This window comes from Clupea harengus, chromosome 8, assembly GCF_900700415.2.
Source record: "Clupea harengus chromosome 8, Ch_v2.0.2, whole genome shotgun sequence".
Taxonomy (NCBI): Eukaryota; Metazoa; Chordata; class Actinopteri; order Clupeiformes; family Clupeidae; genus Clupea; species Clupea harengus.
The window spans coordinates 3,479,875-3,622,947 of record NC_045159.1 but is presented as its reverse complement, the minus strand read 5'-3'; the positions used below and the strand labels follow the sequence as shown (position 1 = coordinate 3,622,947).

Sequence of the window (143,073 nt, the reverse complement as noted above, 5' to 3'; positions counted from 1 at the left end):
GAACATTCCAATGAGTTGTCCAGAGGGAGAAAGAAAGGGCAAGGAAAATAAGTTGTGAGACGAGATAATGGCCTGAAAGCACAACACGAGAACCACTCAGCCGTTTCACCAACCTTCCCCGACCAAACCTAACACCTCATTTACTTCAGTTGTGATACCATCAGGCTCCAGCCTCGTATGGGAGAGAGTCTAGTGAACCGACAAGCCTTCAGCACAGCTGGCGTGAAGGTGACCGTGAACTTGATAACTCAGATCCTGTTCCCTCCCCTTGAGCCCCCTTGGCCTGAGAGTGTGACATTGTGTGTGTGTGTGTGTGTGTTTGGTGTTGGAAAGGGGACTAAAATACTGTGAAAGGCAAGAGTTTGAGTTTCCATTTTTTTGTCTCCCCGGCTGTGCTCAAGTTTGGCTTTGACTGTCAACATATTTCTTAGCCCAAGGGAATGCGCAAGGAATACCTCCAAAAGCCCAGATTTCGTCTGGTGCTGTAAACTCATCTTTGTGCAGAGCAGCAAGAGAGCTCTACTTCCTGTCTTCACACATTCTGCCTTTTCCCACACATCAGTGTTTTGATTGTGGATGGATGTTCCCTCTTCCGTCACTGGCTTGCATGGGCAGCTACAGCAAGGCAAACATCAGTCGTGATGGTGTTTAGTGTCCATTCTCTGAACGTAAACAAATCTGATTGATTCAAGCCGACTGTCAGTAGTAGAAAACTACTAGTGGTGGAGTGCCTCAGGGAAATGTCAATCTCTATAGTGGTGAACTGCAAATGACCTGATTCCATTAAAAATGAATTTGCATTTGGGGGGGAATGAGAGGACAGTGCACATGCACCACCTGGGGGCACTCCCTGTGTATTTCAATCTAAGTGTCAGCATTGCTAACCTAAGAAGGGCCTTGACATTTAGTGTGTTCAATCTATTACATTTTGTGTGTTCACTAATTACATTTAGTGTGTTCATCTATTACATTGTCTTTGTATGCAAGTGGTATGTGACAGATTTGGAGTCCAAAGTTGGAGACGACTTAACACTTTTCGGTTTGGCATGTCACTCTATCTGATTTGAATTGTGGCTGACAAATAACACAAATGCTGAACTTCCAGTGGGTGCTCCTTCAGTCCATAGCAGACAGCTATGGATGATTCTTGTAGCCACTGGTGCTCTAGTAATGTTTAAATCAAGTCTATTTTCATTATCTGGCTCCAATTTCACATGACTTAGAGATCTCAGTCCTGAACACTTGTTGTGGATTGATAGCAATACAAATTCTGACAGCAAAGCTCTACACCATATTGGAAATATTGACTACTTGTTCTGTATCATGGCCAAGAGACAGCTCCTCAGTCTGACACTTATTGACTAAAGAAGCTTTTGTGTAAGCTCCATACAAAATGTAATGTCAGACAGTATGAAAAATAGAACCATGTGGGATATAACATTCATTCAGTTTTCGCTCTCATATACATTTAAAATTCTGCTCAGGCTCTTTCACTCCACAGGGTGATATATGTACAAACCCCGGTCAAATGTCAAATGATTGCCATTCTGGAGACAGAAAAAGTCAATGCTGTTACACAGTTTCTGCTGACTGTGGGAGCTGACCTTCAACCCCCTTGAAGCAGACACTTAATTCCAACTAATCCCAGTCTTTTGAACCCTGAAGCATGAGACTAATTTCATTGCTCAAAGATATTTGATCTATTGTGGACCATTTGATTTCTCTTTGGTAGAGATTAAAGCACCCTGCAGCAAGATAAATCACTGTCAGAAAGGTGTTCGAACCAGGCTCATCTCAATCTCCCCAACTATCTCTCTCCGTGTATGTGAAGTAAACATTTGTGTAGGGTTCATCGCTGAGTTGGCAGGCAGATATTTAGGGGGTTCATCTGAAAATAAGGCCAACTGTGTGGACAGAGATGATATTCTGTCTAGCCTTATTAAGCCTTTGATCTTCAGAAAAATTGGTTTGTAAGGATACCAGGGTCTCTCTCTCTCTCTCTCTCTCTCGCTTCCCATCTATATTTCTGTCTCAAACCACCAGGCCAATCAAATTTCCATAATCTCTTGCACCCCAGTGATAGGGCCCTTTGTTGCACATCTCCACAGTCACAGTCAGGGGTCTCATGTTCTTTGCCGGCTTGTCTCTGATATGCTCCTTCATTTCACTGAAACCCCAGTCACATGTGTGTGCTACTCATGTGTGTGATGATGTGTTATATAAGATCACACCCCTCCGTGTGTTTGTTTGTGGACTTTTGTGTGTTTGCCTTTCAAGGTGAGGGGCAGATCGTGTTGACACGATCACGCACAGGGCCTCCCAGGTGTCCCCTCTTGTGCAGCGGGCAAGGGAGCCCAGCGGCATACGAGGAGACGCCGCGTGAGGCAACATTTGTTTGAGAACATAGTCAGCGTCGAGTGAGCCGGAGCAGAAGAAAAGCTGTTTTGAATGCTGCCACTGCAGATTACTCCAGCGTTAATGAACAGCCTGCAAGCACAGCAAGCAGGGTCAAGACAGGTTTCATCCACAGAAACCATTCCCTTTTGTCGTTCACGTACGCTTCCAGTGCATGCTAATGATACACATAAGTGTGAACATCCACACACACACACATACACACCTATTGTCAGGAATTCCCGTATCAGCTTAAGGACTTACCCAAAAGGCACATCTCTCCAAAACCCACAAGAAGAGCAAAAACAAAAAACAACAATCACCAGAGGCAAGACATCCACAACCTCCTAGGCTTCTTAAATCATTTGTGAATACATACCCCTCTGCTACGCAGACTTTTCTGTCAGTCTGTGTATCTTTCTCGAGACTCAGGAAATATTACAATTGATATGTATAAGAATATCTGTCTTCCTTTGGTTTCAGCACACACTAATGACTAAACAGTCTTGTTATGTCACTGACTTTACCCAGGCATGTTTAACTTTAATGTCTATGTACAAAAAAACTAGGGTACACAGAGCATTCAAGCCATATTATATTTGTGATCTGAGTCTGCTGTATTCATGCATGTAATGCATCCATGCAGCCCTACATACAAACATACATTGGTATTTCCCATTGGAGCATGTAGTATGTGCCTTAGAGGGTTGCAGTAGATTCTGCATCTGCCTTACTGTTACTGCAACTCGACATCATAGCCAAACTAATATTTGTACTTTTAAATACAGTACAGTCTTCTATTAAATCATCCAAATACGATCCATTATAAACATCATGTAGCCTAAGGAATGCCTAGTTTTACCCAAAGAGCATAGAAGAATGCAGCATCTTCCACATTTAACCACTTATTATTTATTAAAAGACGGCCAGTGAAGGACAATCAATGGGCGACGTTCTGAACGTGCTGAATCGTGAGAAATAGGCCAAATGATCCATTATTATCATGATACATGTTTTAACGGCGTATTTCCAGTTTCCACTCTGTTTTCGGTGAATGACGCTACGATTGTTAAGTCATAGTCAGGGACAAGTTACGTCAGAGCTTATCAAGGTTCTGAAAAAGTGTAAAAACGAATTTTCGCACATTCCATTGTATTTCTAACACGAGAAAGCAGCGCTTGAAAATCAGCTAATACTATTTTTTTTTAAATATCTCTCTTGGAATCTCCTCTCAGGTAAAAATAGGCTATATTATGTATCATTACTTGTCAAATTAATTGAAATAGGTAGCAAATCCAATTTAGGCTTGTAAAAAAAGAGCGTACATAAGTGAAGAGAACATAATAATAACAGGCTAACTGTCTTTACCAATACAAGTTGGACAGACATAGCTTATGTTACTTACAAAACGATATTGATCTATTTAAAAAAAATAATGCAGCATTAGTACAAGGGCAGACTAAGAATATATTCATTTGGGTCTACATCCACATTTAAAGGGCATGATTTGGCAGTTTAAACCAATACATACAATTAAACTGTTGTTTAAGTATTTACCACAGTCCATGGTTGCTGATAAGTAAAGTTATGTTAAGATTTTTTTTAATAAAAATAGGTTAGCTATCAGTGTCATACATTAGCATTGCCAGCAGACATACCAAATCATCCAAGGTCGTGTTTCTGTCATGTATCATGTATGGGTAGGCAGTGCTCTGATTCCACCTTTTTCTTAGAGTAAAATGCATTACGAATTTTATGCTGTATAGATTTCAGTTTGTCGTGTTAGCTGTCATAATGAGTGCTTGTACGCTGCCAGGTTGGAGAAGGAGATGACGGACCCGAGGCGATATATGGTCTGGGAGCGGCAGGACGAGTGGCGTGAGCAGGACCAGGTGAGGATCGGACAGCTCTCGGAGATCACACTGGACCGTCCACCACCAGCGAGAACAAATAAGCTCAGCGGCTGCTGGGGAGTGCTACAGAATGCCTTGTGCCTTGGACGGAGGGAAAGGAGCGACAGGGCACTAGAGCAGAGATGGAGAGAGGAGATAAGGCTGCGGGAGGTGAGGAGGAGGAGTGAGGAGGAGCTGAAGGAGTTTGAGAGGTTGGAGCAGAGGAAGATCCAGAGGCAGCGGAAGCAGGCGAGACAGCGGAAGCAGGCGAGGCTGCAGAAGAAGGAGAGGAGGAGAGAGCAGCAGGAGCAGAGGGCCCAGCAGGAGCAGAGGGACCACGAGTTTAAGGAAATGGAAATGATCATGGCGCAACTGAGGGCAGACCTGAACGAGTGTGCACCATTACCAGAGCAGTCCCCGGAGCTGCCATACTTGAGGAAGGACGAGATAAAGGAAAGAGGTGAGGAGGAGCTGAGGGAGTTTGAGAGGTTGGAGCAGAGGAAGATCCAGAGGCAGCGGAGACAGGCGAGGCTGCAGAAGCAGGAGAGGATAAGGGAGCAGGAGAGGAGGAGGGAGCAGCAGGAGCAGAGGGCCCAGCAGGAGATGATAAGGGAGCAGGAGAGGAGGAGAGAGCAGCAGGAGAGGAGGAGAGAGCAGCAGGAGCAGAGGGCCCAGCAGGAGCAGAGGGACAAAGAGTTTAAGGAAATGGAAATGATCATGGCGCAACTGAGGGCAGATCTGAATGAGTGTGCACGATTACCAGAGCAGTCCCCGGAGCTGCCATACTTGAGGAAGGACGAGATAAAGGAAAGAGGTGTAGAGCTGAGCAGAGAGAGAGAGTTCCAAGTGAAGGAAATAGAGAGCGAGAGAGAGAAGAAGCAGTTGAGAAGGAGAATTGAAGAAATAGAAAGAGATATTGAGTTTGGGAAACAGGAAGAGCAAAGAAGAGAAATGGATCACATGAAAGAAATGGAGAGATTGATGGCAAGGATTGAAGAGCCGGAAATTGAGGCAGAGGCCAAAATAAAGGAAAGAGGAGTAGAGGAGCTCAGCAGAGAGAGAGATATCCAAGTGAAGGAAATAGAGAGCGATAGAGAGAAGAAGCAGTTGAGAAGGAGAATTGAAGAAATAGAAAGAGATATTGAGTTTCAGAAACAGGAAGAGCAAAGAAGAGAAATGGATCACATGAAGGAAATGGAGAGATTGATGGCAAGGATTGAAGAGCCGGAAATTGAGGCAGAGGCCAAGAGGCAGCGAGAAACAGAAAAAGAGGAGGTGAGAAGGAGACGGGCAGAAAAAGAGGAGCTTCAGAGAGAGATGGAATGGATGCAGGAGATGGAAAGAGAGAAAAAGATAGAGAAACAAAAACAGTTGGAGAAGGAGATGGAGCAGAAACTGAGAAAGATGGAGAAAGACCTTCAAGAAAAGCAGAGACAACTGGAAGAAAAAATGGAAGAAAGCAAGACACTCATAGAACTGGAAGTGGAAAAGGAGCGTGGCGCTGAGAAGATGGTAGAAGAAAGAGTCAGGCACAGAAACTTTGAGGAAAAGAAAACAAAGGAGCAAAAGATGCTTGAAGAACAACTGGGAGAGAGAGAGAAACAGTGTGAAAAATATCAACAGAAAATCCTGCAAATGGAGAGAGAGCTTGAAGAACAGCAAATGATATCTCAGGCACAGAAAAGAGAGATGCTGAAGAAGAGAGAGATGGAACTAGAGAGAGCAAATGAAGAGAACAGGAGGAGAGAGTTTGATAGAGCAGCATGTGAAAAGCAGAAAGAGTTGGAGATGATGGAACATCAAGAGGAACTCCTGCAGATGGAGAGAGTCATGGCTGAAACACAGCAGAGAGAGATGCTGCAACAGAAAGAGATGGAGCTGGAGAGGGCATTGGAAGAGAACAAGAGAGGAAAGATTGAGAGAGAACAAAATGAAAAGCAGAAAGAGTTGGAGATGATGGAATATCAAGAGGAAGCCCTGCAGATGGAGAGAGAGTTCAATAAACAGCGAGACATGGCTGAATCACAGCAGAGAGAGATGCTGCAACAGAAAGAGATGGAGCTGGAGAGGGCACTGGAAGAGAAAAGGAGAAGAAAGATTGAGAGAGAACAAAATGAAAGGCAAAAGGAGTTAGAGATGATGGCTGAAGAACAACAGAAAGAGCTAGAAAGACTGCAGCATGAAGAGGAGCAGCAAAATATTATGAAAGCGAAGTTCGATAAAGAGAAAGAAATGGAGAAGAAACTACAAGAGATGCAGGCAAGAATTGAGAAGGACAAAGAGATGGAACTATGTCGAGTTGAGGAAAAGGTGAAGAAAGCTGAGAAGCAACATGAGGACGAATGGAAACACAAAGTTCAAGAGATGGAGAAAGATCTTGCAAAGAAAAGAAATCTGGCAAACAAACAAGAAATGGAGATCAGAGAGGTGGAGTCCAGGGGAGGAGAGATGGTGGATGAACTGAAAGAGTGTGAGAAAGCAGAAGCAGATCCAGGGTACAAACTGAAACAAACAGGGGTACCTGAGAAGAAGGCTGAGGATGGACAACAGGAAGAGAAGGAAAAGAGAGAAGCAGAGATGGAGAAAAGGATGGTGCATGAGAAAAAGATAGAAATGGTGGAGCAGAGGAAAGGTGAGATGGTGAGTGGACCTGGTAATACTGGAAAGGATGTAGGGGGCCAGGCAGTAGACCAAAAGCAGAATGCAACAGAGAATGTTCAACAACAGGAGCTAAATCAACCCGTGAAACAGCCAGTGGTCATGAGGAAAACACAGGGTGAGGCAGGCAAACAGGAAGTTGGTTACCAGCTGCAGCCAAAGGTGGAGGCGGATAAAGTAGTTTACACAGAGGCAGGGAAACGAGAAAACGAAATAAGAAAGCGGAGAACAGAGGATGAGAGGATTGACGCCTACAGACAGAGGGTTTTGGAAGAGAATAGGAGACTAAAGCAGGAGCGTGAGGAGAGACGCAAGGAGCGGGAGAAAGAGCAGGAGATTCAGCGCCAGAAGGACGAGGAAGTGAGGAGGTGGGTGGGGGACCCCGAGGGCTGGCGCAAGCATCAGAGAGAGATGGAGATTAAGCAGGAGGACGAGAAAATGCGTCAGCTGGAGCTGAAGTGGGCGAAGCAGGCAAGGGAGATGGAGGAGAGGAGGCGCAAGGAGATGGCCCAAGATGAGGAGGCGCGGAGGCAGATGATGGAGATAAAGCAGAGGCGAGAGAGGGAGAGGCAGCAGGAGCTGGAGAGACAGAGAGAGCTGGAGAGAGAGAGACAGATGGAGATGGAGAAACAGGCAGAGCTGGAAAAACAGGCAGACATGGAGAGACAAATGGAGATGGACAGACAGGCAGAGCTGGAGAGGCAGACGGAGGAAGAGAGACAGAGGGAATTGGATAAACAGAAACTCTTGGAGAGCATCATAGCGACAGAGAAAAAGAAAATTCTGCTGTCCCTTGAAGATGAGACGGACAACATTGTTAGGGGGGATTGCACAGTGACTGCAGAGAAGACAAAGGAGGCTGAGGGGAATGACTCAAAGGATAACAAGGATCAAAGTAAGGGGAAGAAGCTGGTGGGTTGGCTTTCTGCGAAAGTCCTTGGAGCTGGCCTAAAAATCATACAGCTCTAAAGGCACAGCCGGAGGAAGGATATAGATGTTTGAGGTACTGAAATGTTTTGGATTAAAACATTGACATTTACTTTCTATTACTCTGCAATCCTGTAAGAGCTGTATATTAATCTTACTGTGTTTCACAGTTATTTTGTCAGACTGCATCAGAGGCTTTGAGAACCACAACAAGAATAAACCACAGGCCAAGGAGTGAACAATCAACAATCATACCACATTATCGTCATTACATTACATTTACAACCATCACAATTTGCACATAATCAGTATTGCATTTACTATCATTTCATTAAATGTATACATTACCAATCTAATTACAATTATTGTCATATTTAAAATTGTATTAATAATGTTTTGGGGTAATTATGTATACAAGGTCCATTTTAAAAAGACAATGACATGGAAGGACACCACTCATCACTGGGCTCTATCCAGTGGCCTTTTTCTTTTGCTTCATGGTCAGATTTGACCCCACACCTAATTTCAGCGATACATACTTGATGTATACACGTTTACATTAAAATAATGTAATAATTAGAAATAAACTGAGATTGAATGGGTAATGACAAAATTACATATGATATCTGAGTTGTGACAGTAAGCAGAGATTTATTATAACAATATAAGTGAAAGACAAACTAAAATGTCTCAATTGACCTATCGCTAAGCCCCGCCCCCTTAGTTACTGTTGCTAACTCGGACAAACTATAGGAGCTGACTAGAGTTCACAATGGCAGCTATCAGTGTCAAAATGATATCCCAAGAGGCTCTAGGCAACTTTTGGAGACAGAAGGACCTGATTTCGTCTAGAAGCCTTCAAAAGGGCGTTCATTATGCAATGGAGGGATATGTACAAAATGTAAAACTAGATATGATGGATGACAAGCTTAAATTGGAGGCGAGAATTTACAGAATTTACAGCAAGAGGGAGAAGCCTCATCTCACGGTCATCACGATTGCAGATAACAACATCCCATACCAGCATTGTTTATGCACCGCAGGGAAAGATTAAATGAATGTACCCTCAGTTAATTTAACTCATCTGGAGAGGCACTGAGATGTAGACCTACATTTATTAGTTTATTAACTAGCATTACCCTGTCCCTGACAGGGCAGTGTCCTAGCGTAGCTATGTCAGTTATCAGACAATGTCAAACATCGGCCATTCTTTTAAACAATCAAAATGCTAAGTTTAATAATGGATTAAAAATCGATATGCTCAGTTTAATAATGGATTAACATGACAACGTGAACGTTTGCCGATAATTAACACCGTTACGATAACTGTCCAGCTAGCTAGCGCAGCTAGTAAATAGCTAACGTTAGCTAGTTTTAACCAGAGATAACTTGCATAGCATAACATCAGTGGTGAAAGTAAGCCGCAGTGACGTGCGGTGAGGTTCGTGGCTGGTGAGGCACTGATTCTTTCAGAGTCAAATTTACAAATACATAAACCCAATAGAGTATCTAAGATCACCATTGAATTGGCAGCTTTCACATTGACTACCGGTTGTTTTTCATATCAGCATTCTTTACACACACATAGGTAAGGTGCATACAGTAGGCAGCTGCTAGCTTGTGATGAACTCATGTGTAAATATTATGCACTCATGAATATGAACTTGTGAATATGAACTCTTTCTTACGAAGTTGCACAAGCACCCTGAGGGTTTCTACCTTTTCCCATTATAATTTTAATAGTTAAATCGAGGAGACTATAACATCAGCTAGATAACCAGCTATCATTTCATGCAAATTGAACTCTTCCGATTAACTCGTAAGGTTATTAAGTGTCCTTAGCTAGCTAATTAGCTAACGTAGCAACAGGATAACCATTGCAAGCAGGAAACACAATTTACCTACAATTTAAGTTTAATTTCCAAAATTAGATCACCAATAAAAAGCAGTCTTGGGTTCAAAGTGATCACAACCACTTGTGTGATGTTAAATGGCTTCACATAGACATAAAACAATCCCAAGAGAAATAATGGGAAATCAACAGAGCTGCCGCTGTAAGTTCAAAACCAAATTTATTCTTGAGGTTCCAAACTTGTTCAAAGGAATTTGGCTTTGAATGTGAGAAGTCGATCGAGTTATCTTCTGTCCCGTCGCTTGAAGCATACCTTTTAGCTCCGGCATGGGTCTCCCATTATTGATCATTTCACGTTTGGACTGAAAGTCCAGTTTTGAGAACTGCTTCAGCTTAGCAACAAAATATTCCATTCCACAGAAGTGTAGAAGAAGAGCAACGTTCCCCAGCATAACCCCGACAGGTGCGCTCTCGCACGCCCCCTTCATTGTGGCAGAGGTACTGTGTGCCTCACCTACATGATTTTTCAATGCGTTTTGAGCTCAGCTCAAAGGTTTTTTACTTTTCAAGATGACAAGTGAGGCTCTGCCTCACCTGCCTCATATGACCGCACGTCCCTGGTAAGCCGGTACTGTCAATGACAATAATGTGAATAATGAGTATACCTATGATCATGTAGGCTTAGTTGATTACTTTAGCAGAGGAAAATTCCAACCTAACAAGTTCCATTTGGGAGACGCAGAGGTGAACTCTCCCCCTCCCCTTCCCCCTTCACTATGGCGTCAGTTTAGTGCCAAAACTCACACATACGAGGAAACGTCTATTTGTGTGAATTTCAGGTTTTCGCAAGCGTGAAAAACACCCGGACCATGGAATAAATTACATTAAAACATTGAAGTCAACTTTGAAAACTCAGCAGCAAGAGCTAGCTTCAACAGTTAGCAAGCAAAGGCTTCTTGCTAGCGCAGGAATCTAACGCTAGCTAGATATGTTACCTACTGGCATAACAGCGACTATGTCACGAGAACTGACTCTTTTTCCAGGAATAAATGAAGTGATCGTGGGTCAAATGCTACAATCACCTCTAGTATTTATTTAAAACGTGTTTAATGGGTACCGTTACTTCGGTTCGTCGTAAAATATCAGTTTTCACCATACAAAGACATATGTAGCTACTTAATGGAGTTTGGTAAACAACGGTTGTCGTGAATATGACTCTCCTGCTGTCAAAGCAAGACCAATCAGAAAAGAGCCCGTCCTCCTTTGGTTCCCGCCCACACACTGCCAAAACCGCCCACACACTGCCAAAAGTCATACTTTCGAGCGAGCAGATAAAGTTTTCGCGAGAGCGTATGATAAATTCGAGCGAGCAGACCAAGTTTTCGGGAGAGAGTATGTCAGTCTCTGCGCTCGCAGTTGTTGAATTTCCTCTCGCGGCTAAAATTGAGTGCGCAGAAGAAATTCACGCTTGCGAAAACCTGAAATTCACTCGAATAGACGTTTCCTCGCATGTGAGAGTTTTGGCACTAAACTGACGCCATACTTCTCACACAGGATCTGTGCCGGCACCTTCTTAGCGAGCAGGGGCGCCCGCAGCTGCAAGTGCTCTTGCCGCCCCCCACGTGTCATGAAAAAGTGCCGCCCCGGGCGGCTGCCCGGTTCGCCCTTGCCCAAAACCGCCCCTGGTTATGTCACTGACTTTACCCAGGCATGTTTAACTCTGTGTACATATGTCTATGTACAAAAAAACTAGGGTACACAGAGCATTCAAGCCATATTATATTTGTGATCTGAGTCTGCTGTATTCATGCATGTAATGCATCCATGCAGCCCTACATACAAACATACATTGGTATTTCCCATTGGAGCATGTAGTATGTGCCTTAGAGGGTTGCAGTAGATTCTGCATCTGCCTTACTGTTACTGCAACTCGACATCATAGCCAAACTAATATTTGTACTTTTAAATACAGTACATTCTTCTATTAAATCATCCAAATACGATCCATTATAAACATCATGTAGCCTAAGGAATGCCTAGTTTTACCAAAAGAGCATAGACGAATGCAGCATCTTCCACATTAAACCACTTATTATTTATTAAAAGACGGCCAGTGAAGGACAATCAATGGGCGACGTTCTGAACGTGCTGAATCGTGAGAAATAGGCCAAATGATCCATTATTATCATGATACATGTTTTAACGGCGTATTTCCAGTTTCCACTCTGTTTTCGGTGAATGACGCTACGATTGTTAAGTCATAGTCAGGGACAAGTTACGTCAGAGCTTATCAAGGTTCTGAAAAAGTGTAAAAACGAATTTTCGCACATTCCATTGTATTTCTAACACGAGAAAGCAGCGCTTGAAAATCAGCTAATACTATTTTTTTTAAATATCTCTCTTGGAATCTCCTCTCAGGTAAAAATAGGCTATATTATGTATCATTACTTGTCAAATTAATTGAAATAGGTAGCAAATCCAATTTAGGCTTGTAAAAAAAGAGCGTACATAAGTGAAGAGAACATAATAATAATAGGCTAACTGTCTTTACCAATACAAGTTGGACAGACATAGCTTATGTTACTTACAAAACGATATTGATCTATTTAAAAAAAATAATGCAGCATTAGTACAAGGGCAGACTAAGAATATATTCATTTGGGTCTACATCCACATTTAAAGGGCATGATTTGGCAGTTTAAACCAATACATACAATTAAACTGTTGTTTAAGTATTTACCACAGTCCATGGTTGCTGATAAGTAAAGTTATGTTAAGATTTTTTTTTATAAAAATAGGTTAGCTATCAGTGTCATACATTAGCATTGCCAGCAGACATACCAAATCATCCAAGGTCGTGTTTCTGTCATGTATCATGTATGGGTAGGCAGTGCTCTGATTCCACCTTTTTCTTAGAGTAAAATTCAGTTTGTCGTGTTAGCTGTCATAATGAGTGCTTGTACGCTGCCAGGTTGGAGAAGGAGATGACGGACCCGAGGCGATACATGGTCTGGGAGCGGCAGGACGAGTGGCGTGAGCAGGACCAGGTGAGGATCCGACAGCTCTCGGAGATCACACTGGACCGTCCACCACCAGCGAGAACAAATAAGCTCAGCGGCTGCTGGGGAGTGCTACAGAATGCCTTGTGCCTTGGACGGAGGGAAAGGAGCGACAGGGCACTAGAGCAGAGATGGAGAGAGGAGATAAGGCTGCGGGAGGTGAGGAGGAGGAGTGAGGAGGAGCTGAAGGAGTTTGAGAGGTTGGAGCAGAGGAAGATCCAGAGGCAGCGGAAGCAGGCGAGACAGCGGAAGCAGGCGAGGCTGCAGAAGAAGGAGAGGAGGAGAGAGCAGCAGGAGCAGAGGGCCCAGCAGGAGCAGAGGGACCACGAGTTTAAGGAAATGGAAATGATCATGGCGCAACTGAGGGCAGACCTGAATGAGTGTGCACCATTACCAGAGCAGTCCCCGGAGCTGCCATACTTGAGGAAGGACGAGATAGAGGAAAGAGGTGAGGAGGAGCTGAGGGAGTTTGAGAGGTTGGAGCAGAGGAAGCTCCAGAGGCAGCGGAAGCAGGCGAGGCTGCAGAAGCAGGAGAGGATAAGGGAGCAGGAGAGGAGGAGGGAGCAGCAGGAGCTGAGGGCCCAGCAGGAGATGATAAGGGAGCAGGAGAGGAGGAGAGAGCAGCAGGAGCAGAGGGCCCAGCAGGAGCAGAGGGCCCAGCAGGAGCAGAGGGACAAAGAGTTTAAGGAAATGGAAATAATCATGGCGCAACTGAGGGTAGATCTGAATAGGTGTGCACGATTACCAGAGCAGTCCCCGGAGCTGCCATACTTGAGGAAGGACGAGATAAAGGAAAGAGGTGTAGAGCTGAGCAGAGAGAGAGAGTTCCAAGTGAAGGAAATAGAGAGTGAGAGAGAGAAGAAGCAGTTGATAAGGAGAATTGAAGAAATAGAAAGAGATATTGAGTTTGGGAAACAGGAAGAGCAAAGAAGAGAAATGGATCACATGAAAGAAATGGAGAGATTGATGGCAAGGATTGAAGAGCCGGAAATTGAGGCAGAGGCCAAAATAAAGGAAAGAGGAGTAGAGGAGCTCAGCAGAGAGAGAGATATCCAAGTGAAGGAAATAGAGAGCGAGAGAGAGAAGAAGCAGTTGAGAAGGAGAATTGAAGAAATAGAAAGAGATATTGAGTTTGGGAAACAGGAAGAGCAAAGAAGAGAAATGGATCACATGAAAGAAATGGAGAGATTGATGGCAAGGATTGAAGAGCCGGAAATTGAGGCAGATGCCAAAATAAAGGAAAGAGGAGTAGAGGAGCTCAGCAGAGAGAGAGATATCCAAGTGAAGGAAATAGAGAGCGATAGAGAGAAGAAGCAGTTGAGAAGGAGAATTGAAGAAATGGAAAGAGATATTGAGTTTGGGAAACAGGAAGAGCAAAGAAGAGAAATGGATCACATGAAGGAAATGGAGAGATTGATGGGAAGGATTGAAGAGCCGGAAATTGAGGCAGAGGCCAAGAGGCAGCGAGAAACAGAAAAAGAGGAGGTGAGAAGGAGACGGGCAGAAAAAGAGGAGCTTCAGAGAGAGATGGAATGGATGCAGGAGATGGAAAGAGAGAAAAAGATAGAGAAACAAAAACAGTTGGAGAAGGAGATGGAGCAGAAACTGAGAAAGATGGAGAAAGACCTTCAAGAAAAGCAGAGACAACTGGAAGAAAAAATGGAAGAAAGCAAGACACTCATAGAACTGGAAGTGGAAAAGGAGCGTGGCGCTGAGAAGATGGTAGAAGAAAGAGTCAGGCACAGAAACTTTGAGGAAAAGAAAACAAAGGAGCAAAAGATGCTTGAAGAACAACTGGGAGAGAGAGAGAAACAGTGTGAAAAATATCAACAGAAAATCCTGCAAATGGAGAGAGAGCTTGAAGAACAGCAAATGATATCTCAGGCACAGAAAAGAGAGATGCTGAAGAAGAGAGAGATGGAACTAGAGAGAGGAAATGAAGAGAACAGGAGGAGAGAGTTTGATAGAGCAGCATGTGAAAAGCAGAAAGAGTTGGAGATGATGGAACATCAAGAGGAAGCCCTGCAGATGGAGAGAGAGTTCAATAAACAGCGAGACATGGCTGAAGCACAGCAGAGAGAGATGCTGCAACAGAAAGAGATGGAGCTGGAGAGGGCAATGGAAGAGAAAAGGAGAAGAAAGATTGAGAGAGAACAAAATGAAAAGCAGAAAGAGTTGGAGATGATGGAATATCAAGAGGAAGCCCTGCAGATGGAGAGAGAGTTCAATAAACAGCGAGACATGGCTGAAGCACAGCAGAGAGAGATGCTGCAACAGAAAGAGATGGAGCTGGAGAGGGCAATGGAAGAGAAAAGGAGAAGAAAGATTGAGAGAGAACAAAATGAAAAGCAGAAAGAGTTAGAGATGATGGAATATCAAGAGGAAGCCCTGCAGATGGAGAGAGAGTTCAATAAACAGCGAGACATGGCTGAAGCACAGCAGAGAGAGATGCTGCAACAGAAAGAGATGGAGCTGGAGAGGGCACTGGAAGAGAAAAGGAGAAGAAAGTTTGAGAGAGAACAAAATGAAAGGCAAAAGGAGTTAGAGATGATGGCTGAAGAACAACAGAAAGAGCTAGAAAGACTGCAGCATGAAGAAGAGCAGCAAAAGATTATGAAAGCGAAGTTCGATAAAGAGAAAGAAATGGAGAAGAAACTACAAGAGATGCAGGCAAGAATTGAGAAGGACAAAGAGATGGAACTATGTCGAGTTGAGGAAAAGGTGAAGAAAGCTGAGAAGCAACATGAGGACGAATGGAAACACAAAGTTCAAGAGATGGAGAAAGATTTTGCAAAGAAAAGAAATCTGGCAAACAAACAAGAAATGGAGGTCAGAGAGGTGGAGTCCAGGGGAGGAGAGATGGTGGATGAACTGAAAGAGTGTGAGAAAGCAGAAGCAGATCCAGGGTACAAACTGAAACAAACAGGGGTACCTGAGAAGAAGGCTGAGGATGGACAACAGGAAGTGAAGGAAAAGAGAGAAGCAGAGATGGAGAAAAGGATGGTGCATGAGAAAAAGATAGAAATGGTGGAGCAGAGGAAAGGTGAGATGGTGAGTGAACCTGGTAATACTGGAAAGGATGTAGGGGGCCAGGCAGTAGACCAAAAGCAGAATGCAACAGAGAATGTTCAACAACAGGAGCTAAATCAACCCGTGAAACAGCCAGTGGTCATGAGGAAAACACAGGGTGAGGCAGGCAAACAGGAAGTTGGTTACCAGCTGCAGCCAAAGGTGGAGGCGGATAAAGTAGTTTACACAGAGGCAGGGAAACGAGAAAACGAAATAAGAAAGCGGAGAACAGAGGATGAGAGGATTGACGCCTACAGACAGAGGGTTTTGGAAGAGAATAGGAGACTAAAGCAGGAGCGTGAGGAGAGACGCAAGGAGCGGGAGAAAGAGCAGGAGATTCAGCGCCAGAAGGACGAGGAAGTGAGGAGGTGGGTGGGGGACCCCGAGGGCTGGCGCAAGCATCAGAGAGAGATGGAGATTAAGCAGGAAGACGAGAAAATGCGTCAGCTGGAGCTGAAGTGGGCGAAGCAGGCAAGGGAGATGGAGGAGAGGAGGCGCAAGGAGATGGCCCAAGATGAGGAGGCGCGGAGGCAGATGATGGAGATAAAGCAGAGGCGAGAGAGGGAGAGGCAGCAGGAGCTGGAGAGACAGAGAGAGCTGGAGAGAGAGAGACAGATGGAGATGGAGAAACAGGCAGAGCTGGAAAAACAGGCAGACATGGAGAGACAAATGGAGATGGACAGACAGGCAGAGCTGGAGAGGCAGACGGAGGAAGAGAGACAGAGGGAATTGGATAAACAGAAACTCTTGGAGAGCATCATAGCGACGGAGAAAAAGAAAATTCTGCTGTCCCTTGAAGATGAGACGGACAACATTGTTAGGGGGGATTGCACAGTGACTGCAGAGAAGACAAAGGAGGCTGAGGGGAATGACTCAAAGGATAACAAGGATCAAAGTAAGGGGAAGAAGCTGGTGGGTTGGCTTTCTGCGAAAGTCCTTGGAGCTGGCCTAAAAATCATACAGCTCTAAAGGCACAGGAAGGATATAGATGTTTGAGGTACTGAAATGTTTTGGATTAAAACATTGACATTTACTTTCTATTACTCTGCAATCCTGTAAGAGCTGTATATTAATCTTACTGTGTTTCACGGTTATTTTGACAGACTGCATCAGAGGCTTTGAGAACCACAACAAGAATAAACAAGAGGCCAAGGAGTCAACAATCAACAATCATACTACATTATCGTCATTACATTACATTTACAACCATCACAATTTGCACATAATCAGTATTGCATTTACTATCATTTCATTAAATGTATACATTACCAATCTAATTACAATTATTGTCATATTTAAAATTGTATTAATAATGTTTTGGGGTAATTATGTATACAAGGTCCATTTTAAAAAGACAATGACATGGAAGGACACCACTCATCACTGGGCTCTATCCAGTGGCCTTTTTCTTTTGCTTCATGGTCAGATTTGACCCCACACCTAATTTCAGCGATACATACTTGATGTATACACGTTTACATTAAAATAATGTAATAATTAGAAATAAACTGAGATTGAATGGGTAATGACAAAATTACATATGATATCTGAGTTGTGACAGCAAGCAGACAAACTAAATTGTATTATTTGAACTACGTATATACATATGAATCAGCTCGAGAGGCTTTGGCAATCAGAATCAGAATCAGAATCAGAATGGGATTTATTGCCATTAGGTGGGGGCTGGGTTCTTTCTAAAGTCTACAACCATCTCCACTGTTTTCAGAGCATTTAGCTCCAGGTTGTTCTGGCCACACCAGGTCACCAGATGGTCAATCTCCCACCTGTAAGCAGACTCATCCCCACCAGAGATGAGCCCAATGAGGGTGGTGTCATCCGCGAACTTGAAGAGTTTGACGGACTGGTGACTGGAGGTGCAGCTGTTTGTATACAGGGAGAAGAGTAGAGGGGAAAGAACGCAGCCTTGAGGGGAGCCGGTGCTTTTGGTTCTGGAACCAGAGACATACTTCCCCAGCCTCACGTGTTGCCTCCTGTCAGACAGGAAGTCTGTGATCCACCAAACCACCAAATCTCATCTTCATCAGTTTAATAAGTGCAGCCTTGTTCACGTCATGATGTCACAGGCTTTCAATTTCTATTTACTATACATTATGTGTATCTATTTTGTACTGCAACCCTGCTTGAAATAAAGCCATCCTTTGTACGTTATCATCCATACGACAGAGGGCGCTGTAGCTTTAAACGCTGGTGAAGCTGATGGAGAAGGTTGGAGATTTTATTAGAATCGGAGAAGCAAAAACTGAGGAAACATGGCGGCAAACGCTAAAACTGGAAAGCCAGGGAAACCTGGAAAGGAATCCCAACCTCTGATAATAGCTAAAACTCCTGCAGAGGAACAACGTCTGAAATTGGAAAGACTGATGCGCAATCCTGTAAGGTCTTATGTTTTGTTTGTGACCTAGAGCATTCTTTTTTCCCATTGTGTTAGCATGGTTAACATTAGCAACTTCCTAACCAGCCAGTGGCTATCAGTGACCCATGTTTTTTTGTTTGTTTGTTTGTTTTAGGATAAACCTGCACCTATCCCAGAGAGGCCAAAAGACTGGAATCCTCGCGCTCCTCCAGAATTTGTTCGGGATGTGATGGGTAAGCTAAGCTAAGATGGTAAGCTAATGCGATACAACTGTATCAATGACCCAAAGGATCATCAGAACCTGCATACGGAAGTTCTCTGATGTATCGTTAACATTTACCGTGTTTGATTCCTTGATGTCTTGGTAATTCCCAGGGGTGGAAAGCTATTATACTTTGTACACAATGTAAGCACATTTTTGAGGTAGCATTTTATGCAGATATTGCACTTTCTACTCCACTTCATTTATTTGATAGCTTTAGTTACTAGATTAATTTAAGATGAGGATTTTGCACAATGGATAATATAACAAGCTTATAAAATACAACACATTGTTAAAGATCTAACCAGTGGTGTCCAATCTTTTGGCTTCTGTAGTTACTAGATTAATTTAAGATGAGGATTTTGCACAATGGATAATATAACAAGCTTATAAAATACAACACATTGTTAAAGATCTAACCAGTGGTGTCCAATCTTTTGGCTTCTGATCAGCAGTGAGTAGAGAGGGTCACATTTCAGATGTTTGAGTTGTTGACAGCTCCACCAATAGTGATCTCCCCCCTCTAAACCTCACATGGTTTCATTTCTATAAATGTTCAAAACAATAAAATGCTGCTTACACATTGGTGCTTCAGTATTAATGATCTAATGATAATTAATGATATCAGTAAGGGGACCAGGACTTTTACTATTAACTATATTTTGCTGCAAATACTTATGCTGCTTAAGTAGGATTTGTCATACTTGTAATTGAGTATTATTGCATTGCTGTAATGGGACCTATACTATGTAAGGGATAATGTATTGTCCGGAGGTCATTATCCAAAAATAAATCCCGACGGGGCGAACAGCACCCCGACGCGCAGCATAAACAAGAAAATGAACCCCCAAGCTCATATAATAGTCAGGGTCTTTTCTGAAACAGCTCGAAACGCATCATTTTTTTGTGACAAGCAAGATAGAGGCCAATAAAGAGTCTGTACCCCCCCCCCCCCCCCCCAACAATGACATTGGTCACTATAATGATCACTAATATGAAATGTTAAGCCATATCCAGTCTTGTGAAAAGAGACTCCCTGCTTCTAGATGCATTTATACAGAATGTCCCATCCTTTTCTCTAGGCTCCAGCGCAGGCGCGGGCAGTGGAGAGTTTCATGTGTACAGACATTTGCGCCGAAGAGAATACCAGAGACAAGATCACCTGGACCGAATGTCCGACAGGGTAAGACCTTTGATGCCACGTGACAGATAATGACTATTTAAAGATAATTTGGTGATTCCAACCAACTTCAGTTTTTTGCTGTTTCAACATTAATCGAGTGGTAATGTATGTTCTGTATGCTAATGAACAACGTTCTTAAAGTAATATTACAAAAGGCAATTGAAAGGACATGTTTACCTCCCTAACATTAATGATTGGCCTTACAGCAAAAACTGGATGATGATTATCTGGACAAAGTAAAGGAAAACCAACAAGCTGCAGTGGACAGAACGTCTAAGCGCAGGAAGAAAAGGTACGAAAGGAAGCTCTTCATCTAAGCATCACTTGATTACCATCGCAGATCTTAAACTTGTATATTGGTATCCAACGCCACATATGTCTGTGTTTGGATGTGTTTCAGCCACTAGAGTGTGCTCTTTAGTAAACAATGTTAAGCTGACGCGTGACTTGAATGTAGAGTGAAGGGTGTATGTTTCAAAATGATGACTGAAGCTGATCGCAACTGTATCTTTATACATGATCAATGATCTAATACATGGAAGATCCATTATGAGCAGTTCAATTGTTTTTTTTTTGTTGTTTTTTTTCAACTCTGCATCTCTGAGTTTGTCTTGTGAAATTCTTTTTGTGAACGGTTTATTTAATACAATCAAGCATACAGAAGGTAATGGCCATTAAGGCCTTGCACACAATATGATGTGTGGCATTGATCTTTACCAACACTGAGATCACCTGTATCGGCTCAGACTTCTCTCTCAAATTCTGCTGTGAACATGTTCATTGCAGCTGTAAGGAAACATTAAACCAACACACTAAATCAGTCATGGCGACTTTAAAACCGACTAAACAGTTTGTGCATTAATGTGAGAAAATATTAATGTGTTTTTTACTTGTAGGGAAAAGCTTAAACAGAAGAAACAGATGGCAAAGAAAGCTAAACAAGACAAAACTGAAGGTAAGAGACTACATAGTTGAAGGATAATAACCTTAAGAGTGCATATGTGTTAAGGAAATGGAAACACACAACATGTTTTCAAAAGGTGATTAGTGAGAGCAGATAGGCTTTCCTCAATTACTTAATTGGTGTTTGATAGGTTATAGGTAAGTTAGAGACTTTTGCTGGCAAGATGTAAATATTTCTTAAAAAGACCAGGAATACAATATTTTAACTTGAGTAGTCGCACTAAAAATGTAACTAAAAGTTTTTTCCTGAATCCTATTCGCAAAGCGGCTGAGACCAACTTTCACTAAGGAATAGCGACAACTGATCTAAAAGAGAGACTCCGTTGCTGTGGTTGCCGTCAAGTCTCATGCACAAGCTTGCTTTCAATGACCTTGGTTATTGGTTAATGAGTGATAAGAACTGTGCAGGTGAAACAGACAGACAGACAGACAGACAGACAGACAGACAGACAGACAGACAGACAGACAGACAGACAGACAGACAGACAGACGGACAGATTTCGGCACTGAGTGTGTCTTTTCTATTGGTTGGTGACATTATTGCATCTGTCCACCTTGTGACTGAGATGGCATCTTTCACAGGAATTCTGCTTCTGCATTCCAAAACATTGGAATGTAAAACAAGATCAAACTGCCATTTTCTGTTTGTTTGGGAGTTGGGTCTTAGTAAGTTAGGAGTCCTCTTGACTACTTTTTGGTTCGCCTAGACGTAGGTGCTACTTTTAGCATAGGGGCTTTGTGCCAAAGTTAGCACTGACACGCCCATTGTTTTTATGATTTTTTCCTAAATCAAGTTAGGAGCTACTTTTATCCTTAAGATGCTTGGTGAATACGGGCCCAGATGCAGTTTGTTGAAACACAGGAGTTGCATATTGACTGGAGTGAGCCATATAAGAGAAATATATTTAGGTATCTTTGAGATGTCCTCATTTACATATAATGACTACACCATTCATTTTAGTTGAATTTTTGCCTGATTTATTCCATTGTACCATAGTTGTTTAGCTATCTTGTCCTTTAAACATCCCTCTATATTGTGATGCATAGGTTCAGAGGACGACTCCTCCTCCAGTGACAATGAAGCGGAAGTGGAGGAGGCAGATGATGATGCAGAAGTTCCCAGCTTTGTCATGGGGAAGAAGTGATTCTCCCAGACCACCAACCTGCAACCTCAGCAAAGCCCTTTCCATATCCTAAAGAGACATCCCCAACCAGAGTCACCCAGGACCATCAATTCCCTTTTTTGTCCCTCTTGTGAGGGAAGCTTGTATTGAACACCTGCTGGACTTTTGGTGGAGCTGTGGTGTGGAATGCAGGCCTGGTGCATTTTTTTTTTTTTTTAAAACTACACATTTCTTTATTTAGCCTGGATTACAGATACATTGATGCAGAGGTTGAATGAATGAAATGCTTAGGTGTTACTCCCTTTTTGATTTGTACTTTTATAGTAATTGTGTGTATATATTTGTTTTAATAAAAAATGTACAGACAAACTGTTGTTATGAGGTATTTTCATGAGGTTAGATTACATTCATTGTCATCCTTGCAATAGGAGCATGTTTTTATACTCAGTGTAGATAGTTAAATTTGTGTACAGAATCCTTTTTGAACAAGACTGCTTATAAAGGCAGGATGCTGCACTATTATTTGCACTACTTACATGCGCAGCTCTGTTGGATGTCCTGAATTATATGCTGTATTAGGCATTGTGTTGCAATCCTATTTTGTTGTTACGGAGCAGTAGGGTATTAAGCCTCCCGTCGTTTAGAGGCTTACCGGATGATGTAATGCTCGTAAAGGTTCCACGAAATGTAACATTTAAAACAACTTTCTTCCGGATCTGTTTACTTTTCACAGGATTTAATCCTTCAAATGAACCTTTTCCCCTTTCATTATTTGACCCAGCCAGATTGTGGAATGATAATTTGAGAGGGCATGCAATCTGACACAGTTAATGTTAGTGTCAGAGTTCTAATTCTGAGGATTCCTGAATCATCACACCATACAGCATGTCAGTCTTATGCTCGTTTAATGCACCGATCGAATGGGGTACAGTTTTGTTTTTGACGGCTACACTCATATAGGGATGGCTATGAGGCCAGTGAAGAGCAGCGAGTTTTCTGACATGACGCTGTTTCCCAAGATAATGAATCAATCCCTTAGTGGACCTTTATAATATGGCTATCTTCTGAGGCATAGCCTCTTACAAATAATAACATTTATTTTTAGTATTTGGGAGATATTTACTAATGCCCTTGGCATTGTCTTACATTTCTTTGCTGAAAACAAGGAGCCGGTTACTCATATGCTATCCTGCATGTCTTGATTTGTCCCTTGCTCACATCAAAGGAATACATTTCTGTCTTAAAATGCATTGCCCAAGTTACACCTGTTGAAATAGTAATTTAACTATATATGCATGTTGCGTCCTGTGGAGAGACTGAAATGGTGCTGGCATGTTCTAAAGGCTGTGTCTCTGCAAAAGAAATAAAAGGGGATGGTATGTTGTTCTTGATCTGCTGAAAAGACTGAGGGCTTTTCTCTTTAGCCATCATACATTAAAAGCTGCTTTACAATGCCCTATTTGTTGGACATAGTCTTGCTTTTCAATTGAACTCTATTTGATGTTATTTGATTTTATGTCTAATGCCATTGGGATGAAACGAAATCTGTCAAACCTCATATTCTAGAGAACAGGGAAAACAGTTCTGTGGCCATTTGGTCCCATGATATTCTATCTTGAGTGTATTTCACTTTTTTCTCCTTTTTGGATGGCTACTGGCTCTCAGCCACAAGGATTTCTTGACTGAACAATAAACCTGAAGACTCTATCTCACATTGGATATATCTGGTGGTTCCCACCTAAAAGGTGCAGATACACACCCTTTATAGATCTCACTTCCCACCCCTTTAATGTGTCTCTCTTTCTTCCAGGGATGGGCTGAGATCTTTTAAGCACGGTGCAATAGACTGGTTTGATCACTTTTGCTAGAGCTATAACATTGAAACAGTCTGGTATTGAAAGTTTGGCTATACTTTGCAAATAACATGAGGACCAGTTACACAATGGCGACCTTCCTAATAACATTCTTTGGACTGGGTCAAAGTAAGTGTTTTTTATTGTCAGGATTCCTAGCATGTGTATGTAAGGAAGGAGAATTTTTACTTGAAAATGATGCACCTCCCAATGCAAGGTGTAAAAGTGTTCATGGACTTTATTATTCCTAAGTAATAACACCATTTAGAATATACCGTAGTTCATTCTCTGTAGTGAATTGTATACTCTATAGTGAGTATTTTAGAAGTTGTTTACGAAACACTGATTTTTAGATGATGACTTCATGAGAGTAAAGCAGTTGGGAACAAGACCAGGCATGAACACTGTGCACCTGACCCCACCCACATAGGGTTGGCCTGTGATGCACATTTAGCAGTGGTGTAGGAGTGGAATCAAGATGTGTTTTTACATAGACATGTATGGAAATTATTTAACAAAGATGAGCATTTCACAAAAAGAAGAGCTGTTAACCATGTACTTATTTTCTTCATGACACCCTATTAATAATGACACCCCACCTCTGAAAGGAGGTGGTGGGAAATCAGACAAAAAACAGTGAGGTTACTCTGTAACTGTACAATGGTCATTTTCCAAACAAAATATGCTGAACTGAAACTCCCTGTATAGTAAGTAAAATGAAAATAAGGAAGTTAGACTTGTTCAGAGTTTTGTGTGCAGTAGTTTGATTAGCACTTCAAAGTCTAGGGCTTTTTTTGCGTTATGGTTGAGTGAATGGACCAATACACCAATGCTATTCACCAATGCTTTTTGGTCTAACTGTTTTTTTAAATCATGTTTTCTCACAGGTGAGACAGTTGAACACACCCCCAGCATTACACCCCTAAACTATGCAGGGAAGACCACCACCAACACAGTCATACTGAAAACACCTCTGTGTTACTTTGGTAACCCAACAATTTCATCTTGCAACCAGAGTGACTGTGAGATCTGGTTGGTGCCTGCACTGAACTCCTGTAAGTTTTCAAGTGAACCCAGAGAACCACTAAGTTTAATATTCTACAAATATCTGTTTTATAATGATTCTTCTTATTTGTCCAGCGACCAACACTTTTGATGCAGACAAGACGAATCCTGATCTTTTGAGCCTGTCTCCTTATCCCACTGCATTCACTGCCAGCACCTCAAAGAACTATTACCTGACTAAAGTGGGACTCCTGAAAGACTTCCTGTGTTCATCTGTCTCTGGGATGACTTATTTCAGAGTTGGATCCGAGGGAAACTGTCCCACTGCTAACTGCAATGGAGTGCTACCCGATGGTTCAACTGTGAAGTATGGAACGTTGTTTCATTTTGTTTTTGTGATGTCAGTGACACATTTTTTAAATCATCTTTAGAGTAAAGGGTTCTCAACCTCCAGGTGACCCCACTGTATATTAAACAATTCTGCTCTTTCATTTCAGTTTTAAGTATCTCCTTCTTGATCCTACTAACAAGACGATTTTATCGGAGACAAAGTGGTCTGAGGATATCTCTCTGTACGCCTGTAAGAGCCTATAATTATCACTCAGCATTCATATGCTGCGGTCCAGAGAAATGAAGACTATAAATGAGGCTTGTGTTCATTATCAGTGCAGAATCCTGATGCCATCGACGACAGCCTTCCTGGAAGATCCGCAGCAATGGTGGTCATCACAGCAATCCTGTGTGTTGCTGTGTTTCTCCTCATCCTGCTACTGCTGAGTATGCTCATATTAGCTTTGTGAGTAAATCTGCTCATTGCATCTCATTCCACACTGCAGACACCAAAAATGCAAACGATCATCAGGCCCTGTGATTTAATCACCCTTTGCCCTCTTTTCAGGTGCTGGGATGACAAGGAGCCAATCCGAGCTCTAGGATCCTTGCGCATTCCAGAATATGACACTCACAACTTTAAGGACCCAGCAGCTCCATATATCAACCCATCTTTTGAACATGATCCAAAAAGCCACCCAATATTCACCTCACCCAGTCCCATAATTCTTCAGTAATTTGAATAACGAATCATGATGTGTTGCCTATACTTCATTACATGTATCTGCTTTTAGAGATCTTATCACATGATGTATCACTATACCTTTGGTGAGGGGCAAGAGGATTATTTTTATTCAAAAAACTATGAAAGAATCCTCAATCTTAAACATTAAAATAATGTCCCTTATATGCTCAAAACAAATCAAATTTGACTTAAAATGCCAAAAATAGAGCAATTATTCCTGAAAAGTAATAAAGGAACATGTACTAATGAACCAAGTGCAGTTGTGTCTCTTACTCAGTGCATGACAACAATCTTGTTTGATTGTTGTTGTTTTTGGAAGTTATTCTACCGTAGCAATAACTTTTCTTTGCATTGGATCCTTATTAATTTATGCCACACCAAAGTTATTTGCATTTGCATGTCATATTTAGTAATACTAGATACATTCCTCACTGATACAGCATTATGCCATGCCATGATTGGTTAAGCTTGCTTTTTTCTCGTGACCAAATATTAAACTGAACTCTTGAAATTCTATAAGCACGAACAAAGTCAGAATTCCTTCCTTTAGATGGTTAGACTTCATTTCCCGTGAACCCACGGGACCAGATGCGTCATCTTTCAATCTGGCCAATACAGTTCCGAACTGTGTGAGGCAGTCAGTCAATCTAGTTATAAACATATCCGCGAAGCCCTTTAGCCACGAATAGAGTGTATAGTGCATGGAGCGATAGCATTTCAGAGGCGGAACAGTTGGTATTGGCACATTGATGTCGTGAGCACGGGTTGTCAGGGAAGTTGGTCGAGACCTAAACGCGCCTGAAACAATCAGCAATGCAAACGCCAAGACGTTGTATCACACTGGCTACTACGATTCATATAGCTGTCAACGCATGTTGATATCGCATGGCAATTAAATTCAACCTTCAATCAATCAAATTCCAAGCGTGTGGATTTAGACAATGGCTAAGCGAAGTACCTTATTTATAAGAATTGTGGAGGGCAAAAACTTGCCAATTAAAGACATGTGAGTATTGTTGTACTTAATTTCTTAGAATAGAAATGGTTATTCTTTAAGTGACAGAACTGTCATTATTTCCTTCTTGAATAATCATTTTACTATTCAGGTAACATCGTGTAAATGTCTGTAAATTTGAGGTAAATATTTAAAATACTGATTGCCTGAGTGACAATTTTTCCTGAAATTCGAACACTGAGTCAGTTATAAATTCTTGTTATCATTAAGTTATCATTAAGATGGTGATAGTATTGAGGTCAAAAATAAAATTACTCGTACGATACAGGCAGCTGTGATTCACTGAATGGAAATAGTTGAATCGTCTAGTAGGCTAGTTCTTTTGAGTGAAATAAAAACAGTACAGCAGTCAACCAATCGCTAGGTGATTTATTACAAATGTTGTGTGTGTTGAAATGAAGGAAGACCACTTCTTATATTGTGTTAACTATGTGTAATTCATGTGTGGATTTCAGCAATGGAAGTGTAGAGGGATTTCATTTATGGTTTTTTTTTCCTAAAATATCTGTGCTCTGTGTAAACACGCTAGCCTATATTTCTTACACATCACACAGATGGTTAATCTGAGGGATTTATAGCATCAGCAAACATGCTATATGTTTTGTGTGTCTGTCATCTTTCTGTTGTCGTGGTAAAGATGCAGGCATGTTTCTACATTCTCCCTCCACTTTGGTTGTGGAAAAAAATTCTGTAGGCTAGTTTTGCTCCCAAATCGTTACAGTGGAATTCGACTGCAAGATTGCCTGTTCAAATGCTGCCACCCAATTTTGAAGCCTGTATTTTAGTTGTGGTGCTACTACTCTGGAATTTATTGTGGTGATGTGCAAATTGTGATAGGGACACCCACCTGCTCATGAATGTAATGCCTTCCTAAATTATTTTTATGGCCGCTGTGAGCATTCATCCTAAATTAAACTCCTCCGAGTGAGGCAGCTGTGTGAAACTAGTCTGAAATTGACCAAATAATAGATATTTGAAATATCACCCCCCTTATTAATAAATGAAAATGTCTGTTGTGTGTTTTCTGGTATCTACTGATGGTCTCTTCTTTAAAAATTCATGACATACTTCCGCATATTTAATCTCAAATAGGGGTGCAGACACCTTGGCATCCATGCAAATAAAAGGGGTCTCCCTTCATTTGCATAATCATCCATTTCTGGAAAATTACATTTGATTAGAGGTAAGCAGCCATGCAAACGCCATCAAACCATGTTGCCTAGTGAAAGCACGACTCACTCACCAGAAGATAGTGCTTCTCAGCCTGAGCAGCAGATTGTTTGCCCTAACGGCCCAATAACTATGCCAAGCTGTGCAAACACAACATGCTGCCACGCTTTCACCATGCTAACCCTGGAATTTAGGTCCATTTATGGCCCAGCATTCCAGTTGATGGCTCTGCATTTGGGAGATATTGGTGTGTTGTTGAGGCAAAAGGCTTGCGATAAAGACCCGAGAAGGACTCAGATGATGCCGAGACTGTGTTTGTAAGCAGCCCTGATAATGGCACTCTCCGCCTCTTACTTTTTTGTCTTTGTCGTCAGTGCTATCACCATTCTGCAGGTGGTGTGTGCAGACGAGTACGTGGTTCAACTGCCAAGCCACTATGCTATTTGATGTAGCACCTGATTCTGACAGCCCCAGGTTTCCCTATTACACTGATAACAACAGGCAGAGATGAATCACCCCCAGTACTACTCTTTTTTTTGTACAGACGTGACTCGTAAATGTTGGCACTATGTGTCACTTCTCCTGAGTCTATATGAGGATTTGATTGGAAAAAAATCCCCCCTCCTGTTTGTAATTTGCCGTTATTTTGCTGGTGACTAATGCAAAAGGGTGTATTTTCCTGTCTGATGTGATGGATTGTGAATACGTCTGAACAGTTACTGTGCTATTTGATGACAGCACCCATATATTAGTTATAAAAATAGGTGAGTGCGTGTTGGACTGATCTTTAAGCTACTTTGTAAGATGCAAGTTTGTTTGGTTTACTTGACTGATGCAAAAATAAAAAGTAAATTGTAATAGAAATGGCCTGTCAAGTCTCTGTAAATATTGTCCTACAACATCCATTGTGTTTTAACCTGATTTTCCATCTTCTAGCAAATTGCAATACAACATTTTTCAAGAATTTCAATTATACACATCCTATTGGAATGCGCAAGTCATTGCTAGGTTCATCATGGGCTCAATGAACAAAAGCTTCAGCCCAGAAACCAAACAAAGGGAATCGGCTTCTTTTTTTTGCCTTCGCGCTGGGCTTCCATCTCCACGGCCATCCGCTGAGTACTCTTTTGTGAGGTGCTAGTAGTAATAATTATTTGTGCACATCTGAAATGATAGATTTGCCAAAAGCGAATAGGCTGCTTGCATGAACCTCTTTCTTGGCAAGTGAACCTTTTCAACAAAGTCACAGAAGGCCATGGATGTGGGTGGAATAAAGAGAATACACATCAACACCTGATGATGCTGAGGTGCTGAATATCTCTGGGCAGTATCTATGGTTGCGCTTGAAATAACCGTGGGTGATTGGCTCTCTAGGCTGCTGGTATGGTCTGCCTTGTGTCTGGGCCGTGGTCCTTTTGAACTATGGAGTTGCAAAGGCTGCATGAGAGATGCCTTTATCCACAATCTGCCCTTTGGCGCGGGCTTTGACACCCCGGAGGAGGCATGCCGATGCCATGGCCTATGGGATGAAAGGGACGCCGTGTTTTTCGCCACCAGGAGAAGAAAAAAGGAATCCCCCCTTTTTTCATGTTTCATGTGCCTGCACGTGGCAGCTAGCAGCAATGTTAATTAATTTCAGCCGTCCAGTGGTCCATGTTGTAACCGTGGAGTTTTTAATTGAATTCTATCACTATGGGTGATTTGATAGGGACACCTAGAATTCCGAATGGTAAATTAGGTGAAGAATAATCATGCTGTCACGTTTTATGCTTCAAGATGGTAGCGTCTGTTACAGTCTTTATTTTGTATCTATAATGGCTTTGTTTTGTTTTTTTTTCTTTGTAGAACTGGAAGCAGTGATCCATACTGCATTGTCAGAATTGACAATGAGGCCATTATCAGGTAGGTATGCAGAGTACTCTCCAGGAGAGCATTCTAAACTGCAACAAGGTTATATTGTGATAATTCCCTTGCTTTTAATGAGTTGATTATCATAAATTTGTTGGGTATTATCTTCGCTGCACCTTTGCTCTGCCTTAGCAAGCCATCTGCTGGGATTCACTCTGTGTTAAATCAACTGGAATCGAACATAAACAGGAAATGGAAAGTATGTTTAAGAAAACAGGGATATTGAGAAGTGTAAATAATACAAAATGATCAGTGTCTCCAGAGGAATTAAGTGTAGTGGACAGAGTCAGTGAAATCAATTGTATAATGAGACATGTTGACATGCATCGAACACCAGTGAATGACGTAGAAAACACGGATGTCTATAAGAATAAAATCATTATCCTCATCATCATAATGTTCTAATCACAGATCAAATTCATGCTCCCTGGCAGATTGCATGTAAACAATGGGAGTAAGAACTGCGATGACCATATTTGTTTTTGGAAGCCTTTTTTGTATGCAATGCTTGAGTGAACGCCTCCTCATGTAGTTAATATTTTCCTGCTTAACTGGCCTGTCTGTGATTCTGGATTGGTCTAAAAGCTGGCAGGTTAAATAAACCCCTTCACTTGTAGTCTAATGTAAATCACTACCAGCTTTTTGTTATCTTGTAATCAAGCGCATAATGGACTCAAATAATTTTTTGTGAGCTTGACATTATGCTTTGGAGTAAACATGATGCAGTAATCCCTCTGACACTTAGTTTCGAGTCATGTAGGCCTCGGGTTAAAAATTAATCTTAAAGTGAAAGAAAATATGCACTGATCTGACTAGTTTGTTAGACCAATCTCTGACACAGCGAATTTGTTTTCCCTCAACCATTTCACCTTTTGCCGTGTCAGGGATGTCTGCAGTGTCAGATAACAGGAGTCATGATCAAAATATTTGTGTACAGTTTTTTGCTGCCGTATATAGTATGCCAACCTCTCCACCAGAAGTAGTCCTGGTGTCATAAGTAAGAGGAAGTGGCGGCGGCGTGACCATCCTGTTTTGTCCGCCGTAATCTCGTCAGGGACGACTTGTGACATTCTGTTAAAGTGAAATGGATTGTCTCATTTTCTTCTTATTACACACTGAGAGTGGCCAATATTCACTATTGGGTATTTCCCCCCTGTAATCTCTTTCACACAGAACAGCAACAATATGGAAGACTCTGTCTCCCTTCTGGGGAGAGGAGTACAACGTTCACCTTCCCCCCTCATTCCATACTATGTCATTCTATGTGCTTGATGAAGATTCTCTCAGGTGAATATCTATACCGTATGATACTGTATACTGCACTGTATAATGTCTAAAGTGAATATTGATGACTGCAATGATATGCTAGAGGACAGGGTATAATTGAATACAGTTGGGCTGTGGTTGTGGCCTGACATTTTTGTGGGTTAACCTAGGAAATGTTGTATCTCCACAGCCGTGATGACGTCATCGGTAAGGTGTCTATTAGCAAGGAGGCCCTCACTGCCAAACCACAAGGTAGGAGGAGACTCCTGCTTCTGAGCTTTTATCAGTATTGATTGTGAGGTCATTCCAGGTCATAGTAGCAGTGACTAGACTAATGTTTATCAGATAGGGGATTTCCAAGGTGTGCTCAGATGATGGTTCTCCATTTAGAATTTTTCCCTCTTCCTCAAAATGAAGATCTGCTCAGACTGTTAACACCTTTTTGGAAGGTTTGTCAGTGCATGCTATTTACATCACACGCACCTGCTCTGTTCACAGGCGACAATATCACTGTATGTGCAGCAGCTACACTTTAAGTTCCTTTGCAGAAGCACCTTGGGTGTTGATAGATTCTGAGTCATTCACGCACACACACACACACACACACACACACACACACACACACACACACACACACACTGAGTGGGAGCTAATACAGAGGTTTGGGTGGCCTTTGAGTCAGCCAGTGCCATGGGAACGTCCATTATCGTGACACAAACGAGCACAGGGAAAGATCTTACTCACAGATGACCTCACGCAGAGATGATGAATACCCATGGCGTTTATTTATTTATTTATTTATTTATTAAAGGTGGGTGAAGTCAGATCAACCAGTGCTGCCTGCCATGCTAGAGTGAAATCGGGGCTACTCCGGTGCTTTTAGTGTGATGCTCACACGTGGATCGTGTCTGCCATTTGGGGACAGTTGGCCTTGAGAGATCTGTTTTTGGTGAAAGTCTGGGTAGTTAGCCTGGTGAAAATTTCTATTTTGTGCCATGTATGTCTATGAATGCAAATGGTATGCTAAGAATTTGCAGGGAGAAACGAAATACTATGGTATGTAGGTGATCTAACTAGTTGGGTTAGGTGTATGAAGGAAGTTGGCTCAGTGTATTTTGGTGTTCAGTTGTCTGGGTATGTTGAGGTCTTGTGGCTGGGCCAAAACCAGTTGAGGTTCCATGTGCAGTACAAGCTGCTGGTTTGATCCTCAGGGCAGGTGTTATCCACTATCAGACTCAGTTTGGGATGGCATAGTCCAGTCATAGATGTAATTTGGTAGTTAAAATCATAGATCTCCCGAGTGTACACTTTCCATGTATGTTTTACACAAGGCTACATGCAGTGATTTTGGTTTAGCTTGCTACTTAAGTTCCTGTAATAGCAGACTGCCATTGGTCAAAAGTAATTTTAATCTAAACTCCTGTCATGTTTTGTGTGTCATAGTCTATGCAATCATCATCTATATAATCAGTCATGTTAGGTACATTACATTGACAAGATTTAATTGTGTTTCAGTAGTGGTAAGAGAACATGAAAATGGAACAAAATCCTCTGCATTTTTCTGAGAAACTGTTTTTAAATCTACTTCAGTGTAGATAACCAGAGAGAAGATATAAGATATTAAATGGGTCAGCCAGACCATAGTTGTGTAGAATGTCAGAATCTCAGTTGTCTGCCTGAAAAGTTGAAATTGAACTGCGACTTGGTGTTGCTATGCACAATTCCACATGACTGGTTGGCAGGAAGCAACTGAAAATCCCACTGTGGTTTCTAAAAAATGTTCTAAGTCAGCCAGACTTTCCTTTTCCATATTACTTTGTGGGAACACTGGCTTGGCAGGACAGTCTATTCTTGGCCTCCACAACAGGCCAATAAAACACAATGGTCCTCAACAAGATGTACCCTTGAATACTAATCAAAGGGAAAAGTACTCTTTGCTGGACTATGTGGCGGTTTGTTCATCTGCTCTACTAAACATATGAGTGTAGTTGTCCGTATGGGTATGGACATGTGTGTACACTAGATATTCAGATTGAATCTCAAGTTAAGCTGTTGAAAATGCATCAGAGCAATTAATTCTATTAAACTAAGCCACACAAAGCCAGACTGAGGGTGATGAGCTATGATAGGGCAGATTTGGCTCATCGATATTCTCTCGCAAACACACTGGTAGATGTGTTTATGTGTGTGTTTGTGTGTGTTTTGCATTTGCAGATTGAAATTGCATTTTCATTGGTGTGTGAGTGCGTTCATCTCTATTTTGCAGTGCAGCTTGCATGCACATGGCAGTCTACATGTTTGGTGCTCTGACAACATAAGCAGTGTGAAGCTTATGTACACACCTGTCTGTGTGGCTCTGCTGCAGGTATGGACGGCTGGTTGAACCTGACTGAAATTGACCCTGATGAGGAAGTGCAGGGTGAGATTCATCTACACATATCTGTGCTCGGAGATGGAGACGTCCCAACAAGACTCCGCTGTCAGGTCATGGAAGCCAGGTGGGTGCAATTACCTGTAATAGAATCGGAGAATTCAGGATGTTTTATTTAAATTTAATGTGAGATTTAATGTGAGTGACTTTAGGGGGTTTCTCATGAAGGGTTCTTCATTTTAGATTATTCAGAGCTTGGGGCCGATATCATAAAGTAACATGAAAGAGAAATGATCAGTCATGAATAACATTAAATAATACTGGCAATTTCTGGTGCAAAGTTGAAGCAGGACCTTTTTCACAGTTCAGTGCATGGTGTAAAAATATTTAAACCCACTCCACATTCATTACATTGTTTTATAGTACAACATAACAACAGCCCACTGTAATGAGGAAATTAATCGTTTCCCTGTTGCGTCGTGCATGTGTGGATTTTGTCATAATAAACATTCTCCTACTGTGTCTGTGACCTGGAATGCTTGTTCCATGCAGAGATCTTGCCAAGAAAGACCGCAATGGGGCCTCAGATCCTTTTGTAAGAGTCAGATACAACGGAAAAACCTTTGAAAGTGCGGTAAGAGAGTGATTACCTAACAAACCACACACACACAAACACACACCAATAAATCCATATGTCAATGCTCACAGACAGACAGACAGACAGACAGACAGACAGACAGACACACACACACAACTAATACATTCATATATTGTGAAACTGTGGAAACTCAAACTCTTGCCTTTCACAGTATTTTAGTCCCCTTTCCAACACCCAACACACACAAACACACACACACACACACACACGCTAATGCATCCATATATCAATGCTCACAGAGACACACACGCACCTATGCCAGACGTAGCTGAAACATATGTTGTGAAATCTTTCTGAAGGTGGTGAAGAAGACGCGCTATCCCCGGTGGAACGAGAGCTTTGAGTATGAGCTGGAGGACGCCGCAGCTGACTCTCCTCTCAGTGTGGAGGTCTGGGACTGGGACCTCGTCAGCAGAAATGACTTCTTGGGGAAGGTGAGTCATCAAAAACATCTCCACTCAGAACCAGGCTGGCTGTGTGACCACTCTCTGTATGGTGCCGGTAAACTGTTACTCAGGGGGTCTTGATTCTTCAGTTTGTTTGAAATGTTCTTGCTTTCGCAATATCAAAACATGTGGCCAGACATGGAAAATTCCAAGTGTATAGCTACTACGGAGGCTTCTACCCCAAATTTTTCTCCATAGATAGTTTCCCCAGTTGTGCACCCTAACACCAATGTTTTGGTCACTCTTCATTGTAGGTAGAGGCTGTGTTGTTAACTATCATGTTATCTATCAGGGGGTTCTTAGTACTTTGTAGAGGAAGATGCTTTATGCAGACGTGTATTCAGCTTAATCATAAGCAGCAGGGTTTCTTTATTTGTTTCCTTCTCAACAAGAACTTTTCTGTCTTTGGCTGTACCCTGCAGCGTAGGATGTCTGGCAACATTACCCGTGTCCTCATCATTTATCTTTAATAACATTGTTTTGACATTTTATTGCAACAATTTAATGTTGTGTATAACTTCTCGCTCAAAGGTTCTGTTCAACATCAACGGACTCCAGTCTGCCCAGCAGGAGGAAGGATGGTTTCGGCTGGGGCCAGACAAGCCCAAACACAGCGAGCATGAGTGAGTGTCCGGGAGTGGGCTTGGAAAGCAGCACCACTAAAGCACCCATTACCCTTCATTAGGAGATGTTATGAGATGGCATAGGCCATTTTCATTTTTCAGATCCAACTCTTCCCCCGTTTCAACAGAGAAAAGTTTTGCAAAGTATGGAATTTGTCGATCCCACGGGCAATGCTTACCTAAAGGGAGAATGGCTGAAATGCAAGGCTTAGTTTTCCTCTGTTCTACCAGGACTGTTTGTATTATTCTGTATTATCTTCTGATGTCACAGTGAGGAGATTTAAATTGAAATCCCATTGGAGGATCAGTTAGTGTACACAATGGAGCAAGACACACATTGGGGTAAGAGAAGTTACTCGAGGCTCCGTTCAAAAACGACAGATAAGGCAACAGTGAAAAAAGTCCTGCAGAAGTGAGTGTGTAGCTTATCTTGAGAAAGATGCATATCTTTTTGTGGGCTTCACCTGCATTATAATGAGGGTGGGATGCCTGTGCTTTCTCCATCTCTGCAGCCGGCTGTGGCAAACGGCTAGGCCGGGATCACTACCTTACCCCGGGTTTTTGTGGACTTGTGTGCATCTGTTCTGGTCCATGTGCTGACAGGAAGTGCTAATCCTTCCCCCATCTAAATCCCTGGATTTTTTTCCCCTCCTCTCTCATAAAAGATCATTTGGCCATGTGGATTGGCTGCGGGGATTAGTGAGGAAAGAGTCAGGAGTGGGATAGAAGGCTTATGTAAATACTCCCAAGGTTCTACCAGGGGATGCAGCCACGGCTACCACAGGATATGACAAAGGTGGCTCGCCAGTTGAACTGGATTAATGAGAGCTGAGGGTCAGTTTGGGTTGGCCTTGAGTAGAATGTGAAACACTAAACCAAAAGATCATTTGTGGGTTTTCTTACTCCCACATAGTCCTGAATGAAGACAGTTCTCTCTCTTTCTCTCTCCGGTGTAAAAGTAAACCTTGTGTGAGCCATGCCCACTTACTGACTGAAAACTGATTTTGATAACAGATCGTGTAAGTCCATTCAATTCTAAGAAATATTACAGATGATGAGCAGGACATATTCATTGTGTTATATTGTATTTTATGCATTCGCATGGTTTGGCCTCCGGCAAAGAAAAGCTGCGTTTCTCCATAATCATGTTGTTTAGCAAAGGTCGTAGGATTACATTTACTGCATACATTGACACACAAATCCATGTGACCGGGAGATTAAAGAGACCTGTCCTTTTACTTTGGCAAACCACCTCATCACTTTCCTCTTACACACCCCACCACTCCCCCCTAACTGCGAACCGCCTTATTGAAATCTCTGTTGTTTCTGCGTCATTCATTCAGTGATTTCCTGACTTTTTATATGTGAACAAGCATACATGCAAGCAATTGGAAGATTCATTTCCTGTTGAAGTAATACAATTTGTGTTGGTTATTTGCTATTTGTTTGGTTCTGTGTTGAAAAATAATCAAGAAGTTTGAAAATGAAATGTCATTGCCAATCCAAAACAGAGGATTAATTAACTTCAGCGTGGGTAAAAGGATCACCCCTCTTTTTTCAGAATCATACACTGAAACAAGTAGAATGAACGGCAACAAGGGGTACGTGAAATTACGGGTGTGTTGAAGGGATCTGTGAGTAACGGAAGCAATTTCTTTGGGGGGGGGGCGGACGCCCACTTTTCCGGTAGCTCATTCGGTAGATCTTGGAAATTCTTTGTCGGATTAAGCCCCTGTAATCCTGCTCCGCATGGGCGATCCCTTCCCTTCTGTGTGAATGAATCAAGCTGCCGTTGTTTTTGTTTATTTTCACCCGGTGTAGTTTTTTCTCCTCCCGTTACTGTCTTCTTTCTGATTGGATTTTTGACGGGCCACCATCTGTCGCCTGATATTCTGTGGCTAGCTGTCAGACGCCGATCTGACCTGAAGACCAAGTGCTCCTCTCTCTAAAAAGGAGTCAGAGAGTTGCATGCACCATAGCATGTCTGACAGAGGGCAGGAGTTCCTCTTGGCAGCCAAAGAGATAATTTTGCAATTATTAGATTAATTAGATAATTTTGCAATTGCCCCCTCCCCCCTTGAAATACACGGACATGGTAATACAATGATGCAGTGCAGGGCTCAGTAATATAATTCTGGTTTATATTGTTACAGAATATTGTTTTATAATTACAGGAAGGCACTGGTCTGTGTATGTCCTGCAGAGTAATGTCTGAGATTTGAGTTTATTGGTCTTTTACCTGTGCACATATTTTAATGAAATAAATTTGCAGGCGAAGGGACTTTCCTCCAGGAGACGAGAGACAACATTAAGGGGGTGTGTTGTCTGGGATTGTGTGCCTCCGCTTGATTGCTCCGGCTGTCATTTAGTTTGTTCCATTATATCAGCCCAATAAAACTGACCGACCCACGCAGCCTAATGAAGCCATCCGTGCCATTTGGATTTTATGGCACATTTCCACAGGATAGTGGGCAGAGTGGAGCCATATAAGTAGAGCCGTTGGTCAGGCATGGTGTGCTGACTGGACAGGATGCTTCGGCTGCTCTTGGCTGGAGTTATGTGGTAAAAAAACAAAAACAAACAAAAAAAAAAACTAGGGTTAACTAGGGTTCTAGACAGCTATAAAAAGATTTTCAGTGTACTGCTCTCTAGCGTTTGGCTTTGTACTTCGTAATATTTTGAGTGAAATGTTCAAATTCTAAAAGAAGTTGTGTATATAATGACATATTTTGTCCATCGGTACCTTTTTTGTTTAGATACCTGATTTTGGCCCACAATTACTTTTCCCACATTTGCTGTAAGAAATAGCTTATAAACCTCTTTTTATGCATTCTGTTGTGTTTAGAAAAAGGAAGTTGTTGATAAACATCATACAGTGTGATTCCCTGTTGTATGATTTTGAGTCAGATCCGAGTTACTTACTGTGTGGGCCCCTCGTGATCGGTCATGACTCACAGCTTGCGCATTGATGGTGTAATAGTGATGATGGTGTCTGGTGTCATGCTCTTCATCCTAGGGGGACGCTCGGGTCTTTGCGGTTGCAGCTCCGACTCAGGGATGATACAGTCCTGCCCTCCAGCCATTACCAGCCGCTCACAGAGCTACTTTGCCAGTCCGTGGACTCGCATGTTAATGTGAGTGTCAACGAACATGAGGTCACCACCCATTAGTTTGCATTGTTATTGGCTCTAAGTAAATTAGGTCAGAATGACATGTTGTGGGAGGTTAAGATAAGACTGGTATTTTTGTGGGATTCCAGGGCAACTGGCCGGATTTGATCATGCTGATTGATGAGACCACGACGGCCGAGAGTCGACAGGAAGTGGCCAACAACTTGGTGAAGCTCTTCCTGGGTCAGGGGCTGGTGAAAAAGTTCTTGGATGTTCTCTTTAAGCTCGAGCTGGACAAGACCAGTAAGTAACCAGAGGACACCCACCCTCCCTCCCCTTCTTCACAAACTGCTCGAATGATCTGAGTCACGATGTGAGAGGCATCTGTGGGGCGAAGGCTTGCCAGATTCCTCTCTATTAATTTGTTGATGAATGGTTGAGAATGATTGGATATGCATGACATGCAAGCTATGCATATGCTGATCATCATACTCTTTGTGACCACTGATGGCACCCTGCACTTACTCATTAGAATAATATTTCTCATGTTCACAGTCCTAGCTGCCTGTAATTATCACATATTTTGAAGTTCAATCCAGACACATCAACTCTCCATATTTTTTTTTTTAAATGTATGATATTACACAGGTGTTGTGAAAGCATCCTCGTTTGCCACTCATTATTCTCCCTGATGAACATGATGATGTAATGTTTTTTCTCAATGAAAACCAGCTGAGCCAAACACATTATTTCGAAGCAACTCCTTGGCATCCAAGTCCATGGAGTCCTTTTTAAAGGTAGGTATTCATCATGATCAAGTATGTTTTTTCAATTTTACTAGGCTGAAGTCATTTCCCATAATTCTCCCTGCTCGCTTCTCATAGGTAGCAGGCATGCAGTATCTGCACAGACTCCTGGGTCCCACTATAAACAGGATTTTTGAGGAGAAGAAATATGTGGAGCTTGACCCCAACAAAGTGGAACTAAGGGAAGCTGGGTAGGAGTGGGATAATCAGGCATGCATGCAGCATGTTGTTGTAGTTCTTGAGGTTTTTATCAGTTTGACATTCAACATTCTGATGTTGAACATGTGGGAGGAATGTGGTATTTCTTATCTTTGGGTTTATAGCACAGCTGCACTGGAAGCTTTATTACTGAGAAACTTATCCCTCTGTTGAAGCTACTCAGCTACTCTGTTTGCAGTGCTTATTTTGAAAGGGCAGTTTTTGGGACCAGGATATGGGGGGGTGTTAAAGACTTTAAATAGTTGTGTCATTGAACATCATTCAGTTCCTTTTAAGAACCTGCTGATGTGTGTTAAGTTTCTCAGCATTGAAGTTCTCCGCTCCGTTGAACCATGAATGAATATAGATGATGGGGTTACTGTATCGATTGAAAGCACTGACCTTGTGATTTTAATGCAGTGTGATTAAATGGGGCTAAAATCAAAGTTCTTAAAGATCCTTAGTGTTATATGGTATACCTCTGAAATGTAATATGACTAATGTGTAGGTGTGTGTGTGTGTGTGTGTGTGTGTGTGTGTGTGTGTGTGTGTGTGTGTGTGTGTGTGTGTGTGTGTGTGTCTGTTTGTCATGTGTGTGTATGCCTGTCTGTGTCTTCCATCTATATGTATGATTATTATAGATGTACAGGGCTTCACAGAACGCAGACTGAGGCTGATGTTATCCAGCAGAGCACCGTTCATCTGCAGCTTTACCTCTCAGAGCTTTTAAACGCCATCTTACAGTCAGCCACCTACTGCCCCCTGGTCCTTTGCCAGGTTTTCCAGCAACTTTACCAGCGCGTGCAGACTCGCTTCTCTGACCCTGAGTACAGGGTGAGGAGCTCTTCACATGACGCATTTGATATTTCATTTGAACTGAAATGGAAGGCCACATGCTCTGTATTGTGTCTAATTATAATACGTTTCAAGTGAAGGTTTTGTGTAAACCCACAGGGTATTTTTTGCCGTGCCACCAGAACGAGTGGCATGTTAACACTAACATCCTCTGACATTCTTTTTTATGAATTTCCTGTCCTGAGCTCTGGTTGTGGCTGCGTTTGCAGAAGGTGAAGTTCATAGCCGTGACCAGCTTCCTGTGTCTGCGCTTCATCTCGCCGGCCATCATGTCCCCGAAGCTCTTCCACCTCCGGGAGAAGCACGCCGACGCACGCACCAGCCGCACCCTCCTCCTTCTGGCCAAAGTAGGCACTCCTCCCACATTTATGTTCACATTACAGATAGTCATTTAGCAGAATTAGTCATTATATTATATATATATATTAGGGCTGTCAATAGATAAAAAAAAATTAACTAATTAATCTCACATTTTGAAATTCATTAATCTAAATTAATCGCGATTAAAAGTTTGTTTGTCTGTTTTTTTTTTTTTTTACTTCCAATGAAAAATATCTCAATTTCCATACATTGTCAATCAAATGAGCTGTGACACCTAGGTAATTGTCATTGCTGACTGATGTCCAGTGGTCACCAGTAAGGGTGACGGTGGCAGCTTGCTCGAGGAGCTGAATTTTTCGTGCTCTCTCGCCGTCATAAAAGGAATGTATGCGAGACACAATGGTGCCCCTCGACGGTAAAGTCGTAGAGTGTGGGTTGGCGACCATCTAACCTGGGACTGCTTTCTATCGGGTGCTTTGCATTAAGGTGATAACTTAAAGACGAGCTGCTTCTGTGATAGCTAAATTCAATTTGACAAATGCTACATACAACTTTAGTTTTGTCGATTGTTCCGTAATCTTGCCTATTAAACAGAAACTTACCGCAGTGCTTCTCAAACTTTTTCTGTCATTCCCCACTTTCAACAAGGGGGGCTATTGGTAGGCCAAGCCCCCTACTTACATTGCCCGAGGGGACACAGGTTCAAGTCTGGCCTAATGTAATTTCCCAATCCTCTCCGCATCGCTTCCTGTCCTAACTTCATAACTATCCAAATAAATCTAATTTTTCCCAAAATTATTTTTTTTAAGTTGCGTTAATTGCGTTAAAATATTTTATCGCGTTAATCGCAGCCGCATTAATCGCATAGATTAACGCGTTAACGCTGACAGCCCTAATATATATATATTTTATCAGTGACCTTGCTGTTGTTAGTTCCCTGCTCTACTAGCTGAAACACAGGAACACTCCGTTACTTTCTCTTCCCCCTCAGAACAGACAAGCACTCAGAACTGGTCCCATAAAAAAACCTTCTTCTCTTTTCATTTCCCTGCCGTACAGGCCATTCAGATGATTGCGAACCTCGACACTCTGGCCTGCTGTTCCAAAGAGCCGTGGATGAACCCCCTGCAGCCCACGATCCAGCAGGGCATTGCCCAGCTGAAAGACTTCATCACCAGGCTGGTCAGCTGTGACGAAGCAGAGGGTGAGTCACAGGCTCCGTCTCTGCTTTATAAAATCAGTCAGGGCTCTGATTGGCTGATGTGGGGTGGGCGATGTCAACGTCACCATCTTAGGATCTGACACACCTCCTCTGCTCAGTAAATATTAACTTTAGCTCCGTGACCTTATGGTGAACACACAGCAGGGGACGGGGGGGGGGGTATGGACGGGGGGGGACTTGCTCACACCTGCTGATGTTTTCGTTGTTTGCCTGTGTTTCAGACCTTGGTCTCCAAGCTCGGATGAGCCTCCAGTGCGGCAAAATGGAGAAGGAGGGCTACCTGCTGCTGCACAGGACGAAAGACAAGTGCATGCCCATGACGTCGCCTTTTAAAAAATACTTTGTCACGCTCAGCAGAGAGACTTTGTCTTACGCGAGGACCCAGCACTCCAAGGTACATCCATAAACTCACAGATGATGACTTCTTAGTGTTAGGGGCGTGTTGCCTCAGAGCAACTTGCACTGTAGTTAGACGGCCCACTTTCACGAACACACCTATTCCCCAAGGGGGCACCAGCTTGCTTTTCTGTAAACTGTTGGGCGAGGTATATAAGGTCTGAAGCGAGGCCTTAGGTAACGGTGCATCGAGCATTTCCTGGATTGGGTTTGTTTTGGTTGTGTACTTTTAGTTTTGTTTGTTTGTTTGTTGTTTTGAACTTCCCGGCTGCTGGGAGGCTTGAGTTCTTGGACTGAGCGTTTGGACTGTTCGTTCAAGGGCCCTGAAGGTGGGCTGGTGTCCCTTTGGTCATTAATCCACATAGCTTCGAAAATACTGACTAACACGCCTACCTCACACATTTAGGTTGGGGACTTTGGTTTGGGAACTGAGCTTTGTCATCAAGTTTCATTTTCAGTTTTTACAGTTTCACGCAGGAATATACAATTTGATCTCACAAAATACTATAAGGCATCTCCATTCATATTTATGTCATTATACATATCTGTTCCTAAAAATGTCTGAAAGAGTGTGAAATTCTCAAAACGATGTGCATATGTGTTTGTGGGTAAGTACTGAACATATGTACGTTTTTTTTTGTATTACAATGCTGCAACCATATTATCATATCACCCAAACTTCAAAGCATAGTTTGTCAGTAAAGACCCATTCCCTCTACACTATTGGGGTCCTGCAGAAGAGCTCCTTCATCTCTCTGCCCAAGATAATGGCTGTGGAGAAGGTGGAGGAGAAAAGCTTTGGGAGCGCCAACGTCATGCAGATCATCTCCTGTGACGCCGGGGGCCAGATGGAGACTCTCTACTTGGACTGCAAGGTCAGACGCACATCCACCAATCAGGAAACAAGGAAATCAATACTGTTATGCACCCTGCTGTAAAAGTGCACTGTGCGTCTCCCTCTCTCCTTCTAGAGTGTGAATGAACTGAATCACTGGCTCTCTGCCTTGAGGAAAGCCTGCAGTCACAACACAGACACTATGAGCTCTTACCACCCGGGGGTCTATAAGGCAGACAGATGGAGCTGCTGCCACCAAAAGGATAAAGCTGGTATTACAAGTGGGATAATACACTGCTATTATTACTTTCTCAGTATTGTCTTTCACTTCTCCATCATCTGTGTTGCACTGTTGTATGTGCAATGTGCATAGGAGAGAATGCTTAACAGGTCCATGAGTGAAAATAAAATGACCGTTATCAGAGAGTTGATTTTCTTTTTTAAATAAATATCTTTACAGACCCAGGATGTGACAAAACAAAAGACGGAGTCACGCTGCAGGAGTGGTATGATCCTCTGGATCCTGATTTGGAGTCTCAGCTCATATACAGACATCTGCTTGGGGTTCAACAAGTCATGAAGTACAGCATGAGTATTTTTCTTCATGAAAATACAAGTAGTCATTTTAGTCATATCCATTACACAAATAATGACTGTTGTATTGTTTTTGCCTTTGTTTATGTCTTTTAGAGAAAAATATTTAGAGCTTAAAAAGCTACATGAAAATGAAGAAGGAGAACCTGAAAAAGGTAAACACCATAAAAGTCTACCACTTTGCATACCATGGACCTTCCATGTGAATAGTGATGACTACACATTTGTTAATGCAAGTCATTTTATGAGTGGTTCCAAATGGGGTTGATGGATAGATACGATTATCGTGTTTTCTGTTTCAGGCCAGAGGAAAATAGATGGAGTCATGCGATTCTTCAGTGTTCTCCAGGACCTCCATGATTCACATGTGGCAGTGGAGGAAGAGGAGCGCTCAAAGAATAAGAATAATTTCCTTTTAGAGTTACAGACATAAGAAGGACCCTGTACAGCAGGGATGCATTTACAACAAAGGGCAGATCTCCCTTCATCTTGGCATGGCTTCTAACAGAGGCATGTTGCTACATTTTTAAAGGCCATTACGACATGATTGTCATCACTGTTGTGGTTTGTTTGCAGGAAGTGAGTTCTTGTTCTGGTCAGTTTTCTTCTGATGTTCATAATGTTATGCTTCATTGTCTCCATATGATCATCAAAAGAGTATTTGTAATACTATATGCAGGATCCCTTTAATGGAAGTGGCAGTGTCGGTATCTGATGCATAAAGCAGTAAAGGCTGATGTCTGATGTCTGAAGACTAAGGTGTACAGCACATTAATAGTATCCAGTGCAATCACCAGTTTAAATTGCCAACTAGAGAAAAGTTTATTTTTATAGTTACATAAACTGACGGCAGCTCTTATTTTGATTTTTATTCCATTATCATACAAAGCTAATTCTTTCTATGGAAGATGTAGATGTTATCATTTTTATTTGTGTATAAATGTGTCTTCACAGGTAGTTTTTTGTAGATGTCACATGACATTGTGTTTAGGTTTTGTGCTTCAGTTCAATTTTATCATTTGATATTTTTATATTTATTATGCTAACAACTTGACCAAGTAAGCATTTGATTCTTTGATACACAACATGTTTGCCATTAAACACTGATGTTTACAAATTGTGGAAGCAATGGATCACCGTTGTTTTGTTGTGTTATTCTGCGTAGATTATGTATGCATCTTAAGTATTATCATACTATAGTATTGATGATACCAAAAACATCTTCAAGATTTTTCAGACTGACCAGAGACATTTAACATTTTATGAATGTACTCAGCCCATTTTTTTTGTTGTTCTCAGTGTCAACTCTGTTTTCTGTTCTTTTTTTATGTCCAAATACTATGTGTAGCAACATTTGTATGGTGAACTTCTTAATTGTGAACAGTGTGAAAATTTTCTATCATTTGAAAATATGGCTGTATAATGCAGAAAACAATAAAAAAAAAAGTAGTTTGGTGCATTTATTGAGAGAGCTCATCATCCTTGCACCACTAGGTGTCTCTGCAGCATTTTCTTGTTGGGTAAAATCTGTAACAGGAGCGAGGAAGTTTGGAACGATTAAATGGATTACTAGGATTTGGTTCCACACCAAGTAAACAGAGACCACCCACAATTGATCACACATGGTTATGCTCACTGCCCTCATTTTGTCTTGTCTCTGATTCCTTTCTATGCTTTGGATTTAGTTTGTATTTTTAAATGTGTAAATTGGGGGATCAGTGTTGGGTTCACACTGCACTATACAATGGCTGAAATAGTAAAGGACTGGAAAAGTTCTAAGTCAGATACGTCAGCATTTTTAAAGTGTAATTTTATTTAAGCTACAGATGGAATAATGACCAAGAACAATTTTCCTTGACAGCATGTCATCTTTAGGAAATTAACTCCATACCATTGGTATTATAGAAGCTTATAGTCAAAAATTTGATAAATGTTTTTAACCATAACATTTTAATGAAGATTGGTTGAATTTGTGGTTCAAATGTCTTGCTGGCTGTTTGGCATCCGGGAAGATGTGCTTCCTGTTTTGTTTTAAACCCTCTCTGAAATATGAGAAGCCCACACATTCCCAAAAGCCTTTCCAAGTTTCCGTCCAGTTCTGTTTGTCCAAATTCTAGAGGTAACATAAATCTTATGTCTCATGACAAACCAAATGTACCACCCCCCACCCCCCACCCCTTCCCAGAACAGCATAGTAGTGGTATCCTCTAATATAAGTGGCTATGACAAACCCGGAGTAAAAACAATACATAATCTTTTAACTCACATGTACATGTGCACAAACACACACAATTAACTGAACACTGATTTTTAAATCTTCTTTTCAGATATGACAATACAAAAGAGTAACTAGTAGTTGTGTTAGGGATTGATGAGGGCAGAGGCACTCATCTCCAGTGACTGGCTGTGATTATAAAAGCCAGTCTTTAACAGTATCACCGTTTTCAGGGCGCTTTGCTGATACCCACAGCTTGGCAACCCTTATCCACACTCACCTCTTTAAAGTAACACTATGCAACAATTTGACACTTTTTGAGATATGGTTTTACAGGCAACTAGGTTTGGTACCATCCTCAAATTCATTTTGATAGCATATGGTCATGTGAAGGACAGATAAACACCTGTGTCTTCCCCACTAGCCATCCAAGATATGCCCTATGTAGTTCTGTGTAACAGGCTGGTACACCCTGCAAAAATGGAAGAAAAGCTTTCACAGGCATGACATTGCCAGCTAAACTGCCAAAAGTTGCCAACACCAGTTAGTGTGTTGGCAAGCTTCTATCGGTGACAGCTGGGCTGTTGGTGGTGTTTGCAAGGTTTTTGCATGCCTTTTAGGTAGTTAGCTTACTAATTTTGGAACAGAACTCCATATTGCTGCTTTACTGGGTTAACCAACGAAAAATTATCAAGGGACTAGGAATCTGACCTCCTCAGAGATAAATTAACACAACCACTAGTCTCCTGTTAGAATTTGCACCCTGAATGTATTGTGACATTACCTTGACACACACACACCTCCACCCTTTCAAATCCTCTGAACATGCATGCTTCGAGGAGATCAAGTGTGGAGTAGAAAACAGTACAGAACGCCTCAGTCTTTCCCTATAAGAAGCTCTCCACCCTTTATAGGTAAAAACCAATGTAGGACAATGTGTGGACACAGTGTGCATACCACGTATTCCCAGAGTAATTAAAAGAATCTATAAGTGGATTCTGGACATGCCATTATAATCCTATTTGGCTAGCACCATTCAAATTAGGCATTCTAACCACTGAATTCTGAAAGCATTTAATCAAAATCGGTAAACAGATAGGGCTAGTCTTAAATTTGACAATAGAGCAGACATGTCGTTTTTATTTAGCCACTTAACACTATTTAAGCATCAGAAATTCAACTAAAAACTCTGGCATAGGCGTCAGTATGCAGAGATAGCCTACATATTTTAAAGGGAGCGATACAGGAAGTCTTCCCCCAAAGCATCGGAAAGTTGCCAGTGATTTCCTCTGCCGCTCCCCCGCAGTCCTCGTTGTGCACTCACTGTCTATTGTCTGGATATGCTGAGCCCTGGGAAAGAGGCCGAGTATCGTTGCGCTTTCGGCTAAAATAGGGTACCTCCTCCCCCTCTATTCAATAAACCACATGCTAGCGGTAGTGAAAGCGTCGTAGATCCAAGGTAACACGGTCCTATGCTGCTGAAATGCTTTAACGGAAACCAGCACACCCAAGAAAACAGAGGACGTGGCCATAGGGATGGAGACATCAGTTTAGTACAATCGTATCTAGACCAGACCCCTTGACGACATTTATCTAGACCGCGTTCCTAAAATGACCCGGCATCTCAGTCGCCTTTATACTGCGGCTCGCATCCTGCCACACTCCTCCTCTCAGTTCTAGCTCAGCATCCATATTTTTTGCATCCCTGTGTGTGAGTGTAGGGAGTGGCAGACCACCGATATATCTCCAGCCCGGGGATACAGGGAGCTATTTCATTTAAGCTAGAATAAAGTTAGTTGGCGACTACCCTGCACAAAACCGAATGTGGACTTTGTAAGGTAAGAATGCTTTTGTTGTATCTCCATCGCAGGCTATTTGAGACATCTGTCAGAACCAAGTAAAAACGCAGACCACGCTGCAGTACATAGCTAAAACAATAGAACAAGATTTGCGATGTATGAAGGTTTACTTCTGTACGTAACTGTATCCTGTAAAGACTTGATGATTTTTGTTAAACTAATCTAGTCATATTTTATCGAATTTGAGTCTCGGTTTCTTGAAAGGGTCGTTTTGAGGTCTCAAAGCAAGTAACGTTAGCCAAACGGCGTAACACAACAGGAACGTCTCTAACCTTAATGCACACTGAACAAGTTTCACGACATAAGATACACCTAAAGCATTCCCATTAACGCCTCTAACAATGATTCAAACATTAGTTTAGGCTAGTGTTTTGATGTTGGCTATAAATATGACAGACGGCCATGGCCTAAAGAGACAGAGTAGCCTGGAGTCTAGCTAGAGATAGTCTTAAATGAAAGCCTATGTGAAAAATAATTTTTCAATATTAGATGAAAAGCCTTTAACGCTTTCATTTATCTATAACATATGATCTGATGAGTGTGAGTCATTTATGTGAGTCATTTATTCACGTCTGTGGCTACTCTAGTTTGTTTTGTCTCCTGATGCTTCACCACAATTACTGCTGGTGTTATCCTCTAGTGGGGGTTTTAGTGCCCCTGTGTTGTGCAGTGAGCTTTTGGAGGTCCAAAGAGGCCTTCCCTTGTCTTGATATGCATTTTGCTCAAACCAGGGACTATGAAAGAATTTAGGAGTGTGTTACAAAAAAGGTATTGTTGATGTTTTCCTTATTCAAGTCCATAATCAGTGGTCTTCCATACCCAAATATAGTGAAATATTAGAGGATGTTGTTTCTGTTGCCTAAATGCCCTAGTTTAACACAATTCTCAATCACCATCTCACAGTTTTTCTCAGTCGCTTTGGTTCATTTCTCAGATCAGACTTAAAATCCACAAAACTACTAGTCTAACCTTCCACATCATCTAGTCACTTGCACATGACGACTGCAATTTCTCATTATTTGGAAAAAAAAGGGAAATGTTTTGGTTGAGTCATGCTATTGTCTGCAGTTACCTGTATAGTCAATTGCATGTTTCATGTTGATCAAAATGTATTATGCAGCTTCTCTGTTGAATAGTCGTATCCCCTAAAACATCTAGCTTGTATTCATTGTTTAAGACATGATATGCAAAATGGTTAAACATTTTACCATTGTTTGAGCATGAATATACAATAACAATGTGTGCCACCAGTCATATTTTCACCATTGGGTTTTACAGCATACAATACTAACCCTCCTGGGAGTCATCTAGTGATCTCATCCCTCAGAGTGTGAGAGGTTTTGTAAGGAACAGCATGCCAAATTACTCTATGTAGTTATTTGGGTCAATGAAAACTTTTGCCACACAAACACCATCAGGGAATAGTTTTGTGGTTTCAAAAACATTGATTACTGTTACTGTAATCTACTCTTTTTGTCATTGCATTAGCCAATACAGAGGTTCTTTTTTTAAATGAAGATGAAACGTCTATGATCATCAGTCTCGTGATTGTATTCTCTAAAATGACTTGGTTCACAAAGAATGTTTGTGGCATGCAAGAGATAGATAGCTTTTTCTATTGTGTCTTTGCAGGTTGTAAATGAGGGTACTGTACAGTTTCTTTCAGGTGTTTTTCTAAATTCGTATGGTGTACAAGCAGTTGGAAACTTGTATTGGAATTATAGTTGGACATGGATAATAGTTGGAATTATAGTTGGACATGGATAATGTTCAACTTATACAGAAGAGTATTCAGTTAGTGCGACTGAAGTTATAATGGTCAGTCAAGAGATAAACAGTCAAATGAACATTGGGAACACTTCCAGGGTTTGCTGGTACACTGACAACATGACTAAGCATTTTGACTGTCTTGTTTGTAAACAGTGACACAAGGACTCTTCATTCTGATGGCACTGACATAAATATTTACTTTTGAGACATAAACTAAGGATTTTACCAGTAATTCATTGTGTCTACTGTTTGTACGAATTGAGACATTAATTTACTGTTTTGAAAATATAAAGGATGATCAGGGGAATGTACCAAAGCAATTGAGAAAAACTGTAAACTAAACTTCCTGAAAATCACACTCTCAGTCCTGCAGGTACAATGGGGACCCTCCATCGCTACTCCCACATCTAGTGCCTCAGGAAAAAGCCTTTGGTTATTGGGAATTTGCTGCCTATCAGCCGAACGCCATGAACATGTTGAAGTCAAGTGGACTGAAGATTCCTGGCAGGGGTCCAAAGCACTCCAGCCCTGTGGGACGAACCACTGCTGGGTCCTCTTCCGGTCCTGCTGCACAAAAAGACAGTAAGTCTGTTTTTCCTCCCACAGGCGCCTATGAAGGATTCTTTTTCGCCATTAGTCACCGTGAATCAGCTAATCCAGCAGTGCCACTGCATGTTTCCATTGCATGGTGTTTAAAACCACCGTGCAAGAACAATATACACGTCAAATATTCGAGTAGAAGCAGACAGCTGGCTCCGTGTCTGCGTTTCTACTTGTTTGTGGTTGGATGCATCAAGAGATTAGGACTCTTAATTCCACAAAAAAAATACAATGTTTCAATGTAGATGAGAGGACCTTTGAGGATTATCACATTACTGTCATTTCTGAGTGCCCCTTAGGAAAAGCTAGTAGCCAGTTTTTTGGGTGAACTTTGATGTTATGGTATTTTAGTTCATGCTTCATTCAGGTTAATGGTTAGTTCGTTAGTTAGGTTAATCTACCCTTTGAAAGCCTTAAAATAATTAAATGTTCCCCAGCTCTAAACAGGCAGGATTGGAACCTATGTGCACAGGAGTTTACTCAATGACCTAGTCTTAGATCATATGACATTTCTGACTCCAGGACACAGACACGTGTTACATAAACGACGACAGTGCTCCGCTCACAGCCAGCGCCAGTCGGAGTCAGACTGTAGTTTGTTATTTGCATTAGTTTATGTGTCAACCAGAGGGGTGTTATGGTTCAAGCTGTCTTTGGAATGCACTGTGAAGGGGGAAAAAAAAGGAACTCAGGAAATGAAGTCATGGTAAGTGAAAATCAAGAAGTGCAAGAATGCTCAGAGCTGTACATAGCCAGTTAAATGAGCAGAACCCTTGTTGTTGATATCATTAACATGATAACAATCAACCGACTGTATGTAGTTAGTGAGGAGCTTAGTACTTAATACAGGCATGTCGTTAGTATATGAATTTGACTAGATATTGCAGGGCAGAAAGAAGCATTTTCATAAGAATGTTTGTCTTAATGAAGTGTCCTTTAGAACCAAAATAGAGCTATGTGCATTGTAATGCTATGGAAGCAGACACTATGTCAAAAGATGACTGTTCTTCTGAGACGATTGTTAAGGAATAATTAGGCTACTATCTAATTCAGTTTATTTAGAAGATAGTGAACTACTGCTGAACGCAACTAGTTACTGAAGAGCAGAAGAGAGAAAAAAAAAGACTTGGGGTCATAGAATAACACTGCAAGGAAGAGAGAGAGGGTGGAAAGGAAGTGTATGTGTGTTTGTGTGAGAAGGGGGGGGGGGCATGAGGAGCTGTGGTGGGGTCATTGTGCTGGTGAATAGTGGAATTCAGATGGGTGGGAGGTGGCGATGAGGCTCAATTGTGAAGTGAGGCCTGTGTTCTTCTCTTTCCTCTTGCCTCACTCGCTTTACCCAGATCTGCTGTTGCCCTGGCAACACGGCCACTTGGGCAAGCAACACGGCAGGCCTTCAGTTCACGCTCGTCACTGGGTCGGGACATCTCGAATGGGGCTTGTCTTGTAGTAGCTCACTGACGTGGATCCGGACCAGAATGACCCCAGCACGCACATGTGCCATAGGAATGCAAACGCACCACTGTAGTTGTAAACATACGTACATATGACTGGCAATCTGGTTGTCCTTTTTTTTGGGGTGTGGCAGATTATAAAAGGGAAATAGTATTGTATGTCCTCTGAAGTTAGCATATGTATGTATATATATGTATATGATGTCTATCAGCGTACAGCTCATTGCAAAATTGAAATGAGTCCTTGTTTAAATTGATGAAACATGACACAGAGCCTTTAAGTGATCTTGTGAATGTCGTGTCTCTATCATGTATGTGCCTGAACTACTATTTATCATCCATTTGTACACTTGCAATTATGACCTACATCAGACAGATTCTACCTGAAGGGTTTTTGACCCTCGTGAGCACAGCTCTCGGAACGTTAACAAGCTCCATGTGTTCTGAGTTGCAGTCATCAAGATGGGCAAAACCTGGACTCTTTTGTCTGTGTTTTTGTTTGCATCTACAATGCTGTCTATCGGTCGCAGAACATATGGGAGCAATTGGGGCACAAAAGCTGCCATTAGTGCCCCTCCCCCAGTCCAGGCCAGTCCTGGCACCAACTACATCATCCCACACACTGAGCTGTAAGGGGCAGCAGACCACATGCTAATTTAGCTGTGTTTCTCTCAGTTTGCGGGGATGTCTTAAAAAGCAGTCACCGTTAAATAGTGTGTCACACGCAAAGCGTTAAGCTGTGTAATCGATGTTTCACATGCAAATGTATCTGATCTACAATCAGCAAGATTAGGATATGAACCCACCAATATAATTGGGCTTTTTTCATAGATGTCAGCATTGTTGCAAAATTTCAGTTTTGATGGATGGATTTTAATTGTTGACATTGTTAACACACATCCGCAAATTTTTATTGTAAAGGTAAATAGGAAAATTATTTTTAGATCTTAGATTTTTTTCTTGGCAAGTTTGTTACATTATGCTGTGGGCATAATATCCTCCATCTGTAGATAAGCATGGGTGGTATTCGATTTTTAATGTAGAATGGGAAACTAGGCGAACCTCGTTATAGGGCTAAAATGTAACCATTACAAGTTGTAAAAATTCTCATTGGATTGCTGTTCCACATCATCTGTCTGTGCCCGTTTCTCTGACACCTGGCCCTCTTTCCGCAGACTCCCCTCACAAGCCCACCACACCGACACCCAGCAACGCCTCAGACAAGTCCAGCTCCAAAACCTCCGAGGTCGGAGATGACGTCTTGGGGGACTTTGTGGTTGGTGAACGGGTGTGGGTTAATGGCGTCAAGCCTGGCTGCGTCGCTTACCTCGGCGAGACACAGTTTGCACCGGGTCAGTGGGCCGGGGTGGTCCTGAACGATCTGGTCGGCAAGAACGACGGCTCGGTTGGGGGCGTGCGCTACTTCGAGTGCCAGCCCCATCAGGGCATCTTCACCCGTCCCTCCAAGCTCAACAGGCAGCCGGTGGGCGACGGAGGCGACGGCCACACCGGGGATGCCCTCACGGTCCAGAACCTCCAGAGTCTCCATGGGGGTGCGGGCAATGGCGCCCAGCGGGCGGTCATGCCCCTAAGAGAGGGTATGCTCAACAGCGCCGTGAAGACAGGCAACGAGTCTGGCTCCAACATGTCTGACAGCGGCTCGGTGAAGAAAGGGGGTGACAAGGATCTCAGAGTGGGAGATCGTGTGCTGGTAAGTCCTAGCCCTTGTGCACCATGAGTATTAAAGGATTAATTACTAAAACTGATTTACAGAGATCGTCTCTGTTATATAGCCAATATTTACAGTGCCGCTGACATGATTAATGTTAGTGAAGACACTGTCGCTCTGACTAGGTCCTGGGTTTCTCGCTCTGGCAAAGGAATTTCATTAAGTATGTAGCTGTCTGCTCGACCATATACCCTGATTGGCCTTGGGTCAAATTGCTTTCCATTTAGCCCAGCACTGGCTAAAAGCTTTTCAAGCAGTCAATATTGTAAATCAAAGTGGATTACCGTCAGGAACCTCCAACCAATGTCAGTCCATGGAACAGCAGTGTCCAAGGCCCCATCCTCCTGTCCAAGTACTTTACAGTGCCCTTTAGTGATCATCAGAATGCATCAGCATACAGTTAGCTCCCAAGGCTGTAGTGTTGGTTTTATATCATCCAACTGTTTTGTGTTTGAAGGCTGATGAATTTTACATTGGTCCAAAATATAGGTTTAGTTTTAAAGGCACAATAGGTAGGTTTTTTTATACCATTTTTAAGGGTATTTTTTATGTTTTTGCTGGAAAACAAACTAATTAATTTGAATGGTATATGGTCATATGAAAGAGAAATAAACAAACCTGTTGTTTCCACTAGCTCAGGCGATTCACTTTGTAGTTTTGTGATCCAGGTGTTGGCTTTTAACAGAACACAGAACTACATCTTGATGACGAGTGGGAGAGACAGCTTTGTTCTAGCCTTCACATGGCTACATACTATCAAAATTAATTTGAAGTTGATACCAAAACTAGTTGCCTATGAAAACATATCTCAGAAAGTGGCAAATTGTTGCATAGTGTTGCGTTTGTGTTTTACTTTCTGTGTTTTGTGCTGCCACCGGGACTAACATGTGAAATATAGATGCAGTACTGGCAGTGAGAGGGATGGACAACATGCTGTTCAGTCCCATTAGGGGGATTTTTTTCCCTTGGCTAATTCCCCATTGCTTCTCCCTTATACCAGTATCCTATTACCATGAGTATGCTGTTGGATATGAAGGACTCCTCAATGTCACTAAGCTCCATGCAGTCAAAATCCAGAGTATTGCTTTTTCCATCTGTTCACCAAACAACATAATCGCGCTGGAGAGCGAGCTGTGGCAGCCCCAGCAAAGAATGTCTCTGCGAAGCACTGCAGTCTTGCAGATCGAGCGACTCATCAATTTCACTGGCATTTTAAAGATGCTTTCTCACACGGGCCATGTTAACCTCCTTCACAGACTAAACGTCTCAGCAGAGTTAACTAAACAAAGTTTCAATCAGTGGATGAAACCGTATACTCCTAGCTCATCGCCATTGCACATCAGACGAAGCTCTTAAACAGGTTACAGTGTAGTCTCCCCCAGTAAAACAGCCAGCTGATGCTCCACATTTTCAACCTGGGTTATTTATGTATCGCCACCGGCTCTGAAGTCTGTTAATGGTATTGAGCCCTGCCTTGGCCGCTGAGGCCTCTGGATTTCCCTCAGCCACCCTTCAGTCATGTAGACTGGATCCAGTCAGCCGGATTGAGTAGGAGCCAAATGAGCGCCTGCACAGAGCCTCTGGTCTGCAAATCCCTGTGTGGCAGCCATGTGAGATGAGGCGCCTGACTCAGCCCGACATGGTTGGATGAAGATAAATGTCAGTCAGTCAGCAGGACTATCAGGTTTGAACCGCAAGATTAACTTTCTTCACTTCCTTGACGTCCTGGCTTTCCTTTTTTTTCTGTTTGCGGAAAACTGTCTGTCTGTGTAGTGTTAAGTGGCGACAGGCAAAGTGAGGTCAGTACTGTGAGGCATGAAGACCAAGCTTCCTCCTCACGTCTGTTTTTGTTATCCGCTCTTGCGAGTTGGCTTGCGCGGGAGAAGCGTCTGCCACGTCGGATGAGTCCCACGCTCTCAGTCGCAGACAGGCAGACGTAGCAGGAGCACACGCGCGTCTGTCGACTCCAGGCCAGAGAGTGGCACGGCGCGGAATGGAACACGCCTTTGCTGCTAACAGCCTTCCACAACAGCAAACTGCCTCGGTTGTGGAAGAGAGGGAAGGGAGGTTATTTTGCTCAAGGCTGATGGAGCAAAAGAGCAAGACGTTTAAGGGCACAGTTCTCCCGCGCTTCACTTGCGGACCGCCTATGAAAAGCGCATCTGTGTGGATTCCTCGACACACACAGAGCCGTCTCAGATGTGCCCAGTGCAGTCGCTCAAGGGGCTAAGGAGTAAGGTCCCGGGCCCCCACACAAAAGCACCTCTGTCTCGGGGCCCCGTCCGGAGGATATGACACCGGGCACTGTGTGACGGCAACCGTGAGCCTCATGTAATGAGAGATGTGGACAGAATGGCATTTGTTTCGTGGATAAAAAAGAAGTGACAAGGATAGATTCTCTAGGTAATGGGTTTCCCAGTGATCCCTTTTCAGCTCTTGGATGAATGATGACTGCTTCTGATGAATACGGTCAGGTTCAGAATATGCCCAGGGGACAAGGCTTTTTTTCATTGTTCTCCTGTCTTTTGTAGTTTTATGTCATATGACCTGTGAAAACCATTGTTTTCACGCTTGCACACATTACTGTATGTGAACATCAAAGTCCCATCTGATGGTTAGATGAGTACACATCTGCATTTGTAATCATATTAGAGTGTCACTGTTGATATTGTACTTGGTCCTTTATGATGTTGCTTAAAGGCATATCAAAGGCACATTATTTCCCATGGTGTATTTGTATTCTGTTTGAAGCGTCACATTTAGTTGCTCCCTTTGCCTGTGGAAATGTAGTTATTGTAATATGGAGCTCACACTTTTAATACACCTACAAGATTTTGGATTTCCACCTTTACTGCCATTTCTGCTTCACAAACTTTGCCAGCAGAAAATAATGTCTCTCACGTCAGTCACACTGTTGCATGACTTATTATTTAGCAACTTCTACAAACCACACTGCATGGCATATAGAGCAGATCCAGCAAGCAAAAGACAAGCTCGACCGGGACCACAGAGGTTATTCTTCCCCTCAGAGATCAGAGTGGACTATGGAGTTTCATTCCATACGGCCTATGTTTGGATCGAGTTAGCATTCTCTGGTTTGATGCGATGCATTATTTAGTAGTGCAGTCATTCATGTGATCTCCTTGGAACCACGCGCTTTTGAACTAAAAAAGAAAACACCCTGACCCTAACTGCTTCAAGGTGGTCTTTGTGTACTTGTGCCCTCAAACCTGCTTCCAATCTGTCTGATCTCACTAGTGTAACTGGCAATGCCCTCTATTCTCGGGGAATGTAGGCCATGTCTGCCGTTGCAGTCACGCACAATTAGATCGCAGCCAGTCCAGAGTGACGACTCGGTGGGTTCCAGTCCCACAGTGGTGAGCAGAGGGTGGTTACCCTCAGGCTCATCCTGGGCATCTCCTCTCTCATCACTCTTTCACTGTCGTCTAAGCAGAATTCAGCAGTTTTCAGCTCGCCGTGTGCATTTGTGTGCCAATTCATGCAACCCACATCTTGTTACAAAATTAGCATTAGCATTAGCGGATTCGATATCCTATACAGTCTGTCTTTAGATTAGCGATGTGAAGCTGTGAGATTGGCTGATTTGGAGGTAATTGCACAGATAACTCAGAGGCTCCCTTCTGCCCCCCTCTCCTCACGCTAGGTTGGAGGCACTAAAACCGGAGTAGTGCGCTATGTGGGGGAGACTGACTTTGCCAAGGGCGAATGGTGCGGTGTGGAGCTGGATGAGCCACTGGGGAAGAACGATGGAGCCGTAGCAGGGACCAGGTAGGCAGCTACTTTCTCCTCGCCACGCCACGGCACAAATGACTGCAGTGAATCTCCTACATGTGTGTCATCATCAGGCACTGACTACTTTTATTAAACTTCTTTATAGAACATGTTGTAGGTTGTTCAAAGAGAGTTTTGTCAATTACTGACATTTTGTTGGAGTAAAAGCAGCATAATTTAGTACTCCAGGTCATCCACGTTGAATCACCTGCAGCAAGAGCTCCACAGCTTTCACAGTGACAGTAATGACGACAGTGATGTTTTTTTTGTGTGACGCACTCTTTTCTCTCCCCCACCTCCCCCATCTGACTCAGGTATTTCCAGTGCCAGGCCAAGTTTGGGCTCTTTGCTCCCATCCACAAGGTGATCCGCATCGGCTTCCCCTCCACCAGCCCGGCCAAGGCCAAGAAGACCAAGCGCATGGCCATGGGCGTGTCGTCGCTGGCGCACAGCCCCAGCAGCTCATCCATCAGCTCCGTCAGTTCGGTGGCCTCCTCCGTGGGCAGGCCCAGTCGCACCGGCCTGGTGAGAGAGACGTGCGCTCGCTCGCTGAGCTCCCTTACGAGACCAGTGGCGACCGTTCGGCCCAGACGTGGGGGAGGGGTGGGGTGGGTGCTGGGGTCGTTAGGCTTTACTGAAGCCAGAGCTGATCTTGAAGTGGTGATAAGATGTTGTGTCGTAAGGTTTTCCAGCTCTTCTCCTTAAGGACCTGTTTGAGTACCGGAATTCCACCTTAGTCAACTCAGTTTTCCATTATGTCGGATTGAGCCATGAAGTATGACATTGGATACTTTATTCTCACTGTTGCCAGGGTCTGTATGCATACTTTTGGATCATCAGTGAGAAGTTGTGAAACTAACATTTACTGCCAATACAATTAAGGGAAAGCTCAATTGTACATAATAGTCCTTGATTGGGGGTTGATGCAGTACAGAGGTCCTTCAGGAGAAATGCAACTTGTAGCATGCTCTTTCGTGAGCCGTGAGGGAAATATCACAGCGCTGACGCAAAGTGTGTCCTCAGCTGACGGAGACGTCGTCGCGGTACGCCCGCAAGATCTCGGGCACCACTGCACTCCAGGAGGCGTTGAAGGAGAAGCAGCAGCACATCGAGCAGCTCCTGGCCGAGAGGGACCTGGAGCGGGCCGAGGTCGCCAAGGCAACCAGCCACATCTGCGAGGTGGAGAAAGAGTTGGGCGTGCTCAAAGCCCAGCACCTGCAGGTGTGTCACAAGCTGTTCACATCATCACTCCATCTCTCACAGTTTTTTATAACAAGCTGAGCATGAGGAATAGGGACGGGGGGTTAAAGCCGAATTGCAAGTGTCACCATCGTCACAATTTTTTTTAATCTGGGTTTTGTGTAGAAGGAATCACATGTGTCAGATTTTATAAAGTCATTGGGTTTTGTATTTACAGTATGCTGCAGAGACGGAGAGCAACCTGCAGCAAGTAAAAACATTACTGGTCACCACTCAAAAGGACAAATTGGAACTGGCCAATCAGCTTGAGGAAGAAAAAAGGTACTGTTTTTTGTTCGGTCAATTCCAAAATTCAAATACATCACTAACTATACATTATATATTATGTGTAAATACTCGTACATGCATTTACATGAAGAATAATTGGTTTTAATGTATTTTGCCCATAATAGGTACATTTGTTGGTATAGGCTTCTGCCACTACAGGAAGCATGTATACGTTTTTTTCAGAAGCATAGCTCGGGAGGTGGTTAACACAGGCCAAAATATTTATGGGCTATGATGGACTTCAGTGGTCAGTTTGGAAAAAGCACATCGGAAAGCCATCAAGAAGTGTACTTTGTAAAATTGCACTGGCACTAGAATTTGAATTGCATGTTTTTGGAACAGTAATGGAAGTGTTGTTGGCCATGTGTAATTGCACTGCATTTCGGAAAACAAACCACTCATAATGCAATAGATTTTTAATGTAAAGAGATGTCTATATCCTCAATGTATTCAAGGGTCATTTTGCAGCTGTAATTATTAACAACATTAAGTCATACAATTGTACTTAAGAAGTTACTGTTCTACCAGAAGTTGAAACTCTAAAAATGCTTGAGAGTGTTAGTCAGCCATACAATTATTGTTACGGTGTGGTTGGATTTGGAGGTGTTTTCCTGGCACCTAGTGGTGTGTTTGTCTTACTACAGGAGAGTTGAAGATCTTCAGTTCAGAGTGGAAGAGGAATCCATCACCAAAGGAGACCTAGAGGTATTTTATGACATAATAATGTAAATTAATATCTTTTTGTCAAAAAAGAGAACGATATCTTGACATTGCGCAGCCACGCCTATAAAGAGAAAAATGCTTTAAATTTAAATACTTAAAACAGAAAAATTGACATGAGTTAAAGTTAGTAGAAGTCCTCTTTTTAGTACTGTTCATTGAGTGTTAGTTCCTTCAGTGCTTTACACTGTTTGATGAAAGAGGCATCTTTCCAGGAACTTATCTCAACAGGTATTCAGAAACTGATCTGGCCACATGAAAGGCAGGCAACAGGGTTGAGGTTTTTCACATCTTTTCAATATCTCTTCATCGCTCTCTTTCAAATCTGCCTCTCTTGAACTGTCTGCCGAATGCTGTTCAGACACTACAGAGAATCTCTGAAGTTTTCACAACATTTCTACGTTTCCACTTCTGTCTGTGTGTGTGTGTGTGTGTGTGTGTCTTTCTCTCTATCACTCCTGTCCTCCTCTCCCCCTGCCCCTGTCTCTCTCGTTTCTCAGACACAGACGAAGCTGGAGCATGCCCGCATACGGCAGCTCGAGCACAGTCTGCTGGTCGAAAAGTCAAAAGCAGAGAAGCTGAAAAAAGAATTAGAGGAGAAAATGGTAACATGGAAAGCCACGCGCGAGTCCCCCCTGCCTGTGGTCATCACCCCTCCACCTCCCCCTCATTTAACTCTGGCCTCTCCTCGACATTTTCGCCCCCAAAATATGCACTAGTCATGCTTGCACCTGACTGGCACCGAGTTTGAGGTCTCCATACTTCAGCATCAATCTTTCACCCTAACCGTAACTAGGAATGACATATTCAGAGCACCTCAAAGATGTCAAATCTGATATTCTCTTTGCCAATCCTGTGATTTGATGTTTTTCAGTCAGCATTCTGTATGTGAATTGAAGTGCACTTCAGAAGCACTACAAAGAAAAAGTGAAGTGCACCCTGTATGTTCAAACCATAAAATATCTATCTGTATAGTAAAGAAATGAATGGTGGTAAAAATCATAAAGGATACTTATGCTGAGTCATATATAGAAACAAACTGGAGTATTGGAGACCTCTCTCAGCCGTGCTCCCACCTAGAATGCCGCAGTCCACTGGGGTTGAGTTGCACTTTTCATTTGCAGACCCATTTTTTCGTTCCTTTTTTATCACTAAAGTTGAACCTCAACCATCAATCGATGTCGTCCACTTGAGCTGTTTGCCCGTGTGCCGCTACCGTGTCCTCGCTTCCTCCTTCCCCTCTGTCCAGTGTCACCCAGCAGACCCTCCCCCACTGAGCCTCTGTGTCAGCTTGAGTTATCCTCAATTTGGCTCCATACCGCAGCGTTTTGGGCACAAAAGAAGCCTTCAAAGAGTAGATTTGTCACCACATTAGCTGATTAGCCGTGTGCTAAATCAGACCAAAGCACACCAACACAAAGACATAAGTATGTGCTCTAATGGGTTCCAATAAGAGAAACTAAATGTCAAGATCCGAAGGACCATGTGGAAGGCCTGTGAGTGAGTTTTGCAGTGTAAGGCATAAGGTTTAGAGAAGCAGCTCTTGAAGGTGTGCCATTTGTCAACAGGACAGACGCAGACTCCCAGCACCCTTGAGGTTGGGTAAGCGAATCCAGGTGAAATGAGAATCACTGTCTAATCTTCTCAAAACTTCAGTGTGTTCTATGCTTTCTTGGTGGTCACTGGGTCACTTTTGGCAAAGTGCCTTTTCCCCCTCTATCTAAAGTAGTATAGTCTCTGAATGCTTCTTGAGAATCTTCTGATTTGGTATGCTTTACAGAACTGTAAAATACGGCCTCCGATCCAGAGAGCACACATGCTCAATGGTATCTTTCTAACTAACAAGTATACAAGTGTGTCTTCGATCTTCTCTGACAAGAATGGCATCATATTTCTTCAAATGGTGTGTAATTATTACTCCTCATGGCTTCGGTATGCTTATAGTGGTTGTGTGCGTTCCATGTCCTCTAGACTTCCTAAGAGCTGTGACATCTCATATTGCCTTGCTGCTTGTAGAGGACTGTAGTTGAATGGCTTCCTTGTTTCTCATCTGCCGTCTGTCATAGGTGCTTTATGTCTGCTGACTGAAGGAATGTGTTTTCTTTGATCTTAAGAATAGCTCTTCCAGACTCTTGTCTATTTTGGGAGTAAACTCTTCCTAGCTCTGGGGGGCTATTCTCTTGCCTGGTTAATCACTTATAAATGAACCAGAACAGTAATACTTCTCCAAAGAGGTTAATAGCAAGTAGCCCCCCTCAGCCAGGAATTTGATCCTGCAGTTTGTGCACGCCAGGCACTGACATTTGTTTTTTGGGAGTATGGATGACCTCTCTGTCCTTTGCAGCAAACCACGGTGGAGGAGAAGACCCGGGTGGTGCAGCTGGAGGCAGAGGTGGAGGACATGAAGGCACGTCTGCAGAGGAGCACGGGCGGCCCCGGGGATGCGTCTGGGTCCGCTGGTACCGCCGCCAGCGTCTCAGACACGGAGGTGGGTCTGAGCACCGAGCTCATACGCGAGCAGCTGCTGTCGGCGGGCCGTGAGCACCGCGAGGAGAGCAGCCAGCTGCGGGAGAAGTACGAGGCGGCGCTGAGCGGGAGCCAGCGCGAGGCCGAGCACCTGAAGTCCACCGTGGAGCGGCAGGCCCAGGAGATCGCCGACCTGCGCCAGCGGCTTCAGCAGTCCACGCGCGAGAACATGGACATGATGGACGGCTGGAAGACTAAGCTGGACTCCCTGTCGGGCGACCACCATCGCGCCCTGGAGGAGCTGAAGGCCTCGCTGATGGGCGAGCGGCGCAACGGGGAGGGCGAGGGTGAGGACGGTAACACCAGCGCACCGCCCGAGGTGAGGGCGGCAATGGAGAGCCTGCGCATAGAGCAGCAGCTGGAGCTGGAGAACCAGAAGGCCAAGCATGAGATCGAGGTGGCCGTGATGTCCAAGGAACGCGAGGACTACCGCACGCGACTCCAGGAGCTCCGCGACCAGCTGGAGGAAAGCGACGGGAACTGGAGGATCCAGGCAGAGGTCAAGAGCGGCCAGCACGTGTTGGAGCTCAAGGAGGCTGCCGATAGGCTCCAGAAAGCCGAACAGAGGCTAGGAGAGCTGGAGAAAGCCCACGAGGAGCAGGGCCGCACAGGCCAACTCCAGAGGGAGAGGCTGGAGCTGGCTGAGAAGAAGATGGTGGACTACGAGACCCTGCAGAAAGCAGAGGCCCAGAGTCGGGCAGAGCTGCTCACGCTGGAGGAAAAGCTGAGAGTCAGTGAGAACAGACTGCAGGCCATGGAGGCTGACCGCACCACCCAAGACGCTAATGTGAGTAACATACCCTTGAAGCACAACATACCACTTGCTGTGCACTTGAGTGTTCAGTGTGTGGTATGGATACCTCATCCACATACTCACACTGCTTGTGTTTTAACTGGAAATAGTAATTATGAAAACTGATGTTCAATTTTGGTACCTTGTCTCTTCCCAGGTGATAGAGGATACTGATAACTCCGAAGAAAAGATTCAATTAAAGCAGACTATGGAAGGTAACACAGCCAGTTAATGCATGCATTACTGCAGTCCTCTTAAACCTGCAGATCATGTATTCAGAGACAGTGATTTATGGGTCTGAGGATTAAGAGACATCCGAGATTTATGTTCATATCATTATCACTCCTGATCTACTGGGGATGGAAAGAATAAAAGTCTTGATGTCTTTAATGGTTTTTTATATAAAAAAAAATCCAAAACAAGTGTTATTTTTGTTTTTAACCACTTCTCACAGAAACCTATGAGAAACTTACAAAAAGAGAAAAAGAAGTCTCTACTCTTTCAACACAAGTGGATGCTCTTCAGTCAGAAATTACTGGTAACTGGTATTTCATGTTTGTCATTCTGTTTGGTTAAGAAATGTGAAAGTTACTAAACTGTCCGTGATTATGAAAAGTATAACCAAAATGCTTTCTCACCTCTGGAATGACTTTATTTTGGAACAGCCTTGGAGAGCAAAGTTCGTTTAGGGGATAAGAAGGCTGATGCACTTCTCAAAGACAAGATGCGTGTGGAGGCTGAGCTGGAGTCGATGACCAAGAAATCCCATGATGCTTCAGGACAGCTTGTCATCATTAGCCAGGAGCTCCTGAAGAAAGAGAGGTAGAGGACAAAAAAACAAATAAAATAAAAAACTGTTGGACACCTCCGCCATCTCTCTCTTTGGAACATCACTGTCCATGTTCACAATATGCAACCTCAGCAACATTGATAGAGAGCTTGGCCTAATAACATACGCTCACACTGGTCCATTCATTTGATCAGTTTCAATCCACTTTGTCTGAAAGCAGATTAAGGTAATGAGAGCAATTAGGCTGATTAAAAGTGACTCTAAAAGCTGTTTAACCACTCAAGCCAGTACAGTATCTTAGCTGAGATGGCCTCTTTCTGGTGATGTGCCTGGCCATGTGCCTCTTGTTAAACGTAAAACTCCACCATAGCTCTATGGCAGTATGGAATATTCAGAACACCATTTGTGGGTGAGATGAACTACTGAAATTAAGTAGATTTTTTTAGGACAATGTTTACTTCATATTTGTTGTGGTATCCCATTTGTTAGTATACATAATTAAAGGTACAGTTCATGATTCTGAGGGAAGGTTGTCTATATTTGAGCTATACAGCCAATCAAATTACATCCCTGATCCCTCCCTTCTGTGTTCCTGAAGCAACGTGTTGATTGGCTGGAATAGTGTATGGCTCGGTCCGAGCCACTTAGTTTGTTTCCCATTTACAGAGCCAGGACTGCGTATGAACACCAGAGTTTTGTTGAGCTCACACACGCTGGCTTCGATTAGAATCGCAGACTCTACCGCTTCTAGGCACTAAATAGAAATTTGAAGTAAAATGTGATATTGCCTGAGCTGTAATTACTGGGCCTGTGTGACTTTTGCTAGTCTACTCACATTTGCCCTTTTGCATTAGGAGCCTGAATGAACTTCGAGTGTTATTGCTGGAGTCCCCCCGCCACTCGCCCGGATTGGACCGTGATCTAAGCAGGGAAGTGCACAAAGCTGAGTGGAGGGTGAAGGAGCAGAAGCTGCAGGAAGACATCAAAACCCTGCGGGAAAAACTGCTGCTGCTGGTGAGATGGATTGCCTGTGTTCCCACACAACAGTTGTAGGAATAAAGTGAATAGGTTAATGTTAACATTTCTGTGAATAGACAAATATGTGTATATATATATATATACAGTGGGGAAAATAAGTATTTGAACCCCTGCCGATTTCGCAAGTTTGGCCACTTGCAAAGAAATGTGTGATCTATAATTGTAATAGTAGGTGTATTTTAACAGTGAGAAACAGAATATCAACAAAAAAATCCAGAAAACTGCATTTTATAACATGTATGACTTAATTTGCATTTGATGCAAAAAATAAGTATTTGAACCCCTAGCAAAACATTACTTAGTACTTGGTGGAATAACCCTTGTTGGCAAGCACAGACGTCAGACTTTTCTTGTAGTTGGTCACCAGGTTTACACACATCTCAGGAGGGATTTTGGTCCACTCCTCTTTGCAGATCCTCTCCAAATCCTTAAGGTTGCGTTTTCAATGGGAGGGAATGAGGGAATGAGGTTCAAGCCTAATATTCCACGTTATATGGCCCCATCCATAGTCCCCTCGATGCAGTGGAGTCGTCCTGTACCCTTGGCAGAGAAACAGCCCCAAAGCATAATGTTTCCACCTCCATGCTTGACGGTGGGGATGGTGTTCTTGGGGTCATATTCAGCATTCTTCCCCCTCCAAACGCGGCAAGTCGAGTTGATGCCAAAGAGCTTGATTTTGGTCTCATCTGACCACATCCTGTCTCCCAATCCTCCTTAGAATCATTCAAGTGTTCATTGGCAAACTTCAGACGGCCCTGTACATGTGCTTCCTTGAGCAGGGGGACCTTGCGAGTGCTGCAGTACTTCAAACTATTACGAGGAAGTGTGTTGCCAATGGTTTTCTTGGTGACTGTGGTCCCAGCTGCCTTGAGATCATTCACAAGCTCTCCCTGTGTAGTTCTGGGGTTATTCTGCACCTTTCGGATGATCACCGATACCGCACGAGGGTATATCTTGCATGGAGCCCCAGACCTAGAGCGATTGACAGTTGTTTGGTGTTGCTTCCATTTACGAATAATCGCACCAATAGTTGTCTGCTTCTCACCAAGCTGCTTGCTGATGGTTTTGTAACCCATTCCAGCCTTGTGCAGGTCTACAATCTTATCTCTGAGGTCCTTGGTCAACTCTTTGGTCTTGCCCATGGTGGTGAGGTTGAAGGTGTGAAGTATGATTCTTTGGACAGGTTTCTTTTATACACGTCACCAGTTGAGATCAGGTGTACCTTGTTAGGCCTAATAAGGACTAATATGTGTGCTTCTTGGGCACATAACTGGTCATTGGGAGCCAGAATTCTTGCTGTTTGCTTGGGGGTTCAAATACTTATTTTCTGCATCAAATACAAATAAAGTCATAAATGTTATAAAATGCAATTTTCTGGATTTGTTTGTTGATATTCTGTTTCTCACTGTTAAAATACACCTACCATTACAATTATAGATCACACATTTCTTTGCAAGTGGCCAAACTTGCAAAATCGGCAGGGGTTCAAATACTTATTTTCCCCTCTGTATGTACAGTATGTGTGTGATGTACATGTTGGGGGATGTCGAAAAAAAATATTGGGTGATGTATGATTTCGAACACGCGTCCCGTTGTATATGAACTTGAATACGCTCGCCTATCCCCGTTGTCAGGGTCGGGAGAAGTCGTCCCCAGACCACCGCAGGTACTCCATGATGGACCCGTCTGCGTCGGAGACAGAGGTGACCCGGCTGCGCCATAGGCTACTGAGCACAGAGGACCTCCTGAGGAACGCCCTGGAACACAACCAGGAGGTGGACCAGCTGGTGGAGGCCATGTGCACACGGCCAGACAAGGGCCAGGTACATCTACACAGAAATATCACGATACAATACATAGATGTAATATATTGTTTTATGCTGTTATGTATCTGTATATTGTAATACAATATATGGAGATATAGTAAAAGTTAATGATCTTTTTTGTGTGTTCATTTCCTATAGGCCCATGGTGGTGCAAATTCAGCCAATGGTATTCATCAACCAGACACATCTCTCTTACAAGAGGTAATACACAAGGTACTACCAATCTGATGTTACTCAGTCACAGATTGGTAAAATGTGGATAATAAATTCCGAACATGTTCATAATTTTAGGAAATTCTAAATGTCTTTGATCAGAATCTCTTCTTCTGGTGCAGTTTTCCAGACCTGGTGTACATCAGCACTGAATGTGATAAACAACAACACTGTTTTTTTCCCTCAGGAACAACACTGATGAAGGGGGAAAGGAGGCCGAACTGATTGTTTTGAAAACTGTGGAGGTACATTGTAAGGAAAGAAGAAGCAGCCAGTTTGAAGCTTAGACTTCGTACTAACGCTCCACTGGACATGTGAATTTTTTTTTTTTTTCAGTTTATAGTTAACACCAAATCGACGACTAGCTGTCTCAATAAACAATCCAAAGCATCATAATGAACATCTAATATGCCCCCTGACAGACGAGAAAGAGGTTATGCGGTTCCTTGTTTGTGCAAACTTACTTGGCCAATAAAACCTGATTCTGATTCTGGTTATGGTACGATCCTGTTACCTGTAGACTACCTCCTACATGGACAAGGTTGATGTTTTAAAATGAAAGAAAGTGGTCCAATTATGACAAATTATGACAAATATGACAAAACATGACAACCTTGTTTACCAGAGCTGTGGACAGAACTTGGTTTGGCTCCACCAGGAAGAACACATGAGTACCAGGATGATTGATATTTAGCCTCTATTGAAACTCGTTTAATTTATTGGCAATCTTTTTGTATGACTTTGATTGCAAAGTATTCAGTTAGAACAAAGAAGGGAGCCCTTTTGCATATAGGGATTGAGGTACATGTTTATCCCACAAGTAGCATACAGATGGATACAAATAAAAACAGTCTGAAGGATTTGGTCAAGGCTCGAGTTGGGGTGTCACAGCGTATGGATCTGTGTTTAAAACTGTATTTAAACAATTCAACTCTCAGTCTGTGTGCAAAAACATCAGCTATACGCCAGTCATTCAAGTCACAGTACTCTAGCTGTAATGAACTCCATGGGCATACTTCAGTGGTTGTCTGTAAGGCTACAAGGATCAGTTTCATATAAATGAGAAAATATTGAGACTCATTTTAAGTTACAGAGGGGAGATTCACTGTTGCAATACATTCTTTCCTATGTCAAGAGGACGTGGGCATCAGTGACATGGTCCAGAATCTGGTATAATCTGGTATGAAGTGTATAAACAAGAAAACCATCCATCATCTGGATCTGTTTGCTATCTCCAACCCAAATATACAGAATATATCTATGTATTGAGTCTTCCAAATGTCAGTATCTCAAATTCAACAAGAATCCATAGCCTCCAGTCCGTTACTATATTTACAGGAAACAATTGGTGAATATTTGGTCTTTGGGGAACTTTCTGTAGGTACTGTATGGGCACAGCTAGTACGACGGGGACATTCTCTGAAGGTGATAGGGCTGGCCCCAGGCTTTGGAATTGAAGAATCTAAATGTTATTGGACTTGAAATATTGCCTTTTCTCAGTTGGGAAAAATTCTTCATACCCTTGATTGCTGTAATGTTTCTGAAACTCGATCATTAAATATTAACAATATGGACAAAAGGTTGTGTTTTTTTATTTGTTTGTTTCGCTTGGCAGCCAGGTTGGTGATTATTATGCCATTTCAGCTCTATTTCCACAGGACTGGAGTGGCCAAGCATCTTACAGAGTGAACATAAAATGGAGTTACTTTCCAAATTGTAAATTCGTACCTTGAAACAGTGCAAAAGTACACATACTCACACACAAAAGAAAATGTATTGGCCAAAAATATTGAGTAAAGGGCTAAACTCAGAACTAAATAGACCCATTATTTGTTTACTTGGCTATTCTGCCTTTTCTTGTTATGGGTTCTATGATGCAGTGCAAAAGAGAGATTTATGCCAGCTTTTGTTACCTTCCATTTAATAGGCCTATTCCAACCCAAGTCTGCAGAATTGACTGAGGCTACCCGCAGACAAACATTATTTTTTTCTAAACATGCAGGAGGTTACACAGCTCTCATTTTGAGAAATGAAAATAATGATTTTCCATCAACTAGAACGAGGTTGCAGTGGTGTGTGGTTTATGCCACTCAAATTTAGGAAGTAGGCCTACATGCAAGTGATCATCCGTGATTTGGATCTGGTCACTTTGTAAATTAAGGGTGAAATATCACAGCGGGAATGGAGGTAAGCATAATGTCAGGTAGGCTTAATGAAGTAAAGAAAAGTAACTTTAATTTATTGTCAGTCTTTGTTTTCCTTAGTTTATTTGGTTAGCCTACGTCAGACATCAGACTCTAAATCGGATGCCTGCGATTAAGCTGATGGAGGTGTAGTGTGTGCTAGATTACCTTGGTTTTCACACTACAGTCTAGGCTACCATAGGCCTATTGTGGAAACTGGATTTTTAGGCAAGAACTTCGTGCAATTTGATGACAGCCTGTGCCAGGTAATAGTCTATTTAGATAATACCTTAATAACAAAACAAAATAGTTAGGCTAGCCTTTTGACCAGTTTTGCCTAAAGTGAATAAATTATAGTGGTGTCTAGGCTACGTCATATGTTTACATCAAACAATATGCGGCTCACAATATTCATCAATGGTTCTAACTAACCATGTCTTTTTTTCTAACAGCAAGTTTTCCTCTATGGATTTCCAGAGGTTCCTAATCCTATATGTAAATTACAGCCAATAGATGCTGTTGTTGAGTTGGGCTGGGATTAGCGGAGGCGAATGAGTTTCAATTTTACTGGATTACAGAACAAAGAAAGGGGAAAGGGGACACAGTCCACTGTTAAAGAAAAGAGAAAGAAACGGTAAAAGCGAAATATCGTATCGATATAATTACCTTAAACGTGGAAATAATGTATCGAATTCAGAAGATATATGAACTCGTCAACGTTATTTTATAGATGGGAGTTTCACCCAGCAGTTACCATTGGATTAAACGGAGAATAAACCTATTCCGGGATTGACGGCATAAGGGAATTATAACAATAACTGAAGGTAAGAAATGAGTTATGGTTTCATTTTGTACTTGTTTAATCTATTATGGAAATGTATATCTCTTGACACGTGACTTTTTATGGATTGTCGAATTTTGAAATTACAGATTATAATTCTAGGGGGAGGCGTGTTGCTAGTTGCTAAGTAGCTAGCCAGCTAATATTTGTGGGTTAGCTTGTAACCGAGCTTGCTAATTTAAGCATTAACTTCACAGGCTACATCTGTCAAAACGCCTCTTGTAGAGTCCATTCAGTTAGTTAAGTATGTTGCAGAATAGGTCAAACTGAAAATGTATTAATTATTTACCATTTTATCGCTGTCAAGAGTTTTCTACACTCCAACGCTTGACCAATGCTTATCTTTTCGTAATGTATGATACAACGCAATATAATTTGCAGTTAGCCAGTAACGTTTAACTGTACCAGTAGCTAGTGGGCTACTACAATGTATAACTCGAGATTCAGGCACCATAGTTTATACAGTAGAAACAGTGTACAGTACTAGTAGTTTATTAGACTTTTGGTCAACCTTAGAAGGTCATGTTTACAATGTCAAACGAAGCTAGCTGATTGCTAGGTTAGCTATCATTCCTTCGGTGGTCGGCTGCTAACCATTGACAAATTACAGCAAACACATAAACATTGCAAACCTTGGCTAGCTCTTTTCTAGCCAGAACAGAACGAACATGTGGCTGAATATCAGACATGCTGTAAAAATAGAAAACTAACTAATTAGATAGTGTTAAATCGGAGAGAAGTCTTCTGAAGTCTTGACTACTCTCACATTTTTCCTGGACAAAGCAAGTCCTGATCATTTGCTTGATTGCAGCTGTAACCAATGCAACATGTTATGGTTGTTTGGCTGAAAAAGCAAGTAGAATCTGCATAGATACTAGACAAATTCTCTAAACTATATTCAGATATCAGGAACAGCTCAGTAATTTGACATTTTGTCCGACCAGCTGTGAAGTACGCTACATATCCCCTTTGTGCTGCCTTACAATATTGTGTCTCCGAACTGGTGAATGTCGTGCTCAACTTGTTGAATATGGTTTTAAGCCAACATCCTTTTCTACCAGAGTACCAAATAAAAAAGTAAGCTACTAATGCTGAAACGTAACGTTGAGTTCATTGCCCCTTTGTCCTCTTGTCTCGAGGACAGATTAGGGGTTGTTTATGTAGAGTAAATGGCTGACAATTGAAAATGACAGTCAGAGTAGGCCTTGGTGGATCAGTCTAAAGACATCAAATAAAGATTCATCATGCATAAACATTTTATGATCCATACTATTAACTCATCTGTAATGATAATTAAAATCTATCTAATTCAATAAGATGGTGCAGAAATGGGGGGAAAGAATGAAACCCTTTTGGCCATCTAGGCAACATACAGTGTTGATGCATTGTAGGCTATGAACCATGACTTAAGCCTTGCGACCCAGCAATTAGAAGTCAATGATCAGCTTTTCAGGAACCGATTTAGATACAGTTTTGTTGTTCAACGGCTTTTAGGTCGGCATCTGTTGTTGAAGGTATTAGCAAAGTGTTGTGTATCAGTGGCAGTGAGAGCTGCAAGCCTCTTAGCTACAGAAAAACCGCTCAGAAATGTATGATACCCTCTTTGAGATCATTGTAATATGTCTAAGTACCATATGGGCACTTATTCCATCGAGAAGGATCAGTTACAGTGGTCTGTGCTTCCATCATTTCAAGAAAAGTACCATAGAACATAACATTGTCTCCTGAGGGGAAATCCAAATGATTGGAGGCCATTAAAGACACAATTTAAGCGCATCATCCTGAATAGTGTGTTATCTTGTAAAACAAAATATGAAAGAAAAAACAAAATTACCAGATCATGCAGGCTGTGATTTATTTTGTCACAGCAATCAGCTTTGTTTTATCTTGAATGGTACAACCACTTGAGAGAAAGCCTACAAGTTGTCAAAGAACTGTGGCCTATGCAATGATGCAGTAACGTCAGAGAAAAATGCCCTAAAACAGTCAAGTTACTCTTTGTGAGTAAAGCCACAGTAATACACACTGTCATTTGGATATGAAGGATGTCAGGTCTATTAAATCACTGCCATCCCGGTAACCTTGGCAGTGTTATGCCTGAAGCGCTTGTCTGAAAGACCTAATAAATTCCTGCCTGTTTTTGCTTTTAGTTCAGCAATTCTCGGAGGCACTTGAGATTACAGTGTTGATGGGGACGGCTATCGAGCTTAGACCTGCCTGAGCCTTGAAGGATAGGAAAGTGTTTATAGTGTTTACGCAGCACAGAAATCGCAGCAGCCTCTGCTTTGTTTTACTCAAAGGCCCATTATTTAGTGTGTCTTAAAGATATGATCAAAAGAGGCCGTCCACTGTCAGAGCTGTATTAGTTCTGTTAGGTTGTGTAGCACATTTGCCAGCAGGGCGAGGGGTTCTGTATGTTATCTGCTCTTGAGGGGCGGATTCAGACAAGTAATTGTTTGGCTTAGGCTGTTTGGCTCCCCCCACTGTGGAGACTGTGGTTTGGGCTTGCCTGGAGGCAAGGATAATGGCTCTCAGTGTCTGGAGAGATTAAAGGCCAGAGCTGCATTGTTCAAATGCCTCGAGATTAGTTTCCAAGGAGACGGATTGTGGTTGCCATGAGAACTCCGGGCCTGGAATTAGGATTGCGATTTTTTTTTTTATTGCCCTTATTACTTCTCATTGCCTTTTCATGATATAATTGCCTTTTGTTTTTCCGTTCATTTTCGTGTGTTTCTCCCCTGATCGTTGTAATATGTCTGAAACTATGAAGTGATCGCATGGCATCCGAAGAAGCATCCTAGATTAGGCTAGTGGAGAGGACAGATGACATTAACACTGGAATCGGAGGTGCTTATATTTCAGTGATGAGGAGACCTGATGCTGCTGGCCATTCTGCGGCTCCAGAGGAGAGCAATTAAGGATGAAGGGCTTTAAAGCAATAATCTGAGTCAGCTTTAATTGGCTGACAAAAGCTTATCGTAATTAACTGCTTTCACATGGGTGTGACGGATTTCGGTTTTAGCATATTGCACGGCGGGTATCACCATCAATTTGAAAGCCCCTTAAGGCTTACAAACTTTCCTTCCCCTTGTGTGATACAGCAGCATCCTAGGCTTGTTTATTCAACTTCAAAACAAATAATTAGCCCAAGTAGCTTATTGATAGGTAATTTGTATGCTTATTTTGGAACTCTGTTTTTTCTCATTATGTTTTGAAGCTGTGTTATTGTTGTTGTTGTTGTTGTTGTTGTTTTCAAAGTTGTAATGTGGTCATGTGTATAAGCCAGACTTTAAGGTTAGCTAATAAGAAATTAAGAATTTTAAACATCATAAGGTGTTAAGCTTGTAGAAACACAATGTTTATGAATCTATCACAACAGAACAGGGGGGTATTCGTCGTACGTGGTTTAGTGACAAACCTGGATAAGTTAACTCAGAGTAAGTGGTAAAACTCCTAATAAAAGAACCCCCATTGGTTCATTCTCCTAGCAACACAACGTCAGAGGGCTCTTCTATTACGGGGTTTACCACTTACTCTCAGTTAACTTATCCAGGTTTGTCACTAAACCACGTAGGACGAATACCCCCAGGACTACCATGAATGCTGGAGTGGGATTGTTTTTGTATAGTTTGAACTCTAGCTTTGTGAAGAATTTTATTTTCCTCTGCTATTTTTTACAATATGCTCTTATTTATGTTGACCACAGCTTATAGTTCATGATACTGATATGACCAGGAAAAATGTACCACTATTTGTCACAGAAGTGTTATCTACCAGAACTGACTATTGTGATCTTGGTCACTTTTGGCAGGTGAGTTCCTCTTTGGCTGAGAGAAGAATGGCACAGATGGGGAAGTCAGGATGTGATGCGGTGCGAACAAACTCCCGGGTGGAAATCCGGGTGCCCCAGGTGTCCGTGAGGCAAGAGATCCTGACTAGTTTGGTCTCTGCACTGGACTCTGTGGTAAGATCACTGACCATACACTGGTCTACTGTGTGCTTGAGAAAAACAGTGTGTTCCTGGATAGGGCAGGCAATAAGTAAAGTAACTTACCACATAGTATCAGGCTTATGGAACAAACCTCACTAACTTATATGTTCAATTTGAAAAATGGTTAAGGACTGTAGTTTCACTTGAAAATGTTTTCCCTCTGCTTTTGAGGAAATGTGCTGGCCTGTGCTTAAACAAGTGTCCTACTCTCTTTTCAGTGCACAGCCATGTCCAAGCTGAATGCTGAGGTGGCTTGTGTCACAGTCCATGAGGACAGTGTGTTTGCCCTGGGGACAGATAAGGGGCGCGTCTTCCTGAATGCCAGGAAGGAAATTCAGACTGACTTTCAGAAATTCTGCCGTGAGTATCTCTCTTCTCTCTCTCGGTAGCATTAGATAAATCGAGAGGGGTTGGGTGTATTTTGCCCTCAGTGCTGCCTGCTAAAATGTGCCTTGCTTTCACAGGAGTGCCCTGTCTGCAAGCTCTGGCCACAGTTAACTCCCACAGTAAAGCCCGGGAGGGAGAATCCAGCAATGCGGTGAAAGATGCTGGGCAAGGGAAACAGCGAGCCTTAACAGATGCTCACTCCAACGTCTTTGTCTTAAGAAAAATGGTGGAGGAGGTGTTCAGCGTGCTTTACAGTAGGGCCCACTTGATCTCAGTCATTCACTTAAACAAGCAGTCAGGGTGAATGCATTCCATTCAGTGATTCAACATTACTCACATACTTTCTTGATAAGCCGCATACATTTCACTATGAAGCAGTAGGCTAAGGCATTTTTCATGCTATTCTATTCATTGAGTAAAGAAATGCAAGATTGAGTTTAAGAAAAGTACACTTGTACTGGTGGTTGCCACCACTCAATAATAATAATAGCACTAAATGCTTATTTCTCCAAAGGTGAGGCTGTGGGGAAGAGCAGCCTGGTCCCTGTGCCTTATGATTTGATCTTGAAGGATCCCAGCTCAGTGGTTGTCCATGGTTTGCCTGATGGAATCACGCTACGGAAACCTGCTGAGTATGACACCAAGACCTTAATGAAAATACTGGAGCAAAGCAACCGTATCCGTTTTACACTCAAAAGGTATGTTGGGGGGTTGTAATTACAGGACAACTTGTGGTCCATATTACCATGATGTGTTGACAACAGTAATGAGAAGGGGATATTTTCTAGAAAGACAATATCTTTAGGAATCGTCATTTCTCCTCTCAAGGGTTGTGATTGGGAAGTTACAGGTGATTTCCACACCTACGGTACATATCATGGGACAGATGGGACAGATGAATCTGTGATGTGCAGTGTATTGCTAAACAGTCTTCTATGATCCACCATTTTATGGCTTATGTCCTTCAATTGTGACTGTGCCAGATCGTGATGTTTTATCTGCCACATTTTGACTTTTAACTGGGATATTTCCTACGACTACAATTTATAATGTAGTTTTATATCTTGAAATCTGTATCTTGAAATGGCTGCTTATCTTTTTACTGTGGTCACGTCATTTCTCACAGTCATGAGATTATAGTGGGTATGAACATAAGTAATAGTAAGGAGATGCAAAGTGGCACAGAGGAGATATATAGCTCCAGTTGTGAGATACAAACTTGCAGGAAAAGAATTTCAGTGGTATGAAGCGATAAGGATGCTCTTGCTTGGAAAGAATGTCATAGATGGGAGATATATAGTCAGAATTTTCTTGAAGGATATAATCTCACAGTGGCAAGATAAAACCAGTTTGTTGAAAAAACAGCACTTTGTCTCTTGCCTGATTCATTGAGGTTACCAACATTATTTAAAAAAAAAATTCTCAGTCACAGAACGATAGAGGAAGTGGCGCGCGATCCTAAGCCCAGCGTCGATATCAACCATCATGCGGGCACCAAGAATGTCAGCAGCCATTCTGCCATCAAGCCCTCTGGGCAGGATCTCTCTGTCAACAACTCCATGCTGTCCAGTTTTGTTTACGGAATGCCAGTGTCCTCTCAGGCTCACCCTGAGAACAAGGAAATCAAACCCATCTCCCTTCACAACCTTGGAAAGGAGTGCCTGGGCATGTGGATGTCGGCGCACGAGAAAGCAACGCCTGCGAAGGACTGTGCCGACAATGGTAGGGCTCAACGGTCAATTTTAGTATATGTGTGCTGTAATTTTCCATTGCCATTATGTGTATAGTGTGAATAGTTATAATATTCCGTTTTTCTTAATTTTTTCAGGTGATCAGATTAGTATTGCTGGAGACCTTAGTCAGTGCCCTCCTAGCATCCACATTTCCAAGCGTCTTCTTTTCTCCATCGTGCATGAAAAATCAGGTGGGTCCAATTGGTTCCTCTGAAAATACAGGTCTGTTCTGTACCAAAAAGCAGTGTCTGTTCTGTCAGTGCAAGATGGGAAGGTTGTTTTACTCCAAATTAGTCAGTTCAGAACATTATTATTTTCACAGTTATTTAAGTCATTTTGAAAGCAAAGAAATAAGTGTTTGGGAACAGGTTTAGCTTTTACCCTGTACTATACATATATAATATATATAAAAAAAAATGTGTGTGTATCTGCGTGTATGTATGTTTGTATAATCATCTTGTCTTAATACAGAAAAATGGGACTCCTTCATCAGAGAAACAGAGGACATAAACACACTACGGGAATGTGTCCAAATTCTTTTCAACAGTCGTTATGGTAAGGCAGGCAAGATTTAAAGCCTACAATATTTCATATCCCAGCTGGCTATATATTCCAAGAGTTGCTCACACAGCTCACTCAACACATTAAACAGCAATAGCACTGTAAAACTACACTGCTGATATTGAAATAAAGGTAGACTTATTTGGATTTTGACATCTGGGATATACCTCTCAATAGACTGCATTCATATGTGTGTTGTAGAAAGTGTTTCAAAGCTATAGTCTTTACAAACATGTTGAATTTGTCAGTTGTCATAATTTGAATAATAATTAGGATTTTTATAATAATTTTCCAGTGTCTCTGAATGATCTATTTTTTTGTGGTGCTCTTCAGCCGAGGCGTTGGGTTTGGATCACATGGTTCCTGTGCCGTACCGGAAGATTGCCTGTGATCCTGAGGCAGTGGAGATAATTGGCATACCGGACAAGATTCCCTTCAAAAGACCCTGTACCTACGGGGTGCCCAAACTCAAGCGCATCCTGGAGGAGCGGCACAGAGTCCGCTTTGTTGTCAAACGGTAACAACACCCCCACATAAAACTCTTGACTTTTAACTCTTCCATGAGACCCACAGACAGGAAGGCAGTAATTATTGTTCGTTGTGGCATGTTGAGTCCCTGACCATGAGACACTCAAGAATGTTGCCTTTGATTTCTGAAATTTAAACACCACGTGCTTACTCACTGGCACTGATTTGTACTCGAAAACAGTTGAACTATTGAGAACAGCTTTTACTGTAGCAGGAGCGAGACCAAGGCCATTACTGTGGCTGTGGCGTCTCAGCACTTACAATATGCTCCACTCTCAGAGTGAAAACGCACAGCAGGCCGAGCCATCTGGCAGTCTTACGCCCTCTACCCAATGTGAAATGCGTTGCTGCTTCTGGTAATCACTGCCATACAAGATGTAGTATGATACCACTCATTTGCCCTAATTAGGAAGTCTCCAGATGTAATGCAAACCACATGTTTAGGAGTTTTCAGACGAGTTCAAGCTTTTGTAAACATTATACATAGATGACCAGTGACCTTATAGACCACCCATAAATACCACAGTAATCATAATCAGATCTCGTTTCGCAATGAAATAGAAAATTCAACTAATTTGTATTGGTGAGTTATTGTGTGTCTATCTCTTTTTTTGCAGAATGTTTGATGAAAGGATTTTTACCGGTAAGGATATATTTTAAGAAAATACAAATGTATAACGAATAATTTGTGATCTGCACCCCATGGTTTGAAATGTTGGGCTGTCTTCTCATCATGACCCATGGTTCTGGCATGCATGTTTCAAAGAGAGTTCTTCATCCTTCAATCATCAGTCTTAAACCGGCAGTGGTACAGGAGGTAAAGAAGTCGTTTAGTAATCAGAAGGTTGCTAGTTCGATTCCCTGTCGAAGTGTCCTTGAGCAAGGCACTGAACCCCCAATTGCTCCTGATGTGCAGTGTGCCATCAGTGTAAATGTAAAATGTGTATACATTGTAAGTCGCACATATGTAAGTCGCTTTGGATAAAAGCGTCTGCTAAATGACTAAATGTAATGTAAATGTTAAACTGTTTAGTCATTAAAACCTAAGTACTGATCTACTGGCTCACCCTCCTGGTCTTATGCTATTTTCCTCATTGCAGAATAATGCCACCTGCTGTCTCATTGCACTCACCTAGACACTCACACAAACAGAATGCATGTGTTAGGGAATCAGTTAATGTCCGTGTCTGGCCTGAGCATCTGGGTTCCTTTCCTCAGCTGCTGGTAAGGTGTCGAAGGAGGAAGGGAAGCCTGACATGGGTTCCGCTTCGGAGGACGGCTTCCCGGACAACCTGAGAGTCCCCCCTGCTACCTTAGAGCTGCCCGGCAACGCCCAGAGCAGCAGGTGATGCCAGGCCGCTGTTTCCTATTCAGGATGCCATTATGTTTAGTGCCATCAGCACAGTTGTGCTCATTATCCACAATGAAAAAAATAGCTGATCTTTGTGTTCTGTTGTTTTTAGACCCACAAGCTCTTGTGTGAGTCCCTTGGCAGACTGCGAAGCAGGTTTGTATTAATTATAGGGTATATATAGGCAACTGTTATTGGCTGATACTCTTGCTACTTGCTTTAATCAGCATGGAAAGTGCTCTCTTCGGCAAGATTTACCTATTTGCAGTATTTTGTGCTGTCCATAGATGTCTACTTTTAGGTCTGGTGTTTTGCATGTTTTATCTTAAAACACGATGGCAATAAACCTTTAGAAAATAATAAAGTATATTTCTTTAATTAATTAGCAAAACAAAATCAGCTCTGGGTTTTCTGCCAAAAATCTGAGATGCTTTTTTTCTTAGGACCTTCAGGTGATTGCGTCCCCATGAAGAAGATCAAAACTGAACCACCAGATGGGGATATCATTCAGGTTACAGTACCAGGCAAGACACCTCAATCCTTCTGTGCAGCTTAGAATGAAGAGATGATATTCCATGAAATTTTAGATGAAGACATCTTGTTAATTTCTCACTAGCCGTGTTATGTGAATTGAGCTTTTTGAAGGATATTAAAGCAGAATTTGAAAGCAGAGATAGGAGGGACAGAACAGAGTCTTTGGATCTGTGTAAAGTCATTTCTGAAAGCTTAATTTCCGTCTTACAATTGTTGAACACCTTTTAATATATTCCTTATCTTCTGCTTGGGGTGTCATTGTGAATTCAGAATAATGTCATGTTTTGTAATGTGACCTAAATCAGTCTTTCCTCTCAACCAAAGAGACCTAAATGCATAGACAGGAAACGCATAGCACAGTCATTTCCTGTTTGCTCTCTTTGTCAGCAGCGTGGAAGTGATAACAGATGAGCTGATGCAAAATTGCTCTTTCCAAAGCCTTCTAAAGCTCCTTGCGGTCTCAGCAGGGATTCACAGCTACCTGTGATAATCTCAATGAAGCTTAATCAGCCTATGTGACGTGACTTATTTTATTTGGTTGGCTTAACTGTTCATTTGGGCATTACTGTAAATTGTGGAACAAAACAAACTAAAAAATGGGAAAGCTGCATCAATTGTTAAGCTGATTTTAGAAGAACATCCCAGCAATGTAACTAAAAACATCTTCAGGTCCCATTGTGGCATATGGGAGGGGATTGAGGCATCTACTCGGCCTTGGTTTTGGAGGTATTTAGTCAAATGTATGGTTTTAGACAACTCAGGGCCCGGAATAAAGTGATTTTGGTTAGAATATTGTTCAGAGCTGTAGTTTGTGACCTTTTGCATCTGCACTGATAGAACATTGTCAAGGGATTTGTTTTGGTACCACAAATTTTAGCCTATGTTGGTGTTACTGGACCTTCATCCTCCTTTAGTTCTTGAACTGTAGTTTCTATGAACAAATTTTTGTTTCAACCTCAGGGCAAGTAGAAATGTTCAAATGGCAAGGAACTATTAGATTAGGGGCTTGCATTTTGATTGCTCACCTTCCATCTAGCCAATCAGCAACAAAGACCAGCGACTGCCATTTTTACGAACAAACCAAAATGCTAGAAAGGGTGAGATGTAAGGGTCAGGAGAGACCTGAGAGAGGGGATGTCAAAAACAGAACTGCCCAACAATTCCAAAAAAAAGGAAAACTAGCCTGACTCCAGTTTTGCATCATCCTCTGATGTTGTTTGCACATCACATGATGAAACAACTTAACATTTGTACCTTTTGCAATCATTTTGCCAATTCATGCTTCCTGTCATGCAGTCAAAAAGCAGACCATGAAAGAGTTCTGGAGAATGTGCTGTAGCTCTCCTTTGAGTTCATGATAATCTGTAATAGAAAAGTACTGGGTCTGTTTCTGCAAAAATGGCAACTCTGTGTGAAAAAACCAGCAGCACATTCACATGCACATTCTTCTCTGCCTGTACTGTTTGCATCCTTCAATCAGTAGCGTAGTCTCAATTGTTTTCTTCTCTGTTTAATTCAGTTAGTCTACATCGCAAGCCAGACAGTAGTGTTTTGTCTACCAACGATTATTATTTGTCTGACTCTTGAACTGTTCTCATAACAGCATGATTGTAAAGCAAATATCATGAAGTGCCGCTTTAATTGTTCCAGACCAACATGGCCCATGATAAATTTTTTCAGAAACCACCGTCACGGCGGAGGAGCCGAGTGAGCCTCTGGCTGACCAGGCGACCCTTGACCTGCACACTCCTCCGGAGCCCCACGCAGGTAACTGCTGCCCCCTCTCCCCACCCCACCGCCAGGACGGCACCGCCATGGGGCATCTGCCAGCTGTCTCTCTCCTCCCGTTAGAGAGATAGATTTAAAACCCAAACCAAACGTATGGACTCTTTTTACAGACACTTCTCCCCGTCTGCCCCTACCACTCACTAGTGCCCCAGAGCTCTTCTCCTAATTCCCCAAAGCAAGCTCCCCAGTCCAGGGCTTGGAATCTCTGTGTTGTATGTGCATTCGTTTTGTTTGAATCAGTGTCATGATCAAGTATGTTAACTTGACCGTGTTTATTGGATATCAGTCAGAACTTTTTTATCTCAATAGATGCATGACCTTTCTAAGCAAATGCATAACAGATGAGAGCATGCAACGTGTTCCCAGGACTTAGAACTGTGACTTCCCTATTCTGGAAATCCATCACCTAGGAGTTTGTAAACTCCTTTGGGAATGTGTGTAGTCTACATAAAAGAACCTCCCACTCAGTCAGTCAATAATAGGTTTTCCAAATCTTGGTCACCGAATATGTTGATGTGATCACAAAGGTCTGCTGGGTGATACGCAATTTCCAGATACCAGAGTCAGATTTGTACAGAGATTTGTATATACTGGAGACCACGGTAACAGAGGTCAGACTGGTGTTGTTGCACCATGCACACCTTATTCCAGCCCACGTACTGCAGCCCCATCCCCAGTTCTTCACAGTAGAAGACCCTGATAGATGTAGCCTTGACCTCTACCACTGGAGTTTTCATCCAGTTCCTGCTAGTGTGTGTTTGTGTGTAGACTCCTTTTTTATAACTAACCCACTCTAGTTTCCCTACCATAGACACCCAGTGCCCAGTCCCTAAGTTTAAGCTTCAAATATGAAGTTAACATGAACACTTAACATGAACACATAAACTATTTCTGGCTTGTCACAAACACAATGTCATTGCTTTGAAATATTAATGTAAACATTAAAATTGGGGCACTGAAAAGTGCTAAGCAGCTGATCAGCTGTTATGTGCAGCTGTGAAAGTGTTCATGTTAACTTTGAGTCTCTTGAAAACTGCAATTAACGTGAATTAATGTGTTATGTTGACATTTGCCTGTCTCAAATGATCAGTGGAGTAGACGACAGCAGGTAAGAGCAAACTAGATCTGCACCGACTGAAATGTTATTTGAAATGCAAAAATCACAAATAAACAATGCATTGTTTAGTGTTGGAGAGGAATTCTTTTTTTCGACTTTGGATAAGTTATCAGTTGTGTGTTGTGATATGTTTAACCCAATTACGACTGTAACGTGTTCTTTCAGGCGAAGCACTATCCCAGAAATCACCAGGCGAAGCACTTAAAAGGGTAGTTGAAGGTAGAACCCATTCTCTAACTGTTTGATTTGTATTATTTTACTGCATCATAACTACACTACTGTAGACTTCATGTTGAGTCTTTCTTCTTCAGAAGACCTCGGTGAAATGATCCTTCAACTTCGAAAGCAAGTGGAGAACCTCTTCAGCTCCAAATATAGTATGTACAGAATATGAATATTTTTGTCAGAGTGGGGGTCTAGAGGGACAACTTGTTTGCCACCTGACTCACCATGGGTCATTCATCTCAGTTTTTGAGTACTTTTCTGTCTCCCTATTTTCTGTTCTCTTCTCGTTTGCAGCTGAGGTTCTTGGCCTACCTGAACTCACTAAAGTGCCCTACTCCAAGTTTCAGATGTATCCAGAGGACTTGTATGTTACAGGGCTGCCAGAGGGGATGGCTTTTCGAAGGCCAAATTGTTTTGGAGCAGCAAAACTGAAAAAGATACTTGCAGTTGGAAGCCAGATCCAATTTGTCATCAAAAGGTGAGGTACATACATGAGGATATATGAGAATGTTTTGATAACAAATTGAAAAATACAAAATAAATGTAATAATAAATTTGCAAGGATAATAAACCTTAACTCCTACATTTTCTGGATTTTGCAGACCAGATTTATTAACTGACCAAGTTAAGCATGAGATCCCCAGTCAACTACCATGTGATGCAGGTAAATGTCTATACCACCATGTTTGCTTTGTGAGTGTCAGCTAGAGCTTCGTAACGATCATATTAGAAATTACATACATAATCGCTATTATATAATCTTTTCAGCATCAACAATCTCGCAAACATATCCATTTATGGATAATTCTGAGCAGATGTTAATCTTAAGTAGAGATGTAGGCATGTATTCTGCTGATGGCAAATTCAGTGAAATTCAGTCTCCGAAAAAAGAAACAGTTTTTTCAATGACTGTGATGACATTTTCTTTTCAATTGCAATATATAGTTCCTGACTCCAAAGACATTGTGACAGAGGACCCTGGACCTGCTTCTAAAAGGCCAGCATTCACTGGTGAGATGTCCACACATATGTATCTTAAATCTGTATATTAAAAGATACCACTTAATTAAACATTTAAGCCTTGATATTCCATTTCGGTGTTATCATACCTTTTATAATTGCCATTTTGTGCTTGTGCTCCTGACAGATAGCTTAGAGGCCAAGCTGTCCCGAATTGACTTGGCCAACACTTTAAGAGAACAAGTCCAGGACCTCTTCAACAGAAAGTATGGTGAGGCGCTGGGCATTAAGTATCCGGTCCAAGTGCCTTATAAGAGGATCAAGAGTAACCCTGGGTCTGTCATCATTGAGGGCCTACCACCTGGCATTCCCTTCCGCAAACCCTGCACCTTTGGGTCCCAGAATCTTGAGAGGATTCTGGCTGTGGCTGACAAGATTAGGTTTACAATCACCAGGTAAATAACTTCTGCATAATCACAAGAGTTTTTCTTCAAATAGAATTAGTTACAATAGTATGAAAGGCCACTAGCCTGAAATGGCTCAACTGGTCCATGATTTTCACCACTATGCTAATATCTCGGTTTCTTCATATCAGGCCTTTCCAGGGACTAATCCCCAAACCAGGTAAAATGTAGATCATATAATATTGTAAATGCTTTCAGTTGTTTGAATCTGTTTTGGCATGTATTCTGTAGTGTGTACACTTCTGTGCATATTACACATGTAGTACACATATGAATGTAATAAAACACCTGCTTTAGAATGCTTCCTTTAATTCATGCATACTCTTTGACAACTGCTCTTTCAGCTCCACGAAGGATAACTTTGTTGAAGAAAGCATATGCCTCAATAAGTGGTAAGCCAACAGGAATATGTAATGGAACAAAATAATGCAGCAAGCACGGTAATGTCAGGAGAATTTAGTTTTGAACATTGATATTGTACATACTGACTAAAACCACAGAGCAACTGTCTGGTGTCCTCTAAACACAAAAGATTAAAACAATGAAGAACCACTTATGATGGTCTGTCAGCATACTCAGTTGAATTGATTTCCCACATAGTGAAGGAAATGTTTTCTTACATTCACATCTGAATTAGATGACGAGGAAGTCAATCGCATGGGGGAGAAGGTGATTCTACGAGAGCAAGTGAAAGAGCTCTTCAACAAGAAATATGGTAAAGTCTATTCATCTGTTTTTGAGCGAATGTCTGTCTTATTTCACATCTTAGTGCTCTATACCTATTCAAGAGTGATGTCCTCTTATTTGAAGGTGAGGCTCTGGGCTTGGACCGATCAGTTCTAGTACCATACAAACTGATCAGAGCCAGTCCAGACTCAGTGGAGGTGTCCGGTCTCCCTGATGACATCACCTTCAGGAATCCCAACACCTATGACATTGTTCGCTTGGAGAAGATTCTACAAGCGAGAGAAGAAATCGCCATAACAATCAAAAGCCAGCTCCAGTGAGTCACTCCATGAACTTGAAGGCAAAGATCCAGGATTTTGGGGAAGTGTGGGATAAGTGGATGAGTTGCATGTAATACACATTCCTGCTACATGTAATATGTATTGTTGCTCATGTACATATTTTGTTTTTCAGGCCCTTTGCAGAAATTTGTACGCAAACTTGTTCAGGTAAGCGTCTTCCCATTTATGAAATGGAGAAACATAAGACATCAGATTTTCGTGAGATCTGTAAATCTCTTGTTTCCTTGTCATGTCCAGAAGGGAAAGAAGTGTCCACCAATCGCCGGAAGCGCAAAAGAGTCCTGGATAACAGCCGTGTGTCTGTTCCTTCAGGGGGGGAATCTACAGCATCAGCCAATCAGATACCTGTGATGGTAAGGTTCCTTACAATAACATTTTGTAGAATAAACTAGAGCAACCTAATTTTTTTAATTATTTGAAATTATTTGATCTTCCTTCCCTACTCTAGCAATGGCCTATGTACATGGTGGACTACAGTGGTGTGAATGTACAAGTCCCAGGAAAAGTGAAGTACTGACAATGGACATTTTTGATAATCATAACAATGAACATAACTCCCAATATCAGCTTTATTAGAGTGCTGTGGCTTATGAAAAGTAAATTTTGCCCATATTGACTGTGTTAAGGCTGGCAATCATTGATGGCATTTGTAAAATGTCAGAAAGGAATATTACATGAAGTTGCACAGTGGTTTGCTGGATAAATGCTTGTTTTTTTGTGTTTACCTGTCAGTTTACCTGTCAGAAGGTTTCTGTGTGCTTCACTAATTGCAAAGGGATTATTTTAGGTCACTGATACAGCTGTTATTAAACAGATATGTAAAGATAAATCCAGAAAAGATAGAGATGTTGTCTCTGTCCAATCGTGGAACTGTTTTTCTGAAAAATTCCGCAATGTTATCACTAAGCTATCACGTTCCCATGCAGTACTAATAGTTTAATATTGACATGGTAGGGATGTTTTTCTACACTCACACGAAGTCAGAGGTAATTATGGACAAAACCTTTATTGGTGCTAAAAGATTTTCACATTATTGACAGTTCAATCTCACACCAGGCAGATATTGGTGATTTATTATTTATTTATTTATTTGCAAATGACTCTTACATACAGGGAATGTAAACCAACATTAAGTATAACAGTACATACTGGGTGAAATGACTGAAGATATTACAACATTAGCTACTGTAATTATACTGTATGTGTTCACCAAGGTCATTTTTTTTAATTCAGGTGTGCATATTCCACTGTGGAGTATTCCAAGGAGATAACACTATTCAAAGTAAAGTTTGACTTTGAGGTTTTTAATTAAAATGTTCATAGAACATCAGAGCAAAATACAATTAAAATGTTTCATTATATAAAATAGTAAATATGAATGTAATGTAATGTAATGTAAAGGAAGGAGTGGCATATGTTAATCCCCTAACAACTGTCTCTCTGGACTCACCAGTATTTATATGCTGTACCTTAATGCCATTTAGGCCTTTGAAATAAAATGTGTTGCCTTGCATTTTATTCACGATTTTGATCCTGACTGTTTTTACATTAGCCACACTGTTTACAGAAATAATGTTTTTTTTGTATTTATCACACGTACAACATATGGTACAGGAAGGGACATTTTCAACATTAATCATGCTAGTGTCAGAACTGCGTCATGTCTGTGTACAAAAATATTGGGCACGCCTGGGGCTTTTAAATTTCATGAGCACTTGCACTTCCGACTATACATATGTTTCCAAAATAAAGGTTTAAAGTTAAGTTTGGATTTTGAAAAGTGGTTTCCATAATGTCCTAATACCTTAAGTTTTCAATGTGTTAATTTACCATACCGTAGACACAGAGGCAATCTAAAGACCTCAGGGTGACAATTTGAAGATGTTCAGTCGCACCGCCTTCTGCTGAGACTGGATTGATGGCTTTTATTTTGAAGTATTTTGTCAGCTGCATGTCTGTTGCCACAGCCACTGTGGACATCAGGGATCATCACTCTGCCTGTATGTGGCTTGTAACTAGAGATAAACCCCGAGGTAGCATGTAGCATTGCTTGGCAGTAGATTCATTTATCCAATGCGCAGCATTACAGGTATACTGTGTCGTTCACTTCTGTAGCTTTCTAGGTAACGTTTGTAACTAGTTCCTGTTACCTAAATAATTGCGCTAGTCATGTTAGCCACCTGACAGATCTGGCCGATTGTTGTCGGATTCATAGGAAAACGGGCAACTGGCCAACTAGCATGACAGCGATGATACACGAGAGGCCGGATATGTATTAGCTTATGTCAGGTCTCGTCTTAGTGGAAAATATATAGATAACACAATTCTTCGTGGTTATCGGTAAACTTGCGTATGTAACGCGACAGTCTTTGTAGCTAAACTAGTTAATCAATGGGATATGTTAACAATCTATTGCGCTAATAATAGCTACTTAACGTTAAATGCATTTTAGCTATGCTAGCAACAGAAGGACTGCAAACAGATAGCAATCTCTAACGCTAGTTATGATTTCGTAATTCAACTCGGTAGCCAGCTAATGTTGGCGGCTGGTTGGACATTCAGTCAACTGTAAACGTTTTAGCTAGCAAATAGCCAAGACATTGCTGTTGTACTGATTGGAATAACATTAACTACTATTTCCTGCTAATAAGATTGTTAGCTCGCAAGCCCACTGTCTGAAGGTAAAGTTGAGCTAACGTTATTCGAGATGGCTACTGCCTCAGGTTTTCCCCCTGGTGTGAGCGGATCCAGGAGTGGACCATCGGTAACCACTTCGTCTTCTGGAATTCCTGGTCAGGCACAACCTATGGTAGTGGTGTGGGAATGGCAGGATGACTTCGGCTACTGGCGACCATATAATGGCCAGGTGAGCGGTTATATTGAACAATGCCTGCTACATCAGAGAGGATCAAGAGGTGGAGGACCAGCGTCAACTAGCATCTCACTTGGGCAGTCAGATCCTAGTCTGGCGGCTTATATAATCGACATCCCAAATTTGAAGCAGTTTCGACAGGATACGGGTAAGCTCACTTTGTCTTCAGGTATCCTCCTGTATTTGCTCGTAAGCAAAATTGGCCCTGTGTTATAGCTATGTTAGCTAACCTAGTATTAAATAGAGATGCAGTCATAGCTAGCCAACGTTAACATATTAGCCATGGCGAGTCGCTAAATATCTGCCTTGTGTGCTAATGGTGACGCTAACAAGGCGAGTCGGGGCTAATTTATCTGTTTTGGGTATGGTAAGGCCGTGCCATGGGCAGCTGCTTTGTACTTGGAAAACTGTTGGACACTAAGGTATTTCAGGTTTATAAAGTAGCTGCACCATTGAACTTCTCAGGTCGCTAGCTCGCTACATATCCTAGCCTAGCTAGCTAACTAGTTCACGTAAGCCCAATCAGAAACTGTCTAACTAGTTTACCTAGTCAGCTGCTTGGTTGCTCACTCTGCACCCATTTAATTTAGCGCTATTAAAGCTATTTCAATTAGACTACTGCTTAGTGACTGAGTTCATCCAAACTATCTTGTTGTGTGATGATCACCAAGTATGAATTTGGAAATCACGTCAGTGAAACGTCTCAGTGCAAACTATGTGAAGGCATTGGTCGACATTCATTGTTTGGGAATCACCTTAAAGTAGCTCCTCCTTTAAAAATGAATTTAATTATTGTCTGGGTGGCTTGTCATCTGCTGTTTATGCGGTGTCACTCTTCAGTGTTCACAGTATCTGAGGAAGGAATATTCTTCTGAGGCAGAAGAGATCAGATCTCAGTAATGTGCCTTCTGCAGGGTGTTTCTGTGCAAATGTTCATATTAGTAATGCTAACAGAATGCACTGAATATAATATATATATAATATGAATAGACTGAATGTATTATATGTAATTCCAAAGCTCTTATTAATGGCCTTCTTAAATTATACCTGCTGCAGGAAAGCTGCGCTGTGTGCGCCGAAGCCTGTTTCCCCAGTCCTCAGCTTTGAGCAGCGGTGTCTTCTGGGAGTGGGCCAATGATGAAGGAGGGTGGACTGCATACGAGACGCGCACCTCCATTTTGCTTGAGCACAGTTACCAGGCTGGACAGGCTACTGCTGATCTTGGCCCCCACGGATATAACTATATAGTGGACCTAACTGCATTGGCTCAAGTGAATAAGAGCTCGGGCTTCAGACGCCAGGTCCACCGGCAGGCCAGTGCGCCTTACCCCCTGGCCACCAGCTCTGTGATCCACTCTGGTCCGGCGTGCACCTGCCAGCAGTGTCTAAGCCACAGTAGCACCACTGGACCCATGCCCAGCCGCTCGCGTCACTCCTTCTCTGCCGGTCAGGCCAGCCGGCCCAGCTTCCAGGGCCACGCACGAGCTGCCCCGAGCACACCCTCCTCTGTGTACTCCCCTTACCCCAGGAGGCCCCTGTCAGTGGGGAACATGTCCTGGGGTGGCCCCTGGAGCCCAGCGTCTTCCACATCTCAGCCCTCAGGAGCTGCGCACGTAGCTGGACCTGGACTATCATACCCTCCCAGCACAAATGGATTAAGGTAGGATTGCCACTCAAAACCATGCCTCACTAAAAAAATTTTTGTCAAACTCATGGAAGCAGTCACCCACATTAGGTGTGATGGGTTGAACATTTGTTTTATATTATCGACAAGGGCAACAGCCACACTTCCATAGTATAGAAAAAAAGAGTTAGTGTGACTCTCCTCTGCCTTTTGACGCATGAAAAACCATTATGAACTTTCACCTTAAGTGACCTTGGTTCCATTGTTTGTCTTGATGCTGCACCATTAATTATATTAGCTGTAGTGTTTTTTTATACCAACCTGAGCTATTATGCTTCTTCTATTATTATTTATACAGTAGGATGTAATATCCTTGTGCAGTAGCCTATGTCATTCAGTACTGGACACCTGTTTCGTACCTTAACACTACTGCGGTTAAAGCCTTAATGTTTCCTGTTGGTCCAAAGCCTAACATGGAATTGGAAAGGTGATAAAAATGACAAATAGCCCCTTGCTTGCTATTGTCCTGTGCTTCAGTAGAGTTCAGTGTTTCCACACATTGTTGTCCCATCTCTGTTACAAGGAAGATTTATAGATTTAAACAAGCAGTGGTATTTTTTTTTTTTGTCCAAGTATTTGTAACACGCGTCCTTTTTCACATTACTTTGGTTAGTAGACAAGATAGATTTTCTTTCACCTACTCTTCTCAGGCTGTGGCTGACAAATGTTTTACGGAAACATTTTTTCATTTATTTATTTATTTTTTAACCCCAACACATAACTCGCTGTCCTATCTCAGGTTTTGTCCACCTACATCTGTGGAAACATTGCGCCCTTTGTCAGGACTGTGGAAATTTAGACGTGGTGGAGAGTGTTGGTCTCTGCCCTCATGCACACCTCACAGCAGGCCAACTGCTGTGAAGAGCTGACCACACCAGGAAATGTGGAGGAGTGAGAGAGAGAGAGAGGGGCTCTCTGGGCCTTCAGCTCATTGTTTTGGAGTGGAAGGGGAAACCACTCATTTAGAGCCCCATTGTTTAACCCCCCCATTAGGCGGGTTGAACTGTGAACCTGATAGAGCCTGTTTTTAGTTAGGCTGCTCCAACTTCACATCAATCTTGTAGCGCAGAGGAAGGTCATGTCAACAACTGTGACAAAGTACACCTCTCTTGAAAATGCCAAAAAAAACAGCCAGTAGTTTTGTCCAGTGGATACTCTCTGGAAAAGGTAGAATACCTTTTTTTACCAGAAAAAATCACTGAATTTAGAGAGAATGATCTGCTGATTATTTAAAAAGCTAAAAATAACTTAACCCTGTGTGACGTCAAAGCGTTGCCACAGCCTTGAGACAAAAGCAAGAAAGAACCGAAAAGGGTGCATCGATGTAGCAGAGTGAGCAGATGTGTTTAAAATAAAATAACAATCAATCAGGCAAAGTAATACAGAGTAACAGGTATGCTGTGTAGAAAATCCTTGTTGTCCCCGTAAATGTAGAATCTAGTATACACAATGACAGGACTCTATGGTGTGCCGTCCAGAGCGCAGCATGCAAATCCAATGAAATCCTGAACTTAATTATTTGAGCAAGGTTGATTCCCTGATTGTTATCATAGGTCATGTGTGCTTGAGACAAAGTGAATGTGTTTGCATATATAAACAGTGGTAACAGACATTAATCAGTGGTACTGCACAGCACCACATAATCACAGTCATTGGGATCCATTTTGACGGCAGTAAAGTGGCAACACCTTGCCCTTTCCGCTCATGGGTATGGGAATGCCCCTGGATGCAAAGCGGACTGCCAGTTGGCTACTGTAATGCTGTTGTGTTCATATCTGAGTAGCTTGGTGTCAGCCTGCATCTCCTCGTGGCGTAAAGGAATAAAGGCCCTTGTTAACATGTACTTGTTGTTGTTTTTCTCCAGTGTCCCAACCATCCCTGTACACCTGAATGGGTCCACCAGCGTCAGCTCAGCACTGGCAGGTAATGTTGACACTGTCTCAAGTTCAGCTTAAAGGTCTTCAAAGGATTGCCTGGAATGTCGCTGTTTAAACATGATTGTGTCACTCACTGGTTCAGTGGTATTTGTCTTGTGAGTGTCAGTCTGTTCTAACAAGGTTTAGAGCACTTTTTTTCAGGACCAACAAAATGTTTTTTTTTACTGAAATGCCATCTGGTAGAATCAGGTCTTTTTCATGATAAGAATGTTTTTAAAAGGGAAGGAAAATCCGATTCTTCCCCTATTATCTTTTTATTTGTGACATGATGGAAGATGTGATCGATAAGCTGACCAAAAAAACATTAAGCAATAATAGAGTGTTTCTTGTTTATTTATTTATTTTTTGTCCCTTAGTTTTATTGCTATGGAGGGATTTTAGTAATACGCTGGCTGTCATGGCTTTTTTTTTCTTTCTTCATTTTTTCAGCTGTTGTGTAAATGATGTGATCTCTTGGATATGGCTCACAGTACAGTTGGAGATGACTGTGCATGTTTTTATTGTCATGGAGGTCTTTTGCTCACTCTCAGCACTCTGGACGGCATTCACAAACATCCAACCTCATCACTGCCAGTGTCACACATTTTGTATTCACTCTGGTCCCCCCAGAGAACATGTTTGCTTTGTCTAGTGTCCACCTCATTGATTTATGTAGTACATTTATGATGTCCGTGGTGTGAATCGGTTCCGCTGGAGAGGGACTTTGGATGGGCCATCTGTTGACAATCTCAGACGGGAGGCAAGGAATGGGATACAGATGAGAGGGAGGAAAGATAACGTGTGTTTGTAGAAAGGAGATCAGCTGGAGCGGGGATCTGTGCATCTGTGCTCTCTGAAAAAGAAGCTTTCTTGAAGGATAGTCACATTTGAGGTCCTCTGTCTCTGAATGATTCATTCAGACAGGAAGCCAGATTTGGCGGGGGGGGGGGGGGTGTTTTGTAGGAACCGTCTCCGGTTCTCTTAGTTTTTTCCTCACAAAACTGATCAGGTAGACGTCCAGAGTGAGGGCAAGCTGGGCGCTGGAAAAGGGGGCTTTTTAAAGCGGCTCGCCCGTGGTCCTCCAGTCGACGCTGCCCCTACCCCCCGCTCATCACTTCTCCTCTTCTCCACCACCCCTCCTACCTTGCATGTGTCCGCCGGCATGGGGCCGCTCTCCAGGCATGGCTTCCATTTTGATGTCAGCGGCCGGACTCGGAGTTCGCTTCACGAGCGCCCCCCACTGTCAGCGTCGCTCGGGCAGGTCCTCCAAAAGCCACGAGGGCGCCGTTAGGAGGGCAAAGAGGCAGCCCAGGACAGGTAGCGCCGCCGCTCATGCCCAGCCTCGCTCTGAGCGCTCTCCCTTGCCAAACGCTTCAGTCCTGCATGTGGGTCATTTGCTTCGGGGGTTTATTTTTTGTTTGTTTGTTTATTTGTTTTTCCTTGGTGAGGTCTTAACATTTTAAGCACTATACTCAGAGAGGTAAGCACACCTCCTAAGAGTCTCATTTGAGTGTATTGTTTTGTGGTGTGCAATGTTCACTTTTTTTTTCTTTTCGCGTCACCCCCCCACCCCCCCACTTCCCTAATGTTCACTTATTATTTGCTTCCAGTCATCAGTTTCTTGGCTTTGAATCATGGCAACACGCACGCTGTCTGTGCTCTTTCATTTGTCCATTTGGCCTCTTTATTTGTTCATCTTACATTGTGTGCATGTTGCATTTCATATTTTAGCCTTACCGCTTGCAAAGCGCTGCTCTCATGCATACTCGAAATCAAAGTGCTGTTCATGTGTTTTGTTCTTTGAATGTGTACATTAATAACAGTCCATATCAGTCTCATCTGCTAAAAAAAAGGCTCGAGGAAGGGAGTGACAGAGAGGGTACTTAAAAACAATTCATCTGACCATTACCAACTCAATCCAAACCATGCCATGCAAAACTAAACTAAGCTTAAGTGTCTCTCTCATCCCCTTTGTTTTTTTTTAATCGGAGAGAACGCAGCCGCAGCGTGCTAAAGGCACTTGTTGCAGACTGACACTCACAAGCTTAATCAATTTCGCTGTCGTCTAACAAAGGAGGGCAAGCATGAAGTTCCTCTGCAGACAGGGGCGGCTAACTTTTGCATTATTCACACTGTGTTGCGCTGCTCTAAAATCATTTGTCAGACACATGAGTAGTCAGAGAAGTGTTTTATTTGAAGAAGGCTATGATGTGGCTATGGTGAGTATAGATTATATTTAGGCTAGTTTTCTACAGTCTGTGTCTATTCTATCTATGCAGATTTAAAGGGTTATATTGAGGAGTTCTACTTGTCTTGTGCTTACTTTTTAGTTATTGCCTTTTTTTCTTTTTTTTTTGATGGTGTAGACATTGTTCTCAACAATAAGGCTCAAAATCTGCTGTGAATGTCAAACATATTTTTCAAACATTTCTATGACTCTAGGTGGAGCTCAGAAACCAGAGGTGGTCATTCAGCGATACATGGAAGAGGTGGCCCCGCCTGCCGATGAGGTACTTTGGCTGCACTTAATTGCATTCCTGTTCTCGGACTCCCTTAGGGTTTCCTCTCCTCTTACATCCAACTATTCCAACTAACCCTTTGAATGGTTCAACCCCAATGCGGTGGTTGTGATGTCCACGGGAATCTCATTCTTGGTGCGGATGCGTTTTCCCCAGGATTGCATCATTTGTATGGAGCGCCTGATGTCTCCCTCTGGCTATGAAGGTGGATCAGAAGGGGGGCAGTCGATACAGCCCAGCGCCGTAGGAAAGCTAACCAAATGTGGACACACTCTACATATGTTGTGCATGCTGGCCATGTACAACAATGGAAACAAGGTAAAAGGCTTGGTTTATCTGTTAAAAATCCTTTTTTATCTTTAAGGATTTTTTGATACCTTGGTGACTGTTAACAAGCAGAAAGGTTTGAAATAAGTGGGCTCGCGAGTGTTATTTTGACCGAAAGGAAGAGCTGTCTGCAATGGCTCGGCCTTGAAAAAAAAAAAAAAAAAAGCATCGTCATTTTGTTGCATTGAGATGTTTAAAGTTTTTTATATTCTGTGTTGCAGGATGGCAGCATTCAGTGTCCTTCTTGCAAGACAATCTACGGGCAGAAAACAGGAACCCAGCCGAAGGGCAAGATGGAAATCTATAGTGTGTCTCAGTCTCTTCCTGGACACTCCGATTGTGGAACAATTCAAATAGTGTACAACATTTTACCAGGAATACAGGTACGAAAGCATGATGTGTCTTGTATTTGTCATTACTTCTCTTCAAGCAGGATGATTTAATGAAGTCAGTGTTCTGTTCCCAGGGCCCAGAGCACCCCAACCCAGGCCAGCAGTACACCTGCAGGGGCTTTCCTCGCTTCTGCTTCTTGCCCGACAATGAAAAGGGCAGAAAGGTACGGTGGCAGCAGATCTGCTCCAAGTCATTGAGTGGACTGGATAGAGCCAGAGTGTGAAACGGAGGAAATGTCCTCTGTGGGCATTGAAATGATGATATTTGCGTGAAGTGTACAAAAGAGAGGGTTTTAGGATGGCATTAGGGTTTAAATACGACATTAAGAAGACCATTTCCAGTCATTTCATTCAGTGACACAGTTGGTCTTGACTGTTTTTTCAGGTGTTGGAACTGTTGAAAATCGCATGGACTCGACGCCTCATCTTCACCGTCGGCACATCGAGCACCACAGGGGAGCCGGACACGGTGGTGTGGAACGAGATCCACCACAAGACCGAGATGATGTCGAACGTTTCAGGCCACGGCTACCCGGACCCCAACTACTTAGATAATGTGCTGACCGAGTTGGCATCGCAAGGGGTGACAGAAGAGTGCCTAAAACAAGAACGACGGAATCAGGGAACGCCAGGCCCTGGCCACTGATTGGTCCGTTACCCATACCATCTAAGCAATCATCCAGTTATGATTTACACAGAAGGGAGTTATGTAGTGTAACTGTGTGAAACTCTGGTGTATGAATGTGTGAATATGGATTGTATGGTGCCAAAGGCATGCATAATTGACTGCTCCATCCAGCCTTGTCTGTTACTTTATCCTGCAGTCAACTTGCTCCGTAAAGCCACAGGCAAACCAAGAACCTTGAGTGGAACGCAACAAAAACAAAATGTTAGATTAACCTTAACTATAGTCAGAGAATCAACCGTGAGTATGGCTCTGAAGAAAGGGTACATGTTTGTTTTCTTACATTATGGTTAGAATTATTTTTGTCCTCTTGCATAACCTATTGCAGAAACGGAAACTTCAACATGTAGCATAAGATATTTTGACCTTTTTTTCATGCTATCTATTTTCTATCTTGAAAATGACGGAGCAAAGCTTGGCTTCCAGGCACTTTGGTTGTCAGTGAGATCATCTGAAAGGGACAAAGAGAAAAAGGCGTAAAACGCCTTAGATGATCTGGAGGCCTTAAGGATCAAAATGGTGTTTCTGTTTAACATACATTATGTGACTGGCAGCTATGGATGGAAACACACATTTCTGTGGCACTTACATTTTTACAGTGCAGTTGGTTATGAAATAATTCCATAGGTAACGTTCCACTGAAAAACATTTGGCTTCCATGCTTGCTGACCTGTGCAGCAAGGCATCGTTTTAAACGCACAGCTCCTTAAATAACTGTTTGGATTTTTGACAGGTCCTCTCACGTTACTGATTGCTCATTCATTCGCATATACTTAGGCATTGACCGCAGCATGAGAGATGTTTTCGTAGCACTGTCAACTTTTACCCTAAGATATGAAATGAGCTGCCAGTGTTGTCTTAAACGTGGCATCTATGAATTATTTCACTGAGTGCAGAATGTGAATACATGGAATGTTTGTTATAGGGGTTGGGGGTCAGAGCAGGGTATTACTTTTTCATAAGTACTGTAAAGTTTATTTTTAATTCAGCTATGAGGTTTTAATCGCAAACACTGTCAGCACCCCAAACTAAAATGCAACAACAATCAGACATTAAATGTCTTCAATTCCAGTGAATTCATCTGCTGCTTTTCAGTTTAGAAAGCACAAGGGATGTGAGGAGTGAAATAAACATTTTGTATTGTTTTTACTCCATTGTAGGGTCTCACAATGCATAAAGCATTCCTCTTATTAAAACATACTTTTTAGTTGGCGCTGATCTGCAGTGCCAGTCTAATCTGTGACCCATTTCTTCAGCTTAATTAGTTTTAAGCTTCCTGTACTGTGTGTGTTTTAAGTAAATAGAAAAGTATACTGGTGATATTACTCTGAAAGAGCAAGACAAGGAAGTTGTTGTTTTGAGACCTTGACACAAAACTCTTTGATTCCAATAGTCTCTTGGCTATTTCATCCTAACTTTCACAGTCTGGTCAACCTTATGCACTTCATAGGATCCATTTGGTGGAGTGTACAGTTGTATGCAAGCATATATTTAACATTATACCTGCAATAAATTAACAATTCATACAAATGATGTCTCATTACTCTGGATATTAAATGTATCCATAAGCTCAGGTAGGTTGATGGTATAAAGCATCTGGCAGAACGGCAGCCTCTCAATTGCTTTAGGTCTCAGATATAAAGATGATTTCAGAGGAAAGCTGAATAATCAGGCAATTCCTCAAATAACAATTGAATAATGCTAGAATGACGCAGGACCCCACAATGGTCTATGGATCCTAATGTTAGGGGTAGGGCCCTGTACTGTACAGTACAGAGGATCTGCCGCGAAAACAGCTGGTGGAAGTGCATGCGCATTGTGGCACAATAGGTACACATTAAGGCTCTAAGTAGGTAGAGCCAGGCCAAAGGTAACTGGTGAATAGTTTATTTAAAGCCGACCAATAGCATGGTCGCACAATCCCTTTAAACGGATTGTGTCAGACGAGGTTTCACTGTGAGAGGATGGCAATATCGCCGCTAGTTCTGGAATGACTTCGCAGGAGTGCCTTTACAAGGAATAGCCTAAACTAGTGCTGCTTATGTTTGCGTGTGCCACCTCGGACCACCATATCATCTTCAGTGTAACTGGGCGTGGATAATACAAAAATTAAATAAAACTTTAGCAATACCTTGGCGTAGTCTATTTGAAATATCAGCCTCCAAACAGAAGAAGTAACACAGTGTACATTCTGGTAAGATCTATACAAATGTTAAGGGTTGGTGAAAACGACTTTAAGAAGTATAATAAGTAAATATTGTGTTTTGAAAGCCAGTGGCAAAACGGTGGGCGGTTTGTAACTCACCAGCTGAGACCGCGAAAACAGATGCGCAAATAGCAGGCTCTGACTCCAGTGGGCCAACAGCCTACATCCTTTAGCCTAAATGGCTTTTTTTTACTGACAACATTCAGAAACCTAGTTGAAACGAGCAGGTGACTGAAAGCCTGTTTAGCTGAGCATTGGATCAACAGGAGAGTGGACATGTAAGGTAGGCCTATTCATTTGCTTAACACGAGGCTTCTGGTGACTGTGTGTAGATATACTGATGAAATGGTATAGTCCTGTCCCAGAGACAGTGAAAAAACATGTGTGAAATGCAAGAAGCAGTGACCAGTAATTTATATGAATGGGATATGCATAGGACTGTCATATGGGATGTTGCGAGCTATGTTTATGTTGATGAATTTGACCACCTAGCTGGACCAACCTGAATGCAATCTCTTGCATTCCGGTGTGACCAAGAAAATATATCTTTTGTGGAAATGACCTACTCTTCTGCCAAGTCTATTAGCCTACAAAACGTGAATAGCAATAACAAGAAATGTTATTATTGTGTGTTCACATCATGGATGATTCGTTTACTGCTGATCATTTAATTCAAGTTGGACAAACTAGACTAGGCTACCTCTTCCCGGAATTGGTTTAACCTTTTAAAACAACCATTTTATCCTCTTTAAAAGCCAGCCAGGATATGTGTTAACTTCGAGGATGTCCAAGATATATTAATTGTATTAACCCACAACAGGTTTGCTCCTGCTTCCTTGCTAATACAGACATTTATGCATAATGTACCACTCTTTCAATAAAGGGAACTTGATACCAAAGATCCTCTGTGCTGTTCCTGAGCAGTCTCTGGTGAAATTGATGGATGATCTTATCTATGTATAATCTGAAACTCCCTTTATGTGTGTTCATGTTTGTGTGCTTCTTTCCAGTTAGCTTCATTGCTGATTTTTGTTTTCTTTTGTTTTTATTATAACAATGCTTTGGCAACCCTGTCACACTATCCACAGCCATTTGATGAGGTGAATGGAAGGCAAATGCCCCTGTAGCGCACTTGCTGTTGTGGTGCCTTTGCATATGCAACTCCCACAAGTGTTTACATTTTCCCCCTCGAACAAGCAGAAAAACAGTGCCAGAAATCACCTGATGCTCAAATGACATGGTTGCTATGTAATTCTTGAAAAAATGTGTTCCACTTGCAAAGCCGATTATACGGACATGCAAAATGTAATTTATTCATTTCCATTCTTTGTTTACATTTTTGGAACCTGTCCTTTATCTGTTTGCAAGTAGCATTTTTTTATTTACTAAACACGTATTTTTTTGATAGTGCAATTACCACAGTGCTTATTAACTTTGTCAACACGCATCATATGGGCCAAACTGAACTTTAGACCATCGGGTTCATGTGGCTTCTCCTGGAGTAAGAACAAGTTACAAGTTTCGACTGATTACTGATTACGACTGATTACAAAGCATTTTCAGGAATAATGGCTGTTCACTTAGATAAAGCCAGAACCTGCTTTTTCTAGAATTCTCACACACAGGCTCCCACAGACAGCCAAGAACAGTCACCTATTTCTCTGTCTTTAAAGTCACCTTTTACTGAGTCCCCAATTTATCTCCCACCAGTCTCTCTATCTCTCTCTCTCTCTCTCTCTCCATCTCTCAGACAAACCTTTTACCTCAGAAAACACAAACACACAGACAAGACATTTTCCTTTCAGTTAACATATCCTCATAGGAGCGCAGACCAAAGTGTGAACATGTATTTACAGTTGCAGGTCTTTGATAGCACTGCTGTAGAGGAAAATATATGTATCTTTACAAATGGGGCTCTTTGAAGTTTGAATTATGGTGTCTGACCTGCTGGCTTTACTATAACTGAACTCTTAACCTCTCTGCTCTTGGACTTTTTCTCCTGTGATATTGCAGCCAGACACAGCCAAAACAGGTCAGAAGGCAGGTGGGAAGAAAATTACTCTTTTGAAGACAGAGAACACTGTCCTGGAGGCCAGTGTGTGTGTGTGTGTGTGTGTGTGTGTGTGTGTGTGTGTGTGTGTGTGTGTGTGTGTGTGTGTGTGTGTGTGTGTGTGTGTGTGTGTGTGTGTGTGTGTGTGTGTGTGTGTGTGTGTGTGTGTGTGTGTGTGTGTGTGAGAGTGAAAGAGAGAGAGGGAACTGTGACAGATTGATGAACAGTGGAAGAGTGTATATTTCTGTGTTCAGTGTGAGTTTTGTGTGTGCAAGAAAGTGTGGGAGAGACATACAGACAGACAGTGACCGATACAGAGGTACTGTTGCTGGATAGAGTTAGAAAAAAAAGTGTGTCGTGCATAGTTATTTAGCTGCAGTGACCACTGTCTCTCTGCAGGGGGCAGTATTGCATTTTGGGATCACTGTTTTTGAACATTATCCACTTCTTGCATTTGAAAATTATAATTGCTATGATGCATACCCAGTTATCACAGGCATAAAACATTCTCTCTTGCAGTACATCCCTTCATTTACCTTGATCCGTCACCCAAACGAGTTGGTCTTGTCATTTCCACAAAAAGTATTGTTGCGGTGAGTTCATTTTTCGTTAAATGAGCTCCTGGTTTGGAGAACAATGGGTAATGACTGTTTTAGTGTTCTTAGTGTTAGTAGCTTTCTCCCAGAATGTGAAATGTTTGTCTGTGGGTGGGTTCAGAGGGGGCTTTGGTGGTGGAATGAATGTTAGAGTGTGCTCAGTCACCATGATAGATAAGCCTAGTGCCCCATGTAAACAGTAAATGGACCACTGTAAGGTAGGTCTATGAAAAGATTTTACTGCTGGTATTATCAATGAAGCTGGTGGTAAGACCAAACTATTCCAAGTGTGTTATTTCTTGAAATGTGTATGTATTACTGCAATTGTTTGGGAACACTTGAACTATCATCTTTAGGAAACATGGATGTTTCATGATTACCTGTGGAGCTCGTTGCCTGCGTCATCGAAGGACATAAAGTTCAGAAAAACGGCACTGCTGACCTGTTGTCAGGTAATTTGACAAGTGTTGCTGTGTATCAGTGAATTATGTAGATGGTCTCCACAAGAAAAGGCTATGTGCTGGCAAGATTCACAAACTTGAGGATGTCCTAAATTGGCTGCATTATCTGCATTGTGTACTAGAGGTAGAGAAGGTATCACAACAATATCTTTAATTCTTGAGCATGATTACATCTCTCACAAGTTCATGGTTCATAGTCATCCAAATATTCACAAGAGACTAACACATTTTTGGTCTGACATGGCAAGTATATAGAGATGCAATGAAAGAAATGTTATATTACCAATGCATATTTATTCACTATATTATGCATTTGTGTTTTAGTGTCGAACCTTAAGCAATTTCAGTTAATGGCTGGGAAAAGAAAAGAGTGACAAGCTGTATTGACTTATCTCTCTAGCTGTGAAAACTTTAATGGCAGCAGAATACTTTTGAAATCTAATATTCATTTTATGGTTTTATTTGAAAAGCACCATGAATATTATGGTGTTCAACTTGACTGGCCTGGATGCTCTCCCTCAGTGTGTTTGTGGCGTGTCCTTGAGCACTCTGTTTTTCTGCTTCCATCTCCATAAACCAGTAATGACACCCTCACTGACGCCATCTTATTAGGAAACATCTATGCTGTTTGTGGTCTGTAATTAAAGTGAAGAGTAAAGCCATGATAAATTGACTTCAGTAAAGTGTATCCCATGTGTAGCCTGCAGTCATACAGTAGCTCTCCCTAAAATGGAGTCTGTAGATTTCCCCCCTCAGACAGAAGTATCCTATGGAGCACCATTTTACTGTTCTGATTTAATGTCCGCTCTCTTAAGTGAGAACTGCTGACAGAGGAAAAAAATGCTTTTCATCAAAATTAGCCTGTAGTACTTATAGCATGGGCATTAACAGTTAATGATTACTAATAGAAAGCCTTTTTCAATTTTGTATGACGTTAACATACAGTGCCAGACAATTGTGCTGGAGAGAAGGCAACTGTGGTGACAACTCTGAAATCTGTGATATGTCTCAGCTCCTGTGGATATAAAATCCACCAAACATTTGAGATGTCATGTCAAGCGAAAGCTGCGAAAGGCACGTTGTGTTATGAGCCAATGATGTGAAGACTCAAAGAGCTAGTCAATGGGTCGTCTGTCCCGTGAGCCTCCACAGAAGCTATGCCAAGACATAATTAATCAGGGTGTCACATTTCATCAGATGGTGTTGACATACAGTTGCACCAAACGGCTTATCACACAATGTGTTCACAACTCCCTCAATCTAATTGGTCTTCGTAGCGCCTCATATCAGAATAAAATCAATTTTCTCCTCATTCATGTCACTCAGAGTTTGTTACCACTGTCATTTAGTGAAGCTTTAACACATTCCCAAAAGTCATCTGTCCTTCTCACAAAACAGTATGTGGGGAGTAAATGAGGAAAGTGTTCCTTTTCAACGTTTGACAGATTGGTTATGTTTTATTTTATATGAAAATGGCAGTTGGAGAAAAAGAAACAGCAATTTTTTTCACAGATATTGGCGAGGTTTAAGATTTCTAGGATCATCTCCAGGAAAATAGGGCACATTACATGGAACTATGCAACATTAGCATCATCGCATGGATTCTGAGATGCTAAAAGAAGAAAAAGAATGAACAGCAGCTATGACATTTTCAGGACAAAGCAGTATGCAAGACTTTTATTCCCAATAGATATGCTGCATCATCTATTGTTATTTACTTTACTTTACTTTACTTTACTTTGTTATTATTTGCTTTTGAGTCATATGGTGGTTCTTTTTTTGCACACAGACGATAGGACCGAAATACTAACGTCCTTCTTGTTGTTTCCATTGCAATTACATATCCCATACACTGTATCATACACCAGTGTATGATGATACTGCGGGTGGTAACTGTGTTAAGGCTGGCTTGATTTACAGACATTCTCCCCCTGCTGACTGGAAGGCCCCTTCCAAGTAATAATCCAGCCCTTCCTCCTTGTGCTATCCATCAAATTATCTATCGATCCCTGGCATCCTAAAATTGTTCAAAAACTTCTGTTCCAGTCTGCCTTAGCTGTGGCATTGACTTGTCTGTCTGCTGAAATTGGTAAAATGACATATTGTGTTGCAAGATTGAAAGTAGAACCAGAGACCGATGATAATATCTGTACTTACTCAAACTGTAACTATTACTGAATTTTCATACAAATTAATTTTATATCTTTATTGACAAGCTACACTGATAAGAGAAACCATAAATGTAATTAAAACTCATTTTGTACTGGATTGTATTAATACATGATTTAAGCTTTCTGTTAAACTTTGTGCAGAGTTAAATACAATAAAATATATACTGTCCCATCTTTTTAATTTACAACTGATCATTCCTATTACTCAAAATATACTTAAATATGTACATACAATTCTTAGCTGCTTGTATATGATATTTGTATTTACAAACGAATTGTACTACAATCATCTGTGTGATCTAAAAACATGCATCAACAGAGATGTATATAGCATGTAAGAGAAGTATATTTCTATTACAACTTTATCCTAGTATCTTCCTGACAGTACATATCTAAAGATAACTGAAAGTCAATGTTTTGTCTGTTGCATGCCATAGTATAATGAAATTGATGTTTAGATAACTAGGTAGTGCATTGTTTAGACACTAAGATAGGCAGGCAAAATCTTTTCGAGGTGTATCTTGAGGTGGATCTGTTGTCTCTGGTATATGTCCTAACCCATCGTGAGTATGGAGGAGCGTGGGTCTGAGATGCCAGACACCTTCTGGGGGTGTCGTGGGCCTAATTCATGAAACACTGACAAAGGAATGTGCCCACTTGACAACTCAGTGAAATGCTCACGAAGGCATATTGGTTGTTGTTGTTGTTGTTGTTGTTGTTATAGATCAGTATGATAGTTTCAGTGCACCCGGTTGTGTTATAATGCTTAGGCTAGGCCATTGGGTATGACACTTGCATGTGATAGTGAGAGGTTTGACCGCTGCGGGAAGTCCAAAAGGTCTCATATTCAATCAAAGCCATCCTGACTGCTCGGCTTTGTGGGCTGCCCACTTAAAGGACTATGGTGCTCATAGAAAATTGGTAGAACATGAAGTATTGACCATATTAAAAGAGGTCCATGAAAATAGTACACAACAAAGATGGCATCTCCTTAAGGTCACTAATGGGCTCTGGTCAGTGACCCTCTTGATTACATTTTGTACCAAATAGCAGAGGAGCACAGAGTGCCTTCGGTAAGCACTGAACCCTCTTGAAAAAAGCCATCCTTTACCTTTTGCTCATGCTTGCATTAATAATACCTTAAGTGCTTCTAAAGTGGGCCCCCGAATTATTTTCAGTTACTGTCCTGCCTATGATTTTGATGTCTCATATCCATTTATAGAATAACGCAGCCGCCTGACATGCTCTCAGTGAGAGGGGGGGTTCTGTAATCCTTGAAGTTTGTCTAAAAGGCACCTTTGACCTTTTTATGGTTGGATGCTTAGCCCTTGGTGAACACAAACAAGATGAAGAGAGATCCTCTCGCTCGGTGCCAATTGACAGGGCTCCTGCCAAGACATGGCAAATCAACAGTGGACAGTGGGGGTGAGGTCGTGGGCCCTCACACAAACAACTGTGGCTCTCGGTTTTTGGCTGAGGCAACAAAACAGGGTCACCGTAGGACGCAGCTGACAAGGCACAACCAGGGACATCAAGCAGTCCTTAGGGCCAGTTTGGTATTCATGCACAGACAAGATCCTCTCCCCTGTTTCCATTTGGGAAAGGAAAATAGTATTAATAAAATATCAGTCATTAATCAAACATGCAGGCTTCCTCTTCCTCCCATGTGGTTAGTGAGTTGACTGCAGAGCAGCGGTTTTGTATGCCGTACTCACTTTGTTCTTTTGGATTTAACAAGCTTTCAAAATTTAAACGGAGTAATTGATTTATGCTCCCCAGGCAGAGCACTGCAATAATTGATGGCTTGGACACTAAGTATCTCAACCCCATAACAAAAATCCTTATTTACGGTGCACGCCAGGGTTGGTCCTCAGTAGCAACAGCGCTGAGGTAATGTGTGTGTGTGTGTGTGTGATTTATTCAGCATGCTAACACTGGATTGAGACAGGTAGAGTAGCTTGAGCGGCTGCAGAAATGGAAACAAGGCTTGTGAGGAGAGGACCAGTGGCTCCTCATTTCTCACCGAATGCCTTCGTTTCCTCACGCCTTGCCTTAGCCTTGGTTCGGTTCACTGAAGAGTTTCCATTCGCGCTAAAGCGATTCCTTTTCGAGTGTGCGGATCCACAACAGTTTTGCTTATTTGGCTTGTCAGGAGTGTATTGATTTCTGAACCTCACCGCAGCTCCACAGTTGAAAAAATGTTGCAGTTAATGAACACTATGACACTATGACTATCACTAAGTTCCCACTGCACACACATGTACAAACACTCCCACAACCTCTACAAGCTCTTTCACAAGCTTATTTTTATTAGTTAACTTTGCTAAAAACTCAGATCTGTTGTAAATCACAGTGTCTAAACAGTGATCAGACACTTTACCTGTAGGGTAAGACTGACTGAGTTGTCTGACAGTGTTTGTGTGACAGCTCTGTGATGCTGCCTAAGAACACTGCATGCCGAACAGAGCTGAGAGTGGATCAAAAACAACAGAAGGGCTTCGCATGAACAAAATCAATCTCTGTTTTTGTCCCCTTGTGAGGAAAGAAAATGAGCTAATATTCTTTCAACTGGCCTCAGACCATGAGTATTGTGATCAAATGAAAAAGCGGTTTAGCTGTAAACAATTAATCATTTTACACAAAGTCTCATCAATCATAAATTAAACTTATATGAGATTTAGATTCAGTAGTGGACTGAATATAGGATATATGGTGACTACGATGCAGCAATGAGCAATTTTGCCTCTGCCCATGCAGTTAGATGTGGTCACTTTTAAAACAGGCAACAGGCTTGATCAAAGCAAAGCAAGCAAAGTTTGTTGATACACCACATTTCATACACAGAGGCAATTCAATGTGCTTAACATAAATAAGAGCCAAAGGAACATCCAAAGGAAAGATACACACAAGTGAAGAGATGTAATATAAGGAAGTAAAGCATAACATAGAAAAAAAATGTGTGGAAGTACCCCCGACTGTGTTTATCTCTTACGGACCACCGACTAGAGAGCCAAAGATCAATAGCCCCCAGGGTTTAACCGTAAGAAAAACAACATAGAAAAACTGAATTCATTAAAAAAGTAAATAAATAAAAAAAGTAGGGTGCATTTGATCAGTTAACAAAAAGCATCTGAGAAAAGTTGGGTCTTATGTCTAGATTTGAAACCAGACACAGTTGGAGCATCTTTGATATCACCAGGAAGTTTGTTCCAGAGCTGAGCGGCATAGCAGCTGAAGGCTGCTTCACCATGTTTAGTTTTGAGAGTTGGTATTAGCCACACATTTTTTTCCAGTGATCTGAGAGGTCTAGCAGGTGTGTACAACTGAAACATATCTGAAAGTACATTTTGGTCCTGTCCCATTTAGTGATTTATAAACAAGCATGCAGTACTTTAAAGTCAATTCCTTGACTTACTGGACTTAGTGGAAGTATTGTATTGTATTGTATTGTACAATGGAAGTGGAAGTGGAAACTTAGTGGAAGTACTGGAGGAATGTAGTCAGTTCTTTGCGTTTTCGTAAGCTGCATAAAGGCATGAGTTTTTCTAAATCATGTTTTGAAATGAGGCCTCTAAGTTGGGCTATGTTATAAACTGATATCGCAATCAATTAAGACAACAAGATTTTGAATGGTTCCCTACGCTTTGAGTCCTCAAGATGAGAAATCGTAAATCTCCAAATAAGATTATTTCAGTTTTGTCCTTATTCAGCTGAAGGAAAGTTGAATACATCCAGCAGTTCATTTGGTCAATGCATTGACAAATATTTTCTAGGGCACCATAGTCTTTAGGTGAGTAAATTAAGGTGTCATCAGCATAGCTATGATAAAAAATCTTACCGTCTTTCCTGATTTTTCAAGACCAGATCAGTGTCTGGTCTGTGCACCATTTCTTTCACCTATTCTGAACATACAGGCACAGACATTAGCACACACGCTCACACTTACACATACGCAGACTCATACATACACACATCCCCACAGAGCACATAGTTGATATGACTATCTAGCCGTGGCTGGTTCATGGAGTCTCAATTCTCCAAATGCAATCCCTTCTGCTTCAACATCAGTTCATCCTCGAGGATAAAGTAGCCTCCACATTTGAGGTTGAAGAATGAGCTGCAGTAATCAGCCATGGAAGAGCTCAGTCATATGTCTATTCATAGTCTAATTTGTCCTATGCTCATTCAACCAACAACAGTGAATCGAGTCGTTCCTCATCATTGACCCTTTATGACACTGCCAAAACAGTACATGGTTGACTTCATAAACACAGTATCATCTTAAATTATCTTCGGTATTTCTTGAAATAGAAATGAATCAGTAGTACTTTCACAGAGCTAACTGTCACAATCCCTTACTTCTATGACGACCACTCTTTTTAGGACTTTTCATTTTAATGAAAGCTTTCTTTTATGTGCTGATTTGGTTGCTCGACAGAAGAGCTCTTTTTTTTTTCCTTAGACAGGCCTCTTTGAGGGTGAGTTGACTCTCTTGAGATTGCATTTAGAAATGGATTTGACTTTCTTCAGATGCATGGATGTACTTGAAGATGACCACTTTAAAGTCGTCTGAGCTTTCTTGTGTCTGGAGCAGAATACGTGCTGAATAATGCTTACTTTTTTGGTCATTTCAATGTATCAAGGAAAAGAAATCGGACTCTTGAAGGGGCGTGATGCACTCACCCTCAAGTGTAGTGCTGATGATGAGGGTCATTGACTGGGTGAAGTGGCTCCTAAGGACAGTCATTTCCAAATAGACCAGACTAGAACTCTTGAGGTGAAGAAATATTATGGTATTTTAGTTTGTTATGCAGGCATATCTTAGGTCAGAAGCAGTTAAAGGCAATTATGCTCAAGGGTTCCCATAGCTTCCTGTAGACCTTTAGCGATGTCATAGGCATAGGTTAAATTAACTAAAGGTCACATGCAGGACAAAGCTACTGTGTACCTTCACTATACTTTAAGTTGCTTTGGATAAGAATACCTGCTTAATAAATAAAAGTTAATGTAAATGTACATAAAAGGAAAGTGTAATGCTCTCACATTTCTGACTGCTGCTGATCTCAGTCCAGTTACATTTTCTTCTGGTTCTTCTTCCTCCTCTTCCTCCTCTTCTTCTTCTTTTTCTTCTTCCTCCTCTTCTTCTTTTTCTCCTCCTCTTACTTCTGTAATCTCATGAGTTAATGATGCCTATCACGTTCCTGCCTTTGCTCAGTCTCTCAGCTGCAGTGACACTTGCCACTTCATTACATCTCTCTAACCACGACTATCCAGACCCAGAGCCCCAGACTGAGACAGCCCTGATCTTAAGAGCCTCTAAAGCCAGCTTCTGTCTTTGCTTCTCTCTTTGTCTGTCTGCCCTCCCAGCATAGTATGACTGTTATGAAGTATAAAGAAGCACCAAAAGAAAATGGTGTTTTTTTTTTTACATCTCTGTTAGAATTCAAATTTAAACATAGATACAATGGAATGCTTTGTGCAAATATTACGATACAACAATTCAATTACAATTTAATAAATATTTTATTCTGAACTAAACAATGATCAAATATATGTATATATATAGGCTTTTAAAATTGTCATTAAGGCAAAATCAAATAGTTAGTCCCTTTTACATTTGTTTGTTTTATTATGTGACTTCTTGGCTTCCTTGGAAAAATAATGAGCCTTTGAGAAAGATTTTGAACTCTGGCAGATAATGAATATTAAATGATAAGTCATGGAGGTCTGATTCATAAACCATGAAATTAAATGATAATAATGTCATGAATGCACACTAACACACTAAAGCAAACACACACAGTAACGATTAAAAATAAACCCTACCCACTCAGGAGTTAGTTATCTAATGAGGAAAATCATTTTCATAGACCTTTACAAGAACAGATGCCCTGTTCTCTCTCCCTCTGCCTTTCATTATGAACAAAGTGTGTCTGTCAGGTCCTCCATGGTTGGCATTTGGTATTAATGACGGTATGTGAATTTTATGAAAATGTAAATGGGTGACTTCTGCTCATAGCAACACTGGATAGACCTTGGGAGACTGAATGTTACTGTACACGTGTCCTGAGGTAAAATTGTAGTATGTGATAACCACTGTTTCTCTCGTGGACAACATTGTGAATGCATGTTACTTCTTCAAGTGTGTACGTTGTTCGACCAATAGAATGACACAAACTTCCCAGGTCTGTGTTGAACGAAAAGGGAATGCAATATTGATGTGCGAATGTGTCACCAGGCTTTCAATATAAGAGGAGCACTAAAAGCAGACAGGGAAGCCCAGGTTGAGTATTGCAATAATGAATTCATGAGTGGAGACGAATGGAGACTCTGCGGCCATCAATAAAGTGTTTCGGTGAGGAGAGGACTGATCCCCAGACTTAGTGGCTTGCCAAGTTGCTGAAAGGGTGGCTGTGTTCACATGCTGAAAGAGTCAGGCATGAATGCAGGGAAGGCATGTGACAAAGACAGAGACAGAGACAGAGACAGAGACAGAGACAGAGACAGAGACAGAGACAGAGACAGAGACAGAGAGAGAGAGAGAGAGAGAGAGAGAGACAGAGAGAGAGAGAGAGAGAGAGAGAGAGAGACAGACAGACACAGATAGAGAGAGAGACAGAGAGAGAGAGAGAGAGACACACAGACAGAGACAGAGAGAGAGAGAGAGACAGAGAGAGAGAGACACACAGACAGAGAGAGAGAGAGACAGAGAGAGAGAGAGAGAGAGAGACACAGAGAGAGAGAGAGAGACAGAGAGAGAGAGAGAGACAGAGAGAGACAGACAGACACAGAGAGAGAGAGAGACAGAGAGAGAGAGCGAAAGAGAGAGAGAGACAGACAGACACAGAGACAGAGAGAGAGAGAGACAGAGAGAGAGACAGAGAGAGAGACAGACAGAGAGAGAGACAGAGAGAGAGAGAGAGAGACAGACAGACAGAGAGAGAGAGAGAGCCCGCAAAGCATGACATGCCTGTCACATGTTCTTTTCATATCAAATTTTGATGTAAATCTTTGATTTTCCAGGGGCTACAACATGAACATGCACACAGAGCAGCTACACAGTGCTCGTCACTACCTATGTCAGACTGAATTTGTGAGCATTCTGGAAAGATCAGCTGTCGCTTAGTTTGTCACATACCAACACTACAAACACTGTGTTCATGTATGTTCAGAACATTCAGATGCTTGCATGCATGCTGGTCATTAGAATGCATCAGTTGATTAAGGATTTTAGTGTTCTCCAACAACAGCAACAGCAAGTTGATTAGTGCCAAGATAAAACAACTGTTTACATGACTCAATGCTGACTCAATGGGCGTACATCATTGCAGGGTTTCTAGTTTTGCCTTTCAAAGTGCTTCAGTGCATATATAATGAAATACACTCAAGCTATTAGGCTTTGCAAGTTGTTCTGGTTTTCTTTTTTGTTTCTTTTTTTGCAAGTTGTTCTCTGTTCTCGCTTGACCTGGAATTCAGTAAAAATGAACCTGCTAGTGAGTAAGCCTGTGAGCATCCCGCAGTACAAAATATTAATCATCAAGGCTTTTACATATCCAAGAGAGTGGGTCAATTCACCTTCATCTGTGATTGAATCTGGATCTTGTACATGATATTCTGGCAGAATAGGCCTTGCAGAAATCACAGCCACTTTGAACTTGACATATAGTCATGGTTCACTGATCCCTGTAATTGTTGCTTGAGCCTCCAAGCAGCAGTGGCTCACATGAAAGCCTGCTCCTGAAGCGCATCATAGAGTCATATGAACAGAGGCAGTTGTCTGAAACCTAAGAGAAATATCCAGAGGAAAAAAATTATAGCTTATTCACTCCGTTAGTTATTTGTTTGTTTTTTTTTCTCACTCATTTTATGGACTTCTTTGTTTCCAATACCTCTTGATTGTTTGAAGTTGTTTAGACTAAAGTTTAATGTTGGATTCAATTTGGAGTTCTTAAAAGACTAAATCACTAAAACACCTTACAAAACACGTTCTGCCCTCTTTGTTTAACAAGGCAACACTTTTTCCTTTGCAAAGTCAGTATACAATTAAATAATTAGAGCTCGACGGCATGCTTGATGTGACAGAATAAGGCCAACTAGTAGCAGCGCATATCAAAAGCGTGAGGGTAAATGATCAGTTCACTAAACTGTCAAGAGAAGCCATCGAGTAACACAGTCTGTGTTGAATCACCTGCATGCGCATTCTGCATGCTGCATTCCTCTTCCCAGGCTGCACCATGGGCAAGGAAAGTCATGGAATCTCCAGTGGCCGGGGACACATCTGTCCTTGTCTAAACACATTAAGCGTTAGCGCCGGCGTTTCCCATTGGGGTGTCATCATCATCTCTGAGCCCCAGCACAGTGGACAGTGACAGCTCGAAGACCTTGGCTGGGAGGGAGCTCCTTCTGTAATATCCTGACCTGATTGCCTCCCGCTGTGTGCTCCAGCTCCCTCAGCACTGTGTCATGTATCCACCCAGATTTTGAGAGGGTCACAGCCAAATTCACACCCTAAATGCCGTCTCCACGTCGCAGGGAACTCAAGGCTGCAAGGGCAGCTGGTGACAGTGCCAAGTCTTGAGGATCTTAACTCCATTGAGGGAATACTTCATTTGACCTCCACGGATCTCCTGAGAGAGACTTACATTTAATATGATAATATGATGGAGGAGAGGCTAACATACAATTGGCAAGTGTTCTGTAAATGACATATGAGCTAGTACTCCAGATTAGAGAGAATTATATCTGTTTTCTGTATTACATCATGTCAACATGGATTTACAGTTGGGATATTAAAACTTCCCAACCCCATTTCCAATGGCCATCTATACAGACAGATTAAAAGAGAAGTCCAGACAATTGGTCTCCCTCCAAATATGGACAGTTCTGATGCTGTTATCATAGATGGTAACTTCCACAATATGGGAAAGAATTACATTATGTGTCTACGACCTAGGGTGAGCCGCCATCCAAATACATTTCTGAACTCACATCAAGTTAGCTACACAAAGGTAATGATGGAGATCCATAAAAATTAGCTAATTGAAGTTGTCAGGCAGAAGAAAATGTCTCAAGGCCTTGACGTGGCTATTTTTCATTTCTCGGTCCACATACACAAGGGAAACAACTTGGTTGAAACTTTTTTTCTGTTTATTTCACACAGGGCTGTAACTAGTCTGGAAGTCCGATATTTAATTTCCGTGTTTGAATGGTCTGGAAAGTAAGAAGAAAATGGACAACATCACTTAGTATGCATTAGCCTCCATAGTAATTCGGAAGTAAAAACACACAACTCAGAATCAATAAACTTGACTGGCACCAGTGAAATGAATCAGATCTACACACATCTAGACATACTCCTGGAGAGCACAACACTGTAGGTTGCCAAACTGTGGTCTGACCCCAACCACGTCAGACAGAGTCGGGGCTTGCCTCGTTGAAACAGCTGCTGTGGATATCACTCCTACCCAGGCGTTAACACCTCAAGCTGTGAGCAGGGAATGAAATTAAGTTATTGATTCTTGCTTTAATGAAGCTATTAGGCATAAATGAGAGAAGGAGCCAGAGATAAAGAGAGAGTTAGGAAGGGAGAGGCAGAAAGAGAGAGAGAGAGAGAGAGAGAGAGAGAGAATTCTCATAGGTCTGCCCATTTTCAAATGAAAAGCTTAAGTGGCCATGCATTAAAAGCAAAAACGTCATGGTTTTTCGAAATGGAACCTTGCAGTGGCGCAATCTTTGAGCCCCTCTTTAAGAGGGCACTCTCCCATGAACAGAGGCTCTGAGAGCTTCTTGATTATTTCTCAACTCCCATTAAAATGTTCCTGGCCCCCCACTCCTCAGCACATCTATCACTTAATTTCCCTCCGCAGCTAATGGTGTCAACGGTAAACAGAGTCCAATGCACGAGGTGATGCATGTGATGTGAAATAAATAGATTTTCTCAGAAGGGTGGATTCTTTTGACTCCCTCCAACCCATTTGGTTTTGTAGTGGCCACACAGGAAATTGCACCCAGTTATTGTAGTGAGCAATCAGTCATCTGGTCACTCACGCCTTTTCGCTCAATCACTTCTTACCTCAGTTACCATTATTGTTTAAACTGAAATCTATGAATGATTTTATAACTTCAATCTCGCTCTCTCTCTCTCTCTCTCTCCTCTTCTGTGTGTGTGAGGCAGAGTGAGAGATCTCAAGGCGGTAGCTTCCAGGTAATTTAATGGATAAGAGGATTGATGTGAGTTAAATGTGGCCATCTGTCTGCATGCAGCACTTCAGGAGAGTGTTTGGAAATACCAATGGACTGCCGGGTGAGATTAACATATGTGAAAGTGCAGTGCAGAAACTCCACAACTAGTCTGCATGCAAATACTGTTTAGCATCTGGACTACAAACCTGTATTTTATCCGTATATATGGAGAACAATGTAATTCAATATTTTGGTTTAATTCAGGTATTAATTCACTTTTTGTTACATTTGTAGATAAAATGCCTTGTTATTTTGAATACGTAAACAAATACTCATATGATGTTTTTGGTATGCTATACGTCTCTCAAAGTCATTTCCATGGATACAGTTTCAGTTTTACCTTTAACGGTGCAGAGAGGAGAGGTGTGAACTCCCATGAACTTAAGCACTTCACAGCTTATATAGAAACACAACAAGAAACTCAAGGTTTGCTTTTACAGCTGTCTAATTAGCAGTTTTCCCAAAGAGTAAACACACACAAAAAATGTGTTTTCTGTATTAGAACCTATTTACACACCAAGGCCTCAGTATTATAAAAAATCCACCATTTCCCTGAATATTAATGGTACCAGCACACCTGTGCGGTCCATCAAGATTGGGCCATTAGTTCATAAATTGTGTCACCACTCAAAACAAAAAAATCATCTCCTCTCCTCTATTCTGTGGAGAAAGGGTGCTTCTAAATTGGACCTCTATTATAGGTGGCCTTTCAGGCCTTCATTGTGACCATGCCTGTCCCCTGAACAGTAATTGCATCTCTTGACTCAGAAGGGCTGGAATAAGCATAAACAGAGTGAGGCAAGCCTGTGGATGCTTAACTGCAAATTTGTATATTTCCCTCTTTCTATATACTATATAAATAGCGAAGCACATAATGATAGCTCCCCCCCCCCCCAAAAAAAAACATGTAGCACACGTGGAATACAAATGGACACTGGAACAAACAGACTGGCAAAAACAAATATTGTCTGGTAAACAAAAAGTTTGAGGGATAAGGGAAAAAGTGTATGAGGAGAATGTGGATGGACCAGGAGGATGGGGTGATGCAGAGAGTCTCTGAAACCCCTTCAGCTGCGCTGCTTTGAGCTACCTGGAAGAGGCTTTGTTCACATTTACGCTGCAGGACATGTGTGACAGGGCAACGTTCTCCTCGCCTTCCACGTGATCCCTCTGGGCATGTGGTATAGACTAGCTGTCAATCAATCTGTCACGTTGACTCTTGCAGATAAGGTCAATGCCTTATTTGGAAAAATGTCAACACTTGTGCAGATCCCAATATGATTGGATTTATCTATTCAACATGGCACCATCCACCCACAGTCTTCCAAGCCTTCCATAAATCTAGCGTGAGTAGCCTCTATGTGAGTCCCATCTTGATGAGGGCCGGCAGATGAGACCCACACTGGGGCCCACGTTGTTTAATGGAAAGATCATATTACCATGAACATTATGAATCAACGGGATTTTCTGTGCACCAGTGCATTTTTATGTAATGTGTAATTGTTAGGGTAGGATGCGTGGATATTATGTCAAGTCATTAGAAATGTTAGCAGTCAAATGTTAATATGTGTCCTGTTAATGGTTTTCATTGACCTAAGGACCACGGCGGCTCTATTATAACTGCCATATCTCTCACAATACTTTTGCCACCAATACCAATCATTGCCATTTTTATTAATATCACTTTTAGCATTGATACTGCATTCATTTCAACTTAGTTTTCACATCCTCATATAAACACCACAATTATTTGTAGTTTCACCCCCAATCTACTCATAATAGTCAGACTGTGTAGGTCAATCTATATAATGAAAACATATGTAAGAGTCTTGGGACAATAAAATCTCCCATTTCAAACAAAAATCACAAAATCGTCGGCATCCTATAACCATGGCTAGTATATACAACAGATTTTTTAAAAAAAATATTCAGAGAAAAAACTGAGATTAGAGTTGTAAATTTAGGGGAAAAACTCATAAATTCAACAGTATGGAACATGGCTGTCAAACGGGTAGGCCTATACCCGGGTTATCATGAACATCAAATGGAAAAATGATTGATTAGACAGGCTATAGACTGTTTCTTCCTTTCACAAAATAGCTTACCTTAGCCATTGAGAAATTGGTTCAAGGTGAATGTTGACGTAGGATACTCTCTGGATGCCGCCATCGGACATGATGAGGGCTGTGTGGCAAGTTCAGTTGACTTTAAAGGGAGTGCTCTGTTGGTGGCTGATGCAAAATGGCAAAGGTGGATGCCCGGACCCAATGGCTCAGTTAGATAGGAACTGTTCCATTTCCATCATTTTGGTGCAGCTTTGAAATGCGTTATCATCCTTAATTACAGTGTCTTTGTCTATCTTATTTGCACCAACCAGTAGTTAAAGTATGAAAGTATGGAAAATATGTGGACTGTCATTTGGGGACATGTTTACCCAAATGTACGAGTTTCTTTCCTGTACGTTTACTACTTTAATCTCGTAAATTAGTTTTTTCTTCTTGCAAATTTATGACTTTTTTTTCTCCTACATTAACGACTTTAATCTTGAAAATTCCTCTCTGAACATTATCCCCTTCTCCCAGCTTTGTAATGTTTTTTTTCCACTTATACAATGGCCCTAATACACCACCATAAATATACTTCTGAAAAAATGCAACATTAATTTGAATGTATTTTTTCCACCTGATATATTTGATCTTTTAGAGGACACTGGCACCACATAAGACACAAAACTAATCAGCTCCTAGACAGTCTGTAGTTGTCTCCATGCCCCAGCAGACTGGAGCAAGAAACATTCACGCTGATCTGTGACAGCGGCACAAATGTATTTCTCTTAATGATGAGACTTGCCTCTAATACGTGGCTCCGGATGAAATATGAACTTCCTGGAAAAGGTAAACAAACTCTCCTAAAGTCTACGGTGATGAATGTTCACAAAGGAACATTACCGCCACAAAACACATTGCATTTACATCAGGACCTTCTGGATGATGAATTAATTCAGACTGTGTAGTGTTGCTCCACTGCAAAATATATAGATGTGTATTTTATTGCGTAAGGGAAACCTGCAGATATATTCATGCATTCGCATATAACACACACACACACACACACACACACACACACACACACACACACACACACACACACACACACACACACACACACACAGATGGAGAGAGAGAGAAAGAGAAGGCAAGAGAGAGTTGAGTTGAAGTATGTGGTGCTGTCATGCTCAAAAAGATCACGTCATTGGTAATGCTATCATTTAGCATAAACAAACTGTAGCTGGTCCAGTAACTGGCAAATTACAAACACTAGGCACAACACACATACAGCCACAGACACACGCACACGCACACACACACACAGACTCACACACACACACACACAGACACAGACACACACACACGCACACACACACACACAGACTCACACACACACACGCACGCACACGCACACACACACACACACACACACAGACTCACACACACACACACACACAGACAGACATACACACACACACAGAGAGAGACTCACATACACACACACACACACTCACACAGACTCACACACACACACGCACACACACACAGACTCACACACATGCACACACACACACACACACACACACACACACACACAGATTCACACACACACACACACACACACACACAGACAGACAGACACACACACACACACACACAGAGAGACTCACATACACACACACACACACACACACACATACACACACACACATACACACACACAGACTCACACACACACACACAGAGACACACACACACACAGAGACTCACACACACACACACACAGACTCACACACACACACACAGACACACACACACACACAGACTCACACACACAGACACACACACACACACACAAACTCATTTAGAGTTCACTCTCCTCAAACAAACATCAGAATAATGTTTGAAAGACATATTCATTATAATTGCAATTACTTACATACAGACTTCTTGAAAACAAAGCCAATAATGTGAAAACACTAAATCAGACTGCCATTTGATTTAGATGATGAAAGATGTAGGGTTTTTAGGTGTTTTTATGCTGCTCATGTAAAATGATGGTCTGCTCAAGTATTGATTACTTATGCAAAACATAGCATGCATTCTATTTGCTGATTCACAATCATTTGCCCATTGCTTCCATTAAGTATAGCTCTTCTAAAGAGTCATGCAGAATGACTGGCAGTATTCTATATTACACTGCCCTGGACACTTAATTTGAACACAGCTAATTCTCCATATTTTTCATGAGCTAGTTTCTATCCCTGTTTGCCATGCAAAGTTCCATGTGTGGTGTCACATATCAGTTTGTCTTGACATCTAATGAATGACACTGAATAGACTGTATAGACCCCAAGAGATAGATGGCTCTGCTTCATTGCTTGAAGCTGAAACCTTTTGTCTTAGTTAGTGAGCTTAGATGTGTGTGGATCTTAAAATCTGGACAAGCCCTAACACAAACGCTGCAGGCAGAAAGATCTCAATGTTGCCATGACCATTAAGCATAAGGGAAATGTATGGGATGATCCCCTCCAGCTCATACCACCCCCCTGCCCATGTTAAAGCATTCCATTTATGTACCTTTTGAGTTGATATGGTGATCCAAATCCCTCTCTCCGAGTAAAGCCTCTTTCCACCTCCTACTCGCTATTTTTCTCTCCCTAATCCGTCTCTGTGTCTTCCCATTCTTCTCAGTGGGCCCTGAACGTTCCTGTGTAATGACTCTCGGGTTGAGACATAAAAGAAAGCCTCTGCAAGACTGCAGCAGGTCAGGCTGTGCACAACCCCTTACCGCTCCAGTCCACCAGGAGAACCGCTATAAAAATGATGTCTCAAATTCCTCGCTCCAGATCCCGCTGAGTGACCTCAGCTGGGCTGGCCTCGGAGGACCTCAGTGGTTCCATCTGCGGAGAGCTAAATATCTGTAGTGAGGACTTCCGGCCTCTGGAGTTGCAACCAGGCCATGTCCCCGAGCACATCTTCTCAGAGACGAGATTCACTGTTTGGCGTTGCATTGAAGACATTTTTTCGGTGGCAAGGTGGAAAATCCTTGTGATCTTCTCCGAGTGGAGGAGGGTAAATGAAACCTCAGATGTTGTCTCACATTTTAATAATCTATTTCCATGCGGGAACAGTCCTGGAATATTCTAAAGTGATGAATGTATATGAGGAGTAAAAAAAAAAAAAACTTCCATGAGTGCAGTGACGCTTCCAAAACGCAATATACGTTACATCTGCCTGTTTTCCCCCGTTTGTTTACCCTTAATCTGTGCAGAAATTACGCCAAAGTAACCAGGGACTCACTCAGGGAGCAGGCCATATATCTCCGCTGCAAGATAAGGTATTCAGTCCAAGCCTGGACAAGGTTGAATGATAGAGGCAATCCCACAGATGTGTGCGTTTGATAGAGTTGGTGTCACCACGTAGGCAGTAAAGAGAAACAAATAATAGCAAGGGCAGAGGAAGAGCCTGAATCCCTGGCTACAGTTCACTATGGCGTGAACGAGCAAGTCATGTGCAGTTCATCATTACTTTCCCAAAGATTCACACTCGAGATGTATGTATCCCTCCCTGTGCACCTATTCCTCACATAATAAATGTCGCCATCCTGCCCGCCTGCGGATTACATCTATCCACGGGGCCCCTCCCGTTAAATGAATAAATCTCGTGGAAAAAAAGCACACAGTAATTACTCTCTTTTTCTTTTCTTTTTTTTTTACGCATTTAATTCACTTTGATCTGGAGTAGGAGGAAAGAGGGCTTGGAGTTTCTACCTCGGTCCACTTCAGCATGAATGCCCCTGTCTCAAGGCTCATTAACTGTGGAGTTTCCAATGCCACAACTCACAATGCCTCTGCTTTATCAGCTCTAACTAATTGTGTCTAGACCTGGCCATGGGCCGTGCCACCTGCGCCCGTGTCTGTCTTCGTCCATCAGTTCACCGGAAGTCGATTTCCCCTCATACACCGGGAGTGGCGGTCGATGTTTAGACGAAACCCCTTTACAGAGCGTGTCACACTTATGCGAAGGAGAGGACGCGGAGCAGACACAAGTAGTGGCAGTGGCAGCTGAATAATTTGACATGTCATTAATATGCAAAAGAGGAGACACTTGGTAACGAGATGCGTGTGTAATGACGTGTGATGATGTGATAGACCTGTCAGGCTGTGTGAGAAATGCTTGTTAACAAACAATAGCGATGTTTGCATCCAGTGGATGGATTTTTGCATGGTTACTGATGAACTTAGGCTAATGATACTGCAAATTGACAACATTTTACTCCTGGATTTAGAAAATAACCTATAAGTGGCTCTTTTAGGCAAGCATTCCAATCCCTGAGCTCTAAACGCACAGCATTAGTCCGACTTATGTTGACTGGCAGGTGACACACTCTATAATTGTGGATTGATTAATGTGTTTGCTTGTTAAATTAAATCTGTAAGGCCCACTGAATATTAAATGAAAGAACATGCTTTGAATTTTAAAACGATGAAACCCTGGGAGATATCTTCGTCCTTACCTGGGGAGTATGCTGTCCTATCAGACAGAGGAATGCTATGGCAGGAGATATCTCATATTCACTTTCAGATGCATCTGTATTCAGTTCATGAATGCACCTTTGTCATTAGATCAATATTTTCAATTTCTTCTCAAATTCTTTCATCCGTTTCAGTCACTTGAACAACTTGACTTGTAGAAAGTACAGTGGCATCCTAATAAAACTTTTCCCCTTTTTAGAAATCTACTCTAGAGAGCTGATTAACAGTGATGTATTATTTATATGGCTAACTGATAAGATCAGAAGACGGACCTGTCACATAGTATTAATAGCATCAGGAGCTGTGCTTACAAATAATCCCCAATGTGTGATAAATCACTTAGAGGAAAAAAAAATATTTTTTGTCCTTTTTTATCTGTTTCAGCAGTGTCTAGCCTCATATTAATGACTTTACAAAGCCTCATACATCATCTCTGTTAGCTATTTATTCTCAAATACCACTGAATCCAAGCAGTTTAAAACAATATTTTCTATTGCTCTTCTCCTATGCTTAGCAATAAGTTGCAGATTGTGGGTGAGTTTCACTCTCCTCACTAGAGCCTTGGAAGCCCTCTCTGATGAAAAGATGTAAAACTCAGTTCGATGTGATCATTTATCACAACGTTCATTTAATTCTTTGGCAGAATGTATACATTCTCTTCTTCAACCGCTGGTATTGCACATATGTTGCTGTAGACCAGGTGCGGTTTGGATGTTATGAATGTCTTGGATGTACTATATGTTATCTCTTCCCTAAGTTTAGAAAGTAACACAAAAAAAGTTTATTTTTTTAAAGCCAATCCCAGGTAAACAAGGTTACTAAACACAGACTAAACAATAGATTAGTTAGTTAGCTAGTTAGTTAGTTAGAGATATGGTGTTATTTGTAAATGCCCTACTGTGATTTTTCTTGTGTTTTAGCGTCTTTGTCCACCCCAAGTCAGTCTCTGTATATAAACCCTTTTCAGTTGCCATTCTGTATCAGTGTCTGAATGATTGTGGTGCTGTGTGACTCTAGAAACACCACTACATTATTATCTTTTATTAATCATTTAGTTTGCTTCATGAGGGGCTTTTGGGATACCAATAAGGGAAAGAAGACATTTTTGTCTCTCAATCAATAACCCTCTTGTCCTTCAGTGAAAACTATGAGTCACCATAGCAACATCCATCTGCCAACAGTGTCTCTTCTCTGCAGCACAGGATGTGTATGGGCTGATAGTTCAGTAAGCAGCAGCAGGGAAACATGCCGAGTAATAGTGACCATGAAGTGTTTCTCTCTTGCTGGAGGAGGGGGAGGTTCTCAAATTTTGGATGCCTTAGGTTTTGGGTGTGATGAGTGTTTCGTACACTACAAAGACATGTACTCACTCTACAAAAATGCTACAAATACAAACAAATCTTCCATGACAACCAATCTCTAATTTGCCTGACAGTACTGAGGAACAACCAGCCAACCAGAAAGAAGATGTATTTTCAGTACAGAGAACGGCCAATTCCTTAACTCGATGTGTACAGGTGTCGCCATGGTGAGCTTGCTGGAAAAGCAATGCACTGCACTGACTGTAAACTTAAAGCTTAAAATGGCTGCCTGAATGATGATGCTAACTGTACCCTTTACTTTACCCGTTGACATCACTGCTCATCCCTATGATAAGCCATATACAGTATGTGTTAACACAGATGACATGTAAGTTTAATTGTTTATGTTGTAGTTTCTAGTTTTTGGTCTGGTAGTCTTTTGCGCAGATTCTACTGTTGTGTTAATCAATACAAGGACAATCTGCCACCAGAGCACTGGCTTGACATTGTTTATTTTAGACCTATCACAATTTGCTGGCTAAATCTTTGTTCATAATATGTGGCTGTCCAATCAACGGGGGTAAATATGTAAAATGTCTTTGTCAGTTGGAAATGATTATGGTAAGTATTGCTTTAGTTTTGTTCAGATTTCTACAAACAGAATACTACATGCACACTTAAGAAAAGCACATACATGGTATTGTGGTGCTGTTCATAGCAGTACCATTGTGCATTATATATATATATATATGTTACATATTACCTTATTTGAACTTTTGCAAGTGCAGGATTTCAAATTTTAAATGAAAGCTTTAGGGAAATATGAACTGAAAACAATTAGTTTGAGGATCATAATCCTGGAAACCAAATATACAGTTCCCTCCACAATTATTGGCACCCCTTGTGTGCTCTCTTATCTTTCTCATATTGAAGAAGGAGTAAGGGAATTTAACTTCTATGTCACCTCTTATGTATACCCCAGTGAAACCGGAAGTCGTGGATTACTGCATGACTGCTTAAAATTCTTCAGTTGCATTTTGTTTATAAAACTTTCTAGAGGAGACCATAATTGTGGCGCATGTGGTTTTGTTAAAAACAATTGTTTCATGATGAGATTTTAGTTTTCTCAGAATAAATTCACAAGCTAATTCACCAACAGCTAATTCGTCTTTACAAGGGGTGCCAAAAACTGTGGAGGGGACTGTACATATTTCTAGTCACTTTGAGGGCCCTAACACAGGAATAGTGTGACGTGAGTGTGACGTGGTCAGGTCCTCCTGTATTTAATGGCTTCTTAGAGCCACAATGGGTGGAGCACCCCAGTGTGAAACTATTATACCCGGTACTATATTGACGTCAGTGCTTGCCCTTTCTAAGAGCTGACCATGGAGAGAGCCTCAGCGACAGCAGAATTGTTAAAGACATGGCACTCAGGGCAAGCCTCGGGATTTGTGTTGTTTTATGTGGTTTCCTGGGTGATTGTGACAAGGTCGAAGGCATGGCTTAGTGGACAGTGTCTCATTTAGGAATACTACTGCGGCTGGTGCATGATTCCTGTAGGAAAAACATGCGGCTACGACACAACGCAGACATCGATTAGAGAGATGGAGAGAATAGAGTGATGAATTCAGCTCATTAATCACAGCACAGAGTTGATTTTGTGAGTTAATGGCAGGTGTTGTTAATGACATGTATATTTATAAAATGTCATTTATAAAACAAAACGTGTATTTGATTGTTGAATAAAGATGAATTCGCTGTAGCAAGACGAATATGTCTTTGCTTCTACCTTGCCAGTTTTGCCATGGTACTTCCTGGAAGGACAAAGACATGTAGATTAAAACTTAATTTTGTGTCTGTGTGAAATATGTTAACATAAAGTCACACCAATATTCATTTCTGAAACCAACTAAACTACAGACTGAAACCAACTAAACTAACTTTCGCCACAGGCAAAGAGAAAGAGAGAAGGTGAGTGAGAAAAAGGGGGAAGTACAGGCAGGCCTACTGCCAAGAAGAAGATGCTAATATGTATCTGGGGAAATTAGGGGATGCCACATGGACAAACATTAACTGTGCTTAAATGCAGTGTTGGATTTATTACCTTTCTCATAAACACGACCCAACAGAGCCTTTTATCAAATAATACCAACTCATGGACTATTTATATGTAGACTTGATTGTTATCATTTTAATAATTCAACAAGGGAGACAACAGTGAGAAAGAATCCTGAAGAGAGAGCTAGGAGGAGAGCGAGAGAGAGAGAGAGAGAGAGAGAGAGAGAGAGAGAGCGCTCTTCCCAAGTGAGAGACATTGAAGAGGTGAGCCAGACAGCAGGTCCTGATCAATGCTCTGCAGCCGACCCTGCATGTTTATTTATCCATATTTCCTTAGTGTTACAGTGTTATACTTCCTTGCTAATCTACCTCTTAACTTCTCTCTCTCTCACACACACTCTCTCTCTCTCTCTCTCTCTCTCACACACACACATACTCCTGTTTGCATAGTTTATTATGTAAATAAATGAATTGTGTAAGGACGGCCAAAATGTTACCAATGACGGAAAACACCAGGCTGGAAGACTTATACGTGGCTGAACCTTACGGGACAGTAGAAAGCATTAGAGTGATAAATATTGTGGTAAATGCAATTAATCTCACCCTATTAAAAATTAAATTACCTACAATGTTACCAAACAGTATATACGCTAATTGTGAGATCTTAATTAAGGTAATGGCGTGGCACACAAGGAGTTTTATTAATGGTTAATGAATGAACAGTTTATTAATACAAATAAATGGCAAGCTTAAATGTTACAAGTGTCAAACTGAATGTCATATACAACACAAATAATAGAAAAATAGTACAACTGTAAATAATTGCAAGTGAATGCACAGGTTGGATGCCGACTAGGCCAAATTCTCGTAAATAACCAAATAAACCTGATTGCATGATATAGAAAATAACATAACCTGAGATGAATAACCAAACCTGAAATGAATTGGTGAGAGAAATGGTGAAGGAGAAATGGATAGAATGATAGAATAAGAGTGCAGGGGAAGAGAGGGTCTCTACACTCAAAGACAGGAAAGGAGAAGCAGCAGCAGAAAGAGCAAAAGAAGAAGAGAGAAGAGGAAGTCCCCAAACACTCTAAAGTGTTTGATTTTGTACCTCAAGACCCATTGCTATGCATTTCACAGCTATAGCAGGTACTTCAGATTGCAAGGAAACCAGGATCAGACTACTGCCCACAGGGGGGGGGGGGGTAAGGCTGAAACAATAAACCAGATACAAAGGAATGCAGCATGTGGCAACTGGTTCAACTGTGACCAGGCTCTGGGCTGTCTAACAGCAACCAATGTATGGGGTTTGCTGTGATAACAAACAATCCAGGTTGAGAAGCTGTGGTGTGACCGCTAACTTTTGACCCCCTGGCCAAACACTGAATGATTAAATCCATTAAATGGACATTCTCAGAGTGAATTCTGCCTTAGAAGTGTTAACCAAACTTACTTGTCAAGTCTCTATTTTATGGCTGTATCTACCTCAAATTCTCCCACCAGGTGCTCAGATATGTGTATATATTGTCTATATGACAATAAGAAATTAGCAGTTGTTTTACTGAGTTCTTTTAGAAGTGAGGGACTGCCGAGTGCAGACAAGGACGCTTCGCAGAAGTTTGGGACGTTAATGAGTTTTGTCTGCATTAAACACAATGGCATCGTGTTACCACAGCACGTAGATTATTGCACCATAAGTCCTAATCAGAACAAGAGCAGGAATTGGCAACAACCATGATCATTTCAGCGATCAAGTCCCATCAGTTGAAAATTGATTGATGTGCCAAAGCAGAGCTTTGATATGTGGGAGGAGAGCGGATAGCACTACTGAGCGTATTAAATCTGTTTTACCTGGACCGACCTCTTGGGCTTTTATGGTGTCCTCTTGGGTTGTAAACTGTAAGGCAGACTTTCAGCTGTGGTATTTGGAGCTGTTTATTCCTACAAAGCCATGCTTCACTGGGAACAGATGCCAGGAGAACTCAGGGGGGTGGGGGGGGGGAATAAGAGCTTTGAAAAAGAAGTGAACTTGAAGCCTAGCTCTGAGCGATTCCTCAGAAAACTTGATGACTTCATCAAAAGGGTTAAAAGGTATGGTTGCAAAAAAATGGCTACAGCTTCGGATTGCTTTGTCAAAATCTCTCGCCTGTGCTGACATCCTCTTAGTTCTCATTTGGCACCTTGTCAAAGCGGTGTTTCGTGTCCTCTGTGTCCGGCTACATTCTCTGGAAGCACAAAAGCTGAGTGGCCAAAATACTTTGGAACCTCCTTCAGTATGTCCGTATGGGGTTGAATCTAATTCAAATGTTAATTCAATTGCAGTATGGTTTGAAACACAAAGGCCCCATATATTTCATATACATTGACAATTTACTGTGCCTGTCACTGTCAATTTCTTCACTCTGTAAATTAAATGTAGTTATATATAAAACAGCTTCTATGTGTAAAATGAATCTCTGAATTCATTTGGGCAATCTAACTAACTCTAAAATGAAAATAAGATGAACACTACTGTAATAAAAAAAAGTGTTTTTGAAAGTTTTAATTACATTTTCTGTTTGGACATATTGACATGTGCTTTCTGGTGGACTCCGGTAATCTCATTAGAAGATGATTTTGTGATAACAACAGCACAGCAAAATGGTTTTAGAATTAATTTCTAATCAATTAATTTCAGTATCTGATGAAGCTCCTATATTGCTGTTACAAATCAGAAATCAATGCTGATTTGGAAATGTGTCAAATCAAATTAAAAACCAAACAACACCTGAACACACCTAACATTTTTCAGCAAATAAAAACACATCGCAGTAAAGTGTATAATTCAGAAGAAGTGAATCATTTTAGAAAAAGAAACCATATAAAATGACGCATTACCGACAACACATCAAGTGGCAGTTAAGCCGGAGGCAATTTTCAACGGAGCACTTCTAGGCACTGCATGTGCTTTGAATAAAATGACGGTGGGTTGTGTAAATAGAAGAACTATACAAGGCACTTTGATTTTAGTGGTCCTCCAAGCTGACACAAGGCTTCATCAAGCTCTGCATGGAAAATGGCTCCATCACTCAGAACCCCAAAGACATTTCTATCACCATTTCACAAGAGGTGGCAGAAATGTGAGGCTCTTGCCGGCGTACAGACCGAAGGTAATTTATACACACAGATTTGACTGAGAGGAGAAGAGCATTCTTCCAGTTTTCTGCAGTTTTCTCAAATGTTTTTTTTTCTGCGAGCCACTAGCGCCATTGCTATGCAGAGTCACTACACACTCAGCATTGTCAGGATTTATCATCAACTTCCATCACTTCCACCGACTGTGTAAAGCCAACATATTGTAATCATTGTAGTTTTATCAAGAAAGCCAGTCCGCACACTCACGGTAGTGGCTCTTGGTGAGATATTTCGGGAACACTTTACTTGAACCCTTCGTCACGAGACTAACATATCATGTAATAAACATGTCATAGTCGACACCATAAACTGTCACACAGTTTTATGACGGATCATTTTTTTAATGGTGTTACGTGTCATATTGAGATTATCGCTCATTATCATGGCAGCTGTCATGGTTCTTATGCTGTCATGTCAAGTTATGAGAGCAGTCAGGACAATTACTGATGATGATGACATGATACTGGGATATTATTGGACATTAACATGTATTGTACTCTACTGATCAGACATGGCATCTGCCATCAATGTTATGTCAAAACTACAACATAGAGTTCATGTAACAAGTCACCAATACTGCAACATATTTTTCAGCCATCTATGGTGTGAGAATTTGAAATTCAATTAACAAAACAAAACAAAACAAAACACAACACAATCTAGAATTCCTTCTGTTGGAGCTCCTATTAATGAGGGCCTGTGCTTGGAAGCGAAGTATTCCAAGCTCTTTGTTTGAACAGCAGGCATTCTATTCCCAGTCTTGGCCCTGGTCTCCACTGCCCTCCTCTGAGTCCCATTGCCTTTGTTGTGCTCTGTGCGCAGGGGGTGATCATGTAATGAGCGGCAGTAAACCCACCATTGCCAGTTCAAAGCCAGTCCTCGGAGATTATGCTGGCCCTCAGCCTCGCAAAGTTGATGAATCTCAGTGTGATCTCCACATCTTCTGGAAGAGCTACATGCAAAGCTTTAAGAATTCTGAATATTGCTGTGGAAAAACTTCTGGTGGGAGCCTAAAGGGAATCCGTTAGCACTTAGAGAAAATACTTCTACACAAGGTCCTGAAGTGGTTAAAAGGATTTAGGAAATTGCTAACAGTGGGGCTGGTAGATACGTTTCAGAAATGCAATAATAATAGTCATAGCATGATGTGACACTTGGAAAAAAAATTTGGAAGTGGAAATGGCATTTATGTGACACTGCCCGAACCAATAAGGTGCTGAATAACATCACGACAGTAAATGGGAACAGGCAGCTCAATGTCCTTAAAGCCCAAAGGCACCCCGAAGCGAGTAAGCAAAGCAAGTCTCTGACAGCTCAACAGCTCCGTGAAACAACAACAATATACTTGACAGAGGTGTAGAGTTAATGGGAAATCTGTCACTTTAGAAGCATATCTGTTACTGGAGCCCTTTTCTGACCAGCACAAGACTTCTGTTTCACTGCATGAGCTCTGCTGTCAGAATTGCAAACGGAGCCATTTATTATGTTTTTTCATCCCCATGGAAAAAAGGAAATATTATGAACCTGTGCTGTATTCACAGAACCCTGAAAGGTATACACACATGTCCATCATTTTAAACATTTATTGACAAGCAGTCACTTCACTGTCATGTTTTGAAGATATGTTTAATTAATGATATCCTCATGTGAACCTTTGGGCAGTGAAAGGAGCAGCTTATAGTTTTTAATGCTGAGAGCACATTTGCCTCTATCTAGAGGCCTGGTAAAGACAGTGAGACTAGAGATTATGTTTAAATGAGGGAATGTTCTCTGACAGTCCTAAACCTGAGAGTCACCAAATGAAGGCCTTTACTGTCCTGTCAAAACAGCCATGACTACGTTATAACACAAACCTTTCAACACGGGCAAGTTGAAATTGAAAGTGACTGTGGAGTAATCGGCCAGGGGCACTCACTCACTGCATGGACTCTGAAAGCCTTGTGTTCAAATAACACTTTGAACAACAAACTGGTGAAGCCAGTTCGCAAGCCAGGAGGATCACACATAAATACTCAATCTGTTCACTATGATAGGAGTTTCTACTACTGTCTGTGTTGATATTCTTGATGGAGCCTTAGATGGACTTTTTTAAACTGAAATGTTCTACAATGATGTCATATATAAAATATATTGGAGCACAAGACTGTGTCTTGTATGAAATATATTAAATGTATTCTAGCACACGGAAAAATTAAACCTGAAGGCGAGTAGATTTCATTGAAAAATATCATCAAACTCAAACAAAAATCATGAAGAAAATCATGACTGTGATTTGCTGAAAGGTTTGAGGTGACTTTGCATTTGAAAATATTTGTCCTTGAAATTGGAACGCTGTGAAATGGCGTACTCTTTTTAATTAAAATATTTTTTTAAAGGACGTTTCTCTTTTGTTGGTACACTGTTAAAATAATGATATGCTGTAACTACTCAAAAAAAAGTGAGGCACCTGACCTAACCAGTCATGGGAATGGCAGGCATCATGAGAGAAACTTAGTGTTGGAAGATGAAGCGATGTCAAGTTTATTGTAAGGTTGATGTCAAATTAAATGATTGCATGTTAAAGTAAACTTTACAACGTATGCTAAGGACCCATTTATGCCTGAATATTACAATGATGAGTTATGTGGATCAGTTCCTGGTTCTAGGGCTTATGGGTAAATGCCACAAATGTTTCTGTGGCTTCTCAAGGTGTGTACATGGTAGAGCAGTTTATGAGCCTGACAACTGTGTAGGTGATTTGGGCAGGAGCTCAAGATTACCATTATAGACCATTGGCAACATCTAAGCGAGATTTATGAAAAACAGCAAATGTTTTCCTTTGTGGTCAATGTGAAGTTGATTACTATGTGAAGTAGCATTGATCAGCACACTTGAAGGTGTCACATAGTTGGACACTTAATGCTTATCTGTGTATCTTCCCTGCCATTGCAGGTAGTTGGGTTTTGAATTTGAATTAAGTTAGGCAGCAATACTGCAACGAATCTGAATGAGTCAAAACACTCAATGGAACCACACAAAATGTACAGCATTTCTTAAGCGAAATATGCTTGGATTTTTTAGGACCTGCTGTTAAAATGACAAATTACTTTGGTCTCCTTACATTATTTATTTGAGGGTATGCCCTGAAGAAAAACGTCATTGTGACTTTGCTCAATTTAATTGCATGTAAAAAGGTCTCCTCACTTTTTTAGTTCCAGCATATCATTATTTACAGTGCATATGCTCTGAAAAAAATGACGATTCTATTCACTGTTCCTTTCTGCACCCGGTTCCTGCTGTAAACGAGCCTGCAGTGTTCTCCAACCCTGCACGCCGTCTCATAACAGGGCCTGTCATAATGATTTGTTTTCACCCCGGCAGCTAATTACTCGGGCTGGAGTGAGTACTAAGTGAATCAAATCCATTTCAGTCAGGAGCCATGTTCCTAAATGGTTAATCATTTCATGTCATCTGAAAAGAAAAAAAAAATGCTCTGGAGATACACCAGGCGTGGACCACTTCATTGCCTGGGCAAAGTCGATACGCCAGACACCAGCGAGCGCTACCGAGTGCGCCGCCAGCCTTACATCTGAGATGGATGTACTGGTGGATCAGTGAATAGTTCAATGGCATGCTGAGCCCTGAAATGTGGAGGATTACACCAGCTACGGCGAGAGAGAAACAATGAAATCACACGCACTTACATTCGTTCTCCGACAGCTCAAATGGAGGCAGAAAGTTCTTGTGGGTAATCTGGCCCCTTTGAGATTTCCTGGTGACAGTAAAGCCTCAGCATTGTCAGGATGACACCAGAATGATGACAGCTTTCCGCAGTCACTCACAAAGCACAGCTCTGTGATTCAGAGTTCCCACCGTGAACAAAAACCATTCAAACAACACATCTGTTTCATTGTGCTCTGACTTGAACCCGCTGTGGGACTTTAGGTTCTAATCTTCTTATCAACATTTGGCCAGGTTTGTACGTGAGATAGTACAGGTGTTCACTTGCCCTTCCACTAAGCGCAACGTGAAAGCAGACGGCTGGCATGTTTCTCTCTGCGCTGTGGCAGCTCATTAAGTACATATGAAAAACAACTAGCATGAATACTAACATTACAACTGCAGATTATGTACACAAATGCCCACCTCCCATCCACACACACACACACACACACACACACACACACACACACACACACACACATAGTCTACACACACACACAAACATAGTCATGCACAAGCTCATATAAAATGTGTATATCCCTCTGAACAAAAAGGAAGGGAATACAAGAACAGACGTGGAAAGAGAGAAGTCTTAAGGGTGTTCTGAGTACCCCAGGATGGCGACTGGATCTTGATGAGGTGTCATGTGGTAACCTTGACTAAGTGACAGAGTAATGATGTATGGGCTTAGGCTTTGCCCCAGAGCCACAGCTTGCATTAATGCAAGAGCAGGGCTTTTGACCTGTCACAGTCTCAGGGATGGAACCATCAAAGTTGTAGACTTTCAACGTGATTAATGACGCTTGAATTATCAACAGTGACCCGTCTTAGCACGCTTCCCTAACTCCAGCCAACATAATAAGGACAGCTTCCAAAACACTCCGGAAGGCGAAGGCCAGAAATGGGTGGGATGCTTGGCAAGTCAATCTGAAGTTGAATTTTAAGTTAGCCTTGCCCAGCCTGTCTAATCAGATTGCGTGCTGACAGTGTGTAGATGTAAATGATGTCCGGACTTCAAACGCACATTGGGGCCAACCTCAAAGGGTTGCTGCAGTGGAGCGCCGCTGATAAGCACTGCGTCGAGGACCGCAGCGGGAGGCAGGTGAGGCAGCGATGTGTTGACATGTGACTTTAATATAAGTCAGCGAACTTTCAAATTCTTCCTAGCTGGCCAGTTTTCAGTAAAGTAATGCATTACTTTGAAGTATGCGTTAACTAACTGCTGCTGAGTTGCATAGAACTTTTATGATCTACTTCACCTTCTTGCTCCTGTTTACGTAGACAAAATGCAGGGAGAAAAAGGCAAATGAATGTATAATATATCTTGCTCACATTCAAACCAATACAATCCCAAATCTTGGAATTAACTCCTACTATAGAACTGGACTCTTTTGAAAAGACCTGGAAAATCAATAAGTATTCAGTGAAATAGAGTGCTGTCTGGGTGTGACAAGGTGTCACGTCTGGTGCTCTTTAGTTTGGGGGTCCTACTGGTTGAGGATTGTTGAAGAGGCACTCAGGAGGGTAATAAAAAAGCCTTTAATATCTCTTGGCTATTCAGTCATAGTAATAGTTTAAATCATGCCTATGCATTTCAGCCATTAGGGCCTCTTCACAAGTTTGTGTTATATGTTGAACAGGGGGAGAGGAATCCTCACAAGTTTGTGTTATATGTTGAACAGGGGGAGAGGACTCCTCACAAGTTTGCTATTAAGTATTGGGGTTCTTCTAAAGCTGCTGGTAGGGGCGTCTGTCCCAGTTTCTTTTGATAATACATTTCATTTGTTTTGCTACGCTGCTATATTGTGTCCCAAAGTACACCTGATTGGAGCACTGTTGTTGCTTCTGCTTTTGGACCATGAGCTGTTCTCTAGTGACCTTACTTTATTATAGACTGTGTGTATAGCCTTACTGTATATCCTCTTTTCTTAAATCTTTGATGCATGTCTTCAGCATTTCTTTCTAAAATCATAGTTTTAATTACACTCCTGAGTGTCTCAGAGTGTCACAGAACAATACTCGATCAATAAGGAACTGTGGTAGGAGGAAACAATAAGTTCTGCTTATTACAGCATATAGGAATCCACCAAAATAGAATACATTTCAACTACACCTCCATTTTGTTTTGTACTTTGTTAGGAATATTCAGAGTGTTCACTGCTGTGTTCTCCATCCCCTGTGTCAATGCTGAGGTCTTAGTCAGCACCACTTAGAATTTGGAAGGCAAAAAATGTGACCCTCATTTAATTTTAGAACATGCATTAATGAAGAGGTTTTGGGGGACTTGTTTTTGCTCTACTTTGCCAGTTGTCAAGATATAAAATGACATACAGAAACATAGAATTGACCCTCAAGATGAAGTGCTCAGGTGAAGGTTTTTGTGGTCTTTCAAACTGTTGGCTTGTTGCATTTCTAATACACAGAAAAATAGCTAAAAAAACAGCCCCTCTCATCTGATCTCCCATGCCACTTGTTCTATCATTCCCTTTGCAGCAAACCCACTTCCCACATTCATTCTTGAGATTTCCATGGTCTCACTGAACATGATCAAGTCCAGGGCTACTTCATAAAAAAGTCTTTCCCTACATCTCATCACAACATCCCTTGACAATATGAAAGTGGAATAATCTGTTGATGATGTCTGCAATGAATGAATGAATGTTAAATGGAAATAAATTGGTTTGTCAGCATAGTCAGAAAAGTTGTTTGGTTTTGGCAGTATTTGTATCAGGTCTGGTGTGACACTGTTTCTGTCAAGCTTGTAGTTATGTGCATGACAATGTTATATTAGAATAAAAAAATATTTCTTTCCTTCTTTCTTCCTCACATAGCCAACAAAATGACTATGGAACCATTTTTACTATAATGTAATGCTAGAATGCTTTCACAAAATGTAAAAAAAAAAAAAACGAAAATGCTGGGCTTTCATACAAACTATGGGATTGCGACTGACTGATGTATCTCCTCATGCAACTCAGACAGTCCCTTTTCATCTAGCTCCTCGCTGTGAAAACAAGCCAATAAACATCCGGAGTGACAAACCTCACTCTTTACCTCTGCCTCTCCATCCCCGTCCGACTGGCTTGGCTTTCATGACCCTGGTGCGAGGTAATGAGTCATGGAAATGAAACCAGACAGGGTGCAGAGGCGTTAGCCTGCTGATAATAAAGAATGACGGGGGCCTGTTCAGAGCTCGCTGCCTTCAAAATCTCCTCACATCACCTCCTCCCTCCCCCTCTCCATCTCACTTTCACCTTGCTCAAGAGCTGAGAGAGAGAGAGAGAGAGAGAGTGAGCGGAGAGACACTGCTTCATGCCCATGGGGATTGCGCTCGCGCGCCTCGTTAATTCACAAGGCGGTAAGGCAGGAAGTGGTGGAGCCCTGTGCTCTGCTCGTGTACTGTAGGCCCCGGTGAACGGAGCAACACACTGTACAGCCACACGTCTTCATGAAACAAAACACAACACAGCGCTCGGCAGCACAGGAAGACCTCTTGGAAGTGCACCACAAGAGAATAGAAATATCTGCCTGTCAACTACATGAGTTTTGAAGGGCTTTTCTCCAAGTGTGGAGGTGGAAATGATCACAGGACGTGGATGCTAATGAAGAAGCAGTGGTAGACATGCTGTATACTAATGCAGGCTATGTTATGGTATTATGTGTGCTATTGTGTATGGTATTGCTGTGTATTTATACTATTAACATTGTCTAACGGCATCTGTTCAAAAATGTAAGGTGAAGGGATTCTCGAGGTAATCATGACTGGTTGCAAATAGGTCCTTGAAATAATTGAGCATGATATCAGTAATTGTTGCATGCATGAAAAAACACTTTTAATGAACATGTGCCTGTCGTCTCTGATGACTTGGAAATCGGTACCTATATGACATTCAAGGTGTTAGTCTATTTAACCTGGAACACCTAAACTAACACCTAGGTCTCTCGATTTCCACTGACCCCCTGAGCTCTTGAAGGTGGTTGGACCCTCAATCAGCTGTTCCGAGGACTGAATAATTGCTCTCCTTCTCACACATCTATCTTGGTTAGGGGATGTGGGCTGCAGTATTACTTCTCAGACCTTCTTACAGAATCTGACACTGTTAGTGTTGCTATTGCCCAGCTGTAATGCAAGAGCCATTCTTCTTGCCACATGGCCTGAGATGATATGAAAATATTCTTTATCTTTTAAAAGGTGATACTAAGTATAGCTCTTTGAATTGTTAAATTAATTCATGTTTGATTTATTTGAAGGCGTCGATAATTTGCGGCACTTAATGTTTAGAATGCAATAGACAATGGGAAACTTTTATGTTTGTGCCACGTGCCAAGTCACTAATCGATGTTATATTTTCACAGCCCAGTCTGGCATTGATTGTTGCTTAAACTCAAAAGAATTTACGTGAAATTATTCTGAAAGAAGCAATGAAAATACAGACTGTGCACTCCATTCAATGTCAAATTATTCAACCTCTGATCTATGGCATTATATTATCCATCATCCAACTCAAGGCATTTGTGTATTTCACGGTTTCTTTGCTGTTTATTCCGTATCTAAGCCATTTCAATGAGAGTAATACGAGTCATTTGACTAGTAAAGCCTTTTAAACTCACTTTGATATTATGTGTCATGTATAAATGAAATTAGTATGCATATTTTAGTTTTAGTCTAGTTTTTTGCATTACTTCTACTTTGATGCTTGTTAATTAAAGGTCTTTGCTTGCCTCAAAGGATGCATTTACATGTCGCCAGTGTATGGAGCAGAACATGAGAAACCCTTTTTTGGTAATTTTTCCATGAAACCAGCATCGTCCAGCTATGTTTAGTTTTAAACCTTCCCATTTCCTATCAGATGCACTTACCCTCTGTGTAAGTGGGTCCAATTAAAAATGGTAATTGCTCTTGCAGTTTAAAGGAAGAGAGTGGAGTTTAGTACAACCACAAGCAAAAGTAAAAACTGAAAATGACAGAATGTCACAAACAGTAAGTAACAGGAAATGCATAATTAGGATTGAGGAGGAGGGAAAAATCATATTGCATCTTTACTTCTGTGACTGTCTTCCTGTCGTTATGTCAGTTGATGGAAACATGAATGACCACATAATACCAGCACTGCAGTGTTAGTAGGCTTAGTTGTTTAGCTGGTTAGCCTAGCTGGTTAGCTGTTTCCATATAAATCCATTGCTGCATTTTGTAGCTGCTTACCTGTCTCGACATATATTCATGAATGACTGTGCATTCAAAAGATTGTGTACATGGAAAAACTGACACCCCTAAAATGCACAATAAAGCTAGATATTCAAGTCAATATGATGGACAGCCTGGCTTGAGTGTATTTCATTTTGCATCAGATTTTTTTCTTGAGTTCAGGGATGCTACGATGGTACAACCCATCAAAGTTTTTATGTAAATGTATTTACATGTAAATGTAAACTGAAAGGGGTGTAACCAAAACAAACAAACAGTAAATAAACAGTAGGCTTGAAACAGCGAAAAAATATCTTTGACACTTGACGCCCAATACAAACTGACAAATGTAGCTGTGGAACAAAAACAAACTTCTTATATTTATCTTACACCCTTTTTTGCTGAATTGTAGGAAACCCATCTGTTGAAGATAATCATGAAGTTTTACATTTTTGAAAAAGCATCTGGAGAATTTAGCAGAGTTTAGCATTGGAAAAATCTGCCATTATGAAAACTGACCTAAAAGATTCCTCTTGCATTTAAGTTGTAGAATGCCATTAGAAATCATTTGAGATAGAGCCATACACTGATGGAAATGAAACCGAAACTGTAGACGATGCTTAAGTGATCTAAGGCTAATTGAACTGCTGTTGGACAGGAGCAGGTTATAAAAAGGTCTCCATGGTCTCTCAGTGTGGAGACCATTACGGGAGCCATTAGGCCTCCATAATCACTCTTTTCCTTTTAAACAATCTCCTTGTGCATCTACAATGTGATTCAAAGGTAAACCAGTGTGTACTTGATTCTAGTTAGTGAAGCAAGTGTCAAATACATAACACTCACCAATTATGGCCTGCAAGTATATCCAGTTTCTTCATTAGGCCTCCATAATCACTCTTTTCCTTTTAAACAATCTCCTTGTGCATCTACAATGTGATTCAAAGGTAAACCAGTGTGTACTTGATTCTAGTTAGTGAAGCAAGTGTCAAATACATAACACTCACCAATTATGGCCTGCAAGTATATCCAGTTTCTCACACCAACGTGCACAGAAATAAAATAACGAGAGAGGATGTCACAGGTAAACCAGCTGCCGAGGTGTCACAACATGTGAAAGAAATGTGGAGAAGTCCACAGTATACAGCCATGGTTGTTCATACACTGGCTCTTTGATACAGTATTTATCACACAGAAAAAAACAATGTTGTGCTTGTTCTCACAATAAATGTAACAAGAATAAAGATAGAAATGTCAGGGAAAGCGGCATCGTGCCTTCAGGCAGAAATACACACATACAAGTAGAGATAGATGGATTCCGCAGTTTTTTTTTTGCCAGTTGTTATTCCTGTCCTGTGGTGTAGTTCAACATCAAAGATTAAAAAACACATCAGGGGTTGATATTTTTGGGGTGTGGCATTGAAAGCTATTTGTCCTGTACGCAGGGAGCTTTGGCTTCCAGCCACGAGGCCGCTTGTCATCAGCACACCATCATAGCCCTGTTTTAAGCACTGCTCTTCTGAGCATTGTACATTCAGAGTGTGTAGGCCAAAGTAAATGGTATACTGCTGCACTGATAGAGGGACATCTAAGACCATTATGAATGTGACCTATACCTGGCACAGAGGAATGTAGAACTACATAAGAAAACTGGAGTAAGTTCAAACTAAGATCACAGCTGTGTACAGGCCCTCCGGATTCTCTATGTAGAATCTAATTTAAACATATTCAGTCACTCCAGTCTACACTCTTTCAACTTTACAGGCCATGTGGGAATGAGATATTTCTATATTCATTTTTATAAGCATAAGCTTTGAATTACCAATGTGTACGGATTGTGCTATATATATAAACTTGCCCTGCCTTGTCTTGCCTGTATCACCACTGCTAATGTAATCTGTCAAATGTTTGTGATGGATGATGTATTGCTTCTCGTGTTCCCTGAGCTATGTACTGTAAAAATGAAAAGGGGTGTACAGGAAAGCAGAATGTAATTCAATAGTTTGAAACTTTTATTGTTTTCTGACATTTTGGTATCTAAACTATTTTAATATCATTGTCATCTCTGTTATAGTCTGCCTTGTTATGAAGGGGTTACCTATGAGTGTACAATGGAGACCATCCGAAGCTATTACTCAATGTCATGAGTAGATGGGGACAGCAAACCCTTGAGCTATCTCCTTGAGATTACTGCCATTGACCTAAGACCTGATGTTTGATAGAGGGTCATAATTCTTCCTTAACCACTGATGTACCCTAGACTAGACTATTCCATAACGTGAATGGAATTTAATACAAAGTATTGACAAAATCTTGCTCTGGTTTCAGCTATTTGACAACAGTTAACTTTCCTTACAAGTTCAGTTCAGTGTTCTGGAGCTATTACAGTAATTATAAATGTTTTATCTGATCATTGTATTACTTAGGAGATGGGGCTAGAAACAAGATACCCTAACTGATTATACTAAATTCAATTTATTGGAGTTTCTCACAGGTCTCCGGACACTAAATGATTTACGTTTGCTTCCTGTCTATGAAGCAAATTGTCTTTGTTATTCTTTCAGCTAAATTTCATTATCTTTTCATGACATTTTAGGATTAAAAGCATAAAACCATTCCGCTGACAGACTGTCTCATCCCCCAAGAGAGGAAGATAGTTAATTTTCAAATATTTATAAACCTCAACTGAAGTGATTCACTGAGGCTGTACAAGCAAGCACGGATAATAACTCTTCATTTTTTTCAGCAGAGACAATGTAGCGACAAATAACCAGATATTAGAACTGAAATGGGCTAGATTTTCTTTTTCTCCTGAGCTGGGGAGGTGATTGCCAAGCGGCTGTTTAAATATGTGATGGGAGAAATGAAAACCGTTTTCTTCCTCCGTCTCAAAAACGGGCTGCCAGTTGACGTGCAGGGCAGGGGAGCTTGTATTACTGCTAAGGAGGTCAGCCATGAATAAAAGTGTTAGAGGTCACGGTGAGAATCCTCTCCTGTGGGTGGCAGTTAAGATGGAGAGGGTTCCTCTTGGGTCACAAGCCTGTTATCCACGCGTCCCTGGCAAGCTTTAAAGAAGAGTGCGCTAGTTCAATTACATTTCCTCTAGATGCAGCAAAATGACTAAATTAATCAGAAATAATGTATACGGACAGAAATAATGTATACTGAGTGCACAATGCTGTGTCAACTGCAATCTATGTCTCACATTCCTGTACCACGATCTTTGCGCAGTATTGAAAAAGGAAAACTTGAGACTGTAGGTGTCTTGTTTTCAGTGTCAATATGATATGAAATCATGAATATATGGCCAGCTGATATGATAGGAGGCCAATAGGAGGTTGATATGCTCAATATGGACAAAATAGCTTTATATAGAAATCGCTTGCATATACATAACACTGTTAGTCTCAATAATGCATCAGAAGGTTATAGAGAGCCAACACTGAAGGCATTGCCAACTTTAGCAGGGATCCACCATCTGTCAACAAGCCTTGCCTATCTGATTCAATGTATACTGTTTTTAATTTTTTTACTTTGAATAAAGATGAGCTTCAGTTACCCGTTACACATACAGTGCGCCATGACGCACAGAAACAAAACCAAAGCTGACATATTAGCTCATGGTTATTCCTCTTTAACATGTAGCACAGCCTTTTTGTGCTGAGACCACGTCACAAGCAAACCATTCCAAATGTGACCCAAACGTGGCTCTGCCTGTCCGGGATGTAAGGGGGGGGGACCTTGAAGTGACTTCTGATTTGTTCCTTTCGCTGGTATCCTCTTGAAGGTGCAGCGGCAGTGGCAGCCGAAGCAGAGGGCAGTGAAGGCTTTGAATGTTAATGAAACATGTCATTGTGAGCCGTCCCAGTAATTAATTGTTCACATCACATATTTGAAAGGCCACCAGGAAGCTGTCCCAGTTGCCACCACAATGCATCCACATATTTCAAAAGGCTTTTCCTTCAAGGCCAGGCTGGAGTATGTCTACTATGCAGTATTGACAATTGAACATAAACTCTGGCAGGCATCGCATTGGACAAGCATTGATATGATAATAAATGTGGATACAAGCAACATGTGGATGAACACAATGAAACTATTATTGGTGCGCCGTTTTCTAAATTAAAAATAGTAGAAATAAATGAATGCCTCCTACAGTCATTCCACTGCTGTTCTTAGGGAACTCAAGGGAAATGAACAGATGGTCTAATGCTGTATTCAGGTGGAATGATAAGTCAGATATTCCCACATCTCATAAGTAAGTGTATTTAACTGTAGAGTTTGTCAGTGCTGTTCATAACATGGTATCAAATAAAAGAGCTATGTCTAAGCCAAGGGTAGAGCAACAGTTGGGGAAAAGACAACCTTGATGATCCCCGATGTTTACGGTGCAATCACAATCACCACCATCAATCCTTACAAAACAATAAGGGGTTTGGCAGTGGCCTTAGGTGATGCCAGTAACATCAGTTTGTAACTGAATATGCACTTTAAGCTTAAAGGCAATCAATAGCACTCTACGAATATACAATTATGAGTCTGGGGAAGATTGGAGCGCCATGCTTTTTAGAGCCCTGTACAAGGTACTTGTGTCATTGAATCAATAGTCATTCTCAAATATAATAATCCTTTTTAAACTTTTCAGCCAGAATGATAAATTAAACAAGGTTAAGTAACTGCTCTCAGCGGGTGACAACCGCTGAATCTGATTCCAGCCTCCTGCTAATGTGTTTTGCTCAGGACAGTTTGGGTAACATTTCCTGCATCTCCCCGTTTTATCAGTGAACCCTTCAAAATAAATTATCAGGACTCCAGAGAAAAGTCTTAATTGTCTGTTTGCAAATAATAGCAGTGTACAAGCCTCTCTGCCTCTCGGACCCCATAACCAAATTTAGATCCTCTCTGTCTCTCTCTCCTTCTCTCTCTCTCTTTCTCTCTCTCTCTCACTCTCCTTCTGTCCCTCTCTCTCTCTCGCTCTCTCGGCTGCTCTGGCTGCTGTTGATTAAAGTGCCGTCTCATGTTTTTTAAGCATATTTCTCAGCAGTTTGTAAAAAAAGCTTCAGAGAAGAGAGTTAAATGCACACACACACACACACACACACACACACACACACACACACACACACAGACAGACATAGAGAGAAAGTTATTTTTTATTTTTGCTTTCACATTTGTTTTGGATGTGGTCTTTTTTTTTTGTACTCTGCGCCTGCCTGATTTCTGTGGGGAGGGGAACGCTATTGCCTCCCGTCCCCAGGCAGTCCCACCCTGTATTGCGCAACAGTGATAAAGATGGAAATGCACTTAGGACACTGGTGAGGAGGCTCTGCAGAGTGGAGCGAGACAAAGCAAGAAAATGAGTCAGCCACTGCCGTACGTGAAAAAAGTGAATGAGATAATGTGCCTATTATGTCGTGGTAAAGTAAAATATGAGCCGTGCGGCCTCCATTTATAGTCACCGAAACACATCCTCTTTGACCTACATTGGACGGGCCCGTGCTGTATGTTGCCCATTGCTCCATTAGAATCTTTTACGATGCTTTATTGTTCTCATTAAATAGTGGCAAGTCCTTTTGCTGTGGGTCTAATTGCTATGAAAACTGCCTGGTAAATGCAGTGACCTCTTGAATGATATGCTTTGTTACCACAACATGTGCATGTAATCTAATTACAAAGGTCATTGCACTTGCTTATTAATGTTTTTTTTTACATTGGAGTGTTTTCTGTAAAGGTCTTTCTTTCAGAGCATTTCAATTTCTTTATGATCTCTGTCTTGTAACAATGGATGACTTGGTACAGTATTTCCTCCTTAGCATACGTGATATCCATAATGTCTCTTTCAAGAATGTGAATTTTCCTCTGCTGTCAACAGAATTGCCTTGAAGTGCCTTTTGAAGGGGCTTTCATAAGAATGTGGCATCTTCCATCTCATTTGACAGTGATGACACAATGTGACAGGATTTCACAGCACTTACATTTTGCCTTAGAATCTTTGAAGCTTGTGGGTTTGTGCGTACTTTCTCTTAAATGTAGATGAAGTGGATGAGGAGTGTAAGGGCCTCGAGAAGATCACAGTGCCTTTGAGGGCTGATATAAAAGCAAATCCACAACCACAATAAGCCTGAGGGACAAGAGAGGCCATGGCTATAACCTCTCAAGGCTGGGACCTGGCATGATCCCTCCACACACACACACACACACACACACCCACAAGAAATAGTGTGAATGCAGGAGAGCAGAACCTCGGAGAGCACCTCTTTTCACACAGAGGTGTGATGAAGTAGCATTTGGCTTTAAAGAGGGTCCTTTTTCAAGAGGCTTTTGTTGCCCACTTCGCACCTCCGTGGCAGCCTATATGCAGAGAGCACCATCGACAGCTGCCTGCATGGAGCTCTCCATGGTGCTAGGGTTAGTTGCTGGGGTGCTGAGGGGACAGCTCCTGCACAGCTTCACAGTGTCCAAAAGCATAATTTCAATGTGATACTTCCACTTGGAGAGGGTTGAATGTGGGCTTCGCATGTGACCTCTGCTGATGCCTAGCAACTAAGGCAAAAAAAAAAATCATACATTTTTGTGGGCAAGTTTCATGGTATGTCATCCTAGAACTACACTGTGCAGAAGCAAATGGATATATGACAAGTTTGGTACTATGACATTCTTGTTATAACATACACCCTAAATATAAGTTTCCTTGGCAATGATGTAAGTACCCACTTAGATTGAATATGCCTTTAGATTATCCCTTGAAAGCCTTTTGGCATATTCTTTAAAACTCTATACAAGCCATAAGCCAGTCTGTGTCATGCTTCATTATTGACATTCGGCATCTGCCTACAGTAGGCATCTGTGCATCTGACTACATAAGTAATAGAAATGAGTGCTATAATTGTGGCAGTATCTTAGAGAAGAGGCATCCAGTATTGCATGTAAGACAATGGCATCTTGTCAAAGGAGCCTTTTCTCATTATAATTCACAGTAAAACTACAAGACACAATCAGTTACTCTGAGGAAGGATGGAACTGTGCAGTAGAGGTGAAACGCCTATTTCTATTGAAACAGTAAAGTTTGGCAGCCACACCTTCATCAGAAGCTGCTTTTAGCAAATCAACCAAAATTCTGAAATTGTCTACAATGCGATTTAACAAACAAGAAGAGGTACCTCAGTGAGGGAAGGATAAGATCTTGTAAAGGTTGCATATGAAAGCTTGGAGCTGTTTAAATATCCACTTCTCTCTTAGCAAACTGCCAGGTATAAAATGTCGAGCCATAAAATGAAAGTTCATACATCAAGATGAAAATGTTTGTTGTAAATGTCACCCCAGGATTTTCGGGTATCTTCGAAATCTGAAAGTGAAATGTAGACACATTCCTATTTGATGGACATACACTTACAGTAAAACATCTGAATTATCAGTGCATTTAACATTAAAAGCCTAATACATTTTCACTGTTGATATAAACACAACTATCCTCGCATTTTAAAACTTGGGCTCCTAAACGTGGTTGTGTGACTGCTGAGGTGAAGAGGAGGCATCTCAGTGATGTAAGGGTACTGATCAGGTAAAGCCTTTAATTTATAACATTTTAAAATCTTGTCAATATGAGTGTGAAGGTATTCAAATGGGTCATCAGTAGGCTACTTGGGGAGAGTTTATTTTAATTTCAACCAAATTCCCTGACAGATTTTTAAACAATCTGTTGTCTGTCTGGGCTTTGCATCTGAAGAATGCAAACCAGTGTAGAGTCAAGGTGAAAGGAAATGAAAGCAAACAAAAAGCCTCTGTGTCCAAAACAACTCAAACAGAATGCATCTTTCATCTGTGTTTTGGTGATCAGTTGGCAAGATTACCCATGGCTCTTCCTGTATTGTCTCACTGACAAGTGGACTACTGGGTATCTGGATTCCATTTTCTACCACCCTCTTGTGATATATTCAGCTCGAGGTAGACTGATAGCTACTGATAGGCCTGAGCCCCAGAGAGCAAATAAAAGGCTTTGAGGGCGACTATATTTGAAAGATCAAGAATCACTCCTTTGACATGTGCAACTCATATTTACAGACAATCCAATTCACAGTGGAATGTTATTAACTCCTGCTAGGGCTTGTACATATATTTATACTGACAAGGCCATATTTATCCAGATTTCTCTGACACCTTCAGAGAAAGCAAACTATCATTTCAGTGAAAAGAAAGTAAAAGAAATGATCTTAGTTCAGGAACTAATCTCTTAGTTCAGGAGGCTTAATGGAAAAATATAACCATAAATGTATTCAGACTGATTGTAACAGATGGATTTGCTGATGTGGTGATGATTCAACTGACGGATGCATAGATACCTTGACTTATTGTGTCTTGTGACTGACCCACTAATTGATTGAAACAAACTCTGCATTTGAAGTTATGAAAAAAAATGTACACGCACATGATTTTTGTGCTGAGTTGTAACCTAGAATGTTGTAACCTACAGGTGAGTCTAATGTTCAGAAATGCAGAATGGTGGAAACCCCAGAAAGCCCCAGAACTCTGTGGGTCGTGGCCAAGAGGAGCAACAACAAAACAGGAAACATGGGTGTGTGAGGGGTGTATAAAACAGTCAGGGCAACACTTAACTCAGTCTCCCTGCCAACAAATCACTCTAGCAAAACAGCGGAACCATTTTTGTCAGGTTGGATGCGTTCCTTCTAATAAAAATGTGGTCTCTCAGAACAAATGAGTCCCAGCTTTTTTTTCAGTGAAAAGTCCTCTTAAAGCTGTATTTTCTCAACAAAATATTGGCAGAGAGCCAGAGATGAAACCTACACCTAAGATATCACAGGCTGTAGAACCAGTCCTGCTGTATTGTTTTTGACTGATAAAACAACGATATGGACAAACAAATGGCCTGACCCACATTCATTCAGTAATAGGGGGATGGAA

At 41.7% G+C, this 143,073-nt stretch overlaps 7 protein-coding genes across 12 annotated transcripts; all 7 read left to right on the top strand.

Annotated features, from left to right (window-relative positions):
- Positions 1-4,101: 4,101 nt before the first annotated feature.
- Positions 4,102-17,460, top strand: LOC122133060 (trichohyalin-like). The gene is made up of 4 exons (XM_042708382.1): positions 4,102-4,627; positions 4,745-7,906; positions 12,695-12,868; positions 12,953-17,460. The coding sequence occupies exons 1-4, from the start codon at positions 4,224-4,226 to the stop codon at positions 16,818-16,820; spliced, it is 7,608 nt and encodes a 2,535-aa protein (XP_042564316.1). The 5' UTR covers positions 4,102-4,223; the 3' UTR covers positions 16,821-17,460.
- A 583-nt stretch (positions 17,461-18,043) lies between these two features.
- Positions 18,044-22,126, top strand: prkrip1 (PRKR interacting protein 1). The gene is made up of 6 exons (XM_012821959.3): positions 18,044-18,244; positions 18,380-18,458; positions 19,570-19,670; positions 19,877-19,962; positions 20,567-20,625; positions 21,681-22,126. Exons 1-6 carry the CDS (start codon positions 18,122-18,124, stop codon positions 21,776-21,778), a joined length of 546 nt encoding a protein of 181 aa, XP_012677413.1. The 5' UTR covers positions 18,044-18,121; the 3' UTR covers positions 21,779-22,126.
- A 2,521-nt stretch (positions 22,127-24,647) lies between these two features.
- On the top strand, positions 24,648-25,721 carry upk3b (uroplakin 3b). The gene is made up of 4 exons (XM_031572796.1): positions 24,648-24,982; positions 25,113-25,195; positions 25,282-25,411; positions 25,514-25,721. Exons 1-4 carry the CDS (start codon positions 24,729-24,731, stop codon positions 25,680-25,682), a joined length of 636 nt encoding a protein of 211 aa, XP_031428656.1. The 5' UTR covers positions 24,648-24,728; the 3' UTR covers positions 25,683-25,721.
- A 368-nt stretch (positions 25,722-26,089) lies between these two features.
- rasa4 (RAS p21 protein activator 4) lies at positions 26,090-44,943 on the top strand. Of its 2 annotated transcripts, none has more exons than XM_031571529.2 (21): positions 26,090-26,696; positions 29,721-29,777; positions 30,957-31,070; positions 31,240-31,301; positions 33,415-33,547; positions 33,973-34,054; positions 34,378-34,512; positions 35,056-35,147; positions 38,164-38,281; positions 38,407-38,560; positions 38,990-39,054; positions 39,142-39,245; positions 39,903-40,095; positions 40,326-40,463; positions 41,497-41,641; positions 41,881-42,053; positions 42,793-42,930; positions 43,027-43,162; positions 43,351-43,471; positions 43,581-43,639; positions 43,787-44,943. In XM_031571529.2, exons 1-21 carry the CDS (start codon positions 26,632-26,634, stop codon positions 43,915-43,917), a joined length of 2,415 nt encoding a protein of 804 aa, XP_031427389.1. In that variant the 5' UTR covers positions 26,090-26,631; the 3' UTR covers positions 43,918-44,943. The 2 variants fall into 2 exon arrangements, with proteins under 2 accessions (XP_031427389.1, XP_031427388.1); XM_031571528.2 differs by having other exon boundaries at positions 26,092-26,696; positions 39,142-39,254.
- A 2,015-nt stretch (positions 44,944-46,958) lies between these two features.
- On the top strand, positions 46,959-67,915 carry clip2 (CAP-GLY domain containing linker protein 2). Its single transcript, XM_031571527.2, has 17 exons — positions 46,959-47,537; positions 49,694-49,910; positions 52,558-53,093; positions 56,776-56,900; positions 57,218-57,428; positions 57,927-58,124; positions 58,321-58,424; positions 59,075-59,135; positions 59,651-59,755; positions 61,495-62,463; positions 62,627-62,684; positions 62,924-63,007; positions 63,135-63,291; positions 64,114-64,273; positions 65,932-66,120; positions 66,262-66,336; positions 66,524-67,915. The coding sequence occupies exons 2-17, from the start codon at positions 49,796-49,798 to the stop codon at positions 66,533-66,535; spliced, it is 3,159 nt and encodes a 1,052-aa protein (XP_031427387.1). The 5' UTR covers positions 46,959-47,537; positions 49,694-49,795; the 3' UTR covers positions 66,536-67,915.
- Positions 67,916-68,945: 1,030 nt separating this feature from the next.
- On the top strand, positions 68,946-85,545 carry gtf2ird1 (GTF2I repeat domain containing 1). 4 transcript variants are annotated; one of them, XM_031571524.2, is made up of 28 exons: positions 68,947-69,153; positions 69,250-69,343; positions 73,172-73,324; positions 73,570-73,711; positions 73,816-73,992; positions 74,253-74,436; positions 75,165-75,460; positions 75,567-75,662; positions 75,943-76,026; positions 76,366-76,549; positions 77,178-77,203; positions 77,779-77,905; positions 78,024-78,067; positions 78,355-78,435; positions 80,126-80,212; positions 81,516-81,569; positions 81,662-81,727; positions 81,870-82,053; positions 82,178-82,239; positions 82,521-82,586; positions 82,723-82,990; positions 83,131-83,159; positions 83,344-83,391; positions 83,637-83,714; positions 83,810-84,002; positions 84,140-84,174; positions 84,265-84,380; positions 84,476-85,545. In XM_031571524.2, exons 3-28 carry the CDS (start codon positions 73,199-73,201, stop codon positions 84,542-84,544), a joined length of 2,922 nt encoding a protein of 973 aa, XP_031427384.1. In that variant the 5' UTR covers positions 68,947-69,153; positions 69,250-69,343; positions 73,172-73,198; the 3' UTR covers positions 84,545-85,545. The 4 variants fall into 4 exon arrangements, with proteins under 4 accessions (XP_031427386.1, XP_031427384.1, XP_012677478.1 ...); XM_031571526.2 differs by having other exon boundaries at positions 68,946-69,343; positions 81,665-81,727; XM_012822024.3 differs by having other exon boundaries at positions 68,947-69,343.
- A 132-nt stretch (positions 85,546-85,677) lies between these two features.
- Positions 85,678-95,952, top strand: dtx2 (deltex 2, E3 ubiquitin ligase). 2 transcript variants are annotated; one of them, XM_012822010.3, is made up of 9 exons: positions 85,678-87,047; positions 87,956-88,559; positions 90,448-90,506; positions 91,679-91,816; positions 92,942-93,009; positions 93,175-93,336; positions 93,567-93,728; positions 93,812-93,901; positions 94,123-95,952. In XM_012822010.3, exons 1-9 carry the CDS (start codon positions 86,735-86,737, stop codon positions 94,381-94,383), a joined length of 1,857 nt encoding a protein of 618 aa, XP_012677464.1. In that variant the 5' UTR covers positions 85,678-86,734; the 3' UTR covers positions 94,384-95,952. The 2 variants fall into 2 exon arrangements, with proteins under 2 accessions (XP_012677464.1, XP_012677465.1); XM_012822011.3 differs by lacking the exon at positions 91,679-91,816.
- The last annotated feature ends 47,121 nt before the right edge of the window (positions 95,953-143,073 follow it).

Coding starts and splice junctions, on each gene's coding strand:
- LOC122133060 (XM_042708382.1), top strand. CDS start 4,224: ATGACGGACCCGAGGCGATATATGGTCTGGGAGCGGCAGGACGAGTGG. Junction 7,907..12,694: donor GCTGGCCTAAAAATCATACA/GCTCTAAAGGCA, acceptor GTACGCTGCCAG/GTTGGAGAAGGAGATGACGG. Junction 12,869..12,952: donor GGAGTGCTACAGAATGCCTT/GTGCCTTGGACG, acceptor GGTGAGGAGGAG/GAGTGAGGAGGAGCTGAAGG.
- prkrip1 (XM_012821959.3), top strand. CDS start 18,122: ATGGCGGCAAACGCTAAAACTGGAAAGCCAGGGAAACCTGGAAAGGAA. Junction 18,245..18,379: donor AAAGACTGATGCGCAATCCT/GTAAGGTCTTAT, acceptor TGTTTGTTTTAG/GATAAACCTGCACCTATCCC. Junction 19,963..20,566: donor TCTAAGCGCAGGAAGAAAAG/GTACGAAAGGAA, acceptor TTTTACTTGTAG/GGAAAAGCTTAAACAGAAGA.
- upk3b (XM_031572796.1), top strand. CDS start 24,729: ATGATTCTTCTTATTTGTCCAGCGACCAACACTTTTGATGCAGACAAG. Junction 24,983..25,112: donor CCCGATGGTTCAACTGTGAA/GTATGGAACGTT, acceptor CTTTCATTTCAG/TTTTAAGTATCTCCTTCTTG. Junction 25,412..25,513: donor AGTATGCTCATATTAGCTTT/GTGAGTAAATCT, acceptor CCCTCTTTTCAG/GTGCTGGGATGACAAGGAGC.
- rasa4 (XM_031571528.2), top strand. CDS start 26,632: ATGGCTAAGCGAAGTACCTTATTTATAAGAATTGTGGAGGGCAAAAAC. Junction 31,302..33,414: donor CCTCACTGCCAAACCACAAG/GTAGGAGGAGAC, acceptor GCTCTGCTGCAG/GTATGGACGGCTGGTTGAAC. Junction 38,561..38,989: donor GCTCGAGCTGGACAAGACCA/GTAAGTAACCAG, acceptor AATGAAAACCAG/CTGAGCCAAACACATTATTT.
- clip2 (XM_031571527.2), top strand. CDS start 49,796: ATGAACATGTTGAAGTCAAGTGGACTGAAGATTCCTGGCAGGGGTCCA. Junction 59,136..59,650: donor TCACCAAAGGAGACCTAGAG/GTATTTTATGAC, acceptor CTCGTTTCTCAG/ACACAGACGAAGCTGGAGCA. Junction 66,121..66,261: donor CACGGCCAGACAAGGGCCAG/GTACATCTACAC, acceptor CATTTCCTATAG/GCCCATGGTGGTGCAAATTC.
- gtf2ird1 (XM_031571524.2), top strand. CDS start 73,199: ATGGCACAGATGGGGAAGTCAGGATGTGATGCGGTGCGAACAAACTCC. Junction 73,712..73,815: donor TGACTTTCAGAAATTCTGCC/GTGAGTATCTCT, acceptor TTGCTTTCACAG/GAGTGCCCTGTCTGCAAGCT. Junction 75,461..75,566: donor GAAGGACTGTGCCGACAATG/GTAGGGCTCAAC, acceptor TAATTTTTTCAG/GTGATCAGATTAGTATTGCT.
- dtx2 (XM_012822010.3), top strand. CDS start 86,735: ATGGCTACTGCCTCAGGTTTTCCCCCTGGTGTGAGCGGATCCAGGAGT. Junction 90,507..91,678: donor CGTCAGCTCAGCACTGGCAG/GTAATGTTGACA, acceptor GCCGCTCTCCAG/GCATGGCTTCCATTTTGATG. Junction 93,902..94,122: donor ACAATGAAAAGGGCAGAAAG/GTACGGTGGCAG, acceptor CTGTTTTTTCAG/GTGTTGGAACTGTTGAAAAT.